The sequence below is a fragment of the Ruditapes philippinarum genome, unplaced genomic scaffold (genome assembly GCF_026571515.1).
Source record: "Ruditapes philippinarum isolate M1 unplaced genomic scaffold, ASM2657151v2 ctg644_1_1_1_1, whole genome shotgun sequence".
NCBI classification, from domain to species: domain Eukaryota; kingdom Metazoa; phylum Mollusca; class Bivalvia; order Venerida; family Veneridae; genus Ruditapes; species Ruditapes philippinarum.
The window spans coordinates 106,100-250,278 of NW_026859959.1; the positions used below are offsets into that span (position 1 = coordinate 106,100).

At 33.0% G+C, this 144,179-nt stretch overlaps 6 protein-coding genes across 11 annotated transcripts in view; 1 reads left to right on the forward strand and 5 right to left on the reverse strand.

The window, feature by feature from the left end:
- Positions 1-639: 639 nt before the first annotated feature.
- Positions 640-27,587, reverse strand: LOC132758417 (uncharacterized). The gene is made up of 22 exons (XM_060750089.1): positions 27,529-27,587; positions 25,011-25,117; positions 24,147-24,225; positions 23,490-23,768; positions 22,055-22,231; positions 21,573-21,692; positions 20,853-20,970; positions 20,238-20,408; positions 19,517-19,681; positions 18,893-19,033; positions 18,390-18,660; positions 15,999-16,064; positions 13,776-13,852; positions 13,032-13,106; positions 10,380-10,573; positions 8,552-8,726; positions 7,406-7,477; positions 6,503-6,584; positions 5,787-5,920; positions 5,063-5,102; positions 3,322-3,413; positions 640-2,487 (listed from the first exon to the last, which is right to left on the reverse strand). Exons 1-22 carry the CDS (start codon positions 27,535-27,537, stop codon positions 2,309-2,311), a joined length of 2,823 nt encoding a protein of 940 aa, XP_060606072.1. The 5' UTR covers positions 27,538-27,587; the 3' UTR covers positions 640-2,308.
- A 2,283-nt stretch (positions 27,588-29,870) lies between these two features.
- LOC132758418 (uncharacterized) lies at positions 29,871-52,278 on the forward strand. The gene is made up of 17 exons (XM_060750090.1): positions 29,871-29,973; positions 32,459-33,346; positions 34,172-34,337; positions 34,901-35,020; positions 35,792-35,929; positions 36,879-37,025; positions 37,609-37,765; positions 38,357-39,965; positions 43,644-43,744; positions 44,108-44,800; positions 45,496-45,629; positions 46,583-46,709; positions 47,201-47,285; positions 50,011-50,061; positions 50,691-50,774; positions 51,381-51,526; positions 51,982-52,278. The coding sequence occupies exons 1-17, from the start codon at positions 29,948-29,950 to the stop codon at positions 52,056-52,058; spliced, it is 4,749 nt and encodes a 1,582-aa protein (XP_060606073.1). The 5' UTR covers positions 29,871-29,947; the 3' UTR covers positions 52,059-52,278.
- Positions 52,279-55,984: 3,706 nt separating this feature from the next.
- LOC132758420 (transformer-2 protein homolog beta-like) lies at positions 55,985-66,782 on the reverse strand. Of its 5 annotated transcripts, none has more exons than XR_009629571.1 (10): positions 66,635-66,782; positions 65,388-65,539; positions 64,992-65,048; positions 64,154-64,168; positions 63,783-63,882; positions 63,005-63,193; positions 62,193-62,308; positions 61,692-61,828; positions 58,261-58,464; positions 55,985-57,069 (listed from the first exon to the last, which is right to left on the reverse strand). XR_009629571.1 is itself a non-coding variant. In XM_060750094.1 (10 exons), exons 1-9 carry the CDS (start codon positions 66,647-66,649, stop codon positions 61,275-61,277), a joined length of 798 nt encoding a protein of 265 aa, XP_060606077.1. In that variant the 5' UTR covers positions 66,650-66,782; the 3' UTR covers positions 55,985-58,464; positions 61,273-61,274. The 5 variants fall into 5 exon arrangements, 4 of the variants coding, with proteins under 4 accessions (XP_060606077.1, XP_060606074.1, XP_060606075.1 ...); XM_060750094.1 differs by adding an exon at positions 61,273-61,291 and having other exon boundaries at positions 55,985-58,464; XM_060750091.1 differs by lacking the exon at positions 58,261-58,464 and having other exon boundaries at positions 55,985-56,111.
- An 8,487-nt stretch (positions 66,783-75,269) lies between these two features.
- LOC132758421 (uncharacterized) lies at positions 75,270-81,050 on the reverse strand. 2 transcript variants are annotated; one of them, XM_060750097.1, is made up of 3 exons: positions 80,382-81,050; positions 77,047-78,447; positions 75,270-76,711 (listed from the first exon to the last, which is right to left on the reverse strand). In XM_060750097.1, the coding sequence occupies exons 2-3, from the start codon at positions 78,398-78,400 to the stop codon at positions 75,963-75,965; spliced, it is 2,103 nt and encodes a 700-aa protein (XP_060606080.1). In that variant the 5' UTR covers positions 78,401-78,447; positions 80,382-81,050; the 3' UTR covers positions 75,270-75,962. The 2 variants fall into 2 exon arrangements, with proteins under 2 accessions (XP_060606080.1, XP_060606079.1); XM_060750096.1 differs by having other exon boundaries at positions 77,047-78,450; positions 80,382-81,049.
- Positions 81,051-89,917: 8,867 nt separating this feature from the next.
- On the reverse strand, positions 89,918-125,904 carry LOC132758422 (ras-related protein Ral-A-like). Its single transcript, XM_060750098.1, is given in 5 exon segments — positions 89,918-96,174; positions 106,859-107,030; positions 122,300-122,355; positions 122,358-122,510; positions 125,728-125,904. Coding segments are annotated over 5 exon segments (654 nt in total). The 5' UTR covers positions 125,890-125,904; the 3' UTR covers positions 89,918-96,063.
- Positions 125,905-143,636: 17,732 nt separating this feature from the next.
- Positions 143,637-144,179, reverse strand: part of LOC132758432 (uncharacterized) — a 1,336-nt gene continuing 793 nt past the window's right edge. The window contains exon 2 of the mRNA XM_060750107.1: positions 143,637-144,093. Coding sequence (XP_060606090.1) covers positions 143,690-144,093 — 404 coding nt within the window. The 3' untranslated portion in view covers positions 143,637-143,689. The remainder of the gene's footprint in view (positions 144,094-144,179) is intronic.

The window sequence follows — 144,179 nt, forward strand, 5'->3', positions numbered from 1 at the left end:
GCAGAGCTAACCACTCCGCCATGGACGATTTCTTTTGCGCACAGCTCCTACATTTCTTAACAGATTTCATCCAAACTTTCACAAGATTTTCACAAGTGCTCTGATTTTATCAGTTTGGTAGAATTTTGGCACCTTGTCTTCTTCTCCACACATGTATTAATGTGTGGAAAAGTTGAGAAAACCTGGTTATGTCACAACTTCCAGTTACTGGTTATAACTTTTCACCACTTACAGATATGCACTAAACAGTTTGATCTATGATTAAAAAAGATTGTCAAAAAACTTCTCTTCTTGAGACCATTGTCATTAAGTCTCAACACTAGATAGGTTAGATACAAGGTTAGATGTACACCTAAACATTGTAAGAACATTATCTGGGCTAGAATCACACTTCCTTATTGGGAGTAGTTCTCGTAATTTATATAAATATAAACAGAGCTCTGTTTACAATATAGCAAGGCGGGTACAGTGGTGACAAGGGTGCATTTTACAAAATTAGTTGCTAGACTTATTCTGTATATGTTACACCACCATCCTCCAAAATAAATCAAAATGTTCAAGTATTCTTCTGGTGCAAGTCTACACTAGCAACAATAAATAAAATTATACCAGACAAAATCAAAATATAACTGAACTGGGTTTAAACTAAGTACTTTATTCAACAATTTGGTGTGTATGAACAAACCCTTTAACATAACGATATAAACAATTAACACATGATAAATGTGTGCCTTAATATTGATTTGCAACAAAATTGTTTCTGAATTAAGCTCATACAAATGGCAAAATTTGTTTTAATCAATTAAATTGGAATAGGAATACAAGGATATCAATCCCTTAGCCACCTGGTGGCAATTGAATCTACCCATGTGACCAGTGCACACATTTGTGCTGTCTGATCATGGTCTGCACTGTTTATTATTCATTCAGTACTTATTTTGAAATTTTCTATAAAATGATAAATAGTTTTGGCAAAACTGAAAGTTTAAAATAATTTATTTGAATACAAGCATTTCAAAAAATCAAACAAAGCATTTAACTTTGATATATACCCTCAAGTAAAATAAAAAAAATATATATCTTCTTAAATTTCTCAAGACAATGCAGTACAAATGTATCTATTATATATTCAATTCATGTTTGTTTGTCTGATTTATGCTGAATCTAACATATGTCTCAACAATCTTACTGCCTACCCGACTTTCCTGGATAACTAACCAGTGATTACCAATTTATCTACAAGTGACCAAATTGTAATTCCACATAATTTCTAAATCAGCCAGTTGGCACAAATGACCATTAGCCTCAATTATTTGATACCAAAAAAGTAATAGGTCACTCAAAACTGGTAAGCTTAAGTTTATATTTCAAATACATTTTTGTCCTTTGGAAATGAACAGAACCAAAAAAAAAAGTTGTGTGGAAAACAAAAAAGTTTGACAACACAGAAGTAAAAGACAAATGATTGCAAAACATCCTTTTGTTTGTTCTATAAGTAACAAAGAATGAGTCTGAATAATGTTGTGTTAAAAGACACTTGTGCACATTGGAATAAAAATGTATGTCAACATTAATAGAAGGAAACTATTATAGAAGAAATGCTGATCTTAGATGCAATGTGAATAACATAGCATAGTCAGATTCACTAGACAGACACAAGAATGGTCATTGCATTGTATATTCCTTAACTAGACACTTGTTATAAGAAAAATTTTCACAAAATAATTGCCATTTTTTACTTAAACCTGGACGTATCCTATTAGTAAAATAAATCAAAGACAACAGTTTTGAATAAAGTGAAAAAGATTAGAAAATGTAAAAATTGTGCTCAGTTATTGAATAACTTCTCAGAATCACATCGAGATAATATATTACAGAAAAGAAAAAAAATGTAGACTGTGATAGAATCTTAGTGATATTAAATTTATTTAATCTCTAAATTTAATTAATAATATTTAACTGGATTCATTTGATTAATTCTTATTTACAAGCTAATTTACACACAATTATTGCATGTTAATAATAGTTGTCTCCATTTGCTTTTTTTGGTAATTGTCTCCCTTTATTTTGTGATAATTGTCTCCCTTTATTTTTATGATAGTAGTCTCCCTTCATTTTTGTGATATTTGTATTTCTTTGTTTCAATGCTTAAATTATTCATTTGAAAATTGTCTCCCTTCCTTCACATCAACATATAACTGCAGCTTTAAAATTATACAAAAAGTCAACTTCTTTCCTCATCTCCTCCTTTGCAACATATAGAGGTCAGGATAATACCAAGTTCAAATTACAAGGTCAGACTTGAAGGTCACATATCCATGTCAGCTTCCTCAATTTCATCATCTCTGGTGAATGGTTCTAAATTTCTTATTGACATCTGAGTCAATTTAGGACATTCCTGCATCATATCAATATTAAGGTCAGGGGTCACCTTTGTTCCATCCAGATTTATCATTTGAAGAAACAGTAATGACAAACTAAGAACACCTAAAAATAAGGGGAAAAAGAACAAGTTTAACTTTTTTTTCAAGAAACGAATTAACAGTAAAAAATTATGAATACATATTCATAAGAATAGTTGTAAAGTTTATACACATATTGTTACCTTAGAATGGCAAATGTCAGAAATCATACAACTCTTGGTTTTGTCATTAGCATCTTAACATGCTTGACCCAATTTTCAATAGACAGTCTCAAAAACATAAGTAGATTTCAGCCATTTTTTAATCACAAGTATTAAATAATTAAATAGACCTGAGCAAGATTTTAAAGACTGGAGTAAGCCTATGCTGTTTTCAAAAGACCATTTTATCAAATATCCAGATATCCATGCTGTCTGATCATGGTCTGCAATGTTTATAATTCAATCAGTTATTATTTTGAAATTTTCCTTAAAAATGATGAACAGTTTTGTCTAGATTGAAGATAATAATAAGTTCAATTAAAATATTTAGTGTGCTAGGCTTAATACATAGGAGGAGAATGATCGGTATCCCAAGAAGCCCTAAATAAAACATCTCCCTTAATAAAACATCTCCCTTGATAAAACATCTACCACTTTTAAGAAACTACAAACTTTAGTACTGAAAAAAGTGGCATTAAATGCATTTTTTTTAAAAACAAAACAGACTTAAAAGTTTAAGACTTCAAGGTAATTAGACATATCATTTGCTTTATACCTTTTCGGTCATATAACAAAATACTCTACCACTAAGTTTCAAATTGTATGAGCTGCCTATGACCACATAATTTTCTGAATAATTTGAATTGAATGTATTATGTACATGAAAATCAAAATGTAAAAATTATGAGTGAAATTACCTTTTTTAGTGACCATAGTTTTACTAAGATTCAGCTTTGCTAGGTTAGTACAGTTATTTAAGACACCAGACAACAGGAACTTCGTTGTTACACTGCAAAAATAAAGTAAACCAATAATATGACAGCTTCACAATCAAATTTCTCAGAAACGCAAATCACACTTATTTAAAGCCTAATTCTTTATATATACTGTAACCCAACGAATATTCGCGACCAATTAATATTCGCTTTATTCGCGGATGGCCACGAAGCGCGAATATTTGTTTGCGCGAATAAGTCCGCACGATTTCGCGAATAAATTGGAGAGAAATTTTTATTTTAGACGTTGTTCATGCAAAGCTACTTGACCGGATATATTCGAATTTTACGGGCACCTGTTAGGAAGTAATGAATTGTTATGAATATTGCCATAAAGCAATAAAAACACAAACTAAGTAAACTACTACTATTTTATGAATATCAAAAGAACTCTATGTCAATATAGCAATCAAAATAAACATCCACATTTTAATACAGTTTATGAAATACTAGTAGGCCTATTGTCAATCACGATACGTATAGGGTACTATACGGAGCATGTGTCAGTTTTAAGTTTCTTCATATTTACACTTCTATACTAAGTATATTGACAAAAGTGGATCACAAAAGGCTAATGTTTTTTGGATCCTGTAAAATAATTGTTTGAGTGAATTGTTAAGACAAAGGTGGTATAAACCTATCCAGCATCACAAAAGGGTATTGCGTGTACATAATTACAAACAGTGAAATACAAGATGGTTTTATACTAGTATCAATTTTACCCGTCAAACTTAACAGCCTGTATAGCTCAGTTGGTTAGATTGCGGACTCATATAACATAATTTTCTCGCGTGGATTCGATCCCTGATTGGAGAAGGTATTTTTTTTATGAAACGCTTAAATTGAATTTCTTAAAGACTTTTCTAGATAAACTGTGGGTACAAAATATAAATATGTTTTGAAAATAAGATGTGCATATAAAGAGAAAATGTTTTGCTGAATTGTGATCACAATTTACTTACCTATACAATATACGGCTAGAGTATTGTTAATACCATTAAAGACACCAATAATGACCTCAATTATTGAAGATTAATAGTCGGATAATGGATTTTACAGCCCCATCGGACTTTCCAATCCGCGAATATTTTCTTTTCGGAAATCAAGAGAACGCGGAAATTAATATTCGCGAATATGTCCGACCTCGGCAAAACGCGAAAATTTGTATTCGCGAATATAAATTGGGTTACAGTACATGTAATAAATCAATATTTATTTTTTAAATTAAGCAATAATTTAATAAGAAGAAAATATATTAATATTAAATGATACAAAGTCAATCTGCATGTAGAGATGTCCTCTAACATTTACAAGCATCATGCATCTGTTCTATTTGATATAAGTTATTCAGACACTAAATGACCGCTAGGAAAAAAGAATGGTACTCTCTGTATTAAGACATCTCCGATAATTAATTACATTTATTACATCATTGCTTACATTTTACTATTCATGACAAGGTTTAACATAGATTACATTTTTCCCTAATAATTTTACTTACACATGGCTAAAATTCATTGAGGATATTTTTTTAATTTGAGAAAATAAGACATAAACATCTGTGATATTAATTTTATTTCACTGATCTTAACTCTCAAGATATTATATGGCATACAATAAAATAGCAGTTAAAAATAAGAAATAGCTGTAAATATATTCTTACTTTGTACAAGACAGACTCAATTCCACAAGATTTGTTAATGCTGAAAAAGAAATTGTGTCTTTAAATATAATATTTGTGGGCAATATTTCAATTTTCTTTCCATTCTTTATAAATCGATAATGTCACTGAAAGGGTTAAACTTGTATAAATATATTTATTATATGGTCCAAACAGTAGTCAACAGAACTTTTTATAAAATCATATTCACTGGATGTAGTATCATATTCACTGGCTGAATTGGATTTTCCCAGTTTTAAAAATAGATTGAGACTCTTATTCAATGACCATACACCATTAGACTGTTAATTACTAGTGTGCATTAAAACATATTTGTTGCGTTTTGTTCTTTATGGCATATTTCTCAATTAAAACATCATTACTTTACTTTTATACTTAAAGGCTATACCTCAATGAAGAGTATGAACTTTAATTACTTTTGTATGTGTATGTAGATGATGCAAACCTGACGGTGTATGCTTCGACAAAGCAGGCAAAAGTTGTACATGTATAAGGTTATACTTAAAAAAAAAATTCTTTCTTCCGGCAAATATCACATCATATTCAATGGCACACTAGTCAAAAATTGAATAATATACATAGTACAATCATACCAGTTCATGTGTGCAAAGTAATCCAAGTTAACTTGCCTTACAATCAATCAGATTCTGTGTTTTTAAATATTTTATTTTCTTTCTGTTAATTTAAAAAAAATTCTTTTACTTACCACCAATAATTTTAGCACCTTCATCTGTGACTAATGTTCTATCAATATTTAAAACTTCTAGCTGCGTTAAACCTTCCAGGAAAAACATGCCCACATCAGATACCTTTGTGTTACTCAATATCAACTGTTTTAAACTGAAACACACATATAATTTATCTACAGATTATATATTGACATTTTTAATATTGACAGTTTTGTGTCTTGTATAGAAAGCAACAATGATATAAAGTATGGCTGTTAATCATTATTGGAGAAACAATTAGCTATATTGCTGTTAGATTGTTAAACAATAATTTGATGTATTCCTGTGACACTGTAAAGCATAACTAAGATATAACAATTAGCTAAATTGCTCTTAAATAAGCAGAAAATATACAAGATGGCAAATATGTGCAATCACACTGGGATTTGAACTTTTAGTAAATTTAACTTTAAATAGTTTAATAATATATCTGCTGATTAAATGCTTCATGTTTGTGTTGCAGATTAATTTCTTACAAACAATATAGGAATAAATGCACGATTCTGAAATTTAACAATAAGTAACCCAACAGTCCACTTAGATATTACACATAACAGATTTATATACATGTATATGAGATCTATAAATGTTGTCCAATTGTACTAGGTAGTTTATTATTGTAGAATATCAGGCCCTAATTAAGTGACTTTAAATAAGAAAACAAAGCAAAACTCTTTAAACAATCATCATATACCTTGACATTTTCCCGATATGCTCCATAGCTTCATCTCCCACAAGGATATAGTTGGTTAAATCTAATGATGATAAAGACAAACCTAAAATCAAACAAACAGTAGTTAATAAAATTCATCAGAACAATGGAAACAAAAAGCACTTTAACAAACATAATTATCTCAGTCCTTCATTTGTCTGCAAAGCTATATTTTACTTAACCCTTATCATGTCAAATATCTTTAACAGATTTGTCCATCTTTCAATATGGACAAAACCATTCATTATTTTTTTAGGGAAAGTTTTAAAAAAGTACGAACTGAGTAGCAAACAGTGTCGACCATGATCAGAAGGCATGTATGTACCTGCTGATCTTTGTTTGTAATGATTGCATGGATAGATCTAGTTGCTGCTTGCATGATATCCTGCTGAATTCACGATTTTTTCCTACTTTGAATTTGTAAATGTCCATATGTAGATTAAGGGAATTCAATATCAGTATCCTAAAGTGTATTGTCAGAACACAAGGTAATGCAGTCTGTTCTAACTAGACTGGTGGCAAATGTCTAAATTTATTACCAACAGTATTGAAAGAACTGAGAACAGAGTGCTTCTTTTTAATAAATCAGGTTCAAGGTCACATCAATATTGTCAAGGTCTTAACTCATATGACAACTTTCAAAACTAAATGGTGGAGTTAGACACTTGCTGACATTTGTTTACCCAGTCATTAACTTGAAAGACAGCTAACAGGAAACTTTTCTGATTTAAGAAAGTCCAGCGTCCTTGATTAATTGGTTATTTATTGTCCAAAGTAAAAACATGTTAAAACCATAATGAAATAGGTGTTAATTGTTAAGAAAAATTCAATCTGTTATCAAAATCACTGTTGTAGTTAGTTGGTTAACCAACATGTAACTTGTACCTGATATGTATTTTATTCCCAGATTAGTTGTTGTATGTCTTGACGGAAGCACCAATGTATGTAACTTTAAATCTGAAAATAGAGATATAATATATGTCTGACACAAGACACAGAAATATCTCGAATATGTAGTACTGCAATAGAAGTGACATTTATCTGATACACAATTTCATTTATCATTGTTTTTGAAAGTGAACATTTGAGCAAATTTTGAAAAAAATATTCAACACTTAATCACATAGTATATATGATTTATGATTTGTTATGTTGACCACTGTTTAGCCCAATGAGATTGCAGCTACGGTATAAGTGTTTTTTTCTGCGGTGACTTTATTTCTGCGTTTTCTGCGGTCAGTTTTGGCACCGCAGAAAAAAAAGCCGCAGAATATTTCTCTTACCTGCTACGATATATGTATCCTGCATTGTGACCCATTTCGTCTAAAGTAATAACGACTAACAGATTATTACGGTTAGCGGGTTTTCAAGTTGTATAAAATTGCTGTCGGCTAAGTATGTAATCTGTGTTTGTAAGGATGTACATATTGTTAATTATGCTAATTTAAGAATAAAGATATTTCAAACCATTCCAACCCTTATACTGCTAAATAATCGTTGTATACTTTAATTGTCATCTCATTTACGGTAAACTTCTATCAATTTTATTAAATTAAAGATACTACCGGGGTATATTTTTCACACGTCACTTCACGCTGATCTTTCTATAATTGCACATTATATTTGTTTGCAAGAAAACAATATAATTGTTTGTAATTACTATACAGTTTTGCAGTGACAACGATAAACAAATGCGAACGTATACATGCAAATATAATAGATAGGGTAATGTGACTTAGTCATTGATAAGACGAGTTGCAGAATTTAAATCCCGTTTGTCCAAACAATGTGCCGCAGAAAATAAAAACATGCCAAAATTTGGAAAAAACGCATAATTTGGAGCCCGCAGAAAAAAACACTTATACGGTATTTTTAGATTATATAGTAAATCAGTTTACAGCTTGAATTGCCCAATATATATCAAATCAAATCATCTGAGATGATGACAAGACCTATCACTGTGAATAGAATATTGACTTTGCTTATCAATATTAATTTTAAAAATCAGAATATATGAAATTCTATAAATACCTGAGAGTTGTCTGAGAGCCTCATCTCCATTTACATTTTCTGTATTGGCAATATTAAGGGACCTGAGACCGGGATGAGCGGCAAGACAGTACAAAGATTCTGTCACTATACCAGTCCTGGCTACACTGAGGCACTCCAACTGCTCCAACTCTCTGATACCAGATAAACTCACAACCTGTCACATAAAATAAAAGACATGCATATTAACCCTTTTCCCTTCTTGATCTGAAAGTGATAGGCCTTTGCCACCAGTATAGAGCCAGGCCAGCCTGAATATCAGTGCAGACAGACGTGGTGCTATACTGTTGGTTGATCAACTTCAAAGCTTTGTATTGATAACCTAGTACCCCAACATTGATAATGGACAGATCCAAATATGGAAGCTTGACAAGCCCATTTAAGAAATTCAGCAGATTCTGGGTTGTCTATTTGTTTAGTTCAAGTTTACCTGAAAATTTCTAATAAATCAAGCAAAATATGACATGAATTTAAAATATATCTTTAAACTCTTAATACTCTTTTCCTAAAATTTTACTTGAAATTTTGAAAAAATTTTCAATCATCTAAATATGTAAAGCTTTAATAAAAAACAAGCAATTATCATAGTATTGCAAGCAATCCATAAGTCCCCTACCGGTTAGAACCCCAGCAACATTCTGATTTCAATTTTACCAGTGAATGAATGACATGAATGAATCTTTTGAGTTCTTAGTTTGTCTATTTCACAGTAATATGTTAAGTTTCCCTGCCTAGTAAGGAAATTATGTTTATACAACCTTGTCATATTATTATGATGTGGGATTTTAAAGTAAATCCTATAAGGAATGAAGAAGTTGGAGTAAAAAATACCAATTTCTCGAAAAAAATCTAAGTTCAAGGGGGACGTAATTCTGGAAATAGTCTTGCTAGAGTATTTAACCTTCTCAAAAATGTTGAGTGATAATAAGAAACATATATATGAAGTTTGAGGTAGATACATTAGGAAATAAAGAAATTTTTTAAAAAAGACAACATTTTTTTCTCATAAAAATTCTAAGTTCAAGGGAGGTAATACTGATAATTTTTGTGCTAGAGTTGTAAACCTTGTCACATATGATGTGGTTGATGACCAGAAAATTATATTTAAAGTTTGAAGTTAACACCTTAAGAAATAAAGAACTTATAGTGAAAAAGCTGAAATATTTAAATCAGAAATCTTGAAATTCAGGCTATTTGTTGCCATAGCAACCAAAATTTTCAACATAGGAAGAAAAGAAAAAGATGTGCATAATCCCCAGACTGCCATCTACCCATATTTCAAGTTTCATAAAAATATTTTCAGTACTTTTTGCGTTACCTCGGGATCCAGTTTTGTGGACGGACGGATTGACAGACAGACAGACGGACGGACGTCCGGCCGAAATGGAATAAGGGGCCATTTCTTTTGTTATTTTCTATTGTTTAATAGAGGGCCAATGGCCCCTTACTCTATTGTTACGGAATGAACTCTATTGTTCTCTTTTGTTCTGTTTACAGTTAGATGGCCCCCTATCCCTTTTCGGTAGTGCGGACAGACGGACGGACAGACGGACGGAGGGTTAACCTAAAGTCCCCTCCGGTTAAACTGGTAGGGGACTAAAATTACATGTATATCATTTATAACATAACAATTAGTGACAATATACATGTAGAATTGTTCATTGATTGGGAGAAAATGTGTTAGCAGCAGGGTAACTCCGCCAGTAAAGCTGCGGAAGAGATTTTTAAGGGTTCGAGTCCCAGTCAAGCTGAACGGTTTTCTCTCACCCTGTGACACATATAACACAATATAAGCATATAATAACCTTACTTTAGTACCCTCTAGGTATAAGGACCTCAGTTGTTTGGTGGATGATTGTAGATGAGGGATTATAGCATGGGTAACTGATGTTCTGTTCAAGTTGAGTAACTGAAGATGTTCTGGTTGACTAGATAAATACTGTATCACACCTTGGTCTGTCAGTCCAGTGTCCTCAACATTTAGTGATACCAAATTCTGTAGGCCTTTAAAATACATGTTGATACACTTTAGAAAACTCATTTCTTTATTTATAAGTACTGGTAGATATAATTATGGTTAAACCATTTCATATTTCATTACAGAATGGTACAAGTGTAAAACTTCAATCTTGAAATTCATAGAAGAAAAACAAAGAAACATTCAAAGAAAAAACAATATTTTGAAGAAATGTTAGTATAAATAAAGTATTGACATACAAATAACTACATTGGATATATAACATCAAGATTCCTCATAGTTTTTTTTAAACAAGGGCTGTCCCTCAGCTTGCTCAACTATTATAAGCACATGACTGTAAGAAAAGTAACTTAGAATTATGAGACCGTGTCAATCATGTTGTTTGACATGAATTTAACCCATTTCCCCCATGTGTAAAGATTAGGCACGTGACGTTCTGTCTTCACGTATAATTGTTATAACACTTTGCTATATTTACAATTGGGGATGTGAAGTTTCCCAATTAATCAATAAAAACTAAGTCTTGATTTAAGACTTTTAAAGTATGTCACGATTTGAAAATGTGAACCCGCTGCTGCTTTGTTTTAATATAATTGGGGTTTTATTAAATATCTATTATTTATAGTAAAAATCACAAAGGGGAAAGTTTTTATTAATTTATAACTTTAATAAAGACTAAACCAACGATTATAGATAAACAGTAAAACATGAAAAATTTCCAAGCATTAATATAATTCTAATGTTTTCAAGATTGATAATGTAAACATGCAATTCACACAAGAGAAAATCAATTGGGAATGTATCTTTCAAATTACACAAATAAAATTCATCTTTAATTATTTTATATTCCAAAAGTAGATCTTTTTTTAAAATTACTAGTTTCTTTGCATAGAAATATCACTTAAAAAATTTTGTTAAAAATTCTTAATAAGTTCTTAAACTTTAAATAATTAAAAGCTTCCCCAATTATCAAACCCAAATAAAGACTTTCCCCAGTTAGAAAGCGCGGAAACAAAAAGGCGCTTAGTGAACGTGGCAAAATAAAATGTTTATTTCTGACAATAAAAAAATTTAATATTTTTAAAAAAGAAAGCTTATAAAAACTCAAAAGTGAAAAAAAAATGTCTATTAGATTAAATAGCCTTACTTTTATGTAAATTTATTTTTATAAAATATAGTTTTAAAACCGAGCGGCTTTACGTTAAAAATTTTGACTTTGACCTCGAAATGCGGCAATCCCACCCCTATTTATACTAAATTGAAACCCAAAACCAAAATGCCCCCAAAAACTGACTGATCCCCCCAGAATAGGGTTGCAGGTTTAAATGCACCCAAAAATTGTTGTTGAAACCCAAAGTGCACCCAAAGGAATGGTTGTCCCCCGTAAAATTGGGTTGCGTTTAGAGAATTAACAGAGACTGCTTAAAATAAAAATGGCCATCTCGCAAGGTTACCTATGGTTTAAAGTAAAATCTAAAACTTCCCATGTACATTAGGGGTTTAAATTATCCATTATTACAGTACATGGTTAAACTGCACTTAGTTAAAATAAAAAAATACAAAATGCCTGCGAATAATATGGCTTCCTATGTAAAATAGTAAAAATGTTTTTTTACAACTTTCCTAACTTTCGAGATAAATAATGGTTTTAAATCAAGTTACTGATCAAAGAAACACAAGATTTGCTCATATATGCAAAATGCTTCAGGAAATATTAAAGGAAATTTTTCGCTGGAAATAAAAAAAAATTGAAAAATCATGTCTGAAAAATTCGGATACATATTCAGACTGAAATAAATAAAAGATCAATAAGGATTTCCACAAGCATGTACAGGCTAAACTAGTATATAAGCTACTTGTATGAGTGTATGTTTTGTCATTCTAAAGCGAAATATGCCTCATCTTGTGTTTTATAGCTGGTTATATCACCAAACATGTGTGTCAAGAATTAATGAAATATGCCTAATGTCAAAGTACCAAGATGGGTAAGTATACATATTTTAAACTTGTAGAACTAAACAATAGTTTTGGAAATACAAACTTGCATCCAAAACTTAACTAATTTGGGATGGCGACATTGAATTGAAACTGATGTGAATACAAGTCTTGGAATAGTCAAGCTAAAAAATGCTGCAACCTTTATAACCTATGAAGTTTGAAGCAGATGGGCACTTTCAGGAAAAATTTTCATAATCACTTTTTTGAAGGAAAATTACACCACAATTATTTCAATGTTAGAAAAATGAAAAAAATGGCTTTGAGTTTATGCATTTCTTATCTCCAGCGGGTGAGGTAGTTTTGACCCCTAATATTGCTTAAGTTTTTAACATCTGAGGTTATCCTTCAACTTTCCTGTTTCAGCGACATATGACCTAAATTGTGTTGGTGTGCCATAAAACCAAATAAAACAAAAACAAACATCTATCATGAAAACTTTGTAAGAAGAGTATTACTCTATAAGTATCATACAAAAGTCATACTTACTTGATAAAGTGCTCACACATTTGTTTGACAATTGTTTACAACAGCTCAAATTAAGTTTCTTCAATTTCTTAAGTGCTGAAAATAAATTAAAGTTAAACATCAATGTGTGATAAATTCTATCTTTCAATCTAACATAGAAGACTTGTACAAGTATCCGATTTTCTTTTTTACAGGAATACTTGTTTATTTTTCACTTAAAACTTTTGTTATGGTTATATGGTAGATTTCCCTCAATACTGGTGAATGAAGACTTCAGGCAAGAGTTGGCATCTGAGTGAAACTATCATAGAGTCCCTGGCAAGATTCAAACCCAAGGTGATGAGAGGCAATTGTTAGGAAGTCAGTCACCTTATCTACTTAGCCACAAAGTCTGTTAACTTGAGAGTAAATATTCAATAATTATTATATATTTATAACTAAATGAATGTATCTATCCAAGAGCAAGATATGAAGTAAGATGCATGACTTGCTTAATAAAATGGGACATTACAGTTTTGGTACAATTATTTGTCAAAGAAAATATATCAAGGACAAATTATGTTAAACAACTAGGCTGATTCCATAACTTCACTATTGATTTATGAAATGACAGATTTGTTCATATATATGATTAAGCTTCTTGTTAGACCTGCAAAACTTCTGAAGGGTACCTTGATTGCTTTGTTACCCCCCAACAGGCCATTAGGGCTAATTAAATAAATTGATAATGTATTATTTAAAAGACAACAACAAAACAGAACTTACTTTTAAGGAAGTCAATTCCAGCATCAGTTATAAGAGGACAGGAACTAAGACTGAGGTGTGACAAATTTGTGTGCAACCTGAAAATACCATGGAAACATTCAGATAACATTCAATGAAAACAGTAAAATTACCATACATTATAAGTAAAACAAGAGCTGTCAGTAGGACAGCATGCTCGACTATTCTAAGTGCTTGATAGTAAAAGAGCCTTGATAATGTTAAATTTTTTAAGTTCACAAACGAAAAGGGCTAATTTTTTTTTATAAATTCATGTTATAGGCCTTAGAGAGACTCTAATTATACAGTATTTGGCTTGACTATTCGGAAGGTAATGTCACAAGGGTGTTTTATTTAGTGTAATAATACTAATTACCTATGAATACATAAATTTGACAGAAAGGTACAAAGGCTTGTTATTAAGATGTTTTATCAAGTAAATCACTTTATTATTATGAATGCATAAATTGTCCCCAAAAAGGCACAAACCCTTCAGTAGTTTATTGAGATAACAGCTTACAAGCAAAACTTTACCATGAATTTCTAAGTTGAAAAAGGGGAGAAAAATCAGCCTAAATGCAAGATAGAATTATGGATCTTTGTCAGTGACCTACAATTATGACCCTAAATGCATATGTGAAGTTTTAAATAAATACCTTTAATAGTTATTGAGATATGTAAAACTTGCATGTAAACATTAACCAAGAGACTAAGTAGAAAAGGGGATATGAATCAGCCTTAATGCAAGATAGAGTTATGGAACTTAGTCAGTGACATACATTTATGACCCTCCAATTATGACCCTTAGTGCATGTGTAAAGTTTCAAGTAAATATCTCTGAAGACTTTTAGCCTTTAACCAAAATTTCTAAGTTTCAAAGGGGCAAATAATTCTGCAAATATTGCAGGCAGAGTTATGCAATTTTGCAAACTGATGTACATTGTTACTTTAAAAAAGTATTTTAAATTTCAATTGAATATCTCAAGCAATAATTGAGATATTTGACTTAACAAAAAACTTTAACCAAAATTTCAAAGTTAAAAAGGGGCATAATTCTGTCAATATTGTAGGCAGTTATCCAACTTGTCAATCTGATGTACCTTGTTACTATAAATAAGTAGTGTAAGTTTCAATTGAATATCTCAAGCAATAATTGAGATATTTGACTTACAATAAACTTTAATCAAAATTTCTAAGTTAAAAAGGGGCATAATTCTGTCAATATTGTAGGCAGAGTTATCCAACTTGTCAATCTGATGTACGTTGTTACTATAAATAAGTATTGTAAGTTTCAATTGAATATCTCCAGCAATAATTGAGATATTTGACTTTACAAAAAACTTTAACCAAAATTTCTAAGTTAAAAAGGGGCATAATTCTGTCAATATTGTAGGCAGAGTTATCCAACTTGTCAATCTGATGTACCTTGTTACTATAAATAAGTATTGTAAGTTTCAATTGAATATCTCAAGTAATAATTGAGATATTTGACTTTACAAAAAACTTTAACCAAAATTTCAAAGTTAAAAAGGGGCATAATTCTGTCAATATTGTAGGCAGAGTTATCCAACTTGTCAATCTTATGTACCTTGTTACTATAAATAAGTATTGTAAGTTTCAATTGAATATCTCAAGTAATAATTGAGATATTTGACTTTACAAAAAACTTTAACCAACGCAGACGCCGACGCGGACGCCGACGCCGGGGCGACTACAATAGCTCTCATATTCTTCGAATAGTCGAGCTAAAAAGTAAACAACGATAATTTTATTGTTAGTGTTTAATGTCTCCCACAGTTTGTGATAGTATTTCAAACATTCACTTTTTGTTAGATGTCGAGCCACAAAGACACTGTAATAAAAGTCCTACAATGACTCTTCTCCTTAACTGGAAAAAACCCTTCATGATTGTGTTATTTCATGGTTATTTCAGCGTTATCTCGGGTACAAGAATGTACCTAAGTGAAACCACAACCTTCTGCAAGTTAGATGAATAGCTTTATCACATGAAATAATTAAAAACCCCTGACGGAAATCGAATTCACAACTGAGAGGGTCAATTGAAAGATAGCATCTTAAAACACTTTGCCACAGAGACCCCATTGTTCAATTACTTATTTAATATGTTAATAGTTAGTAATAGTTCTGTAATAAATCATGGAAGTAATGAGAAACAGCATGCTTTTAAATTACAGGATGATAAATCTGTAATAGTTAGTAACTTACCTTACAGAATGAAGTAAATCATTAGTTGTATACGGATAACAGTCTAAAATCAGTTTTCTCAAATAACTGGAAAGAAAAAACAACAACATATTCTTAGAATATTGTTAATAAAATCTGCACATCATCCAAAGCATTTGTACCCTGTATATTAATACAATGCATAATTCAATCCATTTATTTTATTAAGAAATAAAGTGCAAAACTGCAAAATATCTCAGAAAAAGAGATTGTTTTTCTTCTAAATAACAGTTGCAGAGAATTGTGTTTAAAAAGATTCTAGAACTTCCCAACTTCAGCAGTTCATGAATCAATAGAAAAAAGTTCAACTTGTTTCTTATAACATAAAAGAAAGTTATGAACTAATTGAGGCTCATTATTTCAAATATTACTCAACTACCTTTAAAACAAGAGCTGTTGGTAGGACAGCACCTTACAATTCTCAATGCTTGATAGTAAAGCAAGAGCCTGGACAGTGACCTTTTGTGCTCTTAAATAAGTGTGTGACTTTCAACCAATTCCATTCAGTTGTTTTTGAGATACCAACTGACATCTCCTTATTCTTATGTAGAATAGTCAAGCTAAAACAGTATCTATATACAAGAGGGCCATGATTGCCCTGAGGTCGCTCACCTGTATATAGGTATATAGCCCCCCCCCCCCCCCCCCCCCGGGCCAATTTTTACCCAAGGGCTTTTATTTGTTTATTTGAACAAACTTGGTAGATACCCATAAGAAGATGTTTCATGCTAAACATCTAAGTTCTAGCTCATTGGGTTTTTTAAAAGAAGATTTTTTAAGTTTTACTATACACATATAGTTAAAAACAATGACACCCCTGGGGCAGGGCCAGTTTTGACCCCCAGGCTTTTATTTGAACAAACTTTGTAGATATTTACTTAAAGATGTTTTATGCTTAATATCTAAACTCTAGCTATTTGGGTTTTTTCAAAGAAGATTTTTAAGTTTTTGCTATACACATATAAGGAAAATCAATGACCCCCGGGGCGGGCCAGTTTTGACCCCAGGGCTTTTATTTGAACATATTTGGTAGACACCCATTAGAACATGTTTCATGCTAAATATCTTAGCTCTAGCTCTTTGGGTTCTTTAAAAGAAGATTTTTTAAGTTTTTACTATATGCATATAGGGAAAATCAATGACCCCCTGGGGCGGGGCCAATTTTGACCCAAGGGCTTTTATTTGAACAAACTTGATAGACATTCACTAGAAGATGTTTCATGCCAAATGTCTAAGCTCTAGCTCTTAAGGTTCTTTAAAAGAAGATTTTTTAAGTTTTTACTATATGCATATAGGGAAAATCAATGACCCCCTGAAGCGGGGCCAATTTTGACCCCAGAGCTTTTATTTGAACAAACTTGGTAGACATTCACTAGAAGATGTTTCATGCCAAATATCTAAGCTCTAGCTCTTACAGTTCTTTAAAAGAAGATTTTTAAGTTTTTACTATATGCATATAGGGAAAATCAATGACCCCCCGGGGCGGGGCCAATTTTGACCCCAGGGCTTTTATTTGAACAAACTTGGTAGACACTCACTAGAAGATGTTTCATGCCAAATATCTTAGCTCTAGCTCTTACAGTTCTTTAAAAGAAGATTTTTTAAGTTTTTACTATATGCATATAGGGAAAATCAATGACCTCCTGGGGCGGGGCCAACTTTGACCCCAGGGTTTTTATTTGAACAAACTTGGTAGACATTCACTAGAAGATGTTTCATGCCAAATATCTAAGCTCTAGCTCTTACAGTTCTTTAAAAGAAGATTTTTTAAGTTTTTACTATATGCAAAAATCAATGACCCCCCGGGGCGGGGCCAATTTTGACCCCAGGGCTTTTATTTGAACAAACTTGGTAGACACTCACTAGAAGATGTTTCATGCCAAATATCTTACCTCTAACTCTTTGGGTTCTTTAAAAGAAGATTTTTTAAGTTTTTACTATATGCATATAGGGAAAATCAATGACCCCCTGGGGCGGGGCCAATTTTGACCCCAGGGCTTTTATTTGAACAAACTTGGTAGACACTCATTAGAAGATGTTTCATGCCAAATATCTAAGCTCTAGCTCTTAGGGTTGTTTAAAAGAAGATATTTAAAGATTTTTCTTTCGGTTGCCATGGCAACCAGAGTTCTGTATGGAATTAAATTCTTTGAACAATTTTTAAAGGTGACCACCAAAGGAACATTCCTGTGAAGTTTGGATGAAATTGGCTCAGTGGTTTATGAGGAGATGTCATTTAAAGCAAAAGTTTACGGACGGACGGACGGACGACGGACGACGGACGGACGACGGACGGACGCCGGACGAAAAGCGATCACAAAAGCTCACCCTGTCACTCTGTGACAGGTGAGCTAAAAATGGTATGCACTTTACCATGGAATAAATGCATTGAGGGTCTTGGGTTTAAGTTGTTTCTCTTTCAGCAAGAATTCTAGAATCACTTGTGCCATATCCTCAGATATACCAGCCAGACTCAGAAGTTGATGCCGAGGGTCGTTTAATCTGTGTGTGATATGTTTTAAACAATGGATCAGTAGTGACTGTACAGGCTGATTTGCTCCCGATAAAGATGTTCCGGAACTTGTGCCTGGAGTTTTCATGGGCTCCTGCACAGGTTGAGCCATACGCGCCTGGGCTCTCTCCACTATCAAAACAAAATCACAGACATTTAAGCTAGATCTTGCACACCTTCTCACTGTGTTACATATTTATACAAAATTTAACTCCATCCATAAACAACAAAGTTATAGACCAGACACAAACTTGACACAGAAGGATGAACGGTGCTCTAAAAACTATACATCTCCCTAATTTGGGGGCCATAAAAATCAGCATTAAAATTCATAATTGATACAAATAATAAACCAGCAACTTACATGCCAGTTCCCTTGCAGGTCTATTTTGGTAACCATCATTATGACTCGGATCACCCATAGCAACCAATCTTTGTCCAACTCCTCCAAAAGCTTGATTACCTTGGTCACCAATCTGCATCCCAAATATGTCATGACCTTGCCCTAGAGAACAATATACAATACTGGCTGTTTTATTTTAAATTTTACAGACATCATATTCTGATGAAAATATACAAACAAATTTCTCTTAAAAGTATTTGTTTTTTGTTTGTTTGGGGTTTTATGTCATATCAACACAGTATAAGTCATATCGCGACGTTCCAGTTTTGTGATTTTTTTCGGGGCTGGGGGACCTGTGTAGAACCCACTTTCCAAATTTTGCGGATACTTCCCTCACATGAAAGAACTAGGACGAACCCACAGCGGTGAGGGGCAAGTGGTTTGGAGTCAACGACCTTAACCACTCGGCCACAGACGCCCCTAAGTATTTGTTTACACACCAATATTCTCAAATTTACCTAAAAAAATTGACAGTTTTGTCAAGAATCAAAAATAGATGAGTCCATGTAAATGATAAAGCAAGGCACAGTTCTATGAAATTAATAATGCATATTGTTTGTTGCTGACACAAATAAGAAAACTCACCCCTGATATTTCCATGTGGGGGAGGCATACGTTGTCCAATAATACCACCAGGCATTTGGAGTCCATCCCAGGGATTACCACGCCCCATACCTCCTGGAACTACCCTATGAGGCTCCTCCTCCTCATCTTCTTCCATGATCTCTTCTTGGGCTGGCTGACCAAACTCTTCAAGAAATTTATACATGATATCAATCGTATATCTGTGATAAGAAAACAACATTTTTACATGTTCTGCATATAATCATTATTTAAATGTACTGCTTCCGGTTAAGGCAGTGCCTTGTTTTAACTTGAATTTACTTTTCATCTTTAGAGCATCTACAGCAATACTTTAGTATCGGTAAAATCATTACCCTAGCTGTACTAAATTTGTATACTGGGCATGTTATGTTTTTAAATTTAGTACTTTCTATTGTTTGTTTGAGGGATTGCAATTTGAAAATGAAAACATTGGGCAGTAAAAAGTATAGTCTGGAAATACAGCGCCAATGTGCAAGATGGCGATGGCGAGGCTATATACAGGTATCATAGACATGTCATGTTTCACCCCTAGCAACCAAAATTATGAATAGCAATTGTATGATTTTTTTATTCTTACTTTTATTTCATCATAACAGTTACATAAATATTCATAGGCAAAAAACTATTAAGATTACAAATTGTCACGACAATTGCTTAAATCAAACCAATATCTTATCATGAAAAAATAACGCATATATACCTTGGTGAGGGGCATTTTGATTCTCATTATCCATTGAAATACCATGACCCCAATTGTGGCCTCTAGGTGCATCATGTACATGACTTGGTGGAATTCTGTTAACCTCTCTGTTGACCTCAACCATTGGCGGAGATGACAATGTTTCCATTGGTTCATGAGACGAATGTGACTCTATAAAAACAAATATTTGTTAATAACTTAGTGACAGCTACAGATATAGTAACAATACATTTTGTTCTTGTCAACAAATTGTGTAACACTCAGAATTTAATTTTTTTCCCTGGATGTGGACACAGGCACTAGACACAATTAATTTACCTCTATATGCTCATAATACTATATATAAAGAATATAATTATATTCTTTATATATAGTATTATGAGCATATAGAGGTAAATTAATTGTGTCTAGTGCCTGTGGATGTGGATATAGACTTGAGGGCCATTTGTATCAGGCTGTATAATAAATAAACTTCTGCCTACCATCTAATAAACTGTTAGCAGTAAGGCTAAACCTACCTTCTGTGATTAAGGCCTTTTATTTTCTTATTATTACATTTTAATCACAGTCAGGAAGGAAAGTATAAGGTAAATAATGTTCAGGAAGAGGACTTACCTGACGATGTTGAAGGCGTTTGTTTCTTCTGTAATACTAAAGAACCTGTGGGAGTCAGTTTAAGCACAGTCAGCGTCAATGGCATGTCACCTGGTGTAAACTCATGTCTAGGGAACGGCTAAAAAAAAAATATGTTGACAATTTAAATATACATGATAATAATTAGATTCGACTTTCTTCACACATATGAAATCCAAGTCAAATTTTAAACAATTTAACACTGCCACTACTGTGCTGCTATGCAACAATTACCTTAGTTCAACTTCTTCTCTTTTTTTCTCCAACTGTTTTTGTTTTTGGATTTTTAAGTCACACAAACACTGGCTACTTCCAGCTTTATAAGTGGGGGAAAACCACTCTATTTATTGTTTCAGGCACAAGCTGGCACCTTAGTATAACCACTGACCTTCCATAAACCAGCTGGATATCTTCCTCACATGGTAGAATCTGAAGTCACAGATAGGATTCTCACTCACAGGGGTAAGATCAAGTCATCAGCCTTAACCACTCTGCCACAGAGATTCTTATTTTCCTATTTTTAACTATACTAGTATCATAAATGTCCCTAATGGAATCTTTACAAACATGATCATCTTAAACATGAATTAAAGGGCCCTTCTAATTAGCCACATAACTCAGAATGCTGCTAATTTTATCAAAATTATTCTATAAATCTATGACTGTGTATTCAAGCTTTAAGTAGCAATGGTTAATAGGTACCTGTATGAAGGTATATCCAGTCATATCTGGATGATGACTAGCTGTAAACTCCCATACTTGTTGTAATGTTGAAGCAGGACTGAAGGAATGACGCAAGGATCTCCCATCTGGTAATCTGATCTGTAAAATATAGAGAATTTTGAGTACAATGTGACTAAAGACTGGTATAGACTATAATGTAACTACAGCCTGACACAGACGTTATAGATTATGATGCAACTACAGCATCATATGAGATCAAATGTGACAAAAACAAAGTTAAAAATAAAAATGAGATTTCAGTCAGTTATAGACTTTCATGAAACTAAAGCCTGGTAAATACTACATTAAAACTGCAGCCTGGACTGGAATAAGTTATGAGTATGGACTGATATATAGAGCTGTTCTGGCATAGCAGGACTATTCCATTTCACAATTAAAGAGGATCACCTTAAAGCAATAAACGAGAAGTTTTCAGAAGCCATAATTGGCTGAACTTTTACCTGAAGAAGACAAGTTCCACTAGAACTAGATGACTGTGTCACTGATTCAGTTTTCACATCTTTCTTTACATCTGATTCAGTGGAGACCTTCTTAGCTTCTGAGTGACCTGGAGTAGCCTGAAGAAGTTTTTTCTTCTCTCTGTCATCTGCTATCTCCTTCAGAATCCTAGCATGCTCCTAAAATAAACATAAAAAAATTCAGAATTAAGATAGTTATGATGCTTGCTTTCTAACTGTACATGTATATCTTTTAATCAAAATAGATAACAAGACACAATAATTTGACAGAGATATAGCCTGTCCAATGATTGACAGTTCATCGCTAAAAAGTCAAAATACAAAATGATCTTCATTTACAGAAATTGGCAGCATTGGTTCTGCACATTACCTTGTTGAGGTGAAAATTTGAGTCAATTTTTGAAGAAATACCTTCAAAAGGTATAGGATTTATAGTGCTGACATTATGAAGATAGGTCAACAAAAGAGTGATTCTGTAATAGCCCCACCCCCCTCCATTGTATCATTGGCTTATAGGCCCTAAAGGGATATTTCATCCATAGTTTGCATCAAATGCATATACCAACAATAAAAATATAGCTCCTATCAAAGGCAATTATCAGTTATGACTTGATTCAATATGCCATCAATAGCTCCTATAAAAGGCATATTCTATCTAAAGCTCATATAAATGGTATATGCCATCAATGGCCAATGTACAAGGCATATGCCATCAATGGCCAATGTGCAAGGCATATGCCATCAATAGCTCCTATAAAAGGCATATTCTATCTAAAGCTCATATAAATGGTATATGCCATCAATGGCCAATGTACAAGGCATATGCAATCAATGGCTCCTATGTTAGATATATGCCATTAATGATTAATAGTTCCTATAAAAGGCAGCAATAGCTCTTATACCAGGCATATGCCAGCAATAAATCCTATACAAGACATATGCCAATAATAGCTTCTATTTAAGGCATATGCCATCAAAGGCTCCTATACAAGACATATGGCTTCAATAGCTCCTATACAAGGCAAATGCCATCAATGTCTCCTGTTAAAGCATATGTCATCAAAGGCTCCTATACAAAGGATATGCCGGCAATAGCTCCTATCAAAGGCATAATTTTTATTAGGCCATCAAAGGCTCCTATACAAGGCATATGCCAGCCATAGCTCCTATACAAGGCATTTTAGGCATACATGTATGTAATCAATGACTCCTATTAAAGGCATATGCCATCAATACCTCTTATAAAAGGCACATGCCATAAAAGGCACATGCCAGCAATGGCTCCTTTAAAAGGCATATGTTGTTGATGGCTCCTATACAGGGCAAACATGCCAACAATAACTTATGCAAATTATGTTATCTATTGCTTGTATCAAAGGCATATGCCACCAATGGCTAACATCTAAGCGATTCTTACCTCTTTTTGTCTCCTTTTTTCTAAAACAGCCTGTTTTTTGGCTTCATCCATTTTTTTCTGCTCAAAATTTTCTTTGTATTTCCTCTGAGCGTCACTCATGTGCATTCTGCTGACAATATGAACTTCTGGTTGACTCAGATCAGCTGTAGAGTCACCGGACTGACCATCCGAGGGTTTTGATTGGTTGATATCAGACTGAGGCTGAGAAGTGGGTTCTGGGATTGGATGAGGCTTCTGGTAAGATGACTGTGTAGATTCAGTACCAAAAGTGGACGTTGTCTGTAATATTTGATAATACAAACAGAACATAATTTCATAAAGGGCTAAACTTCTGTAATTCAAATAAAATATATACCTGTTTAAAACTTAGCGAGTTACTCTTTAATTTCAAGAGTGTTTTGCCAAATCAAGTTTCATAAATGTTTTTACTTAATAACTAAGGTAAAAAAATTAAGACTTTGCTCAACAGACATGACCAAAAGATATATTAAATTCTTTTTTTTAAATTAAAAATTTTACCAGTTATATAATTTTTATCATCAGTTATAAGAGACAGTGATTAATCAATATATTTAATATCAACCTTGTGAATATCAATTTCTAAACCAGTCTTGATGCCTAGGTAAAATTGATAAAAACTCTTGATTACTTGCTTACAGATCTAAGTTTAAGACTCAGTCCAGCCTCTTCTCCCACTGCAGCATTTGGGCGGAGTCCTGGCTTACCAGCAACTATCCTGTAAAGAATAAACTGCAGTCTATTTGATCTCTCTACATGAGTCAGTACATGACTAATGAACATGTACGCACACCTTAAACACCACGAAGGGGCATCTATGACAGGATGGTTAAGGTTGCTGACTTCAAACCACTTGCTCTTCACTGCTGTGGGTTCAAATCCCATCAGGGACATTGGGTTCTTTCAAGTGACGAGGCTATCCAGCTAGCTTACAGAACATCAGCAATTCTACTCTATTAGTGTCTGAAAGAGTGCAAGAGCGGGCACCTGAGGTCTTCCTCGAGCAGTATAGCTAGAAAGCTACCAATATGACCATTACTGTTTACTATTGTCGGTGCGAAATAAAACCCAACAAAAAACAAAAAACCCATGGATGCTGAGCTATATTATCATATGTGCAATTTCCAGCGCTGATATTTTGCATACATGTATAAACTTGAAACCAAGAGGACCACGATGGCCATGTATCACTCACCTGAAATACATCACTGAAAAGGTACATGAATGTATGAACTTGAAAAAAAGATGGGTTGTTCTTAAGATTTTGAGACTTCATTGGATATTTTCCAAAATAGTTTGACCTGGACTCTAAAAAAAAATCATTGCATATCAAAAGTATTCATTGAAATATTTTGAAAGTGTGAAAATAAATGCATTTATAATCGGATTAACCTTCAGCTGTTATGATTATGATGATTCATTTTACACATACCTAATGATTTTTATCTAATAAGTCTACAGACTTAAATTAAATGCTGAAAATGACAGCAAAACACAGCTCACCATTCAACAGCAGATTCCACTGTATTTTTACCAAAATTGATCGCATCCTGGCAGTCCTGTATGTCAAAGCCCATTGACATTAGACACACAATAGTGTCGTCCACACCCTAAAACATAAAAAAGTTGCACTGTATGTAAAAGAAAACATTTAGTCAGTACTGATTTTTTGTACAATACTTTTATTAAATTAATAATAATTAATATAATTAGAAATTATTAACTAACCTTAAAATATAAAATTCATTTCATTTCCATAAATAAAGTTTATCAGATCATTTTGCTTATATCTCCTTTAAATCAACACAGGGGTAAATTTTAAATTTCTAAAAAATTTATTTGTTTTTAAAACAAACCCGAGAAGGTGCAAAATTTTTGAGTCATTTAAAATGTTTTTTTAATTAAAGCTATCATGGCATTTTCATGCTAAACCCCGGTCCCGCTATTTAAAATTTAAAGGTCATTCGTCTGCAATCACATCCAAGGCAGTTCCCCATGTGTTTTTATTTGGGGAAAAAAAAAGTGTTTTTATGCTAAATTTAAGCGATTGATGATATTTCCCGCAATAACATCCTTGTTTAAGTATGCAATATAAAATGGGCATTATCTTGCTGTATTTAACATCATCATTACCTTCACAATGTTCGCTAGGATGGCAGGGATGACTATTTCAGTGTAACATCTGGCAGCATTAAAACTACCACACACTGTTTTCAGATGCATCTTACCATCATAAGAAATACCTCCCCAGATATTTACAATCCCAAAAATATTTTTCTCACATTATTAACATACAATTTATTAACATACAATTGTGGCATGAGATTGTGAAAGAAAAACAACACATACATGTCAGTAAAACCATGACAGTTAATTATCAATACAACTTGTTTTGGGGATAAATCTGAAGGGAAAAAATTAATAATCAATAATCAATAAAAAAGCGTTTGGATTAAAACCATCCTAAGTCAGTTTTCACTTGTTTGGATCAAGGCAAAAGCCATGCTCTGATGTGCGGTCGATTTCAAAATATTTCATTTTTTAACCCTTTAACTTCATGACTTTGTTTGAAATTTGTAATTTAGAAACTAAGTTTGTCACAATAGCTGTGGTTGCAGTATTATACAAACTTTGCTGGTTTCGCTTGTCCTGTACTGTAGTTAGACTTCACTCACTTTATACCATACTCATTCTATTTAATTTATATATAGGACATTCCTGACTAATTTGAAACACAGTTAAACTGTTAAATGAAACCATTGCTTGGAATAAGTGATTAGATTACTCTTGAACATGTTGAACCGAAGATTTTACTTCCATCTGTCCATGAGATAAGATTTTCATAATATCTAAAGTAACGATTTTGCGATGACCATCAAAATTGGTCTTAACATGTTAACACCCTAAAGTGGATCGGAGCACTTTTAATATTTGTCCACAGTAAAATCCGTGTTTTATAATCCTAACCCTCACCCTCTAACCTTCTGACTAACTCATAACACAAATCCTTACCCATCACACTGAATCCGGGTCAGCTCGGCCCTTAAACATACTCGGCCACCGAGTCAGCTCGGCCCTATTCCAACTCGGCACGGGTCAACTCGGCCCACTTTTAAAAATGGGTAAAAGACATAAAAGGACTCCTATTGTCACGGGAAATTTTTAAAAATCAAATGTGTATGTTTTTAAAAATACCCCCCGTTAATTTTGGAGATAACTAAAATTGACTCATTCCCTCAAAAATTTATAAATCCCCCCTGCCCCCCTTAAATTTGAACTTATTTTATAAAAAAAATTTTTTTTTTTTCCCTTTTTATTTAAAAATTTACTGGTTTTCAAAAAAAAATGCATTTTAAGGAAAAAAAAAAACCCCCCTTTAAATTTTTATTTTTTTTTTTTTCTTTTATTCCCCAGGCACCCAAATATTTGGACCTGGGGAAAGGAAAAAAAAAATTAATTATTTTTCAAATGTTATATTTTTTTTTTCCCCATGACGTTTCCTTTTGCTTTTATTTTAATTTTTATCAAAACTGCAGACCCAAAAAAAATAACTTTTTTCAAATAAATTTATTTTTGGGAACGGTTTTTAAAATAATTAATAATAATAATTTAAGATATTTTCTTAATTATTCATTTTACCCTTAACAACATGCAAGCCAATAGTTAATAAACGTTATAGGCCTATATATTTTTGTAAAGTAGGCCGAGTTGACCCGTGCCGAGTTGACCCGTGCCGAGTTCGTAGAGGGCCGAGTTGACTCTTTTCCATCACACTAACCCTTAACCGTAACCTAGAAACAATTTGAGTGATTTAAGAGAAACTTAAAATGTTACATTTTTAAGATTTTTTTTTCTAAAATGTTAAAAATAACTGCGGACATATTCGAAAGTCTAGCCAGTGGATCCACTAGAAAAGGTCGAAAATATTTTGTACGAATTTAACAGCTGCGTAATAAATTTTTGAAAAAAACATACACCTCATACTGTAGTAGTTGTTAAAAAACAGTAGGCAAATAATTACCTGTGACATTTTCCACAGTGACTTAAGTCTTGGATTCTATTAAAAATTTTTTTAAATTTATAAATAAAAAGTGAAAATTCCGGGAACAAACCCATAAACCCCCCTATTTTCCTAAATTTGCCTTAGGGGCGAAATTTGCCCCTTTATATTTTTCCCCCTTTTTTAATTAAAAGGTTTTTAAAACTCACTAAAAGGGTTTTTCCCTTTTTCAACTCATTAAAAACCAAACTCGTTTAAAAAAAGAAGGTAAATTTTTTTCAGTAAGAGAGAAAATGTTTTAAAAAATTTTTTTACGTTTAAAAAAAGATTTCCAGAAATTAATCAACTTTAAGGCCCTTAAAACTTTGGGAAGGGTTGGGTTTTTTCAGGGCACAATATTATTCAATTTCAGTTTTATTATTTCTAAAACCCAAATTTTATTTTAAATTTTTTTTCATTAAAAATTTTAATTTCCAAAATTTTTTCTGTTTTCGGTTTTTAAAACATTTTAGATTCACTTAAATTCCCTGACTTTTCAAGTGTAAAATTTGGGCCTCTTAAATTTTTTGGGCATTTTAAGATTAATGATTTTAAATTTTCGCTTTTTTTTGGTTTTTTATTTATTATTATTTTTCTTAATAATTGTTTTTAATTTTTAAACTACCCCCATTTCCTTTTTTCTAGGGGATTTAGAATTTTTTTTTGGGGTTTTTCTTTAGTCAGACTAGATTAAAAAAAGACCCTTTTCAATTTCTTTTCCCCCCAAGGGCCCAAGGATAGCTTTTAGTAAAAAAAGCCACAATTTTTACCAATTAGGGTTTTTTTTTTTTTCATTTTTAATAAGAAATCTATTTTATTATATTTTCTCAGGAGTGTTTTCCATTTACTTAAATAACTTAAATTAACTTTGCTTTCATATTAAACTGTAAATTATGACCAACGTATAGATTGTAGTAGATTTTGTAATGTTATAAACGATATTTGAGAAATGTAAATTTAATAAAAGTCATCTAAATTGTGAATGATCTTTGTTTGTTTGAAACCTTAGAGTTTATAGTTAACCCGGGTTTGCAAGGTTAGTAAACCTGCTACACAATATCTATATTAAGCTCCATGGTCAGGATAAGAAAATTTTCTATTTTAAGAGCTTCTTAACTATCACTATAATTTTTAATGTAAGTCTCTAGTTTGCTTTGGTGATTTGTTGTTTAATCATATTTTATTGCTAATATACACATGTAACTTTACAGAGAAACAAATTGATTTCCAAGTAAGAAATAGCAAAAATTTTAAGGTTTGGCCTAAGTTTTTACAACATTAACAATTGGCCCTCCAGCATTAAGCAGGAGACTCAAATAGTTAGAACAGGCTATTTTCTTAATTTCTCAAGCAAATGTATAAAATTTAAAATAAAAGAAACAATATTTTTAATAAAAATGTTCAAATCTGTATTTTTCTAACATATTAACCTGCGAATGTCACATCCCGCAGAAACAATGGCTGTATAAAGTTATTGGCAGTGAACTGTTGCAGCAATTTATTCGGTAAATAATTTCTTAATTTGGTGGATCATAGTGTATTGCTAGGAACATAATATGATGGATAAACTGACATGTTTTAACTTTAATGGTTTAATTAAAACACGGATTTATATAAATCCGTGATTAAAACAAGACAAGTTTTACTTGCATTTTGAAACCTTCATTTTGAAAATATTTGGTCCAAATAAATGATACATTATAATTAGTGTTTTGTAATAGGCAAAAATGTCCTATACCATGGCCCGAAGTGTCAAAGTCATAGTTTGAAGTTTTCCATAATCAGGTCTGAAATGCCCGAAAATCTAATTCAAATTTTCATGGCATTTAATACGTTCAGATTACATGTATTCCAAGTGTTACCAATACTAAAATACAATTTGTAACATTTATTACCATTGGTACCATTGGATGACAATACTTTGAGCGGATTTGTGTCATTGGTAATATAATAAACATTGATGCCAATGATACCAGTTGTGCTCCAGCTATAAATTTGGCCACGGATTTATATTATAAATCCGTGATTTGGCCGATAGTTTGTTCCATTTTTTTGTAATTTGTATTGTTATAAATAAATCGTATACAACATAAGTATGTTTACATGCATATCTGCACTTCTTTTACATTTTGTCATATGATTGATAGACCTGCCAATTTTACCATACAGTAGCACTTTATTTAATTGTATGTTTGCAAATTTCAAAAATGGCAAATTTTGCATGTAAACATCGGTATATGTAACTATGCCAGTGTTTAGTCCAATATATTAAACGATACAGGCTTTTTACAAACTATTATAATATAGTTTATGATTGTTTTGCACTAACCAAGAAGGAAAATATTTGGTGGTGTATAACCATAAGTGAAGTGAAAGAAGTGGAGGAAAACTTATTGTTAAAATGTCTGCTGGAAGTAATATACCTTGGTAAGCATTTTATAAATTGAATATATGTGTATTCATTACTTTATAGCCATATTCTCTCCGGAAAAATCATAATTTTTAGCTTAAAAATTAAAAGTAATAGGATTTCGCGACGTAATAATTGACATTATTTAGGTCAGACTACTATATTGATTTTGACATAGACTATCCATATGAGAAATGGTTCATAAACCTACGTTGTTTGGTCGTTTGCTCTGTACCTCTGCTCCGGTATGTTTCAGTTCCTTGTGAAATTTGAACTGGTAAACTGCTTGACAGCCTGCCCAGGAAAAATGCGGTGGTTGAAATGTACTCTGGTAAATTCAGTGTGACTAACTGAGTAACTGCCGTGACCCGGAGTGAAAACTACCAACACCAACACCTATTGTAAGGGGAGTTTGGTACTGCACAGTCTAAGTCATTGCAGTCTTAGGCTCAAGTCAGCTAGGTGACTACTACTATATCTCAACACTCAGGTCTTAAATTTCTTTGGTACCAATTATTCCTCTGTTCCTTTGATATCACAGGTTGCATGATATCACAGTATTTACATTTTCTGGGACTGCAAGTAAAATCAATTTTAACATCTTCCAATGCTAGTATTTTTACAACTGTCACACCAGATAAATTAGAACTCACAATAATATACTTAATCCGCCAATAAGATTAATTTTGTGAAAAATTATTAAATGAATACATTCCTGGTAAGAATTTTTTTAATAAAAATCTTCATAATTATGTGATTTCTTATAATAACCATTCATTGTTTTTACACAGTCGATCAAAATATGTTATAATCCAATATAGCCATATACTGGCAAGTTATCTTTTTTATAAAGTTTAAATTTTATAAGAAATTAAAGGAACTCCACTGATATCAAAACACCTAAAACCATAAAATTTGAAAATCTTACAAATATCAAGTGAAGCACTCAAATGGAAAACTGTGCAAAGGATAACAAAAAATGTACTCAGAATTAAATTGAAAATTGGCTTTTTAGCTTTTTGCGCTATAGTTAGCCGAATTTGAGTGAAAAGCTTTCTAAGGCTTTTCATTTTTTGGGGCATTTTGCACAAAAAAAAATTATTCTGGAACCATAGGGCAAGGGAATGACCTGAAAATTTGCATACAGTCCAACCTCCTAGGTCAAGGTCACATTTGACACACTTCGAGGTCAAAGATTAACTTGGTCTGTTATAGGGTATATTTTGTGTCCGGTCCATAACTTCTTCATAGATCAAGGAATTTTGAAATCACTTGGCACAAATGTTTAAAATAATAAGACAATGTGTTGTGTACAACAACCAGGCCTCTACATCCAAGGTCAAGGTCACACTTTGGGGTCAAAGCTTAATATGGTCGGTCATAGGTTTTTTTTGTTTCCAGTTCATAACTTTCTCATCTATCAATGATTTGGTTGTTGGTAACTCTGTTACAAATTTGAAATTGCAATGAAAGATTCACAGATTGACTAAGTGCAGACATGGGACAAACAATAAGTATGCAGGTATATTGGCAATACAGAGTTAGTTCTAGGCTACATAAAGATTCATAATAAACTTGGCAAGTGCAACACCAAAGCAATTGTCGTATGGTCCTTTTCAAATGTATGAATGGTCTGTTTATGCCTGTAAGGACATAAAACATACGCCTTGATAAATAAATAAATAAGATAAACAATTTCTGGCGCAAACCAATAGAAATATTTATATCAAAGTGCATAAATACAGATCCGAAATACATAAACGATCAATGGAAATATGCATGATAATGAAACATAATGAATAACAACAATTACCTGTAAGGACATAAAACATACGCCTTGATAAATAAATAAATAAGATAAACAATTTCTGGCGCAAACCAATAGAAATATTTATATCAAAGTGCGCATGCGTGAGGTGGTTTTTCCGGGAAGTTTGTAAAAACTGAGGCCCGGCATGCAAATTATGTCAAATGAAATATGAGAAATTAGTTGTTATAATGAGATGATGAAATGGAATGATATAGGAATGATATGGGATAATGGATTGTATATCGGACTGTAAAGAAACATACAAATACAAGAGATATATATACAAATACAAGGACAAAATGATACATAAAAACGATATTCAAAAACACGAATATCGACCACATGACACAATATTTCTCATAAACCCATAGCAAAATACAAATAACAAGAAATGTCTCTTATCTTGCCTTTCAAGGTTTATATAAATGTATTAAGCAAACAGCCACTCTCAGGCCATCAGTTCTACAATAGGCCATGGACTTCACTACCTGATATATAACATACCCAATGCTAGAATTCTGTCCTACCAGTGGTCATTATTGCCACACACCATCTGCCTCTGGAACAGCCTTTCCAATCAGTTATCAGTTGTACAATAGTCCACAGTATGCTATTTTAAATCTTGAAATTATTTTACATTCTTGACAATTTAAGTATTGCATATTTGATATACATGTATATTAAATTTTCAGGAATACCAAACCGAAGAATGGGCTGACAACATTCTTCACTGAAGAAACATTCAACAAATGGCTTTGTCCGGATACACATGAATCTAGACTTGAAGAAAGGTTAACTAAACTAGGTATCATCCCACCCCCAAGACTGACTGGCCCAATCCTCTTACATCACCAGACATCTGCAAATGATCCCAGAGACAGAGAAACAATTAAATGTAAAATTGAACCCTGCAATGTTAAACCCAAAAAGTCTGCTGCAGTCACAGGTTCAGATGACCATAATGCAAGTCTGAGGACAGAGGCAGAGATAAAATCTGAAGTACAAACATATAGTTCACTGTCAGAATTTTCCAGTTCACAAGCATTCAAATATTCTAATAAACCAAGTAAACACATAGAAGCGATAGCAACAGCAAGTCTTGATACTGGTAAAAATGAAAGTAACATCATTGTGCAATCTGGTACAGACATCACTAAAGTAAAGGAGGATCTTGAACACAAGAATGATAATATAGGTGATACTGAAGTATCTGTAGAACAGATAAAAGAGACGCAAAATGCTATATCACCGGGGGAACACTTTGGAGAGGAAAGTGAAAGAATCATTGACACAGTTGCTGACAATGTAAGACCATTCTCATTCTACAAGGAAGGAACTGAAGAGGATTACAAAGCAGAAGAATCGGATGAAGATGATGGTACAGAAGCAGCAACTAGTAATTATACAGAAACTGCAAGCAGTAGTTTACAAACAGATGTGGCAACAGAAAAGGAGGATGTAGAAGTAGAGTTGTCTGAAGAACAGCTGAAGGAATTAGAAGCACAGAGAGAAGAGGAAGCAAGGAAAGTGCAGGCAGATTTGATGAGGAATGATAAGATGTTCTTTAACTTGAAGGATAGGTAATACTTCTATCACATATTGTCACCTTAGTGCAGTAACAGGTTAACTCCTTACATAATTTAATAGGATTTAACCCGTTACTGTATTAATTCTTATTTTGTTCTATAGGAGTGAATAATAGTCCAAAAAGTGCTGATTGGTTTTCAGTGTAGATATTAATTTGAATATTGAACATGTTTGAAACACTTCAGTTCACAGCTTTTACTTGGACAATATAATATTCCCATTTTTACATCAAGATAATTTTTCTTAAACATTTCTTAAGACTAGTGAAGTTATTTTGTTGAAACTTTAAAAATATTTGAAAAATCACCATGCATTGACCTTGATACTCAAAGATATTTTTTTTTCAAATTATGTCCCTTTCAACTATTAATATCACCTCCCTAAAATTTAGATTTTACTTGGATGGTTTTTTAAACAGTACAGTTACTAACTAGAATTTTAAAAGCCGATTATACCCAAGAAATGATTTTAATGTTATTTTTCAACAGCTTTGCATGTGCTTTACATGTATACATGTAGTTTCCAAGAAGTTCATTAGACAATTATGTGAGCCATCTTTTGCTTCTGTTGCTTTTGACAGTAAGCACAGTTGTAGCGAAATAGTATTATGTATGGAAGTTAAAATTCTACTGTGTTACATTTTGCTACATTTATGACAAATAATTTTACATTAAATGCTACTTTTTTCAGGTAACAAGCATCTAACATACACTTAAACCATAAATAAAACATTATAAAACTCATGTTTACCCTTTCTGAACGAGTAAAACTTTAAATAATAGTTTCTTAGGGATAATATGCCTTTAATCTATTTTCAGACAAGCTACAAAGTATTTCCCTGTAGTGTACAAAAGGAAACCAAGAGATAGAAGATCTCAACTGACCTGTCAGGAACAAAAGCTTTACAATGACCTTGCCCGTAGCTATGGTAAAATGAGTGATAACTCAAAAGAAATACTCGATGACAAGTTCAAAAAGTACATTGTAAGGAAATATGGTTATTTTTAGCTCCCCGGTGCACACTCACAGTTAATTGAAAATATTACATGTCCATACTATTGTTATGTATGTAATTTAATACATTGTGATTGCAATTAGTATTGTTGGCATTTGATGGTAATAATATTTTCTTAAAGGAGGTGCATTGAGGTCAACCAGCCTAAAAACATTAAATTGAAAATTTTACATAGATCCAATGAGGTACTTTTGATAAAAAAATGAAAATATATACTCAAAATTAAATTGAAAATCAATATTTATTGAGTTCGGTTGAGTTAGGTCTCTGCACAATAAAAATGAACATTCTGGGGAAAAAAAAACAGAGCGAACGTTTGATCTGAAATATGAACACAAGTTATTGGTGTACACCTACATCATAAGGAATGAAAACCTTGAAAAAATATTTTTAGTCTCTCATTTAAAGAAACCTTGGTGGAATCCCTTTAAAAAATGATGTATTTATTCTTAATAATGACATATGCTAGCATGAAGTTGAAAAAAAATGTCTTTGTTTGCATGGTAAGTTCTCTTCTGTTGTATAATTTTAGGCCATGAAAGTCATTGTGAACAAGGAACAAGAATTATTCCAGAAGTATCTGAGAAGTGTCTCATTTTCCTGTAAGAAAGACTACGCTTACATACATCCAGAGGTGGAGAAATATGCTACAGTAAGATTTTATTTAACAAATATTTTGACCTCTATTCGGCAATTTACACGGATTGTAAGTAACGTTTACTATATATAAATTATTTTCTTCCCTTCACAAAATTTAACGTTTAAATACATTTTTAAATTTTCATAAAATTAGTGTGAATCTGGAAGCATGCTGCTTTAATATTTCTCAAAGTAAGGCTTAAATCTAAGAGTTTTGGGTTTAAAAGATAGACACATTTAACATCAACCAACACAGTCACTTTAAAAAAAATTGTCATCAAAATGGGTTAACAGGATATAGTTCGATCCATTTTACAAAGAAATATTATATAATAATATTATATAATCTACTAGGGCTGTCATTGAATATCAAGATATTGATATAATATTGATATTCATCATTTGATTCAAAATTTAGAATATTATTACAATTTAAAACCCATTTCTATATGTCTTATGCAATTATTTCTGTGTGAAGAGAAAAGAGGTGACCTCTTGACAATTTTTTCATGGCTGGCTTGAACCTTACATTCAATTATTATCTCGGAAGTAGGTGAAAAATAAGCAAGAAAATTTAATTTATTTTTAGAATGTTGTACTAGTTATGACTAAACCGAAAATGCATAACACAATGATGACAGTTTATATATGACATATTGAAATGGTTTTAAAAACTGTACTAGATATTAATTCAATATATCTTCAATACATGTACTGAGCTTTCAATATACTGATAAAAATTTTCCAATCATAGACTATAATATATCTTCTGTATTACATACAGACCAGGCACATGGTGAAGAAACAAGACTGCTTTAAGTACCCACGATTTTACAGTTTAGTGGACTGTAGGGTCATTCTCACAGATGATCTGCCGAACCCTCCGCCAACTTTACAATATGTCAGACCATTGCTAGAACTGGTAAGCTCAAATGCTTTAATTCATCATTTTATTATTCACATTTTTAAAGCTTATGCCATTGATATGAAAGTGTGAGTATTCATGCAAATTTTATTTATTTTTGTACCTGTCATCACAAAAATATGTCCAGATTAACTTTGTTTTAAGGGTGACCATGTTAGCCCGCTGTAATGCTTTATCCTGTTTATAAATTTCAACAAAGTTTTGTTTAACATAAGAGTAAATAAATAAATAAGATGCATATTGATTTACACAGAATTTATTTTCATCCGATTGTGTAGGAAGCCATAAGCTTATAAACACACTTTCGAATTTGTTCCTGGAACCAGCTAGTACTTAGCAATAAGTGTAAAGTTTCTTGCTCATGGAAACAAAGACTTGCGCCTGACAGGGTTTGAACCCATGTGGCTAGAAATCATTAGATGCATATTTAAGTGCATTTTATAAAAAAGATAGTGATGAAAATAGTATAAAGGATTTAACATTTTGTAACTATTTTAAGTCAATATTCAAAGTTGACAATTTTAGACAACAGGTTATATAGTGTTATTAGTATTTAGGGAATAGCTCCGCCTACTTAATTTTAAATATGCACACTCTGAGAACTATCTCTGAGCCCTCTTTGATATGAGTATGCTTTAGATTATACTATCATCAGAAGCCATAAGTACTGAAATGTATCATTAGTCATGCATTAGTGTACATGTAATCAAGTACAGGGTTGGGATGATTATACATGTAATTGCACTTTGTCAATAATTGAGAAGAGGAAAGAAACCAAGTAAATACACAATGTATAAGAAAAGTCCTTTGTATTGAGTTTTCAATATGGTACAGGTCACTGAATATTTCAATATCTTCGGGTTCAATATTGCCAAACAGGAATGACAAATTACTCTTGGACAGTCCTATTGTTGATAGAAATACATGTGTAATTGTTTATTAACAGGGCACAGTGAGTAAACTGGTGTTACCCAACATTGTTCATGGGATGCCACAACCTTGTGTTACAACAAATTTCAACAAAATCAACGAAATCAGTCCGATATTGAAAACTGTTTATAAAGGAACAAGTGTACCTGTATGGAACAAAGTGGTAAGCTGTTTGATGAACAACAAAGTTAAAATAGAGGAAAACAAAGTACAATGTGTTTTTGATTAAGGAATATTGATTGGACAAGTTGTGATGTATTAACCTGTTAATAATGGGTTCTGAGAACTATGTTGATAGACTCAGAGTGATAAATTAATTGTTTTGGCTCAATGTTGGGTGCCTGATGTCACATGGTGAGGAAAATACACTGCCTGATAGGGAGTCGAACCCTGGGACTGTCCGAACACAGCTCTGCCTGATCTTTTATTTACATATTTTTTCTACTTCTAGTAAACAGTAACATACTATGAATGTTGAAAATTACTAATATTAAGGAGAAACTGGCAGTTATTTGCAGAAAAAAAAATGTAACTCTTAGTCCTGAATCCAGGAATCTGCCCACCATTACTTAAATTTTTTACATTACATCAAAGAAATTAATATGTCACTCCATCTTCTTATTTGAACCTCTATCCATCAACTGTCAGAATCATAATGATATGGATATTTGATCTTAAATTACAAAAAATAAAACTTCATAAGATTAGAAATAAATTAAGTTTTCATTGTTTTTATTTTTTTGAAGATGTGCAGTCAGGACGCAAACGCAGAACAATTAGCTGTACCAAACAAGTGTGATGTAGTTATGTCATCATCTGCTATCAGACGTCTAATTGATAACCAAGGAAAGATATTCAAATATTGGGACATGCCATTTACTGTGAGGGAGTACAACATCAAGGGTAAGTTAATGCCAAAGTCTGGTTGATTATGTAACCCCTTTCACACTGAATTTTTAATGATGGACTTATCTTACTTTTAATTTGGATCAGTTGGAAATTGGAATAGTAGGATTTTATCCCTGCCATACCGTAAGTATCTGAAACGGATTTGCCCATCTTTCATTCTTGACAAAATCATTCATCATTTTTAGGAAAAATTTCAAAATAAATACTGACTTAACAGACAGCAAACAGTGCAGACCATGATCTGCTGCTGATGTTGGTCTGGTCTGGTCACATGGGTAGATTCTATTGCTAGCAGACTTTTTCAAATTTTATTGAAATACTGAAAAATTGATAGATCTATGCAAGGTAATGTTAACTGACTCTATTTTGATGCAAATTAGTCTTTTATATAGTGGACTGTTTCAAGTTAAACCATTGTCCAATCCGTTTCACAAGTTTTACAGATAGAGAGTGAAGCGTAGTGGAATTTAAAACTTGATACTTGACAGTATTTTATTGATACATACATGCTTATACCCATATTCCTTTGCAAAATGAATAAAACTTAATCTAGACATAGGAATGCATTATATATTATATTTTCAGAAGGTGAGAAAACAATCATTCATAAAGTTGTGTATATAGACAAGCCATTTATCCGCCAGTCACAGTTTGTTCCAAAAGATCATATACAACTGTATCAGAAGCATGCAATCAGGGCATTGGCCATCAGAACTAATGTACGAGGGCGCGTATTCTGCGGAATAAAGCCAGTTCATGAACTGGTAAAATTACCAACTCTAGATGAAGTGGAACGTGAAATAAACCTTCATGAGGAAAAGATAAAGGAAACTGTTAACAAAGATGATGATTATTTCCAGGATGCAGGTGAAAACTTAGGACATGCAGATACCAAGAAAAGAAAAAGAAAGCATGGTCAAGGTGGAATGTTTGACCTTGAAAAAGACATTGATGACCTTGAGACTTTCGGAATGGATTCATTTATGGGTGAAAGGTCAAAGGTGAATGTTGATGGAAATAAAAATTTGCCAGACGGAAAAATAAACATGTGTACCAAGGAGATTGAGGTGTGCAATAAACATGCTAAAAAAGGCAGAAAATCTGCAGATGATGACCTGGAATTTTTGAAGAATGAATTGATGGGAATCAAAACCCAGGCAATAAAAGAAAGTGCTAAGCATTTAGAAATGTACAAAGATTCTCATAGTAAAGGAGACAAAATTGACACAGAACATTTTGAAATGCAACAGACTAGTAAAGATTGTGGGGATGACATGAAAATTCATGAGTCGACAGTGGGACAGACTGATGTTGATCATTGTGCACCAAATCAAGATAATGGTGAAAATACTGATTTAAAACATGATGAAGGTGAAATGACTACAGTAATGGAGGATTGTGATAGACAAAAGGAATCTGAACAAACAGGGGACAATGTTTCAAAGAAAGAAGGTAAAATACCAAGAAAAACAAAGAAAGATATTTTAACTGTTATGAATATGAGTTCATTTTCAACACGATTAAAGCAAATGTCAACAATCAAATCAAAACTGATGCATATGAGTAAAGGTACAGATGACGCTGATAATGTGGTAATGAGTAGAACAAGAAGTAGGTCGAAATCTCTCGAAACAATTGAAACCTCCTTAAATATTGGCTCGAAAACTGTCAATAGCAGTCCTGATAATGACAATGAAATAATTAAAACTCAACAAAAACTGTCAGAAAATGCTTTTGATAGTGACAGTGAAGGTGAAGGACTTGTAATTGATGTCCCATCGGAATTACCACAGGCTCAGCAATCTAGGATAAAAGACATGCCTAAATCTCCTGAAATGCCAAATTTAGAAAGAATATCGGACATTCCCATGAGGGAAGAGAACCAACCAGTGTCATCAGAAAGTGAATTTGGATCACCACATTTAGTTATAGCAATTGATGATGTAGAAGAGGCTGAAGACAAGACTAAGGGTAAAAAGAGGAGAAGTACTGATGACTTTGCCGATAATGTCACGGTATCTAAAAGAATTTTGAGGTCTTCATTAAGCCAGGAATCATCTAATTCTTCTAAAGCTGGGAACCAGTCATTAGAAAGTGGGAAAGATGAACCAAAAAGAAAAGGCATGGATGAGGTTTTAAATGCTAGACCATCACTATTAAGGAGAGGCAAGAAACTGGAAAACCAATCTGTCAGGTAACCTTAAGAAAACCAAATATTTATTTCCTTAAAATATTGTTTTTTACAAATCATTTCAAATAAATAATTCTGTGATAAATAGTTTTTTTATTGGGAATGGTCCCATAGTAAATGTATCTGTAGTTAAGAGACAGGAAGTACAAAACACTAATGAGTTCAAGGAACACATGTACATTCAGAAATGATGATACAACTTGCCCGGCACCACTGTGGGTTCGAATCTCACAGGGACTTTGGATTCTTTCATGTGAGGAAGCTATCCAGCTAGTTTACGGAATGTTGGTGATTCTACTTGGGTGCCCGTTCGTGCCTGAAATAATGCACGGAAGAGTACCTTAGGTCTTCCTCCACCAGTAAAGCTGGAGCCTTGCCATATGACCTATATTGTGTCGGTGTAACGTAAAACCCAATAAAAGAAACAAACAAAAGAAATGATGCTATATGAAGTCAAGTCATTAGTATCACCATCAATTACTAATGAATAGCAATATAAAATCTTAACGTTTTCAGCATTGCCTGTGTTATTGACAAGCCTATGAGAGATTGAAAAGCAACCAATTTTTAGCTCACCTGTCACAAAGTGACAGGGTGAGCTTTTGTGATCGCTTTTCGTCCGGCGTCTGTCCGGCATCTGTTAACTTTTACTTTAAATGACATCTCCTCATAAACCACTAAGCCAATTTCATCCAAACTTCACAGGAATGTTCCTTCGGTGGTCACCTTTAAAAATTGTTCAAAGAATTTAATTCCATGCAGAACTCTGGTTGCCATGGCAACCGAAAGAAAAAACTTTAAATATCTTCTTTTAAAAAACCCAAAGAGCTAGAGCTTAGATATTTGGCATGAAACATCTTCTAGTAAGTGTCTACCAAGTTTGTTCAAATAAAAGCCCTGGGGTCAAAATTGGCCCCGCCCCAGGGGGTCATTGATTTTCCCTATATACATATAGTAAAAACTTAAAAATTCTTCTTTTAAAGAACCCATGGAGCTAGAGCTAAGATATTTAGCATGAAACATCATCTAGTAAGTGTCTACCAAGTTTGTTCAAATAAAAGCCCTGGGGTCAAAATTGGCCCCGCCCCAGGGGGTCATTGATTTTCCCTATATGCATATAGTAAAAACTTAAAAAATCTTCTTTTAAAGAACCCATAGAGCTAGAGCTAAGATATCTAGCATGAAACATCTTCTAATAAGTGTCTACCAAGTTTCTTCAAATCAAAGCCCTGGGGTCAAAATTGGCCCCGCCCCAGGGGGTCATTGATTTTCCCTATATACATATAGTAAAAACTTAAAAATTCTTCTTTTAAAGAACCCATGGAGCTAGAGCTAAGATATTTAGCATGAAACATCATCTAGTAAGTGTCTACCAAGTTTGTTCAAATAAAAGCCCTGGGGTCAAAATTGGCCCCGCCCCAGGGGGTCATTGATTTTCCCTATATGCATATAGTAAAAACTTAAAAAATCTTCTTTTAAAGAACCCATAGAGCTAGAGCTAAGATATCTAGCATGAAACATCTTCTAATAAGTGTCTACCAAGTTTGTTCAAATAAAAGCCTTGGGTCAAAATTGGCTTGGCCCAGGGGGTCATTGATTTTCCCTATATGCATATAGTAAAAACTCAAAAAATCTTCTTTTAAAGAACCCAAAGAGCTAGAGCTAAGATATTTAGCATGAAACATGTTCTAATGGATGTCTACAAAGTTTGTTCAAATAAAAGCCCTGTGGTCGGGGGTCATTGATTTTCCCTATATGCATATAGTAAAAACTTAAAAAATCTTCTTTTAAAGAACCCATAGAGCTAGAGCTAAGATATTTAGCATGAAACATCTTCTAATAAGTGTCTACCAAGTTTGTTCAAATAAAAGCCCTGGGGTCAAAATTGGCCCCGCCCCAGGGGGTCATTGATTTTCCCTATATGCATATAGTAAAAACTTAAAAAATCTTCTTTTAAAGAACCAAAGAGCTAGAGCTAAGATATTTAGCATGAAACATGTGCTAATGGGTGTCTACAAAGTTTGTTCAAGTAAAAGCCCTGGGGTCAAAATTGGCCCCGCCCCGGGGGTCATTGATTTTCCTTATATGTGTATAGCAAAAACTTAAAAAATCTTCTTTGAAAAAAACCCAAATAGCTAGAGTTTAGATATTAAGCATGAAACATCTTCTAGTGAGTGTCTACAAAGTTTGTTCAAATAAAAGCCCTGGGGTCAAAATTGGCCCCGCCTTGGGGGTCATTGATTTTCCTTATATGTGTATGGCAAAAACTTAAAAATCTTCTTTGAAAAAAACCAAATAGCTAGAGTTTAGATATTAAGCATGAAACATCTTCTAGTAAGTGTCTACAAAGTTTGTTCAAATAACAGCCCTGGGGCTAAAACTGGCCCCGCCCCAGAGGTGTCATTGTTTTTAACTATATGTGTATAGTAAAAACTTAAAAAATCTTCTTTTAAAAAACCCAATGAGCTAGAGGTTAGATTGCAGGAAACATCTTTTTGTGGGTGTCTACCAAGTTTGTTCAAATAAAAGCCCTTGGGTTAAAATTGGCCCTGCCAAAGGGGGGGGTGGAGGTCATTGTTTTTTATTATATGTGTGTTGTAAAAACTTAACATCTTGAAACATCTCCTAATGAGTGTCTTCTAAGTTTGTTCAAATAACAGCCCTGGGGTTTAAACTAGCCCCGCTCCGGGGGCCTAAATACAGGTGAGTGACCTCAGGGCCATCATGGCCCTCTTGTTTATAAGTTACAATTGATGGTTCTTTTTCTGCTTATTTGTAAAGTCAACCCACTGATTGCCGACACCAGTGTAATCACTGTAGATTGGGTATACTTCAATGGCACAGTTTATTGTCTACATCAATTATGGAAATCAATAATTGTTTTGTTAATCAGACAAAAACAATCTTAATCTTTTGTTAAAAATCATTTAATTGGTTTATAATTGACGTGTTTTGAGCCCTTGACATCAGATGTAAGGTGTAAGGCCTATACATGTGACACTCTTACTGGCTTAACTGAATATGGGTAGAATCAAAATCCCTGAATGTCTTTGTTGAGCAATTATTACTTGCAAAGTTGGAATATGTACTCTGTTTTTTCTTACAAAATTGTTGCTGGAATCTCTCTTGCTGATGAGCCTTGTACATGAGAAACACAGTTTTTTTGTACATAATATCATTGTTTGGATGCATATTTTACCCCACTATAGCCTCACCATGTTAACTTTCAGACTTTTTGCACATTTTGTTTTGTAGATTTTCTGGACGAATACGAACCTGAGAGTTCATTTTTTTTTAATAAATATGTGTTTGAAGTTATAAAATATTATGAAATTTCACCAATAAATGTTGTAACAATAATTATTTTTAAGTTTTCAAGTCTTGTATAATGTAATACAAAGACTCGCAAAACCATTGTATATAATTTTAATGATGAAGTGCCGATAGTTACATCCTAAAGAGTAGTAAATTGAAAAAGACTGACTGTGTGTAATTTAAGTCCTTGTTTTATCATTGTGTGTTTTATGTATAAATGGTGCTTTTGAAGTACAAGAAGAGCTAAAATCAATCCTAAACATTTGTTAGATTTAGTCTGAAAGGTCATATATCTATATGATTTCTTTTATTTTTGTATGAAAAGAATGTAGAAAATTAAGGTGAGATTTACATTTATTATTTCAGTACCAGAAGTAGGTCAGCATCGGCAGAGAATGTTGTTATAGAGCCAGAAACCAACCCTATCAATAACAGGAGACGGTTAACCAGACGAAGTACAGCAACCTGTAAGTAATGCATACTCATGAAAGAAAATATTTTACATATAATATTGCACTCCCTGCTTGGTAAGAGAATGGCTTTACCTTTTTTCCCTTAAACTAAGAAAAGGGACAACAAAGAAAATATGTTTTGGTAGTAGACTAGTAGTGGGCTATTGGTTAAGGTGTCTGTTTTCCATTTCCAACCCAGGGTTTGTTGGTTTAAGCTCTACTTCAAGCATTCCCCTGTTCCCTTATATGAAACCAGCACTGGTTAGGTCCAGGAAGTTGACTAGAGAGTGATTAACATTACGTCCAAAAATTTGTTTCATATGTAAGTGTGTTTGAATAAGTTTAAACTTGTTTTTTTTTCATTACTCAAAATGTCAGGTACAAAAGAAGAATCAGTCACACAAGCTGTTCCTGTGAAGAAAGGTAGGGGGAGGCCAAGAAAAAATGCAACTGTTAGTGGAATTAATGGTGTAAAAGATGAGGTAACTAAAGTGCCTGAAGATGAGCCTGAAAAGAATTTAACTATTGGTGAAGAAAAGGATAATGTTATTAACAGTGAACTGGTAAATATTACAGAAGGTATTGATTCTGATAATGAGGAGGATATTTCACCTACCAGGAACAAAACAGTGAGAAGAATAGACAGTGATGATGAATCTAGCAATAGCTCTAGAGAAAAACATGAAAATACTGGACATAACAAACAAGGTTCTAGCTCCAAAAAGACTGAATCAAAAAAAGAATTGACTAATTTGGAAGCAAGAAAAATCAAAGAGATGGCTGCAGCTATGAAGAAAAAGATTAGTGAAGCAAAAAATAAGAAAGAAAATGAAAAGACATTGAAAAAGGAAGAGGGTGAAGAAAATAAAAAAGATGAAGATGAAAGAGAAGGGAAACTTGAACCAAATGAAGCAGGGACTATTGTTAAAGATTTGAAAGCAGACAGTAAAGACAAAGAACCTTTAAAGCAAGAATGCAGTACATCATCAATACTTGATAAAGGATTAGACAATATATTGAAGCTTCAAGATAAGAGTCATGGTACAAACACTGTCAGAGGTTCAGCTGTAGGTGAGGCAAAATTGTTAATAAGTTTTCTTCTATTGTACATTTAAGCAGTTTTACATTCATTTTGTTGAAAATATATTTGTGCTCAAAAAAAGGTTTAGCTTGTTAAGGGAAGAGTAAATGAAATGTTGACATATTCAAATAAGTAGAGATTAAAATCAAGGTTAATTAAATGTTTGGTACAGTTAGATAATTAAAGATATATTATGCTCAAATTTGATACTGGAAAATACTGAAAATTGCTATACAGTCTCTTCAAATGAAAATAAACATCTTACGATTACGCACAAAGAAGATATAATATATCTTAAACTCTACACACTCTAGGTAAACACAGTGTAAAAACATTGAAAAAAAACTGGCAGTAATTTAAGGGACTAAATTAACCTAACCAGTCATAGGGCCAGTCATAGGGCATGCAGCTTCCCGAATGTACTTTGCTTGTTCTCTTATTTAAATTACACATAATCATTAAGAATTTCCTAGATTTTTAATAAATTTCTTCAATTTAAAGTATTTTACCTAAAGTCATGGGCATAGTATATCTTTAAGGTAATTGAGATAAGGTTAAGTAAATTTAAGGTAAGGTTTATTAAGAAAGTAAATGTGCTTAGCTATTGAAAGTATTCACTTTATAACTTCTTAGAATCAGGCAACAAAAGGGTTAATTAAAGAAATATTATAATATTTTTTGGCAGATGTATTTAAACAGAAGCATGGGCTATCATGTTGTAAGTTCCCAGTGGAAGGTAATGTCACATATCACCAGTGGAAGTTAGGTGAAACTAATCTTCTCATACGCTGTAAATATCATGGCTACATTTCAGGACAGGTATGCTAATCTTATGAAGTGGCTTTTTTACTAGACATATGTTTATTTCTGTTTTTAGGCTTCAGACATCTTAGGGACTTTCACAGCTGAGTGACTAAGATCATTGCCTTCTATTCACTTGCCCCTCAAGACAAAAGGTTCAAATCCTAGCAAGGACTATGAAGCTTATCATGTGAAGAATCTATCCATCTAGCTGATGGAAGGTTGGTGGTTCTACCCAGGTGCCTAGTGGTGGCTGAAATAATGTAAAGCTAGAAAGTTGCCATATGATGGTTAAAGTGTTGGTTTGACTTTGAACAATAAAACAAACATTAAGATATGTTCATGTTTACCTGTTGATTTAAAGTCTGTAGTTTTTTGGCTTGTTGATATGTTTTATGTTGAAATATGTTAATATTTCAATTTCAGCTTTGAAGTGGAGCCATAAATATGTTAATACATAAGCCATAAAATATGTTAATACACATGTACATGCATTTTGATTTGAGACTTAAAGTATGTTAATATTTTTATTCAAGACTTAAAATTGAGTTGAGTCTTAAATTATGTTAATACACATGTACATGTCAATACACATGTACATGCATTTTGATTTGAGCCTTGAAATATGTTAATATTTTGATTTGAGCCTTAAAATATGTTAATATTTTGAGTTGACCCTTAAAATATGTTAATATTTTTAGACAGAAGATAAGTTTATCCTTGTTGACTGTGGAGACTCAAATACTAGGATGTTTTTGCTTAAAAAGAATTGAAATATGTTTCTAGTTATGTTGAATGAAATATTGTCATTCTCTTGAATTTGGACCGTTAAGCAATAATGATTAGGAAAATATTGAATTTTTAGGGTTTTAACACTTTTCTCTTTTTAATTAAGTTACACCTTTAAGTTATTTGTGTATAACCATTTTTATTCAATAAATATGCTTAATGTACTTGCATTTCTATTTTAGGGTTTAGTTCACATAGCACCAAAGATAGAATATCAACCAAACTTTGGTTTCGAGCAGGATACAGTCAGTGATATTTGCAAAAACTGGATTTCTATTTACGTTCGGCCAAACTCAACATTATTGAAGCGTAAGTGGAAAACCTGTGGTTGACGTTTATAAGTTTATTCCAATCTTGCTTGCATTTTCTTACATTATTGATCAATATGCTTAGTTCAGTTAGGAGAATATCGAAACAACGAATTAGTTATCCATGCTGGTTTGATCCTCAAGCAAGGCAATATTTCACTAAGACAATTGATCTTGGACAATGAAACTTATTTGTCTCTCACCGCTGAATCAGAAAATATTGTTGAATTGGTAGTTGGTCACTTGTGGAGGATTTCGGTACTTACTAATTAGTTCTCCAGAAAAGTTGGTTTAGTTTTGATGAATTGAACTAAAAAGTCTTAAAATTGGTGTAAAAAGCTAGATCAATAAACTTGTTATTTAAAAAGGTAAAATTCTCTTTAATTTTCATAATGAAATATTATTTTAAGATAAGATTTTTTTACTGAAAATGACATACTATGATGACTTTGTGGTTGGAGAAGAAAATGATAATTTTGTTTATATTTTCAGCTCGTATAAATCCATATAACTCTGAAATAATGATGTTTGAAAACATAGCGTACAACGATCTCATCCCACCAGATTCTTTATTCAAGTAAGAATTCTCATGTATACTCAAATATGAATATTTTCCTTCTATACCTGTAAGGTTGCTGACGTCATGTGACATGTTCTCAACTCGTTACTGCCATTACTGTTTTCTGGTTTCCTAAATGTGAAATGCGTCTTGTGATCTATCTATCCAGCAGTATACAGAATGTAGATGGTTTTATGTAATTATCAGTTGCTGATGGCAAGAATATTAGATGGGCATTTTTTAAGTTTCCTTCTCTCAGTTAAAGAAAATCATCATCAAATCCATGTAGTATTTCATAAATCCTTACACAATTGTAAACTTATTCATCTAGATATTTCTATAATATCATTTGGTGGCAATTAATAATTTATTCATCTCTTGTATGATGTTTAAAGTAGATAGGTCTACAATGGGCACTGTTTACAAAAAAAATTCAAATACTGATAGAAACAATAGAATTTTATCATTTGGATATTCTTATAAAAAACTGCTTGAACAAAAAAAGTTGATAAAAGTTCAGTGATTCAGAATGAACATATATTTGATGAATGATAAAATATTTTGTTCTAGAACATTTTATTATCTGCTACTAGTATATATATATATGCTATAATATAGGGTTAACGCACGTTTTTTCGTGTTATAACGTCTGCAGAGTCCCGAGGAACGGTTGGTGCCCGAGCCCGGTAGGGCGAGGGCTCCAACAGTTCCGAGGGACTCTGTAGACTTTATATCACGAAATAAACGTGCGTTGACGCTATTATAGCATAAAATTTTTAAAAAGATTCATAATGTATATTTAATACAAAACACATACATGAAATCCTTGTGCTTGGACGGTATTTATCCAATTCTACATGTTTTACGTATGCGTTTTATTTTTCCGGGGCCAACTTCTTGGGAAATTCAAATGCTCAGAACCGTTTGAAAATTCGAATTTAATTGATTTAACAAAGCTTATCATTAGAGATTTATTAACTCAAGAAAAAAAAACAACATAAAATTACTCTGCCCAAGATGAAACATGACCCTCAGAAATTCTTAAAATGATTTCAGATTGATGTAAGTGACATCAGAATCGTTTTTTTTTTCAAGCACACAAGTTTATAAAAGAATATCAGGCACTAAACATTATTCTCTCAAAGAAATATAAATAACATTTATCAATATTAGCATCAATAAAACAACATTTTCTCATATTCATTTTGTGTTACATGTATCTTGTTTTGTAAGTTAATTTGAGGGTTAAACTGAATGACATTTCATATTTGTTTACATTGACAACTGTCCGTTTCTTAGAAAGGGCGACAACCAAGATAAGCGGCGATGTCTATACGCCGTATTTCGGCATAGTTACTTGAATGCTGCTTGCCGTTATGCAATTGAGGCCCTCGAATCAATAATTTCAATACAACACTTTGGCAAACAGGCCAAATCGTCATTTTTTGTTTGTTTGTTTACTTGGCCCTTTATGTGTTGCGCATAGGTAAAACCGGGCTATAACAAGAGCGCGTGACTATGTTAACGCATGGTTTTGGCCCCGTTATAACATGGGCAAAAGAGGGAAAAATAGCCGATTTTATGCTATAATATTCTGTATCTCACAATTGTCAACAACTTCCACATATAATTCTTTCCTGTATTGTTGCTATGTCAAATACTTAAAACGTAATTATTCATTGTACATCAGACCTTCCATTGATTATAGACTAAGTCACTTTAACTTTAATACCAAATTTGATGAGCAGAAATATCTAACTATTTATGATGTAAAAATTGTATTATACAAATGTAAGTGTAGTTCAGTGATGAATTTTTAAATTTGCACTTATGCATGCCTTCCAATATATTGGATTACACATGTGCCAGTCTGTTTATATGTAGATCAGACCTATTCTGTTTAATAACAAGTGAATGCTTTGGCCTACAGTCCTTCAATTTTGTGTGAAGGCTGGTCATAACTCTATTCTTTGCTTTATTTACATTCACAAAGTCTTCAATCAGAAGGTCTTTAAAAATCTTGATGGTCAAAAAAGTTTGATCAGTAACTATAGAATGAATTTGCCTGCAGTCATGAAATCATTTTGAAGGTTGGGCACTACAGGTTGATATAACCCCTTATAATGTTGAGGTCAGGTCAACTTCACCACAAAAAGCTGGCATGTAGTCTTCAGATTTGGCACTATTGCTCTTAGTTAAATGAATACATTGAAATTTATTGGCGGGGTATATTTTTAAAACATCTCCTGTGATTTGTGATACAATGATTTGTCAATAGTTAAAATATCTACAACTATTAAACTGCTGAAAAATTATTTTTGAATCCTTCCAAATGCCTGTATAAAAGAAATATGTTAGTAATTTTTATTTCCTTCAAGAGCGAAAGGGGCATACACAAAATCACTGCTACATGTATATGGTACAATCCCTACTTAAAATAGCAACATAATAGTTTGTTATTCTGGTCACATATATTTAAATAATAGAGACATTCTATGTAATATCACTTTCGAGAATCTGCCATAAGATTGGAACAATGTTTTTGTAATGTAAATAACTTTTATACAAATATTTCATACCCTTGAACTTTATAAAAATAATATAATTTGCAAAGTTTATAAAATTCATTAAATCCACGTTTGTTTGTTTAATATTGAAATCATACTGGTACATGTGAAATCATAGATATTTAACATGAGGATTCATTGTAAGATACAGGTAACAAAGATGTTTCATTTTTCAGGCCAGAACAAGCTTTCACAGATCTTCAAGTTATTTTGGAAAAGTTAAAGAGGTATGCACATTTATGGTTTGTCTTCCCTGTTATGATTATGTGGGGAGAGTCTGTGGCCGAGTGGTAAAGGCGGTTGACATAAAACCACTACCTCTTAAGTCTTACTCCTGTAGGTTTGAGGCACGCAAACATTGTCAGATTCTACAAGTGAGAAAGCTATCCAGCTAGCTTACAGAACATCGGTGGCTCTACTCGGTGCCCAGTTGTGTCTGAAATAATGTGCAGAGGTCTTAAATTCTCCCCCAGTAAAGCTATAATGTGTTGCTGCTATGTATAACCCAACAAAAACAAAACAAAAAAAAAGATTTAAATTGAAATCTTTTTTTTTTTTGTCAATTCATAGCCCAATTTGTTTGAAAAGGGTTTAAAATGCTTTAATTTTTGGATCATCTTTCACAATTTAAATGATTATTCTGGAAAAATCTAGTGAGCAAATTGTCTGACATTTTGTTCACGCAAGTTCAAGTTATTGATCCAGACATGCATATATTAAATGATAAAATCGACACTTTAATAATTTAACTTTTTTTACTTGTACATAACTCGTAAGGCAAGTTGTTGTTTATCTGCGAACAATTTTGTTTTCTGCAACCTCCATCATTTGTACAGTTTATATTTACATCTTTCAGTTTACCTGTAGGGCAGTACCTTCTGAAAAACAACCCTAGAAAAGATCAGTTTACTGTCCTGAAGGCTACAGACCATGGTGAAAGGTATAAATGAGCCGCGTCAGGACAAAACCAACATAATGGGTTTGCGACCAGCATGGATCCAGACCAGCCTCCGCATCCGCGCAGTCTGATCAGGATCCATGCTGTTCGCTTACCAACTCTATTACAAGTAAAGAAACTGATAGCGAACAGCATGGATCCTGATCAGACTGCGCGGATGCGCAGGCTGGTCTGGATCCATGCTGGTCGCAAACCCATTATGTTGGTTTTGTCGTGACACAGCTCAAATATGATTCTGACTCTATTCTATGAAGTGTTGAAAGCCTCAATAATGTATACATGTTTTTTAACTTGTTTTCCCATATTTGTAACAAAAATGGAAATGTTTTAATTGTATGTAAACGGGCATACAATTTATATTGCAGAGAATTTAAATTTAGGAAGTAAACTGACTGATCTCAAGAAGGTATCACTGTCATTCATTTTATAATAATATTACCTCTGTTTGATAATTTTACATTCAAGTTACATAACAAACCATTTATGTTTATTTTATTTGAGGCTAAGCCCTTTGCAATAGGATATAGTGAGGTGTGACATTCCATGAATGCTGCTCTCCGTTTGATGGTCTATTGTTTATAATTTCAGGGGCAGTTTTGACTTGCACTTCAACAACTCTAGCATTATGAAGTGTACCGCGCCTTCTCCATTACAATGGACACCAATAAATCCAAACTTAATGTTACCACATCAAAGAAAAATGAACTTCATCCCATGCACTTTCTTACCTAAAGGTATTCAATTCTCATTATGTACATCACAATATTTTAAATGTCTTCTGACATTTTGAATGTTGCCTATGTTTGATAGCTTTCAGAAAGTTTTGATTTCTGTAAGAAAAGTTTTCTATGTTCCTAGTGATAAGCTTTTCATGACACTGAACAATATTCTTACAATTTCCCCAACTGTTTAAAATCATATTGTACACCTGTCAAAGGAATGTATAAGGACCTACATGCAGGGATCAATTTCCCAGCTTACCATGGGCAATATTCTATATGATTAATGGACAACATAAAATCTAGTTTTTTTCCCTGGACAGGGAATCTCTATTTTATTTTTGGTTGACATTTACCTTTTTAAGACAATCTGCTACATTTATATTCTAGGCATGTAATTCTATATATATGTTTCATTATTATAGTGTATTACATGTATATGAAATTTATTTTGACTTTTATCATTACAGATGCCCAAGCTAGCGAGAAGAAACCTAGGCCAGCACAATTAAAGAAGAAAAAGAAGAAAAGAAACAATGACAATTGATAGAATTAACAAGTCTTCTCAGAATGTCATCAGAATTTTATAAATTACAGACAAATAAACTGAATGATAGATACTAAAAAGATGGACAATTTTTTTTTTGAATTTAATTGAAAAAAAAAGAGCTGCTCCACAGTGTTGAGGGTTACAAATAAATTGTTCTTGAGCAAAGTTTGAAGTTGAGTGTTTATTTTGACAGCTAAAAATATTAAATAAAAAAAATGTGAAACAATCGGTCAATATTGACAGGCTGTCCAGCGTCCCTAGGAATTTTTTTTTTTCAGTTTGGCTAAAATTCCAAAAAAAAATGAAAAATTCAAAGGGAATTCTTAAAAAAGCCCTATTTTTTCACTTAAATTCCTATTTTTATGCCCCCACAGAGTGGGAGCATATAGCATTGCACTTGTCCGTCCGTACGTCTGTCCGTCCGTCCGTACGTCCCGAAATCTTGTGAACGCAACTCCTCTTAAACCGGATGGCAGATTTTGCTTAAACTTACAGGGATGATCAACCTTAATGTGTAGATGGTAGTAAAGGAAGGAATTTTTGCTGCGATCAAATTTAACAGAATTATGGCCCTTTGTTGATTTTTTCATCATAGACCATATAGAAATCTTGTGAACGCAACTCCTCTTAAACCGGATGGCATGTTTTGCTTAAACTTACAGGGATGATCAACCTTAATGTGTAGATGGTAGTAAAGGAAGGAATTTTTGCTGCGATCAAATTTAACAGAATTATGGCCCTTTGTTGATTTTTTCACCATAGACCATATAGAAATTTTGTGAACGCAACTCCTCTTAAACCGGATGGCAGATTTTGCTTAAACTTCCAGGGATGATCAACCTTAATGTGTAGATGGTAGTAAAGGAAGGAATTTTTGCTGCGACCAAATTTAACAGAATTATGGCCCTTTGTTGATTTTTTCACTATATACCATATAGAAATTTTGTGAACGCAACTCCTCTTAAACCGGATGGCAGATTTTGCTTAAACTTTCAGGGATGATCAACCTTAATGTGTAGATGGTAGTAAAGGAAGGAATTTTTGCTGCGACCAAATTTAACTAAATTATGGCCCTTTGTTGATTTTTTCACTATATACCATATAGAAATTTTGTGAACGCAACTCCTCTTAAACCGGATGGCAGATTTTGCTTAAACTTCCAGGGATGATCAACCTTAATGTGTAGATGGTAGTAAAGGAAGGAATTTTTGCTGCGACCAAATTTAACAGAATTATGGCCCTTTGTTGATTTTTTCACTATATACCATATATAAATTGTCAGTGGGGGCATCCGTGTCCTTTGGACACAGTTCTAGTTTTTATCTTTTGTGATAAACATATTGCGAAACAACCATGTTTCAATCACAACTTAAATTCGAACACAGTCAGTGGAGCTGATGTCATGTCTGACTAAATTGCATAAAGTCACATGTTGTATTTACTTCAACTCCTGCAGAAATGGCACACTTGATTAATTACCAGATGTTATCAGAAAAATAATATGAAACTGTTTGTTTTAAATCCATTGTAGAACAATGAAAATTGTCCGACTTTGACTATATCAAAATAGTCACCAGTTTAAAATTGTGATGAAAAAAATTCCAAGGAAGTTACATTTTTATTGGCTACAGAGTTTAACCATTTACCTCAGTCTTAGGTGTACGTGTATTTAAAGCAACTATTTACATAATGAACCACTAAATTTCATCAAACTTTATGTAGGGGTCCTTATTAATAAAATCTTAATTTGTAATCAAGTTATTTTCAAGTGACGACTGTAGAACAGATCTTTGGTAAGTGATTCCAGCTGGCAGATCTAGACAAGACTTAGTTTCCATTGCTAAGTAGGTAAGGTAAGCTGGCAGTAATGATTGGATGCTTTAACCATTTTGCTTCCCAATTAGGGTACTAAGAAGTGATACATTCAGCTGTCCTTTTTGTACACATTAACATGTACTGAACATATGTTATAACATATAGTGTAAGTTTTTTTAAAATCTGGAAAAAAAACTGACACTTGTGAAATTTCTACAATTTTTAGTAGCCTGATTTATCTTGAACAAATTCTTCATAGGTGTATACCCTGCTGTTTGAATTTAAGTTTTAATATTCCTGGGAATGACTTGAGTTGGTCATACTGTTTTTATTGTTTTTTTAAAAAAGATCAAGACTTGTTGAAAATGTACCAACCTTAAAATGAATAAATGTTGATAATAAATGCTTTTATAGCTAAAATAAATCTAAAGCATAATTTCCCCTTCCATTTATTATTGGCTAATCGTAGCTTAACTAATTGAATATTGGTTGTTCCAGGATACTTATAACTTTGAAAATGTTTTCATTCTAGTTATGTTTTAATGTAGTTTTTCAGCTCTTTTTAAAGGCAGTTAACCAGTGAATCCATTTCTTCACTGGTGACCATGGAACACTGGTAACACCTTTGATATAACTGAACTATAGCATTATTTGTGAGTTACTTTTGTGTCAAATATGCAAAGTTGATCCCATATCATTGTCTTTGAGGCCATAATTTAGTTATGAAATTCCAAATTTTAGCCCTAAAATTTCTTTTATTTACCCTAAAATTCCTAATTTTAGCCCTAAATTTTTTTAAAAATTGCCCTAATTTTTTGTCAGAAGGTACTGGACAGCCTGTATTGATAATCATTTATAATTGTGGCTTGGCAATAATGTTATCTTGACTGAGGCTTCGACTATTTATCATCATAATCGTTGCAGTATTGATAGACCTAGGCTTACACTATTGATCATAATCGTTACACTATTGATCATCATAATCTTTGTAGTAATGATAGATCTAGACTTACACTATTGATCATCATAATCTTTTGCCATAATGATAGACCTAGACTTACACTATTGATCATCATAATCTTTGTAGTAATGATAGATCTAGGCTTACACTATTGATCATCATAATCTTTGTAGTAATGATAGACCTAGACTTACACTATTGATCATCATAATCTTTGTAGTAATGATAGATCTAGGCTTACACTTATTTATACATTTATTTTCAGTTTGCCAAGACTTCTCTTATACCATTAATGCAATTTCAATATTAATCAGTAGCTAAAGAACTTGTGCATATTTCATGGGTTTCCCGCTTGTATGATTTATGCCAAATTATAGCCATTGAATGAAAGGTTGTTTTTTTTTGTGTTGCCAGCAACACAAAAGCTTGTCAGAACTACTCAGAAACTACGAGTGCAATTTCATTTTAACTTGACAGAAATTATCAGTACCAAGTTTAGTTATACATATCAGCATTTTACAGTTCAATGATTTTCGTCAGAGTTCTGGCACTTTCATGACTTTATAAAAAAAATTTTGTTTTGTTTGGATTTCTCCTTTTAGTACTAATGCAATTTAAGTGAAACTTCACAGCACGGATGGGTACCTTAAGTATTTTCTGATTGAATGGTTTTTGGCAGAGCTATGGCCCTTGACACAGAAACAGGTGTTGCCCAGTTTATGATTTTTTTTGTCCTGCTACACAGTAGCTGCAACATGCAATTGGCTATCATGAGGCAACATGTTATCACCAATTGCTCTTGTTAAGAGGTTGTGTCTTCAAATCCCCTATGTGGAATTTTATTTCAAATTCCTCAATCCACACCAGTATAACTTCTGGTTAAAGTTGCTTCTATTGTTGGACGTTAAAGCCATACAGCCAAAGTAAAGGTCATATGGTGATTTTCCAGCTTACTGGTGGAGGGAGACAAAGTGCCCAATTGTGCATTATGTGTATTATTTCACAAGTCTACAAAGAAATTTTCATGACAAGGTCCACAAAAGGGGTTTAACTGTAGGCTAACATGTGTATTCGTACATGGACAAAGCATTTAGCTTAAAAACAATATAAAAAAAAACTTTAGTGATAAACAGAATACAACAATATGCTTGCTTTACACAGAATTCATTATTTATTCATAGAATAGTATACGATGGAACAACAAGATTAATACATGTAATGTTGATTATGGCAGGAGGAATACCAGCACTGGGTATACACTGGCCAATGTTGTCCTGTAAAACAGTATGCTACATGATACAGTCAATTCTGTATGTTAAAAAACCACAAATGTACTAACACGGTGATATAAAGTCAGTCTCAGCACATTTCTTTTTCTCATAAGATTGTTCCCATAAGATGTCACATTTAAACAATATAAAACGTTCTAAATCAATCAACCTGTAATAAAGAACTATTTTTTTTATTCCCCCACAATTGGTGAACTTTGTCATGTCACTGGAGGAATAGTTACCAAAAAAACAGAGCAGGTCACTTCAATTGGCTAACTGCACAAGAATATCTAAATAAGAATTTCTAAATCCTACAAAAAGGTTACTGTATTAGGATGATAATTTTGGTTTTAACATAAACTTGAAAAAGTCTGTTAAAAGGTAAATCTTCATTATTATCCAATAATGAAATCACATAATGAAATTTGAGTTGATAACAACACAATTTTTTTTTTTTTTTGCGATCTTTGTAAACAAATTGCCAAGTTATCATCCTAGAACAGTAGTTTCTTAAGCAGTTTTTCAGAAGAAGAAAAATATAACTACCATCAATTTCATAACAAGAATATCAACCTCTTTGCCCGGACAGACACATAATTATACATATTATTTCATATATTCAAATCTATCTGTCAACATAAATGTATAAAAGAATTAATTTCTATTTATGAACATTTACTGTTACACTGCAATAGTGTACATCACTTTGAACTGGAAGTTTTATCAATCTTTGTCAAATTGGGTCTTAATAATGAAAAATTTATTGGCAATAGAAATTACCATAAAGTTTATGATAAAGTTGACAGACAGTTTTGAATATTTTACCATCTTATCTTCTTCTTTGTTTCTTTCTTCTATTTCATTCCCTTTTCTTTCTATTCTATTTTTCTTCTTATTTCTCTTCATTTTTCTATTTCCTTCTTTCTATCCAAAATATTCTCAATTTTCTTTCTTCAAAACCCTTTGCAATATAAACAAAATAGTGAGCTGCGTAAACAAACTCTAAGAAAAGGTTCTACTAAAAGCTATGCCCTCTTGCAATTACAATAAAAACAAGAGCTGTCAGAAGGACAGCGCGCTCGACTTTTTTAGTGCTTGCCTATAAAACAAAACTTTGACAGTTAAGGGCACACAAGACTTTAACTAGGAATTTCTAAGTACAAATCAAGAAACATTTTCACAGAGTTATCTTCTCTTGCTTACAGATAGGTCTCATGATGGCACATAAGAACTCCAACTTCCAAAGTAATATCTCAAATGGTTAGGTCAACAAGTGGACAAGAATGAAAATTTTAACTGAGTTTCTAAGTCAAAAAGGGCCATAATTCAAATAAAATCCTTAACAGAATTACCTTCTCCTGCCCATGTTTGGGACCATGATGGTAAACAAGTATTCCAACTTTCAATTTAATATCTCAACCAGTTCAGTCAAAAAGTTGACTGGTACAAAAAACTTAACCAAGATTCTAAGTCGATAAAAGGCCTTAATTTTTAAAACAAATCCCTGACAGAGTTACCTTCTCTTGCGTACAGATGGGGGTAATGATGTGAAATAGCATTAAAAGTTTCAAAGCAATATCTCAAAGGGTTAAGGCAATAAGTGGATTTTACCCATATTCAATGTATTTTCTAAGTCAAAAAGGGGCATAATTCTGTCAAAAACCTTGACAGAGTTATGTCCTCTTGTCTGTTGATGAAGGTCGTGATGGTAAACAAGTATGGTCAGTTTCAAAGCAATACCTCCAATGGTTTTGAAATAAAGTGAGGTGGTACAAAAAACTTAACCAAGCTCAATACACTTTCTAAGTCAAAAAAGGGCCATAATTCTGTCAAAAACCTTGACAGAGTTATGTACTCTTGTCTGTAGATGGAGGTTATGATGGTGAACAAGTATGGTAAGTTTCAAAGCCATACTTGTAATACTTCTGAAATAAAGTGGGGTGGTACGAAAAACTTAACCAAGGTGTGACGCCAACGCCGACGCCGGGGCGAGTAGGATAGCTCCCCTTTTCATAGAAAAGTCGAGCTAAAAATGCATGCATTACCCATTTTTAGAGTGAACTTTTATACCAAAAACCCAAGAGACAGAAGTACAATTATTTCTTCAAAAACTGTCTAGAAATAATTTGTGATTTTTTTTTCTGGATCTTACCAAGAAATGAAATTCCAGAAACCACTCTTCATGGCCTTCCACAGCCCCTCCCTTTTCTTCGTCTACTTAACTTTATTTCTTCAATATCTTCAAACTTATGACATCTGCACTAACTCAGAATTTCGGCCATTTTTTATCATCAATAAACAACTTTTCCAAATTTTCAATCTTCAAGCTTTATTCTTCGATTTTCTTTCTTCAAGCCTTCAGTAAAAATACATCTATTACACACTGTTCTCTAGTTAGATATGAAGAATTTTACTACACCATGTCTCACAAACCAACATGATGAATTTCTCAGCTTCTTGTGTTTAGATTAATCCATTAAAAATTTAAAGGATTTCATATCAAAATACCACGAAAAAAATTCAGCTGTTTATAGTATAGGACCCAGTCAAACTGCATGGATGTGCAGACTAGTCCTACTCTAAATTGGTTGACAGAGCTAATAATTTTGGTTTCAGCAAGTTAGTTAAAGGTGGCCAATATATTTTACGTACAGACACACTTTGATTTGGAAAAATATTACAAGAATGTACATTTGAATCTATTTCAATAACATAACATCGAATATAGAAAACCTCAAATCATAACATTTTACAAAAGTAGTTTCAGTTGGAATTTTTTTCTTTATTTCCGGACTTAAATTATTAAACTTTAAAATTAGTTCAGGATTGAATGAAAGTTTTTCACTTTGAAAAATACATTTACACTGGCCACCTTTAAGAGATCAAGATTATATGAAGCATTTTAGTAAGAAAATTAAGCTAAAGACAAGATTGCATTTGAGAAAAATGCTATGCCACCGCATTAATACAACACTAAATAGTAGTGTAGGAACAGATTTTTTTTGTTTCTATACAATTGAAGATTGTCATAATGCATATCTAATTCTTATTATCAGATTAGTGGTTAAATCTATTGTTAACTCAATAAAAGATCAGAGTAGGAATATATCAATGCACTTGAGTCTAGTGAATTTGGTGGTGAAGGTCATATTTCACACAGCCTAAAATTTCATGACTGTATCAAAGGACAACATGTAATACACTTTGTCAAAATCTAGGTCAGCTGATATCAAAGTTCACTTTTAATTTTGACACTAGAGGCAAAATTTGAACAACTTTGTGTAGAGTACCTATAGATGATATCATTTAACAAATATTAAAGCTCTAAGCCTTGTACCTTCAGACAATAAGATTTTTTTGATTTTTTACTATATGTATATATTGAAAATCAATGACCCCGGGACGGGGGCAATTTTGACCCCAGGGCTATTATTTGAACATTCTTGCTAGAGGTTCACTTCACAATGTTTCATGCAAAGTATCTAACCTCTAGCATTTGTCAATTGCTAGAAGAAATTTTTTTAAAGTTTTTACTATAAGTTTTTACTATGTAAATATGAGGAAAATCAATGACCCCCGGGGCCGGGCCGATTTTGACCCCAGGGCTATAATTTGAACAATCTGGGTAGAGGTCTATGAGACAATGCCTTATGCAAAATATCTAAGCTCTAGGCCTTTTGGGTCTTTACAAGAAGGTATTTTAAATTTTTACTATATGTACATATAGTGAAAATACATGACCCCCGGGGCATCGCTGATTTTGACCCCAGAGCTATAATTTGAACAATATTGGTAGAGGTCTACCAGACAATGCCTTATGCAAAATATCTAAGCTCTAGGCCTATGGGTCTTTACAAAAAGGTATTTTAAGTTTTTACTATATGTACATATAGTGAAAATCAATGACCCCCGGGGCCGGGCCGATTTTGACCCCAGGGCTATAATTTGAACAATCTTGGTAGAGGTCTACCAGACAATGCCTTATGCAAAATATCTAAGCTCTAGGCCTTTTGGGTCTTTACAAGAAGATTTTTTAAATTTATTCTTATAATTCCTTTTGGTTGCCATGGCAACCAGATTTCTGCATGGAATTAAATTCTTTGAACAACTTTGGAAGCCCTTCACCCAAGGATCAATCCTGCCAAGTTTGGTTGAAATTGGACTAGTGGTTTTTCACAAGAAGATTTTTTAAGTTCACTATATAATCTATATAACACACACACACACAAACAAACAAACAAACACACACACACACACACACACACACACAGGTGAATCGCTATATGCCACCGCATCGCAGATGCTGCGGTGGCATAAAAAGTATTAAGCCAAATATCAAAATTAATCCAAAGGACAAAATTAAAACCCTCATTATAAATTTCCAGGTAAACAAAATATTGTGACCATGTACAAATTGACTTTAACTACTAACTTACATCATAAAACCAGTTAAGCAATATAAAAAATGCACTACTTGAGCTGATTTTTTAACATATCCTGGTAAACAATTTATCCATTTCAAGAAACTACTCTCTTGATTAAAGCATTAATGTGATTACCGTCATGAAAACATCATTATATAAGTTTATACAGATTGCTTGTAAAATTTTCAATAATTTCATATTTCTGCCAAATACTTAATTTAAATAAAAAATGTAACAAAATCGGTGGAAAAAAAGTTAGCCTGTAATCTTGATGCAGACAAATAATGCTAGTTTTTTTAACAACCATGGATATATATTTCAACAGTCATAAAGATCTTATTTAATTGTATAAAGACAGTCAATATTGGCTGTGCAATGCTGAGCATTTTCAAAGTGCTAAGGAATCTATTTGTTTAGTACAGAAAAAAAGTGACTTGAGAACTCCTTTAGTACAGACTAACAAAATGATGATTAACAAGATTTAAAACAATGTAAAACACTACAAATATTGATCATATTACACGTGTATATTATACATGTGCTACTTTTTGTTCAAGTTTTGTGTTATAGACACAATGAAAAATCATCAAAACAAAATATAAAAAACAAGAAATTCTTGAAAAAAAAAAGATCAAACACAAACAAAAGATGATAAAATGAAGTATTATGCTGATGACAACTGTGATGATGAGTGATGACAATGATGATGACAAGAGTTGATCCACGACCTCATTCTATACCTTCAGTAATAAGACCGACCTGTAGAGTAAAACAAACACAAACACTCCTTTAATTTTATGCTGCAAAGCATCTTTGAATTCTACATCGCTGATAAAAAAAAGAGGTTGATTTTTGGTAATATCACATATCTGGATGTTGAAACTTAGAAGATTTGCGAAAAAAGCTAGTTTTAAAAATATTTTACAAAAAGGGCAAGTTATTAGAATATACAACAATCAGTGCCTTTATCCAATCTGTTCTACATCCTTCAACTCCTCATCAATCTTGTATAGAAGGAAAGTAGGAACTATATGCAAAGTTTTCTTCTTAAACATTTATCCTACAAGAAATAGCAATTTTTGTAACACAGCAGCAAGGGACAAAATACTATAATTCATAATGGAAATGTTTGAAAAGTGTAAAAAACATTGATACATACGTGGTGAATATGACCTCGATCTAGATCTGGAATACGAATGTCTACGACGTCTATATGGAGATGGAGAGCGATGTCTGCTGTAGCTGCCTCGGTAACCGTCGTCATAGCGATCTCTGCCCTCATATCTCTCGCTTCGGCTGTAAAAAAGAATCACAATACTTAAATAAGATAAACAAATGTCCACAAAATTTTTTAGTTAAAAAATGTTTCTCTTGTTCCCACTCAGGGTTCTGGATAGCCTATTAGCACAAGTTGCTTACATTGTGTACCTGAGTAAATCAAATACCATTTTATCAGTTGTCTCAATAACTTTTTCTGCTGTTTGATATTGATACTGAATTGCATGCTTTTTTATTGAATTTTAATATCTTGTGAGACCTAAAGAGCTTTTATGCTTGTGGATTGACCTCTCTTGAAAAAAAATCCTTTTTTTCAGGTATTTTTTTAATGAAATGCAAGTTGATCAATTACTGATACAAATATTCTCAAAAATATAATCACCTTGTTGGTTTGCCTAGATATATGCCAGGAGTAGGGGTATGAGCCCGTCTTGTTATTGAATAATCAACACGTATCCTTCTTCCATCAATTTCCAATCCTGAACATCTGTCTTTCGCCTGAAAAAATGAGTTGAAAAAACATGTATTTTTTGTGTGTAAGTAATGGGGATTTTACAACACATCCAACACATTTGAGGTCATATGGACATGTCTTAGTTTTAATATGTAAAGATGACCAAAAATCGCAGCCTGTTGCCAGAAAAGAAACACTCGCTATCCTCAGACTTGCTGGATATAGGTGCATCACAATGGAAAATTAATTAAATTTCAGCCAGGGTTCAAACAGAAATTCAATACTAAACTGCAAGCATTCTTTAAGCATCTTATCCAATTTTTCCAGTCACTTTTTGACGCACATGTGTCACTTGTTACTTATGATGATTGAGTAACTAAAAACAGTCATAATTATAAAACATTGACGACTTTACTTTGACTGCTTTATCACCTTTAAATGTAACATTTTACAATATGGCTTAGTGTTACCACTTGAAATTTAAATGTTTTATTGATTTTCTCACATATGATATGAGCTCATTTGTTGAAAAATCTCTACTTTTTTATAATGCACTGTGCTGACCTTATCATTTCAAGCACATTTTTCAGACAAATTTAAGCACTTTTCAAACACTTTTTTCAAATACAAAAATCAGAAACTTCTTTTCCTGTTTGTAAGCATTTTCTGAGCAGAACTCAACTATAAGTATTTTTTTAAGACTGTACAAAACCTTTCAGTACTTTATTTCTAAAACAAACCTCTATGGAGTCATCAATATTCCTGTAATACACAAAAGCAAATCCTCGCGATCTTCCACTCTGTCTGTCGTATACAACATTACACTCCTCCATTTCCCCGTACCGTCCAAACACCTCCCGCAGGTCCCGCTCCTGTGTGTACAGACTCAAACCAAACACTCCTAGACATTTGCTAGGCTCCGGATCATCCTTTATAAAACAATATAAGTCAAAATGTAAGGGACCATATAAAACCCTTCTTTTCTTTTTAATATTTAATACAAACAACAAAAGTGTATATAGATAAGGAAAGATTTTTGGTGAAAACTTTGCTGCAACAACTAAATTATTCTACAGGAGTCTAATGCTAAGATGCTGCTTTTTGGTAAAGCAGTATTTTATAATCTTGTCAACATTAAACTTGTGCCAAAAAATGTTAAACTGTGATCATGTATGCCTTTAAGACTTGTTGTCAAGTCTATGAAATTACAATGTGTATAACATCCAATATTCTATTCCAATACAATGCTGTTTATCTTTGTTCAGTGAAACATAGAAGGCAAAAATACATGGAATTTTGGTACTTGAAGTAAAATATCAACAAATACATAAATATAACATAGTCAAAACTAATCATTAATTTTTTATAAATCTTTTTTTTAATAAGAAAATTATGCAGCTACACTGGGCTACTCAGTCATTTACACACTTCTTACTGCCACAAAATCCAAAGTATCTCATGATTTCTTATAAGAAATTATATAGAATTTTAAGAGATACCTTTTGAAAGAATTCTTACCCTGTTTCCATCGTGTCTTCGTCGTGATGACATGGGTGATCTACTTCTAGTACGATCACGTCGGCCACGACCAGGCCTGTCTCTACTGCGACGGTCACGGCTGCAAACAGTTGCTCAATTATCATCATTGAATACATTTGACCATGTAATACATGTTAAGAGATTAGCATAATATATTTATGAAAATTATCGTTTGTCTGTTTTTATATTAATGTGATGTTTCAATTAAAAATACATAATCATAAACTTAGATGTGTATTGAAATTAAAACCACTGCTAACCTGCTTTTTGGTTTGCAGTAAGTACATGTAATCGACTGACTAATGAAAACAAGGTCACAATGAACAAAACAAAATGAATATACCACTTACCTCCTGCTTCTTGATCTGCAACAAATACAAATGATTTAATATATATGACAAAGGTAAATATTAAAACCAATATTTCTCTGAATTTAAAAGTATTATCATGCTCATTTAAAGGGACTCCACTTTTTACATGAAGGGACAAGCAATAATATTTCTGAGATTTATGTTCCATCTCATAGAGTCTAGACCAATAGCGTGTGCAAAATTTGAGAATTCACTCCATGTTTTTTCCAGAATTATTATACTAATTTAGTGATTTACTCTTGTCACTCAAATCCGATTAAGAAAAGACAAAGACACAACTTTAATTTCATTTCTTATATATTTATTACCTATATTTCGCATATGTCTTTCTGTTTTAACTGCCCCAGATGTTAGAAATTTAAATTTTATGTTTTTAGACCTCAGTGGAGTTCCTTTAAGTCATGCTTATATGGCAAAGTATTAATGATAATCCAACATGTATTGAATAACTTGCAATTATCAAATTCTTTAAGCAAACATAATAAATGGTGTTAACAACAAAAAATTATATCATCTATCTATTATCAACATAAAATTTAACAATTTTAGTGACATTTCTAATTTCAACCGACAATTAGTACATTTAGGAACAAGGCTATATCATAGTCAGCAACCTCAACAACTACATGTAGCCCAACGATACTATCTTTTTTTGTGTAAATTTTATGTTACATCAACATTATAGAGGTGATATACAGCTTTCATATCATAAATATAAGAAAAAGCACAAGCAATCATGTTTAACAAATGTAAATTTCTTCAAACTTTTTTGTATTGTGTCAATATGGTAAGTTTGATGTAAAATATGAAAACATACCGTCTTGACCTTTTTGGACTTCTTGAACGGCGCCTGGATCGTGACCTGCTCCTAGATCTAAAATGAATGATAAAACAAGATAAAACAAAAGGTCTCTCTAAACAGCTTTTAAGGCAGCATGCTTTAAAATGAGTGACTTAAACCTTCGTCATCTTTATCCACTTATACACAATCCCAGCAAAACTTTGGATGCAGTATGCAAAATTAGATAGAATTTACTGTTCATAAAGAGATTCTTAATACCAAAAATTCTATTTTTGCTACCTATAATTTGAGTAAGAAAAATCTCTGTATATTTGGTAAAGTGAAATAGTTAATGCATTTCAACAGTATAATTCTTCACATCTAGTTATTTTCTTAATTTTCAAAAAAATATCATTATCCTACAAAACTTACTTTGAGTATGATCTTCTCCTTCTATGATGACGGGAGTGTGACCTTGACCTCGACCTAGAGTATGATTTTGATCTAGATCTGGATCTCTTTTTCCTTGAACCTTCAGATGGTGCCGGTGAATCATGATGGGAAGGTGACCTTGATGCTACATCCTACAGAGAGAAGAGGATAGTGTTAATAAAAGAATAAAATATATGTTTTAAAACACCCTTTATGCTCATGACACGACACCCTTTGCCTGAACTGATCCTGGTCCATATCAAAAGATGTATCTGTATGTGTGTCTATTAAAGGCTGGTAGGTAAGTATAATCCATGATACTTCAGGAAAATGCCTAGTCCAATATATTAGACGTTACAGACTTGTTATATAGTTTTATGTTGGTCAAGCCTGACGTCTAATAGTTATTGCTCATAAAAGCATAGCATTTTGAAAAATTAAAAAAATGTCTGTTGACTTGCCTTTCAAGCTTTATTCAAAAGCTTATCTTCTGTTCTTTCAATTGCATGGTCTATCATTAACAAAAACTCTCAAACAATGTACTTATCAATTAAAATTAAAATATAAACATCAATCTATTTCTCCTATCGGCCATACTGGTTAAGTAAAGCGTTTTACAGATTGCTTCCAAGTTTTTGAACGGAAAAATATATTCGAACACACTGACGGTGCATGGGCAATTATTTCGTTGAAAAAATATTCCGTTAGAAACTTCTGGACTCATTAAAACGCTTGCATTTGAATTAGCCAATCTGATTTCGCGCACTGTATGGCGGCCTTTTGTATATCCGCTGTACAAGGAATTTAATTAAATGAGAGGATTAAATCATGACTTTTCGGATGTGACAGTTTAGTTATTTTGTTAAAAGGTATTTATCTTTTAGTTTTGATCATACATAGGTCAAAATTAATGTAAATACACGCTGTCTTAATTGTTTAAATGCACTAGATCTAAATCGATGTCTAATGTCAATTTTTTTGCTACACGATTTTGCAAAGATCTGTTAAGACCTAACGTAACATGGAAAATGAAAAATATAGGATTAATAAATGATAAATATGAAATAGGTGACGTATAGGTCTTATAATTATGACTAGAAAATGCCATAAAACAAGAAACGCCGTTCATAAATACATCGCGAAAACATGTTATAAAATATAAAATTGTCAATTCTAACAAAGGCATGTTACACAAGCATAATGAAGCAATGGCTTCCGTTCAATGTTTTTATTTATTATATTTTTACCCCATTTTCGCTCATTTTGTTTCCTTAAGTTAAGTAAAACTTATACGGCAACGTTCGTTTCTTTCTTTTTCGACACTGGTTCCCGCTTGGAATGCTGGTATGGCGGAAACACGCGCATGCGTAGAAATAATCGTCCGGCTTCTTTCGGTCAGACTACTGTATATGGGTATTCATGCTAAAGATGTGAAATTTCTGGTGATCTTGTTACATAGGGTTGACAGACCAAATTACCCCTCTTTTTTGCTGGTCACAGGACTGACATATACACTCAACATCACTAATTCCGCGTCATCACTTATTTCACGGTAGGCCTAATGGCATATTTTCATGTGACCAGTGTTAAAATTGGTCAGAATTGACATTTTTTATTCATACACCTATACAACAAAGTTTTAAAATCTCTAGATTTTTACGTAAAACAGAACAACATTTTACAAATTTCTGCAAAAAGCAATAATAGTCCATTAAATTTGTGCGAATGTTTGAAACAAACATCATTGTCTAAATGTCCTTGTTTGTTGAAAAAATAAATTTTGAGTTATGTACAAAGTAAGGATAATTTGAATATTTAAAATCAATCAAATTAACATGTAGAAATTGTAACTGAAACATGAAAAAAAAACTTGTATGTAACACGATTACTGCGATTTAAACTAGAACTATCACTAAATGTGATTAATACCCCCACAAGACTGCTTCGGAAATGAGGATGTTACTAGTAACAGAATTCCTTGTAAAAGAATTGAAATATAGTTGTGGTTGTGGGCAATTAAAGATAGTTGTGGTTCTTATGTGTTGCATTTCCTTTCAATGTGGTTGGCCATTGATGAAGTTTAATTGAATTACTCTGTAATAAGTCCAGAAAGACAAAGAAAAGGAACAAAGGGCAATAACTCTATAAATACTGAAGATAGAGTTATAGTTCTTGTGTACTACACTTCCTCTTATTGTGCTTGACCATTGTATGAAGTTGTTTTGAACTCCAACCAGTATGTTTTAAGTTATGCTCCTGTCAAGGAAAAGTATCAAAGGGCAGTAACTCTGTATTTTGTCAAAATGGAGTTATGGCTCTTGTGCACTGCACTTCCTTTTAATGTTCTTGACAACTGTATGAAGTTGTATTGAATTCCAAACAGTAGTTTTCAAGTTATGCTCTGGACAAGGGAAAGTAACAAAGGGCAATAACTCTGTAATAAGTCAAGATGGAGTTATGGTTCTTGTGCACTGCACTTTCTCTCCATGTGCTTGACCATTGCATGAAGTTATATTGAATCCCAACCATTAGTGTTCAAGTTATGGTCTGGACAAAAAAGACAATGGAAAAGTAACAAAGGGCAATAAATCTGTAATTACTTTAGATAGAGTCATGGTTCTTGTGCACTGCACTTCCCCTTATTGTGTTTGACAATTGTATGAAGTTGTTTTGAATTCCAACCAAAATTTTTCAAGTTATGTCCCGAACAAGGAAAAGTAACAAAGGGCAATTACTCTGTAATAAGTCAAGATAGAGTTATGGTTCTTATGCACTGCACTTCCTCTCAATGTGCTTGACCATTGTATGTAGTTATATTGAATTCCAACCATTAGTCTTGAAGTTATGGTCCGGACAAAAAAATCAATGGAAAAGAAACAAAGGGCAATAACTCTGTAATAACTTTAGATAGAGTTATAGTTCTTATGCACTGCACTTCCCCTTATTGTGTGTGACAATTGTATGAAGTTGTTTTGAATTCCAACCAGTAGTTTTCAAGTTATGCCCCGGACAAGGAAAAGAAACAAAGGGCAATAACTCTGTAATTAGTCAAGATAGAGTTATGGTTCTTGTGCACTGCACTTCCTCTCAATGTGCATGACCTTTGTATGTAGTTATATTGAATTCAAACTATTAGTCTTCAAGTTATGGTCTGGACAAAAAAAAGCAATGGAAAAGCAACAAAGGGCAATAACTCTGTAATTACTTTAGATAGAGTTATGGTTCTTATGCACTGCACTTCCCCTTATTGTGTGTGACAATTGTATGAAGTTGTTTTGAATTCCAACCAGTAGTTTTCAAGTTATGCCCCCGACAAGGAAAAGAAACAAAGGGCAATAACTCTGTAATTAGTCAAGATAGAGTTATGGTTCTTGTGCACTGCACTTCCTCTCAATGTGCTTGACCATTGTATGTAGTTATATTGAATTCCAACCATTAGTCTTCAAGTTATGCTCCGGACAAGGAAAATGCAACGGACGTCTGGACCGACCGACCGACCGACCGCCCGACCGACCGACCGACCAACCGACCACCGGGTGACTCCTATATACCCCCCCCCCCAAACTTCGTTTTTGGGGGTATAATGATGACATACTGTTTTCAAAATGGTCGACACATGGTAGACCTACGTTTGGTCCATTAAAATTGACTTTGATCGAATATATTGTTGTTTCCTTGTGCCATACAGCAGAAAACACCTATATGTTATAGCTTATGACATTTTTTGTTCCATAAGTTTCATTTGTTGTTTTCTTGCTGGTTTCAAATCGTATACTTTTTTAAATGCAAATATACAAGTGAAAAGTTTTCATAGAGACTAAATTAAGTAACAGTGCATTAAAAAAATGTTGTTTTAGTTTCTTAAATATTTCCATACTTGTAAACATCACATTTTCACCCAATCATCTGCTGTCCCATTGAATTTTACGATTTTCCCTACATTTTTTTGCAGCCAATCACTGACCATGTTACAATACAGTAGTCTGGCCTACATGAGGAGAATTTAAATGGCTCTGAAATGACATAGTAATTTTGTTTTTGCAAAATTTTCAAATTAGAAACCCGAGTTTTGCTGCTTAACACAGGACTGACTAAATTTTATGCGTTTTTAAAACGTTAATATCCCAGTAAAAGATATCCAAGAGACTTATGAAATATTTGACTTTTTTAAGAAAACAATGTAGAATTACATTGTAGTTTTCAAAAAATATTTTAATTATTTTAAACATCGCCTTATTTAACCATTGACTGTTACGGCCAGCCGATCGCTGCTATGTTTCAGTAATGATGTGACCCAGACGGTTGTATTGCTTTTCTATTTTGTTAGTGAATAAATTTGTGTAAGCTATTGATATTATCTATCTTTAATCTATTATATAGTTAATTTATTATATACTTATAAATGAATAATTGCGAAATATTAATGAAATAAAATGCGTATTTTCGTTTTCCGTATTTTCACTGTAGAAATTTATTTTTCACTGCAGTGAAACATATTTTCACTGGTGTCTTGTCGGACTTCTTTCTTTTAAATTCTGCCAGTACAAAAATTTGAGGGTTTCCCGAAGATAAACTAGCTGAACACTGCATGTGGTCAATATTGTATGAAAATTTACTTGATCATATTACAAACTTTATAAACTATACTAATTAGAAATTCTTGTCTCAATTTATTTACAATACATAATTCCACACGGGACTGTATCATAATTTCCTGCGCAATAATTATTAACTATTAATTAAATTATATGAATATTCATATTCAACGCCGGAAACTATTACAATGTACTTTTCAGAATAATAATAGGCATACTGATATACTATTTCTATAGCGCTATCATTTTATACCATTCTTCGTATTATATAGAGGATATTTGTTTAGTTCAGTGTGAGATCGGAATATATTTCACCGAGTGAGCCCCAAAAGGTATATTTCACGAGTGGCGCAGCCACGAGTGAAATATGAACTTTTGGTGTTCACAAGGTGAAATATATTTCGATCTTACACTAAACTAAACTAATTTTCTTTTTATTATATGCAAAGAAACGACATTAAACCTAATATTGAATGAAAAGCGCGCCAAATAATAATACAACGTGACGTCATTTACGACGTCACGTCATTAAGTTTGTTCCCAGTATTGTGCACGCTGGTATTTCACTGAAACAACGTAATATATAAAGGGGCTTAAATTCAAAACAGTGAAATTATCAAATTGATAATTTCACTGTTTAAAACAATGAAATTACCAGTTTTAATTCACTGAAATATTTTTATAAACCACCGAAAAGCATGTAATAATATTTGATAATGGCACACTGAACTGTTTGTAGTTTTTCATGTTTTGTACTCGATTTAATTATAAAAAGCCGAGTTTATCAACCAGCCGAAGTTATCTCCCCAACCAGTATGCTTCGTGGTTTTTATAAAATCTATGTTTAAAATATAAATATTGTTTGTAATTTTCTGTAAATTGATAACATATAATATGTTTTGCAGCTGCTAACTCACAACTGTGTGTGACTACATTGTACAATATGTACACATTACATGTACAATATTTACACATTACATGTACAATATTTACACATTACATGTACAATATGTACACATTACATGTACAATATGTGCACATTGCATCTCATTGTCATCATATGTGCTATTTTTTCCTGCATCTTTATTTAGGATGTTCTTATAAGTATGTTGGGCTCTTTATGTCTGTTGAAGGAAATATATGTCTTTAGCAGGATGGTTATAATTTGCTGCGCACGGATAGTTTATTCTAACTTTACTAATTATTTGTGCGTACATGTATGTAGTTTAACGAGCACACTATATAGTAGTATCTTTATAAAACGCCAAAAATACTGTTATTTTCTTGAAATGATTGTCGTATAGACATTAAAAATGTTTTCTTTCTGATTTAGTTAAGGGACATTATGCTCATTTTTTTTTCGCTTTCAAGTTGAGTTGAACCAGTAACAAACTTCAAAAGATTTATTATAATTGTGACTGACTAATTGTTGATAATGGAAAATGTTTATAATACAATTTTTTTTAATGCGTTTATTTAAGGTCGCCGCCGGAAAGCCCATATGGGCGACCGTACACTCAAGTCGGGCTATCCTAGAGCGTCCCGCCGAGATTTTTTCATCGATTTTTTTCCAGCTTTATTGGTGGAGGAAGACCCCAGGTGTCCCTTCGGGCATTATTTCAGGCACGAGCGGGCACCTGGGTAGAACCACCGACCTTCCGTAAGTCAGCTGGATAGCGGTGAGGAACCTGTGATCTCAAGTCAGTGACCTTAACCACTCGGCCACGGAGGCCCATCTATAATACAATTTCAAAACTACCCAAAATTATAAAAATACTGTCCCACTCTTTTTAAGAATTGAGGGTTGTTGATACATTCTAAATTATACTGATAGAAATTTGCGCTGGTCACGTGCATTATTGATTATTTTTCATGGTAAAATATAAAAAATATGGCAAAATGTTAAACATTTTCATTTTTACCTGTTCACTGAGTGATTTGCCAATCCTAATTATAAAAAAAAATTAAATTCCAAAAAATAATAGACTATTATTTTTTATTGGTGTTTAATAATTGATATTTTTTTTTCATAATTATTGAAAAGTGCTGCAAAGAATTATGGATGTTTCACGTTCAAATGAATGCATTTCCTTATAAAGACCATACAATGCTAAAAATATGAGCGAAAAAAGTATCCCGATCATTTATATCTGCACGCAATGTCCCCGTGTTGAATAATGTATTCCCCTCACTAGCCGTTGCGCGGCCTTGTGTTAACGTCCGCTTGACAGCATATATACGTAAGTTTGACTAAATAAGCAATGCGAGACAAAGGTATTTGAGGAGTCATCCAGTTTCGGGACGTACATGTTTATATAAAATATGACACATATTATGACAAGAGTAAGACATCAAACACATACCAAAAACTACAAAAAAATAGATGCTTATATAATGCATGTACAGTTCCATAAAAAAACAAACAAAAAGGAAAGTACAAAAGGAAATATTTTCTGTTTCCAAGTCTTAATGAGCATTAAGTTGTAACTGATGAACTATGCTTTAAAAGAAATGAGCAATTTTTATATTGTCAGGCCTTTGGACATGAGTAGAATTCCCTTTGAAAATCGTTTTTATTTGTTTGGGTCGTCAGACCAAACAAATAATATGGCAGCTAAATTCCAGACCCTTATTTGCAAAATCGAAAGTAGTCCGAACTCCTCGAAGCGGTTACTTCCCTTTATAAGTACAATATAACGCCAAAAAATTAAGGGGTGATCACTGCGTAAAGATTGTCAAAAGACAGGCGCATTAATTTTCAAGTCTTCCCGGGGAAGAAAAAATAGTTCTCGATTGGTCGAAGATTTCTAATATTGTGTAATTCTTTACAGATATAAATGCTTATATTAAGCTGCATGATTATTTACATCAGTGTTAAACAACAGGTTTACCGTGAACAAAATATCTCGAAATTAATAAGGGTTACAAACCCTAATTCAGAATAGTGTGGTTTTCTTCAGGCTGTTATCTGGTTGAGGGTTACACGCTCTTTAGGAAGCGATAGGTCTGGTGTTCAAATCCAAGTTAAAGCAATTCACTTTTTTATATGTATGAATTGTTTAAGCCAAATAAACATTGAGTTGCAATTAGCCAATTTACTACAGTTATAACACTGGAAACTCATTGGTGGCACTATACAAAAACAAATTGGTTTATAACCCAAACAAAGTCAGCGCCTTCTGTGCTTTGATTATTATATGTAAACGTTCCCTAACAAATTTCATGTATAAAATTCAGTAGCTATACATAATATAATTATATTTGATAAGTTAAGCAATGATTTATTGACGAAAGTGTATCTAACAATGTAAATGATATATTGTGTAAATGGAGAGCTGATTTCATTTAGTTGTGTACTAAGTTGAATCATGATCTGCATGTTGAATAAGTTATAGCTGTTGAGAACGAAGATATTACTGGATTACCTTTCAATTTACCTATTAACCTTCTGGAAATTACAAATGCTAGATATAGTAGTCGGTAGCGATGAAATTCCGTCGGACATGTACTAAAAATATTCTTTTTACACGTTTTATTAAATGTTTGTTTTGACAGTGGGATATTTTCTTTTTTATGGGGTAAAAGGATTATCAATCTTATTCCAAAGTCCCAGGGATCCACTATCATACAGAGGCATAGCTGTAGCATGTGCATTGCACAAAATTTATTGTTATGTTTTGAACACAAGACTGTCAGAATGGGTTGAAAGAAATGATTAACTCGTAGATGAAGAGAATGGCTTAAGGAAAAAGAGTAGCACTACTGATCACATTGCCTCACTTTGTAATAAAATTGATACAAGGAGGAAACGTAACTTTCTGATTCCTGATCAGAAACTGATTTTACTTCACTTCAGTTTTGTTACATTTTTCTGGTATTTCGGGATAATTGATGTCAGCACTATTAAGTGTTGAGAATTGAGTACCGCTCAAGCCGGTGCTGGGGGCGTGAGGGATGTTGCACTTTTTCGTTATCCCTCATGTACAGACTCAATCAAGCTGAGTCTGCAATTTTCATGTATAATTTTGTTGTTATAAATCTTTCCGAGGATCACTTTGTTTCCAGATTTATATACTCCACAACAGCAGGTGTCAAGTGCCGTGTGGCAGCTGTAAAAAGTTGCCACGTTTTACTTTAGTTTTGTTATATTTTTCTGGTATTTCGGGATCATTGATGCCAGCACTATTAAGTGTTGAGAATTGAGTACCTCTCAAGCCGGTGCTAGGGGGCGTGATGGATGTTGCACTTTTTCATAATCCCTCATGTACAGACTAAATCAAACCGAGTCTGCAATTTTCATATAATTTTGTTGTTATTAATGCTTCCGAGGGATCACTTTGTTTTCAGATTTTCCGTCCGTCTTTCATCATTTTGACTTCCCGAAAAATTAACAGGGAAGGAATAAGTCCTAAGTCAAAGTCCCATTTTGAAAGGCGTGGCTGAAAACAATTTATAAAGATACTATTTAAGAATTCGAACATTGCGTTTAGCAGGTATGTGCGTATGTTATAATTTATATTTTAAATAAAGAAACGAAAGCTTCATTATTTTTCGACATTTTCGTCTTTATGTAAACATTAACATGATAGGTTAATTTTAAGTTCCTTAAGCGTTGATTTTGTGAGAACTCTCCGAACTTATGATTGTAGGATGAAGTGATTGATTACACTGACAAATTTGTAATAATCTTATATGTTAGCCTAGAATTAAGTAAAATTATAAAGTTCTTTTAAAATAGTATTTGAAATAGTTTATCTGATCAATAACAACAACAAAAAAAAAATAAGAAGAAGAAAAAAAAAAGACGTTAACGCAAATCGATGATATAAATTATAATTTATAAATACTGTTGTTATTTCTTCGAAACTGCTTCCATAAAAGTACTAATATAAGAAGCCTGGCATTTCAAAATTGTCTCAGTCTATGCGTGGGGACACCCATTCCACACCCACTCCTGTCAAAGATAAGAGTAAGTTTCCGCTCCACTGTCAAAAACCATGCGAAGAGCCAGTTGAAAGACATCAGGATCCGTGTTCACAAAGATTTAAGGATCAGGATCAAATAAAAACAAATATTCCAAATTGTTTTTCCTCATAACAATGTATATTAAATATTTGACATTGACTTTGAAATAGCATGTTTATGAAATTTTAGAATGAATCTATTGTTATTTTTGCAAGATACGAGCATTTTACAGTTGATCCAAATATCGATCTTGATTCTAAAATTGATCTTTCTTTATCCAAATATTTTTGTATTTCTTTTGTTATTCGTTGATTTTATCCCAAAAAATATGTTGGTTTCTTTGCAAATCATCAACTTTTTACATGTTGAATATGTACCATTTAATTCTAGCAAAATACGATCAATTTAAGTTTATAAAACAATGAAAATAAAATCAGATCATTTGATCCTGACCTTTTCTTAATGGACACGAGGCAAAGGAATGAAATGCAGGAAATAACATGGAAGGAAAGCACTGTTTCTTATATTAATTCCTTAAGTCGGAGAACCTTGCAACGTTGATTTAATTGCCATTAAAAACAACACATATTTATGTTACATGCATAAGCATTTATGAATAACAACACAACATTAATGGTGGTGTTTTAAGCACATTTCAATAACTTAATTCAATAACACAAGCAAAAAAATGTAACATAAAGCGCGTTGTTGCATTGTTAATAATTGTTTACATATTTCACGCACTAATTTCTCATTTGCAGCATCCGGAAAGCCTCGCTCATTATCAATAAATGATACTTGACCGGTCGCAAGCTGAAGTAGTGAATTTCACATATCATCATCGTATTAAGTAAGTTAAATGATGATTAAATGGTGGTTAACAAAATTGTAACGTCAAAACGCTTGATGGTGTACAAATTGAGTGAAATTTGAATATCTTTTTGCGTATGAGGAATTTTTTCTAGGGTATACTTTTAAGTCACGTTAATGTTATATCAAATTACTTTGCATCAAATCACATCCTTAATAAATCTACCATTAATACAAAATCATTGATATCAGGAGGCACTTTCATATGCTCAAGAAATCTATGAAGTCTTATACCCGGGTAAGATCTTCTTACTACTTCCCGGCATCGCATTTGTAGAGTCTTAGGGTTCTGCTGAACATACAAACCGTCCCGCCCACACCCGATGGTAGCAGCCAAATCTTTCCAAACAGCCCTCAGCGCGAAAACGGTATGGTGCGGCTTTTTAACATCGTCGTACTTCACGTTATATCCACAGTCAAGAAGAAGTGTTGCAAGAGAATCAAGAGCTTCCGCGGGACTGCCGTTGCGCGATGTTTCTCTTCGCTCGGCGTGATCACGCGCCATTGCCATTGCTAAGGTGGTCTTACCATATTTATCACACTGTTCCAAAATGGGGTTGTAATAAAGCAACTCTCGTATTATCTCGGGATCAGCGTTAACGTTACTCGAAATGGCACACATTAATGGCGTCTCGAGTTTCTTGTTTTTGGCGTTGACGTTAGATCCCATTCGAAGGAGTTCGCTCAACAAGCGGCGACTAAGTTTTGATTTCACTGCCACGTGTAAAACAGTTCCATCGTCATGACCATGATGCTTCAGTTCCAGCTGATGACGTAATTTGACGATGTCCTGTGCCAGCTCTAGTTTCTTAGCAATACCAATGAGTAGGTTGCAAGGGATCGTTACTTTCATATTCTTTGTTTTTCGCTTGAGACCAAAACGTCGCAACACGTCTGAAAAAATATTAAACGAAACAGTGCACAGAGTCATACAATTACATTTGCGCAAAATTTGAAGATGCTGAATTGAATTTTCTTCATCAAATTAGATTTACAAGTAGTTTTTTTTTAATAGAAATTGTTCGAAGAAACCTTGTGGATGCGTTCTTTGTGTAATATCATTTTTAAATGTCTTTATAAAGTTACTGTAAGTCGCAACTGTAAGCATATAATTACATGTACTTCAATTCTAAGAAGATTTAACTTATATATGCTAAGATCTATAAATCACCTTATTTATGTCAGAAGAACTATATACACGTATTAATAATTTTCACTTATATACCAACCTGCGCATTCTGAATATCCCATACATGTAGATATATCAAGGAGATTGCAGCCTTGTAGTTCTGGACTTTTCTCGGCGTGGTATTCCAATAGAAGTTTCGTCACATCCGGTTGGTTTTCTAAGACAGCAAGGGTCAACGGCGTGTAAAAACCTTTACATGAGACAGGTGCACCGTTTTGGACGAGCACATTCACGGCGCCATAGTTTCGTGTAAGAATTGCGGGCATAACGAGTTCCCGAGTTATATGTTCTGGGTGTTGAATGGAGTAGATTTTGAAATCTTTCCTAAATCTACGAAAGACACTTTCAAACACGGGTACGGATTTTGATGAAGCTAGTTTCATAACGTCTAAATCCGGGCGAGCATTGTTTTTGAAGAGCACTTCAACAGCTTCTAGATTGTCGCATTCAATCGCCTCTTTGAGTCCTCTCTGTAAAGCTATATCACTCATGACCCCGGCATTTAAGATTGCTTTCATTGTGTCTAAATCTCGAACTTTTACGCACAGGCCAACCAAAGACATTTTGTTTACAGATAGACTTTTTAGACCATGACTATCGGCGACAATTTCTGCGTGCTTGAATACACCAGATCGGTTTGACAGATATATTTCTGGACGGAGTATTATATTCTTTAAGTAGCACATTTTTTGTTTTATGATAGCAATATGTAATGGTGACAGCTGGAACTTCCCAATCTGCTCCAGTGAAACTTTAGCCCGCTTCATCAAGAACATCAGCAGAGCTCCATCTCCAACAGCAGCAGCCGCATGCATCAAACTGGTTTGTGTTTGACCTACGACTTCGTCTATCTCGAGGGCAAGTGACCTCAGACTTATAGAGGATCTACTGGAACTTAAACTAGACAATCCGTGATGATTTTCATTTAGCTCTAGAGATTTCAGACTGCTGCTAGATCGCCTTTTGGTCAACCTTTTCTCTATCTTGTTATTATTAGCCAGGTCAAAGTCGACGGAGTAGCGACGTAAATTCCTTTGACTAAAACTCGTTTTTAAGGATGAGATACCTGGGCTAGGTGAGGCGGATGTCGGCGAGTCGGTTGTATGCCTACAATGACCTCTGGTTACATTTTTGGCCATGTGACTGAAACTTTCAAAGTCAAATCCATTTTCTTTAACGTACGTCATATATTCGTGCTCATAGTGACATCTGCATTCGTGCTGTGTCCTTGACCCATTTTCCCGGAAGTTGAAGGTCAGATACGTGGTTGCCAGGTGTGGCGAGTGCTTGAAGGCGTTGTCTATAGCAGAAGTAGCGCTAGGATGTCTGGTAACGATTAGTCGTAGAAGATCTAGCAATTGCTCATCATCGGACAGCTCGGGATGGTATGACATTCTGCAAGTGGAGTATGTCGTCTGCTAATGGTTTCATCAACACATTCCTACTGCAATGAAAGGACAATGTGTATATTAAAAGGCTGCATGTAAATATAGCAACAAGAAACTGTAATTTGTCTTCATATACGCAAATGCTCGGTTTAAACAACGCGAGTTACAAGACACAACTTCAATGTAAATTTTATTTATAACAGTACATCTCATGTTATATTATGTATTATGGCGTTGTAATTAACGCATGAGTCAGTAGTATATTAAAAGATTGCAATGATGTCTAAAAGAAATTAATTCACGACATGTAACATCAAAGCGATCACGTTTACAAGACATTGTTGCAACGTTAATCAGAGGTACTATTGTTGCTGAGGGAAGAAATTCAACAAGGCCCTAGGATGCTTGATGTCGTTAAAAATGTATTTTGTCTAAAAAAGCAGAAGCAAATTTTGCGTCCAGTATCTGGTATAGGTTGACCTTGTGGACTTCAGATTAAGTAAACATTGTATTTTATACAGAGTATATGTAGTTATTTATAGAAAAACATTTAGAAAGCACCAATAGTACAACATTCAGATAGTACACATGGATATGTAGGAGCACAATTATTTATCTACGTCTTTAATGAGTGATGTATGTATGCTTGGTTGTAAAGTAAGAACTATTTTGCCCCTTTCACGGTCTTGTGGATTTATATACCATGTCTATATGTTTAATCTCAATCAATCAATCAATCATCAATCAATCAATCAATCAATCAATCAATCAATCAATCAATCAATCAATCAATCAATCAATCAATCAATAAAAAAGCGGTTAAACAAGAATTTAAAAACAGTACATGTACGTTTAATTGCTTCTGTTTATTTTCTTCGAAATAAAAGAATCATCATGTATATAAAAACATAGCATTAATTAGTTGCTAGTTATTACTTTATAATCTCATTCTATTAAGCAGTGCTCATATACTTATAAAATGCACATGTTCATCTTTCTATCCGAGCAAAGCATATCATCCGTTAGAGACATTTTCAAAACAAGTATAGGCTGACAGGCGAACTGTGCAGATCTTGATCAGACGGCACTGTTATAACTGGTCTTCGGACAGATTCAGTTTCCGCTAGCACTCTATGGGTTAAAGACCTATGTTGCCAGTAGCCCAGTACAGAGCCTTCCAAACTTGCACACCCTTATAATGTCTAACTTCGGGACGATTTTCAGTGAGACCGCTTTGTACACATTACTGTTAGATTCTCATCATTTTTTTTCACTCATGAAATTCTAAGTAACAATGGACACTTTAAAACTTAAAACAGGCATTCGTTCATTATAAATTGAGCATTTAATAAAACCCAAATATTTTAAACATGTTTTTATGTGTGTAAAACACTTATAAAACAAAACCTGTCTATGTTCACTTTGCTTAATTATGCTAAACTTATTTGCAGTTTTGCACCATGAAAAAAACTAGCAGATTTTTTATAACGAGAAATAAACGTTTTATAAAACAAAAAGAGTTTTTGTCTTAATAAATTCAATTTGTTTCAGGATACAACTTGTTAAGTAACCTTTAATGAGTATATAACTGATTTAAGATACATTTCATGGAAAATACAAAAAAAGATGCAGATCAATTAAATATGCCTTTGCACTCCTACTAGTTATTTATTACATGCATTTACTAGATATTTGTAATGAAATTAACCCATACCATGTTAAATGGAGAAAATTTCTAAACAAAATTTAAGTTTGATTCTGGTGTTATGGGTTGAAGGCAGGCTATAAGAATTTAAAGGCAAAAACAACGAAATTTTATCTCTTTCACATCCTGTTCAAGGCTTATTCATCATTCTGTTTTAAGTTTATTATAACATTAACTTAATAAAATGCATATTGCATGCTTTGCTGACAAAGCAGATTTAATTAAACATGTACTTCGTTTAAATATTAGATGATAAATTATATGAAAAAAATTATTACGTACCTTATTCGTTTTCTTTTTAAATCCTATATCCTCTTTGTCCAGAAGCTGGCAATTGAAATAACTGGTAATATAAACGACTTAAGTTTCGTGAAGAGAAAACAGTTGTTTCCACCAACCGGAGTCATACGTCCTACTGCCCTAGCTTACTTGTGACAGGCTATGATAATTAGCTAACGAGTTAATTAGTATACAGGAATACGTCATAGTTCTGTCGCCAGTCGACAGTGTATATCAAAATTATGATGAACTTTGCAGTAACAGATGCTTTTTTCGGTGTAAATAACGTCGAGTAAGGATATAAGGTCAGGTGTCCACACGATACGGTTAACAGTGCTGAAAATAGCACACAAACTTGCGTGTTTCTCAACAACAAACGTCTTGTTGTTTTTCAGCAATGGAAGTTCTATGTATTCGAACACTATCCTGTATAAGTACAAATCTTATTCACTCAGAATTTCCGACGACGAGAAAATTGTAGAAAGGTTAATATCCAAATAATTTCATATAATCTTCGGCGTTTTGCGGTGTCAAACATCTTTTTTACAAAGAGCTTGCTGTATTTTTTCTTTTCTTTTTTTACAAACACATATTATCTATTCTTTTTCATAACATTTGATCAGTTATAATCATTCCTAATATTTGAGGTTAATGCTATGCAAAACATATAATTTAAGATTGTTAACAAATACACTACAATTAAGCTCCTTGAAAAAGAGGGGTCTAACCCCTTGAAACGTCGGGGAATATACAAGTTCGCAAGCTAAACAATTAACTATTATTTGTTTCCGAAGTGATTTAAAATTGTTATTTAAAAAGACTATCAATGTTTATTATTAACAAAAGAAAACGCTATGCTTTTTAAGTTTCTTATAGATATATGTACTCTGCACCAAAGTCGACAATAATTTCCTTTCTCTTAAATCATACAATGTGATGTATAATGAATCATAATGTCATGTTGTACCGCGGGATTTTAACTTGTGTCTCATAATATTATACAATGATAAATGCACGTGATTAAAGGGAAATACTTAACGAAGTTACCTGAACAACGTGTAGGTGCAAGTCTTTTTTCTAAAATGGTTCAATGAAAAATAATCATAGTTTTGTCGCTTTTTCTTCTAATTATATACTTATACAAAACATTTCATGAAACTATTATTTTATGTAAAAATACATCGGATTTATACTTCAACATTGTGTACAGTATACATGCAATGGTACGAGTGATCGCATATATGTCTTGTTGTGAAAGAAGAATAGAACAGTTTCTTGTATTTCAAAATCAAAATAAAAACAAATAAGCTGCTAACAGTTAAGAGTATTTTATACTGCAGTTCCAGTAGATATATATCATCTATATCTCATAGTTTACAAGCTAATTTGAGCCGCGTCACGACAAAACCAACATAATGGGTTTGCGACCAGCATGGATCCAGACCAGCCTGCGCATCCGCGCAGTCTGATCTGGATCCATGCTGTTCGCTATCAGTTTCTCTACTTGTAATAGGGTTGGTAAGCGAACAGCATGGATCCTGATATGACTGCGCGGATGCGCAGGCTGGTCTGGATCCATGCTGGTCGCAAACCCATTATGTTGGTTTTGTCGTGACGCGGCTAATTTATTCTACAATATACAGATTGATTAACATTATACATTAAGAATAACATGTTACGAAAGATAAGTCATATAGAGTTCACATGCTTGGTTTATTGTAAATGAACATAAATGATTTGTGTGACATCTAATTTGTATATCTAAGAAATGCGCACGTTATATTTTCCAACTAGTATTTTCACCAATTTTTCGTAGGTTTAGACCGCTTAATTTTCATGGAATGGCACTACCATGTCACATTTAAGGTTCCATGATAACCGCCGTATGAACAAATCTGTGGATGTTTCTAAATTCAAAATTTCACGATTACAATGATTACATGTTGAATTCTGCTTAAAATGGTGCTTTAGGACGCGCGGTAATATGAACATGTTCAATTTAACCAAGCCTGCAACATTTTCAATTTTATCTTTTTTGGGCGTTCTTTAGAGATTCCGTTTTTCTCTATTAGACAGAACTTAAAACTTTGACAGGAGTTTGTTATAGTCTTGTAATTTAGATATAAGTAAGCTTTATGTTTTTGTTTAAAAAAACGCTAAAGAATGAACAAATAATGATTCAGATGTTCATATGCAAACATTGAGCAATAAGGAGATAAATATTTTTCAGATAATAACATACTATTGATATGAAGATCAACTTTGAATAATGTCATAGAGCCTATTGCATATTTCACTAAGTTTGCATATTCCTTTTTCAGCTGACTGTAAAAACGTCTATGATAATAAAACTGGTGACATTGTTGATAAAGCCAGTGTAATTTGATTCACTTTATGTGCTAGGGAAATGTAAAATACATTGAACAATGTAAAAGCCTAGTGGCATTGTTCTTGCTTGCCATTTAGACACACTATGGTGAATTTCTGATTTAGATAAATATATTTTTATTGTTGTTTCGTTGTTTTCTTGGTTTAGTTGGTGTCAGGACCTTACTGCTTTCTACCAGTCTCAACATCATATGTGACATTGAACCTGTTATTAAAGCAATAAAATATTACCATGTTTAACCATATACATAAATCACTAGTTGTCTTTATATAGAGTTAACGCAAGGCCAAACATTGAGGTTTTATTACACTTGTTTCCAGAACGCCGAACTATGACAATTTGACAGTTGTTGGCATGTGAGACTGCTGATAAAGGGGATTTAATGTGTTGTGGGAGTTATCTAGGTCATATTTAGCAGTTGACACCTCGCGAGGACAGATGCTCTATTTATATGTCTAATTAAGCGATCAATGTGACGAAGTCTTGACTAAAGGGAGAAATGATATGAAGCACTAAACGAACTGCTACACATCAGTCAGCTGTTTGTTCAGCTCTTCTTTCAAAGATAAAATCATTATCATTACGTCGTTTCTGTCTGTGTTAAAAGTCATATCATGAACTTGTTCAAAATATAATGTTTTTATTTTTTTCGTAAAACGTTTGTATAAAAATATACCTTTTTATCATTTCTTATATAAAAATATGTTTAGTTTTTTCTCTCTGATATGACGGGACTGGATATATTATAATGAGATTTGTGTACCATTTGATAGAGCTAGGTATTGTGCAAAAATTTCATGTCATTCGCCTCCTCCATTTTTAATTGTGCAATGTGACCTTAAATGCAAAGCGTTTAAACGCGTTTGAACTCAAATGGAATACCAATCGCCAAATCGGTAGTATCGGTACGATTGTGAATCTATTTCTTGGTTACTCATTTATATTTTTATTATCTTTTTCAAATTTTTCCGTTTAAGGTTTCCCAGGTAAACAATGTGAGAATTGCAAATTTTATATTCTTCGCTGTAATTGTCGCCATTTTATACAATTAACATTTCTGCCCACAGATACCTCGCGAACGACTGCTGGTGGCATCAGGTTTTGCGTATCAAATTGAAGTTAATGAATCTCGTTTAATGTAAGCCTGAAATCATTAGATCAAGTCTACATGTCGGGTTGAACAAATCGGTAAAAGGAAAAATCGGAACATATCATTTACGTTACATAACACTACGAACAGATTTTAGTCCTTTAAACTGTCAAATGATTGTTGTTTTACTATTTTTCTTGTTACAGTGAACACTATATAGCTATCACTATTATATGACCAAATGAACCGTGTACCGAAATTTTGTTGCTCCTTTAACTTCGGAACACCTTGTCGATTATTCCTAATTACAGCTTATTCGGAGACTGACGGATATAGCCGATATGTGGCTATTGTTAGCAAATTTGACCCATCAAAAATTCTTACTTTTCTGCCATTGAACAATTAAAAAACTGATCTTACACAGCTGCAAAAATAACTCTCGCATGCTTCTTTTTTAAAGAAGCAAACTAGTAACAATATAGAGGACACATAATCTCAAAATGGGCACGGCATCCACCATGTTTTTGTCGGATTACCTTTGTATAGAACCGAAAAAACTATCTTTGAATAAGAACCTTGTAACCAGTATTGTTTTTTTTTATTCCAGTCTCATTCATATATATCATTATGTAAAATACACGTATATTGCCACTCTGTAAGAATTATGAGACTAAACATTTAAATTAGAGAAATATTCGTATAAGTTTACTTATATACCCCATAAAACATAAATTAGAATTGTTTGATAAGCTTGTAACTCCAATATTGAATTATTGTTCCGAGGTATGTTGTTTCGCTAATGATTTATCATTTACAATTTTGTAAAAAACTATTAGGTGTAAAGAAAACTACACAGAATGACTTACAAACGAAAAAAAAACAACAAATATATTGTTATTGTTTACGATTTACTCAAATCAGATCTAGACATGTATCCTAGTCAAGTAAACTGGTGCTCATCGTTGAAAAATCTATTATGTTCACTTGGATTTGTTGACGCTTGGATTTACCAAGGAGTAGAAAATGTTGATATGTTTCTGTCTATAACAAAACAAAGGTTAAGTGATCATTTTATTCAAAACTTGAACGCAAGTCTAAATCAATCCAGTAGGGCTTTATTTTATAATACAATATCATGTTTTAGATTTCAGCCATATTCAGAATGTTTTAATGTTCAAAAATTTTGTCAAGCGTTTTCCCGTTTACGTGTCTCTTCTCATAGATTACAGATAGAAGCTGGTAGATGGTCTAGGCCACATACATGTAGGACCCCTTTAAATGAAAGAATTTATTGTGTCCTATGTTGTATTTCAGCCTCAGAATAGCTAATGGTATGGTATAAATATATGCAAAGATTATATAAAAATACCGCATCAACAAAATAATTATGGTCCGTTAATTTTGGGAATCACCAACGGTTGTGTGTCGCAGTTTACCTAATTAGTGAATAGAATATGTTAACTTTATGTTCAAATTGTCGTATAACAGAATAGAAGCAGTAATTTATATTATATGTGTATATAGTCTTCATTAAATTATCTATAATTTTCACTGCCTTACATAGAATTATATGGTGCCCGATTTGTGCCATTCGTGGCGAAAACACAAATGGCACAAATCAGCCACCATAGAATTACCTAAAAACATGTTTGATTCGACGATTTCCATGATTTCAATCCGCCGTATTGTCAGTACTCATTGCCAAAAAAAGTAACGTGATTCCCTACCATGCATGTTATGCTCTTGAAGTAACTTCATCACATGACCTCTCAATCGGAACACATCAGGCGATTTAAATAAATCGGGGCCTCCCGGAGGAAGCCAAGTTGTAACGATCGGTAAATAGCCCTTTTAAATGCCACATTTTCCCGCCAAAAACTGACCTACGGCATTGTGGTGATGGGTTGGGGCTTGATAGTTAAACTTAGTACATTTTCCTCGCTGTCAGTCGCACTCTCCCAGACGGCTTCAACTGACTGATGCATTTAAGTAAACATTTTTTTTCTCTCACTTTTATGGCGACTTTTCACAAGTATTTTAAATCCCCGGAAGAGAAATTTTCCTGTAACTTGAAATCAAAGACGTCATTCTAAAAAAATCACAATTAAACTAACACTGTCGTGTTGAATTGTCAGTGGTGTTTTAAATTTAAACTTTAACAGAAAATAAATGCATGGTAAAATGTAAAATGTTTGTGGTTTATAAAAAAGAGACATTAATCAAATAAGATAAAACAGGATGTGAAAGCATGTGACAGGGAAAAAAACTTTATGCCGTTACTGAAAGTTAACATTAAATGCGAGTATAGGTATTTTTGTTTTTCTAAAAGGTAAGATAGTCATATATATTGTCAGGATATATATAATCAACCAATAGGCAACTAATCATTTATGGTCAATATATATGATTAGCCAATAGGTAAGCTTATCATAAATTGTCAATATAAATCATCAGCCAATAAGCTTATTATAAACTGTCAATAAACATAATCAGCAAACAGATTTACAAGATATAACTTGTCAATGTCAGGTTTTAAGTCACAAAGACACTGTAGAGGTCAAATGGTGACTTTCCAGCTTTTTGGGGTGGAGGGAGACCTCTGGTATACATCCGTGCACGAGCAGGCACCTGAAATGAACCACTGATGTACCGTAAGCTTAAAGCTGCACGCCACCTGATGAGCCAAAATATTTCAAGAAATTCAATCTTTAGAAAAATGTATTTAGATCTTAAGAAAAGTAAAAGATTCAATATTTAATTAATTATTTACATGTTATGTGCGATCAATGACTGATTTTGCAGTATCAATCACTATAATTCTACTGCGTGACTAACGCAGTAAGAGGTATTTATGTATATTTAACCTCTTTTTTTGGTAATTTACATGGATTGTAAGTGCCGTTTGTAATGTATAAATTACTTTCTTTGTTTACCTGACAATATTTTACTTTTAAATACATTTTCAAAATTTTCATAAAAATTAGCTTGAATCTGAAGGCATGCTGCTTTAAAAGCAAGCTAGTCTAATATTATAAATATACTACATTATCCGTGTTACGTAAATCTGTCCGTATTTGTAGTGCATATTCTCAGAAACCATATATTTCCACAAATTTATTTTACCAAGACAACTAAACAATGTAAAAAATGAAAATAAAAATGAATAAATACATAATCAATAATAATAAAATAAAATAAGAAAAGTAATGAAGGACCACTTTGTAAAAAGGGCTACTTATTTCTACTAAACAAAGTGATATATATAATATCAAAATATATATATTTCGTGTACTGTCGTGAAATTTAATTAGATCAAGGCTGTTATGCGGTTTAAGTGGTAAGTTTGTTAATGCATAAACTTCTTTAAACATACAGACAGTTTTATGCCTCTCTTTGATGTATTTATAAATGCGTTTAATATATTGTTTTCACGAAGGAAAACACTTTAATTGTCAACTATAACGCTCTCCATTTCCTTTAAAGAAGAATTTAAATTTATTTTTTTAAAACTTATATCAAGTAAACGTATTTTTTTCTGTTAACTATTTGAAAAGACGTACGACAGCTGTTTCGGCAGTGGCAAATCTTAGGCCAGGTTTTCACAGGTTTGATTCTTTATAGTTGATGCTTACATTTCGGCCATTGCGTCGGACATCTCGGCTATTATCGATATATATCCGAAGTCTGACGGAAAGGGCAGAGAAGATGCTATTGAAAACATGCTAAAGATATTGAAAGTTTAGATTACTTTGAAATATACTTGCACTTAAAAATGTATCTGTATATTAAAATGATACTAGTGTTGACTTATTTTAAAGCAAACTTATTATATCTATAAAATATTAAATCATTCTTATGAGAGGAAATGATTCATTTCTGAAATGTACGACAGTCACTTTAATGCAGTTATTATATGAAATAACACAATCCTAAAATATTCTAAGTGCATTCAGAACATTATCATATTTTTGAACAGGCGTAGCTTGATTTATAGCCTTTCTATCTCAGGTTGAAATCAAAATGTAAAATAAGCAAATATTAAATATACAGTGCACAATTACAAACGTAACAGCACGGGCATTATGTTTTAAGAATTTCGATAAGAAAGAAGATAATAAAAGTATGTTCTCATCTCATCTCATCTCAAACTTAAAGAGAAAAAAAAACATTAAAAAATCTTATAGGTATCATTAAATTAAGTACTATATACATATGTATCTACATAATATGAGGAGATAGTTAAACTGGTGATATTTTAACAAAGACTAAATTAAGCATCAATTAACTCTGACACCGCTTAATATCTAAAATGAACTTGTCCATACCTTAATGTGGATAAAAACCATTGATCATGTTTGGGAAAATCTCAAAATGTGTACTGACTGAAAAAGCGAACATTGCCGTACGGAGTTCTTTGAGAAAACAGAACTGATGATACAGCCTTTAAAAAAAAGACACACGAGTACATTAGTTTTTTAAAAATTCCTTTACATTACTTTAAATCTTACTTATAATGTTAATTTTATTAAAGAAGCTTGTTATGCTAGGTATCAAAATTAAACATTTGTCGATAAATTACAATTATATTCAAACCATTATATTTAATATTTTTTTTATAAAGATCATTTGATAAACATGGAAACGTGCGAAGCCTTAATGTCGAATAGTTTCGATCGGGTAATACTATGTGCGGTATTTTAGATATAACCGGGCACTGTGTAGAACCACCATCTTTTAGGTCTTCTAACAAATACTTGATTGAGGGAACCCTAGCTTAGATTAATAATGAAATGTCTATCTATGGTGGCAAAGAGGCTTCTAGATATTATATACAACCATAATTTAATACCACATGGCCATATTTTATTAACTTTGGGCCAGAATTTATACTATATGAACTTGTGGCAAAAATTTAAAGTATATATATATATATATATATATATATATATATATATATATATATATATATATATATATATATATATATATATATATATATATATATATATATATATATGTATGTGTGGAATCTTGTTTTTAATGAAAAAAATCATAAAAATCTACAAAACAACAATTTTTCTTCAAACTTATATGTTAGGCCATGTTAGAACATGGAAAAACGCGATTTTGTGTAATTTCAAGTATTTTCAAGACATCATTTTGTGTTAACCCATTACGCGATATACACGCCTTTTTCATCCCCCTTTTTGTTGTCTCAAATGGTTAAAAAATGCCTTATTAAGGCCCCCATCACTTGTTTTTGTTTGAGAAATGTTGTTTAGAAAAGTGACCACTTTTTCGGCGCGGCCCCAACCAAAAGATACATCAGGGAGTTGCCAGACAGGGGATGTGCCCCCTTCTGTTTGGGGGTTTGAAGGGGGCGGCAGTCCCCCTCATCGCCAAGAAAATTTTGGACTTGTGAGAGGCTTAAAATGACCCCAGATCGATCATAAGGTTACGTGTAACCAACGCTGAAAAGCATTTGACTCTATCTCAATCAATTGAGAAGTTGCAGCACAATGAAATCAATTTTGATGAAAATCAACGCAAAATAGTGATTTTTGGCGATTTTTAAATGTCCCCTCGTTGCCATGGTAACAGGAAATTTAAGCCTGAGCATGTTGTTGCAAAGGTAATATTCCAGTCAACATTTCTGCCAAGTTTGATTAGTATTGAAGCAGTTTTTATAGTTTTATAGCAATTTGAACTTGTAACGGAAGACTTTTCAATGAAAACAGCCATTTTCACAAAATGCTCATAAAGTAATGGGTTAATCTATTTTGTTTCAAGACGCTATGCAGCCGTGACTATCTAACTTTCCTGTTGGAAATATACCTCAGATGCCACTTATTGCACTATATAAGGCATAAGTGATCAACTGAGTAGGACCAGCGACTTTCCATAAGCTTGTTGGATAGCTTTTTTTTACTTGAAACAATCCAAGGGGCCAATGTGTTTAAGTCAATTATCTGAACCCACTGGGCCACACATTTTACCGGAATATAAGTATCTTAATTTAAAATTGTAAAATGAAACACAACATAAATCGTGACACCAGTATTCATTTAAATAACTTTAATGATGGTAAAAATATGCAAATTATAAGTTCTGTATTAAAGATATACACATATAAACAAGAGAATGCATACAGTTATACACAATAACTACCGAGATTTAAAATATTATAAAATAATAACAAGCAACGTTCATACAGACAAATTAATACAATAACCAGATCTTAAATTCCAAGTTTTGGCTTTAAAAGGTTATTTACTTGCTCCTGAATACAAGTAACTATTGCCTGAGTATAAGTAAGTTTTTTTTCTCCACTGCATATATGCTGGAACATAATGTTATAGGACACTGCCAACAGTATAGGGCCTGGTCAGACTGCACAGGTATAACAGATAATCTGGCTATATACTGGTGGCAAAAGCTTATCATTTTCACTTCTATCCTTTCTTTTTAAGTCTTCATTTGAGACAAAATACACCCTGTAACCATGTAAATTATTGTATCTGACTATCATATTATGCTGAAAATGTTACTAGGTGAATAAAATCACTGATATCATGATAATTAATGAAATACAAAAATTCACCAATAAGATATATTCAATATCATTCATCATGAACGTGTAACTCTGCTAGAAATGAAAGAGAAATATTGGTTTGTTTTCAGTGAAAACAGAAAATTACTCTTAAACATTTCAACATTTAAATCACTTTTCACATGACATATGAAGTTGTACTAGATACTGTTTACTACTCTATACTGTTTAATTAGTACATGTAATGTTTTATTAATGAAAATATTTCAACAATGACAGTAAGCATTCCAGTACATTTACCACCAATCTCATATATCTACCAAAATTCATATATAAATCTACCACAATGCACATAAATACACCTAATTATACATAAAATACATGGCCATAGAGAAAAAAGCTTTACACATCATCCCTTATTTAGAAATATGAACAACTTTACACCAGGCTTTCAAAGAATATTTAGCACTATGAATACTTGGCATGTTTAACATATATTATGGCAATTTAACAAGACACAAGTCTGTCCATCCACAACTTAATGATAAAATCAAATAACAAAATAATGCAATACCCCAGGGGGAGGTGGGGGTATGGTAACCTTCACCTTTCGACTCTGAGACCTCTTAGTGAGTCTGATTAGTTGTGCTGATCAAGGTGCAATAAACTGTAAAGTTTACAGGCTGTAGGTGCAAGGACTTTTATGTTATGCTCAAGGTTAACATTTTGTGACAAACACACATAAATAAACAGACAGACCGAAAAACATAAAAAACAAGTTATGAGCAAAATAATCTCCAACAATTAATCACCAATTACCAAAACTGTTCACATAATCATGGATTTTTCAAGGATTGTTCTCTGTCATACTTACATTACAATTTTCTTTTTTCTTTTCTCTAAAATTTTATATAGTTACCCAGTTTTCAAGCAGCATGCACAGAATTGTGCCAATCTTTATTAAGATTAAAAGTGATAATATTGAGTAAGCAGGTGAAAGTCAAAATAAGTTTACTTTTTGCTATAATTTCTGTCAATTCCATGGCCAAAGGAAATTTCTGTTAATATCCATTGGGATTTACCTGTAACATTCAATTTATAAAAAAAGAGCGGACAGTCTATTTATACATGTATTAGGCAGATTCTTTTTACCCTAAACATTTGCCAATATCAACTGTTGGTCATTCACCATTATATCTTTGAAATATATAACCATTTCATCACAACTTGACAATGAAAATATGAGCATAATGTCACTTTAACAAATGATCTAATTTGTAAGATAAGATGTCAAGTGTTAGTTTACAATGGATTGATTTAACCTGGCCTTAAGCATTTAACCATTCATCTGCCTTCTTAAATGGACTTGTCAATCCCCCACTTTGGGAACTTTCTATAAAATAATTTTGGGGATATCAAGACGGAAATATTAAAGTTATTCAGACAGCAATACAGAGTCTGGTCCGACTGCACGGACCAGCAGACCAGCCTGGCTCCATACCAGCGACTGACCTGGCACCGGCGACTGACCTGGCTCCATATCGGCAGACCAGCCTGGCTCCATACTGGTGTTAAAGGCTTATTATCACTGTCTGATTTGAGAAGGGTATGTGGTAAAGCAAATTTTATGACAATAAATACATACAAATATTTGCATAAGGAAGACATCACAGTTTTACATTGGCTAATTTACATGAAATAAAATGAAGTTTGAACATTACAATAACTACATGGTGAACAACTCTTACACATATATTTAATATTATATATCTTCATCTACTTTAATGAATGAACAAATTTTAAAACAGATATACACTGTTAATAGAAAAATTAAAATTCTGTCAAATATTAAAAAAAAAAAAATAATAATAAAACACTTTACTATCAAAATATTTAGATCCCTTCTATAGTCATATCTGAATTGAGTTTTAAGAAAAAAGTGTCTGATTTTAGTAAATGTAAATATAATCCCTGAATAATAATATGTCTTCCTTATTATATCAAAAATGGTTTCTGATATTTAGTAAAATTTAAGTTCTTATTATAAGTCACTAAATTGCAAAAATGCAAACATGCTATTTATAGCAAACTTGAGTCAATGTTTATCAAAATTGGCTTACAATATTGGACTTTTATTGATCAATTTTTCAACATTCAACCAAGAATTCCCCAAATATTTTCATGCTCAAGTACTAAAAATAAAAAAAATAAAAATCTTAAAAAAAATCATTGTTGTTTTTTCTCCTGTTACAACTATCTTAATGGTAATTTTATTTTTCACATTTGCATTATTATTTTATAAATGAACCTGTTTCATTTCCTTGTTTCTATGACAAACCACTACCTCTTTCATATACTCAAAGTGTTTTACTTTGAACAATTAAAAAAAACTCTTACGTGCCTCATCTTAGAGACCAATTTAAAGAAAACAATATCAAATGAATCAAATATCTGTGATTAAACTATTCTTGCAAATTGAATTTTCACCTTCTAAATATCTTAACAATGATGATGATATTCTAAAAATAGAACTTAAGGCTATATGTCCTATGCAATATGATGTTTGTAAAGTGAATAAAAAACAGAAATACAATGTATATACATGTATTATGTTAATTAACCACATGTACACCACATTTTTACTGACATGTACAGAATACAACTTGCTGTGGTTTAGCTAGAGTATGACTGTGAACTTATTAATAAAATATACATAAATACTATATCAAATAGGCAATGCTGTATACTAAAATATGACAATTTTTACCATCTTAGTTCAGATGTACCGAGGTATCAACTGGCCTTTTCTATCAAGCTATAAAAAACTGTGAAAAAAGCTTGAATACTTCCCTTGGTTAGATAATTTTGTATAATGGTGATTTCATTAAGAAGCTATTCTATTCTAAGAATTACATAGTAAGGCATTGAACAACATACAGACTCAGTCACAGTAAAAACTCAATACATTCAAGCAAATAAAATGAGCAATTTCTCTAAAAAATGATACTGTAAGTAAAATAATACACAATACACAATCTTAGTTTGGTCATATATTATACTTTAAAACATCATTTTTTAACAAATTGTTTGACAAAAAAAATGTCCATGGAAAAAAAGCTAACCAAAAAACCAGCTGTGCCATGTATGCCTTTTGCTTTGAACAAATATTTTATATACAAATCATGGTAGCTATTTTTAGACTAAAAACTAATTCCTAATAATTATTACAAAAACAGTGCTAAAAAAATCCCAATCCCCACATTAGCCAGATATCAAAGTTAAGTCAACCAACATTATATAGCCTGGGCAGGCTGCATACACCACAGTGCAGGCTGGCCTGGCTCTATACTGGTGACATAGGCTTTTAGCAGGGTAAATGATTAATCAAATATCTTTATCCTTAAGTTTCTAATAGAGGTATTTAGAAACTCTAAAATACTTAAGATAATCTGTAAACAAGTTCATCTTTTGTCATTAAAAGGGAAGTAATTACTTAATAAAATCATTGAGTCATTACCTTGTAGCCTCCCTTACTGATACAACAGGCTTACTGGGCTCATGATTTAACGATACAAAATATGAGGCAATAGTAAAGTTATATTTTGACAGAAGTAATCTTAAACAATGCATATTCTTTTTTATTTTAATTTAAAATGCCCAGAGACAAAAGTAAGATTAGAAAAAAGGAAGATACAAAGCAGTCAGATCTACTGTAGTGAATACATTGATGCATACATTTTACACATATTCTAACATATATAAATACAGTAGGTATATCAGAGAGATAAAAAGTAGCCACTTTGAGCATGCAAAATATCACATGTTACTTGCCAAAAAAAAAACAACAACATATATTTTACTAATCCAAAGATGAGAAAAGATTGCCACACAAAAAAGGGCTGTAGTTACAGAAATATAAACCTGTCATTGTTCATGATTTTTAAAGTTACAGTTACGTGATGTTTAAAAATTGTTATCAAAAAGTTTTTTCCTTCTTATCAAATGGATTCTACAGTCTATTTAATGAACAAATGAATTTTTATGTACAAAGTGCGCCCAAACAGATGTTCTAATATCTAAATTAACTGATATCAAATTCAGTCTGCTGTTGAATACTTCAAATACTAAAACTACTGTAGACTGTAATTTGTTTTCAAATTTAACCCTTACCCTACTGACTATGTAATGGATTCACCATGCTTTGTATTTATTTTCAAGTTTAAAGGATTACAATGTGGTGGTGGTGTTGGTAGTTTTCACTGCTGATCACGGCAGTATTAGTCGCATTGAATTAACCAGAGCACAGTTGTGCCATCACATTGTTCCTAGGCAGACTGTCAAGCAGTTTACCAGTACTAGTTGCATTCACTTTTGTAAGGAACTTCTATACACACAAGAACAGAGGTATAGTGTGAATGACCATAGAAAGGATTTTATGATCAATAACACTGAAAATGACAATCATTGTCCGAGAATCGAACTCGGGTCTCCTGATTCACAGTCCAACGCTCTACCAACTGAGCTAACTGGCTGGCAATAAAAGATTTAAATATTGATATACATACAATATTATTAAGCCAGCCAGACGGCACCACTGTTTAGTTTGGCCTGGCTGATAAACTATACCGGCTGTAATGGATAATAACTACAGTGTTGTAAGGGTTACAAGTGTAAGTAGGTATGTAAGAATATTCTACGTATATAAAAATCTTATAATAGAAATAATTTTAGACATCTTTGACACAGCATTAATGTAATGCACATTTATTCTCATTCAATATGTTGATACAAACACAATCAAATTCATTGCGTATTATTTCATTTTAACAGTATTTTCTATGGATACAATAATCTAATGAATCTATCTATATGAACTTCTTTAACACATATTTAAACATGCAAGTCGAGGTCAATATGTTTGAAGTTTTAGCACTGACACACATACAAAAAAAGAAGAGAAAAAAATTTAATTAAAAAATGTAAAATGAAGCAATAAAAAAGAAACAATTATGATCACAGGGAAACAACTCTTTTACACAATGTTACAAAATGTAATAGCTTATTACCTCCCTTTGAAGCTAATAGTCATAACATAGTGGTTTGCTACACTTCATACTTGGTCCTGTCCCTATATACCTATGAAGAATCCCTGCTCATCGTTTTTCATTGCACTTAACAAAATAATAATGATGATAATGATGATGATTAAGATGTCACAATGATGATGTCATAATGATGAAAGTGAAGAGATGTCAAAAGGTAGATAAGATGAATATCTGTTATCAGTTTGTATGGAAATTTATTAAATCCATCTTCTCTAAATTGCGATTGTCACAAGAAAACAAAAAACGAAAGACTGCTTACGAAAATACTGCAAACAGATAAAAATAAGAGAGAAAATTCATCAGCTGCAGCTCCATTTACCTCCCTTGTTTCTTTCGAAGCCACTTTACTTGATTAAAGTTCACTACATACACATGCTGCATTTCTATTGGTTAAAAATTATTGTTCTGACACTCATTTTCATAAGCTCGCATCTGATTGGTCAGATACAGTTTAAAAATGTATAAAAGTCTAGAATGGTCCTCGAGTAAGGTCTACTTTTTGAGAACGAAAAAAAAAGACACAGTAAACAATCCCTAGACAAGAATAATCATTACAGGATGACACACTTCCTCTTGCTGCTCTTTTTCTTTTTCTGTCCATTATTTTGCTGGCTAGCTTTCATCTTCCGTGATCGAATTTCTCTCATTAAATCATAAAATACCTGAAAAATAAAAATAAATAGATGTAGTAATGGGTTGAAAAAAGCCAGAAAACAACCAGCAAAAATGTCTCTTGTTTCTTACACAAATATGTAAGATTGATTAGTTCAGAGATTTACCAGTTTATTTAGTATTTACATATACATGCATCAGTTTTAGATCAAATGAAGTGGTAACATATCCCAATATACACTTCTATTAATCCACAACTGCTTAATTTTTTTTTTCTACACATTTGTGTAGATGCCAATTTCTTATTTGGGTCTAAATTTTATGATATGATATTGAAGAATATACAGCTATATATCTGCTATTTGCAGTTTACAAAATTATTGTTTGAATCTTCCAAAAATATGTAAGAAAAATGTTTGTATATTTCATTAAGAGCCAATGGTGCATGCACAAAATGATTGCTAAATGCTTAAAATCCTAGTTACTAAAAATATCAACATAATATTTTGTTTCAAAACAATTTATTCTGTTTACATACAATATTCATGTTTGTTAAATAACAGAGATATTATATGTTATAACTATTTTGAGAATTGAAGACAAGATTATGAAAATAACAAAATTTTACTGTTAAGGACTCTTTAATAGAAAAAATATTTCATCTGTTATTATGTTATACCCTCTAAATTTATACTATTATATGAGTTACATAGTCAAGTAACAAGTGACTGTGCAATAAATTCTCATTATTACAAGAAAAATAAGCAACCTGCAGCGATGGTTTTAAAGTGTGCATCAATGTGGATATATAGTCTAATGTAGGTTATACATGTATGTAAAGGAATTAATGCATGGAACAGGGAGGCTAATGAGTAATATGTACACATGCTTTGTCAACTAATATTATTTTATGAATAAAAATTTTACAAATCACACAATAATATTTTCTATTTGTATACCCATGAGGCCGATAGAAAATCCAGCAAGAATTTTCAATTGTAATGGACTTTTTGTGAAATGGTTAGAAATTTTTTAACAATCACATAGGAATATTTTCTAATTTTTTGCATACATCAGATCTAAGATGATTTGAAAATCAAGCAAATAATTTCATTGTAAATAGTGGTAAATGTTCTGTTTGTCTACAAGACACATGGTTATATTTAAATAATATTCATTGGAGACATTCAGTACATAGTATTTGTTTTTTGATACAGTTAAGTTTATATTATCTGCCCCATCAATGGATGCTTCCGGATGTAGTTTTGAGAAAGCTTAAAATATTGCCATTCTATGAGGCAAAGTACGAAAATCTATTTTCAGCCCAAATGACCTTGATCCAATCAACCGAAAACCCCAGTCAATTGTTCAAACAATCTAAATAGACAAAAGCAGTTGTTATGAGAAATAGTACAGAAGTGTGATAAAAAGTTAAACGGCAACAAAACGGATATGCACCATCATTTTTTAAATTTTTTTTTAAGCGAAGCTCGATAGCTTCCATACATTAAAAAGTCCACTAGGTCCCTAGCTGCAGTGATAGGCAATTTATTCAAAATCTGCATTTTTTTCTAAACAATTGAGCCATTGAGTTCCAAATACAATTATATGATTCTGAATCTTTGGTGATTTATTCATCATGTGTATATTTCAACAGCTTTCTACAAGTATTTCAGAAATGTTTGCAAGCCTACAACAAATATAAATGTATGAACATCTGGGTTTCAAGAGGCTCATTTCAAGAGGCTTGAAACACTGAATTCCTTCACATTTACACAATTTCAAATCATAGCTGATAACATGCCATCTTTAAACAATCTGTTCCTAATAAATAATTTAGAAATCTGCATGAAAGCAATCATTTGATCTTTATTCAATACTTATACTCTCAAAATTAAACAATTTACACATATACTGGGAGAGGAAACAATGGCATGAATTCTTGACATGTGTCTAATGGACCTATAATGTTTATGATATAAGTTATCTTTCACAAATAGGTATATAGATCTACTATCATCTAGGTATATCTTGTGCATTTTTGGTATATTATATCTTTTGCGTGCTTTTTGCATTTGTAAATGGGTTGGATTGGTTTAGGGATAGGCGTTCAAATGTTGATCAATATTATACAAGATCTACTTATTCCTTGAAAGGTGTTATACAGGTTGACTGGTTTCTGATGAAAATCTGTTTGCTATTTCATACATGAAAGGAATAATGGGTGAAACAAATCTCTTACCACATTTTTTCCCCTCTTTTTCTCATAGCATTTAAAAACTTCAAAACCTCTTTCATTATTATCTCCCTTTCTGTTTCAGTTAAAGTCTTCAAAATCTCTTTATCCTTATCATTATTATCTCCCCTACCACTGTACCAGTTCAGTTTAAGCTTTCATTTTTTTACCTCCCTTTAATTTACTGGATATTAATGCTTTCAATATCTTTTTCATGATTATCTCCCATTTTATTCCTATTTACAATGTAAATCTTTTAACCCATTACTTCATATACACGCCTTTTAACGCCTTTTTTACCCCCCCCCCCTTTTTGTTGTCTCAAATGATGAAAAAATGCCTTATTTAGGCCCCAAACACTTGTTTTTGTTTGAGAAATGTTGTTAAAAAAAGTGACCTCTTTTTCGGCGCGGCCCCCCAACCAAAAGATACATCAGGGGGTTGCCAGAAGGGGGATGTGCCCCCTTCTGTTTGGGGGGGGTTTGAAGGGGGGCAGAGTCCCCCTCATCGCCAAGAAAATTTTGGACTTGTGAGAGGCTGTAAATGACCCCAGATTGATCATAAGGTAATGTGTAACCAACGCTGAAAAGCATTTGACTCTATCTCAATCCATTGAGAAATTGCAGCACTTTGAAATCAATTTTGATGGAAAAAATCAACGCAAAATAGTGATTTTTGGCAATTTTGAGATGTCCCCTCGTTGCCATGGTAACAGAAAATTTAAGCCTGAGCATGTTGTTGCAAGGGCAATGGTCCAGTCAACATTTGTGCCAAGTTTGATTAGTGTTGAGGCAGTTTTTATAGTATTATAGCAATTTGAACTTGTAACGGGACACTTTTCAATGAAAACAGCCATTTTTCACAAAATGCTCATGAAGTAATGGGTTAATGAAAAAAATAAAAAAATCTACAAAACAACAATTTTTCATCAAATTTATATGACAGGCCATGTTTAAACATGAAAAATTGCGATTTAGGGTAATTTCAAGTATTTTCATCATAATCTGTTAACCCATTACTTCATATACACGCCTTTTAACGCCTTTTTTACCCCCCCCCCCTTTTTGTTGTCTCAAATGATGAAAAAATGCCTTATTTAGGCCCCAAACACTTGTTTTTGTTTGAGAAATGTTGTTAAAAAAGTGACCTCTTTTTCGGCGCGGCCCCCCAACCAAAAGATACATCAAGGGGTTGCCAGAAGGGGGATGTGCCCCCTTCTGTTTGGGGGGGTTTGAAGGGGGGCAGAGTCCCCCTCATCGCCAAGAAAATTTTGGACTTGTGAGAGGCTGTAAATGACCCCAGATTGATCATAAGGTAACGTGTAACCAACGCTGAAAAGCATTTGACTCTATCTCAATCCATTGAGAAATTGCAGCACTTTGAAATCAATTTTGATGGAAAAAATCAACGCAAAATAGTGATTTTTGGCAATTTTGAGATGTCCCCTCGTTGCCATGGTAACAGAAAATTTAAGCCTGAGCATGTTGTTGCAAGGGCAATGGTCCAGTCAACATTTGTGCCAAGTTTGATTAGTGTTGAGGCAGTTTTTATAGTATTATAGCAATTTGAACTTGTAACGGGACACTTTTCAATGAAAACAGCCATTTTTCACAAAATGCTCATGAAGTAATGGGTTAAATAGTAGACTCTTCATTATTTATTTCCCTTTCTATTACAGTTGATTACATAGAATGAATCCCTTCATTTCTTACCCCCCCCCCTTCCTTTATTTACAGTTTTTCAGTCTTCATAAATTTAACTATTACACGATTTTACACCAGAATGATTATTTCATGATTAGATTTCTGATCATCATCAAGATATTAAATGTTCTTTTAAAAAAAAACAAAAAAACATTGCTTAGACATTTAAAGTTGCGAATGCAGAGCTTTTGATGATACTGACAAATTTTAGGGAAATCTGATTTATTTCTTGTGCAGACGAGGGACATCTTAGCTCAAGAGTTACTGGAAATGTTATTTTACAACTATTAAATAAAATTTCAAGAGTCCAAGACAAAGGGTTTTACAGACAGTTCTAGAAAAGCCAAAAAATGTGCAATTATATTACAAACTTAGTACTGGAACTTCAGAATGTAACAGATCAACACCTTGCTTAATAAGTTATTGCAATTTATGTATTTGAAATATAAGTCATATGAGTTATGATCAAATATCTCCAAAATCGGTTTCCTGTATCATAACACAGTACTAGATATTAGGTAAATTAGCTGTAGCTGAGAGTCAAACACCTGTGCCCTGTGTGTTATTTTATTACAAAATCCTTTCTCTTAAAAAGAAATGATAGCTAATGAAAACAAGAAAGACAATCAAAATTTTTGACTTTAAACAAAATCTATTTACACAAGATCTACCAAAATGATTTATATTATAATGACAACAATTTTTAGAATCATGAACAAACTGCAAACTGGAATGTTGTAGAGAATTCTCTGACTTCACTTACTCAGAAAATTTCATAATCTTGTTTCAATATAAATTTCTCTGAAGAAAGGATAAATTTGAAATTTCAAACATTACAAAGTGAATGATTAACTGGATTAACTTTGATAATGAAGCTATTAATTATGAATACATCAAGCACAATCTTGCACTCATTTTCATCCCATCCTAAAACCCAATGAACATAGACTACTTTTAGTCATTCACAAAATTTAAGTATTCACTAGGAAGCTTCAAAAACAAAACAACTGCAATATGATTAAGAGTTGCAACTTGGAGGAAGTTGGTAATCGGAAGCTAAATATTTAAGTGTACAGTAAATATGACTTACAGTATGTCTGGGGTTTCAAGACTGAATCACAGAGCCATCTGAATGACATTGAATTAAGTCTTGTGAACACTAAATGTAAAGCTGCACTATTCCACTTACAGCCTAGCAGTCTATAAGTATCCTTGTTTATTGTACCTATTACACCAGTTACTTAGGACTCATTATTTACTGTACTTCCAGTCATCATCATTTATCTCCCTTAATTTCTTTGATTAAATTGCTAGTTCTATGTTTTTGTTACTACCATTTCCAATGATAATGACCTGTGACCTTTTGACCTAAAAATGGGTTTGGTGAACACAAGGGCATCTGCACATAAAGGCTGAAGTTCCTATGTCAATGAATGTTGATTTAAATGACCTCTTTCTATTTTTGTTATTACAAGTCCTTATAACCTTGACCTGTGACTTTTGACATGAAAATTGGTGTGACAAACTTATCAAAGTGTATCTGCATGCATACAATAATTGCAGTTCCTAATGGCCAATTTACAGGTTTCAGTGACCTTGACTTTTGTTTTTGACCTTGACTTTTGTGTGACAGGTAGAACTCATTATGGTGCTTCAAACTGTAAAATCTAAATGTAATAGCATTCTTAGTATTGAAGTAAAAGAAAACTTAACCAAAACAGTTTAACCTCAATACTGCTAATGCTCAGTGGGTCATGACAAAGAAAAATCCAGTTTCTATGTTTGTAAATGACTTGTAAATGATTTGTTTTTGCAGTTATATGCTATTATATTATAACCATAATATGATTAATGTTACTAGGGCAGGACATGATGTAACTGTCACTATCTAATCAATAAATCAATCAATTACTGGGTACATAACCTGTCATTTTGCCTTTAACATCATATCTTTATCCCTCAAGTTTCTATTAAAACCCAGACAGAAATTGTCCAAAACCCAGACAGAAATTGTCCAACATTATGATGTCTCATTCAGATTTATATTTGCAACAATGTGTAATGATTAAAATAAGCTAGTGTCAAAAACAGAAGCAAGACATTAAAGCCTGCTGAACAAAATTAAGCACGATTAATGGTTAAAGTATTACTGGAAAACTAACAATTTACATTATTCTAACAATGAGATTTGAGTATTCTAACAGAAAAGTTTGTTTTTTCGGCATCTTAATTCAAAAGTAGCATCAAGTTGTATGCTACAATGCCGTCATTTTCCTCGGGCAATATCACCGTTACAGGACGACGCAACAGCCCTGTTTCTCTTTATCCTGAACACTCTCAGACATTTTTATTTTCTCTATTTTGACAGTAGATCGTCGTGGAAGAGTGGTGCGACGAGCCAGTTTCGCCACTTTCATAGCACGCAATAGATCATAGAACGCCTGTAAAGCAAACGTAACAAAGATTCTCCTTTTATATACATGTAATCATTTCTACCATCTTCATCAGTAACGTAACTTTTATTTCCACTTTAAATCTTCTTCCATATACTCACTGTGAACTTCAGTTGCCAAAGTTTTATCTTCAATATCTTTAAATATTATTGCCAGAAAAATCCCCTTTTTAAGGCTATGATTAAAGTTTGATATCTGTAGGTCATGGTGACCTTGACCTTTGCCCCAGTGATCTCTCTGTGTGTTTTACAGGGATTTTGAAGGCTGAGGATGGAATGACTTGTGAGGCCTGTGTTTCTGTGTTTATGTTTGGTATTTGAAGCTCAAAATGACCTTGACCCAATGACCTCTTATTTGGTCTTGCAGGTAGTATATCAACATGCATACATTTGTGTAGTTTGAAGGATGTGCATTGAATGACTTCTATTTATGACCATGTACTATTTCATTTTGGAGGTCACAGTGACCTTGACCCCCATGACCTCTAAGCAGATCTTGTGGGTATAGTGCATCAAGGTATGCACATTTGTGAAATTTGAGGACGTTGGATGGAAGGACTTGATTCATGGCCATGATTAATATCTGATATTATGATGTCAGTGACCTTGACCTTTGATTCTGTTACCTCAATGTGGGTCTAGCCTAAGGAACTCATTAAGGTGCATACACATATGAAATAATGATGCTTTGCATAGAATATTCACAGAAACCACAAATAAGTTTTATGTTGGCTTCTGTTCAAATCAATTTTGAGCATGATTTCTTTTGATAAGGCTAAAAATATAAATTCATACAATATAATGGCAAGGATTGTAATAGATAGCCACTAATTACTCTAGGAAGATATCTTCAAAAACCATTACCATACTTTTTATTACTACATTACAGGTGAAATTGTTGATAAAACAAGTTCCCATATTAATCACTTTTCTAACATTATTTTGATAAGTTACAATAATGAAATCCATAATTTTTCTTTTAATCTCACACAAATTTCTTTGAATTCTAAATAAATTCCAGAAAAATCCAATCCCTTATTTATTTCTTTCAATGAAAAATTCTAAGAACTTTACAACCAAAAAAACTTAAACATATGCCAAGCTGTGCATAATTTCACAGTTTAAGATTATTGCCATAAATAAGTTGTTAGAAAAAACAGTGTTTGGATGTCTGTCCCAAAAGTTCATGCTTAAAAGGACCGTAACTCAAAGACTTAAGAAAACTCCTATAAAATTTCAATGGCTTCTAAATGAAGATGTTACAGTGAGATCCTGAGTTCCTGGTATTCTGTACCGCTATGAACATGTTTCTACACAAGTGTGACTGTAAATTTATTCAGATCTTAAATGTAACCTAAAGATCATAAGAAAACAATCCTGTTGATTTAAAGACTCAAACCTGCCTTACAGCTAGGTCTGTGAGAGCCTATTTTGCTACAACTTTTTATCTGTAATCCAGACCTTCCTCCCAACTCAGATATGAAGGCAAAAATAATACACTGTAAGAGTGTTATATTCTTTCATTCACACATAAGTCACTACCGGAAATCTATACAGGATGCTTCTTCTCTGAACATGTTCCTCAATTATAATTGGGAGAAAAGCACAAGGAGCACCAAGATTTTCTATCCCTGAGTAATCAACAAGTGTTTAAGGTGCATAGATGTAAATCCTCAATATTTAAAAGTTTTATCTGAAAGACTGTAAACTATGTAGTTTTTTTTTGGAGTTGTTAGGGATTAAAGTTGTCATCTATGGTAGCTGTAAGACAGTGTCAACACTAAACCTCAGTCCTAGCTGTGGGACTATTAAAGTAGGTACACCATGTATTATCATGTATTATTACTCCAATTTCAACTAGGGAATATTATATACTTTAATAAACCTCTCTCTCTTTGCTTTTTAACCCTTACAATGTTAAACTAGAACTGCCACTATCATGGCGTGAATACCCCCGCATACCACTTTGTCAGAATCAACAGTGGCCATTTAGAGCTCAAGGACAACCTCCCTGCCAAATCTGAGGTTACTAAGCCAGTGCATTGCTAAGTTATGTATTCTACATTTTTCAAATGTGAAAATGTCAAAATCAATTACAATACATTGCGGACAGGACATTCTTTAGCAATTGAGAAGAAAAGCTTTTTTTTGTCAAGGTCCCTGTGACCTTGACCTTTGACCCAGTGACCTCAAAATCAATAGGGGTCACCTTATAGTCATGATCAACTTCCATGCCAAATATGAAGACTGTGGGTCAAAGGAATCTTAAGTTAATGGGTGGACAAACTTTTTGAAGTCAAAGTCCCTATGACCTTGACCTTTGATCAAGTGACCTCAAAATCAAAAGGGGTCATCTACTAATCATGATCAACATCCATGTCAAATATGAAGACTGTGGGTCAAAAGAATCTAAAGTTATTGGGCAGATAAACTTTTTGAAGTCAAAGTCCCTGTGACCTTGACCTTTGACCTGGTGACCTCAAAATCAATAGGGGTCATCTACTAATCATGACTAACCTCCATTCCAAATATGAAGACTGTGGGTCAAAGGAATCTTAAGTTATTGGGCGGACAAGCTTTTTGAAGTCAAGGCCCCTGTGACCTTTACCTTTGACCTGGTGACCTCAAAACCAATAGGGGTCATCTACTAATCATGATTAGTCTCCATGCCAAATATGAAGACTGTGGGTCAAAGGAATCTTAAGTTATTAGGTGGACAAGCTTTTTGAAGTCAAGGCCCCTGTGACCTTGACCTTTGACCTGGTGACCTCAAAATCAATAGGGGTCATCTACTAATCATGACTAACCTCAATGCCAAATATGAAGACTATGGGTCAAAGGAATCTTAAGTAATTGGGCGGACAAGCTTTTTGAAGTCAATGCCCCTGTGACCTTGACCTTTGACCTGGTGACCTCAAAATCAATAGGGGTCATCTACTAATCATGACTAGCCTCCATGCTAAATATGAAGACTGTGGGTCAAAGGAATCTTAAGTTATTGGGCAGACAACATTTTTTAAGTCAAGGCCCCTGTGACCTTGACCTTTGACCTGGTGACCTCAAAATCAACAGGGGTCATCTACTAATCATGATTAATCTCCATGCTAAATATGAAGACTGTAGGTCAAAGGAATCTTAAGTTATTGGGCGGACAAGCTTTTTGAAGTCAAGGCCCCTGTGACCTTGACCTTTGACCTGGTGACCTTAAAATCAATAGGGGTCATCTACTAATCATGACTAACCTCCATGCCAAATATGAAGACTGTAGGTCAAAGGAATCTTAAGTTATTGGGCGGACAAGCTTTTTGAAGTCAAGGCCCCTGTGACCTTGACCTTTGACCTGGTGACCTCAAAATCAATAGGGGTCATCTACCAATCATGACTAACATCCATGCCAAATATGAAGACTGTAGGTCAAAGGAATCTTAAGTTATTGGGCGGATAAGCTTTTTGAAGTCAAGGCCCCTGTGACCTTGACCTTTGACCTATTGACCTCAAAATCAATAGGGATCATCTACTAATCATGACTAACCTCCATGCCAAATATGAAGACTAAGGGTCAAAGGAATCTTAAGTTATTGGGCGGACAAGAAAAAACCGACGGCCGGACGGACAGCCGGACGGACGGACGGACAAGCTGATTCCAGTATACCCCCCTTACAACTTTGTTGTGCGGGGGTATAATAAAAGTATCTTAAATAGACTTGCCCATCTTTTCAAAATTGACAAAATTATTTATCAATTTTTAAAGGAAAAATCCAAAATATGTACAGAATAAATAGTGACCAAAACAAACAGTACAGACCCTGATCAGAAGACATGGATGTACCTGCTGATCTTTGTCTGTACTGGTTGCATGGGCAGTTCTTATTGCTGCCAGCAGGCTAAACGCCAAAACATTGTTAACATAAATTTTAAAAAATATGGTTAATGGTTAATATTTGACAATGCAAAAAAGGTTAATATTTCATGACATTAATTTGTGTTAGAAATAATACAATTAGATAATAAGATGACTTCAATCATACATGTAGAAAACTCATTGTTAAATACATCTCTTCCTAGATTAACTTTCAAAGCCAATCACTTCATGAACAAGTGTCAGGTTTCTAAGAAAAAAATAAACAACTTTCTAAGTAAACACTTATTGAAGTCCTTTACACACCAGACAAACACTTAAAATAAAACTAAATTTCCGTATCTAGGTCAAGTGCATGTTATTGTTAATGAAACTATTGTTGTATATCTTATACTGTCATTAATTTTGTAGCACTCAACTGTTCTATAACGGCATTTAAAACTTAATTGAAGAAGAGATGTTTACGGAAATATAGTAATTTTACCTTATCTACATTAGCTCTAGTTTTGGCCGATGTTTCTACGTATGTTACATTCCAACTGTGAGCACGTTGATTTGCCTCCTCTGCAGATACCTGCCGGTTCTCGAGGTCAGCTTTGTTACCAACCAACAAAAACGGAATGTTGTCATCACTCTTCACACGTAAAATTTGCTCTCTACAAATACAACAATATCATATGTAACAAAATCTGCTCTCTACAAATACAACAATATCATATGTAACAAAATCTGCTCTCTACAAATACAACAATATCATATGTAACAAAATCTGCTCTCTACAAATACAACAATATCATATGTAACAAGACCAGTATGAACTAGAACTGCCACTATCATGGTGTGAATACCCCCGCATACCACTTTGTCAGAATCAACAGTGGCCATTTAGAGCTCAAGGACAACCTCCCTGCCAAATCTGAGGTTACTAAGCCAGTGCATTGCTAAGTTATGTATTCTATATGCTTCAAATGTGAAAATGTCAAAATCAATACATTGCGGACAGGACATTCTTTAGCAATTGAGAAGAAAAGCATTTTTTTGTCAAGGTCCCTGTGACCTTGACCTTTGACCCAGTGACCTCAAAATCAATAGGGGTCACCTTATAGTCATGATCAACATCCATGCCAAATATGAAGACTGTGGGTCAAAGGAATCTAAAGTTATTGGGCAGACAAACTTTTTGAAGTCAAAGTCCCTGTGACCTTGACCTTTGACCTGGTGACCTCAAAATCAATAGGGGTCATCTACTAATCATGACTAACCTCCATTCCAAATATGAAGACTGTGGGTCAAAGGAATCTTAAGTTATTGGGCGGACAAGCTTTTTGAAGTCAAGGCCCCTGTGACCTTGACCTTTGACCTGGTGACCTCAAAATCAATAGGGGTCATCTACTAATCATGACTAACCTCCATGCCAAATATGACGACTGTAGGTCAAAGGAATCTTAAGTTATTGGGCGGACAAGCTTTTTGAAGTCAAGGCCCCTGTGACCTTGACCTTTGACCTGGTGACCTCAAAATCAATAGGGGTCATCTACTAATCATGACTAACCTCCATGCCAAATATGACGACTGTAGGTCAAAGGAATCTTAAGTTATTGGGCGGACAAGCTTTTTGAAGTCAAGGCCCCTGTGACCTTGACCTTTGACCTAGTGACCTCAAAATCAATAGGGGTCATCTACTAATCATGACTAACCTCCATGCCAAATATGAAGACTAAGGGTCAAAGGAATCTTAAGTTATAGGGCGGACAAGAAAAAACCGACGGACGGACGGACGGACGGACGGACGGACGGACAAGCTGATTCCAGTATACCCCCCTTACAACTTTGTTGTGCGGGGGTATAAATACAAACGTATTTTTATAGAATCCTAATAGAAGTCAAAATCCCAATTTACAATGCCATTGAAAATCCCCCAGGGTTAGGGGGAACAGTACCTGTACCCTAAGGAGAGAGAATTTGTTGTTTTCCCTTGTAGGAGGGATTTCAGACATTTTTTACAGCACATATATATGTATAACATAGTGACAATACTCATGTTGTTAATGAACATATTCATTAGGATATTGTTAAGGGTCTCCTTCTTTCAGCGGAATATTGTCAGTATAAGATGTTTTTCTTTTTTTAAAAAAAAGGGGATTTTTTTTTAAAAGGTGGGAAAATAATACTTTTTGAGGGGTAACAGTGCCAAATTTCAGAACAAAGTTTGTGAATTGAGGGCTCTAGCTGATCTAGCTGATCCCCAAATCTATTTGAAAAAAAGTTTTCCAAAAGTTTACATTATAACTGCGAACCGACTCAATGTTTTAGGTATATACACCTTTTTTTTTATTAAAGATCTCTAGGAATGTGAAATTGCCACCAGTATTGAAGAAAGTCCAGTGTGTACACTCATATTATGTAAAGGACCAGGCAGGTATTTTTTCTTTTCATGTAACAGAAATAGAAGTCCTTTTCAATTCTGTCCAGATACTATATACATGTAGATTGTTGCTCAACTTGATTATTTAAATATGTAGAAACCCATTCAATTGCTACAAATGAACAATTTAAATTCTGTATATACATGTACTATTATTAAGTAAGTCCTTCATATAATTTCAGAAAAGTAAGGGTAAAAAAGTTTTTTTGGTCTTGACTTAAAATCCCTAACACTGAAGGTAACTAACAAACAATGTTCTTGTCAATAAATCTTTCAATTGATCATTTTAGGGAAATTTTCAAGGTGACTTCTGATTGAATAGCAAATAACAGTGTAGACCATGATCTGATGGCATGGATATGTTGTCTGTTCTTGGTTTACACTGATCGCTGTGCCCCCTGGCTAATGGTTAAATACAGGAAGAGCCTCATACACAAAGAAAAACACTTAAACTACATGTATAGGGCTGAACCTACCATACTTGAAAACTCTTCATCTTATACACTACCACAATATCATCCTATTTCATTTGTTTAATGAATTATAATTTTTGTTCCTCCATTCTTCTGATAAAGTACATGGTTAACCTTATATTAGCATCTTAAGATTTTTGTCAAGAAGTATGTCAATTCTGATTGTTTGACATAAGTGTGGTGGATTAAGCACTATGTTTAATTTACCTCAATATCAAAATAATAGAAGAGTTAACAAACTTTCCTTGTAGACTAAAAACAACTCCTTTTTTTCAATTGTCTAACTGACCTTAGCTCAACAAATTAAGGGAGAGTATCGGATTAGTAGTCTTGGGGTCGCTGGTTCAATCTTCAGGCGAGACATAAATTTATCTCAGATAACAAGTCTAATGGTTATTTGTCTCTCAACACTGATTCAGAAATTATTTGAGATTTATAGTGGGTCATGTGCAGAGAAATTAGTATTAACTGGTTAGTTATCCAGGAAAGCCAGTTAAGGGTAGATCTTCTATCTAGATAAGACCAAAAATATGTTAAAATCAGCATAAAAACCAGAAAAATCGACAAACTATTTTTAGCCTATTTGACAACTTTTCTGTGCAACAAAAAAAGTGTATTTTCTGAATTTATTACTATTATTAATTCACTTTTACATGATTACATTAATAAATTGTGTATTATTTCCTTTATTTCCATAACCCAGGTGTCTATCTGCAGGTCTGTCTACAGGTTAATTCAGAATCAAATGTTTGACCTGGCTTGTCAAAAATCTACTGGTATATATCATAAGTTCATAACATAAAAAATATAAATGTTCTATAACATATACAAAAACTTCTCAGCTCAAAACAATCTAAAGTCAGGTTCTACAACATGATAATCATTTCACTTACAATAACTCATTCTGAAACACTGTTATCAGTGAAAATCATATGAGAAAAAATACAAACAGTGGGAAAATCATTCAGTGAGACAATACCACTGGAACTAATAATCTTATATTCTATAGAAAATGGGTACTATACTTTTGTATAAACACCTAATTGTACTCAATCTTACTTTAATTTCTGAAAGAACAATTCACAATCTCTATTATTAAAACTTCTGAGAATTCCATGAGAAACATTGCTCAGACTGAAGCCTGCCAGTCATATGTCAATGTTCATGCTAAAACATGTTAATATGCATGCAAACTCTGCACACTTCTGATAAAATTGTTATAACAGAACTGATAGTTATTATAGAACTTAACAATTTAAGAACTAGTTGGTAGGGACAGAGAATATAATGTGTTGTCTTGTTGTAATTTAGTCATCTGTTTAATGGTATTTTTATCACCTACAGCCAGGTAGTTTAAAATACCATAAAGCTCCTTTAGCTGTACCAGTACTAACCTGTTGTTTTCAATTCTTTAAACAAATCAATGAAAACACTTATGGAGGACATTAGTGACCAACAAATGTGCCTTGCCAAGTAGCCAAACAAACTTTATGCAAGGTTCAAGGCAGCACAGCCATTGACAAAAGCTTGAAAATGAAGAATCAAATGTCCCTGACAAGAGCTCAATATTTAAACTATATTCAATATTCAAGCATGAACCCAGGTCCTTGACTAACAAGAGTAAAAGGTCCTGGACTAAAATCACACAGTCATAAATCCAAGCTCAAACAAGAATACAAGATTATAGACTGCACATTCCCTCTAACAATTGGTCAAACAGGAACCTAAGAACCAACCTGAATTACATGGCCCTTGACTAGAGCTGAAACATGATTGCAAGGCCCATCCATACATTGAGGCCCATTGATATATTATTATAGTCACATCTAACTGATCTAGCTTCATAGAATACAGGATCAATGTGACACAGAACAAAATGTATAAAATATTCTTATCAGGTATGTATATCTGACCATGTCTTTCTTTCCTTCAAGAAAGAAAATTCTCTGGCACTAAAACAACACATTTCTGTCACTGTAATTCAAACAGTAACCCTTGTTAATTTCATGTTTACACTATAATGATATACCTACGATATGACTGCTTTTAACCAGAAGCCAAGATAAAACAACAATACTGATACATCCAATCACCTTCTAACAGAATAGCTAGAGTTTTATTTTATTTTTACAACTATTACCAACATGACAAATTTATTTTGATCACTATGATGTGGCCAAAATGTTCAGTTAATCAGGCTAATTAAGGGGTGCTGGATCCTTAAAACAGAATGTCAAATGGTTAAGAAGAGTTTGGTGCAGCCTGACCTATAAATATATTAGTCTATGCATAATCTCCAACTGATTGTTCATATCATGAGCTGACAGTCCCTTATACCTTCACAAGGTTTCAAAGTACATAATTTTACACCTTGGAAATTTTGGAGTACTGCGACAATTTAAAGGCTTTTCAATAAAGAATGTGCTGAATTCATATAATGGATTTCCCCTGCTTTAGCTGTTAGTTCACTGATTTTCAGTAGTGGGATGACCTGAACCATGACTTCTGTCACAGATAACCTAATCACCATCATGATAATCATATCTGATTTTTTTCAACAGATAAAAACTATCCCAGTATATCTATGTAAAGTACAATATTATCATATTAAAATGTAAGTAAAAAAACCTACAGGTATGAAAACAAACTGTACAAGAATTATCAATCATCAAACAAGATTCTGTACTATTAAATGATATATGATTAACTTTAGCCTGTTTATACTGAAAATCTGATATTACTGACAGTTTCAAATCAAAAGACCAAACTAATATTTACAAATTTTCCTCAAGGTTGGAGGCTTGTGCCAACACTGGTCAAACTGTGACTTTCATTTTAGCTTTAATGGTGGAGATAGACCTCAAGTGCCCCTTTGTACATTACTTTAGGCACAAGCTTGCATCTAAGTAGAACAGTTGACCATTAGTAAGCTAGTTGGATAACTTCCTAACATGTAAGAATACGATGGGATTCTTACCAACAGCAATGAGAAGTAAACGATTATCAACCATCCGTCCAGACAGATGTGGTAATTTATCTATAGTCATGAAGCTACCGGTTCAGCTTCCAGTATATTAATGGACTTGCAGACTGACCAGGTTCCTAGGTTGTCACATTGATCTTAGGGCTTAAGCCTTAATGTGTAAACCTACATAAATCAAAACAACTTTACTAATTAAGGAAATTACAGACTCTGATGGAGCATTTTTTACCCCGAGAACTTCATGTCTGGATTCTATGTTATTGTAGATAGGGTCAAATTGAAGAGAACAAATTACACAGCACTTTACTGCCACTGACCAATCTTCCAATAAAGAAAAGGATATGTAAACACACTGGCAGATTAGCAATTACTACATATTTTAACAGAATGATAGCTCTGTCTAGCATTAAGGAAATAATAAAAGAAATGCCTGAATACATAACTGTTAAAGCCTCCTAGCATCAACAGATTTTACCTACTTGTTTGTTCAGACGGTGCTGACCAAGATCATCAAGTATATTTATGCCATCTGATCATGGTCTGCACTGTTCACTACTCAGAAAACACATTTTTTTTTAAAAATTTCTCTTAAAAAAGAAATAAATGAATGGTTTTGTCCAGACTGAAAGATGGACAAGTCCAGTAATTATATTTAGCATGATAAGATCAAGAGGTTAAGATCTGATAAACCAGTATAGAACAAAAAAGTGAGAAAAAAATGCGGTCAAACAATAACATGTGCAATAAGCTGGACAAAGAATTACCGTTATAGCAAATATGACAATTTTACAATAATATTTTCTAGGCATATTTTTAAACAGTTATTTCAGGTTGGGAAAATTTAGCAACAACTAAAAATTCCTATCAATAATATACTGGTACTAATTAACTGAAATATTTCATTGAAAGCTGTATTCATTATCTATATCATAAAATATTTACATATTCTTCTCCTGTAATTCCTTTAAAACAATTCAGAAATTGTAAGAGGTATATTGCAATAATGCAGCTGTTGATGAAATTTGTATCTCTAAAATCTATAACATTACTCCAGCATCCTGGCTTGGATAAATAGCAGACTTTTTAGTTTTTCTTCAAATTTTAGCTTTTCTTTTTATTGTCATACCAAGACTTTTAATAATAAGATAATATAATATTTAAATCTAAAGACAACTCAATGTCTATTAAGGGATTCAAATCTACATCAGTGAAAGCTGTTGAAGAAAATATTAAAGCAAAAACCAGAAATTTACCCCAAACTGAATCATTCTGAAAAAAACTGTTTCTGATGTTACAAAAATAAACAAACCTTAAAAGCACATTATGCATCAGGATGGTATAAATTTTTACTTCTTTACGAAGGGCAAACATGAATTTTTATAATGTTTTAATAATAAAACTAAAAGCATTTCTGAGACATAATTAGGCTTTTTAGAGACATAGATATATCTATGTCTCTGGGCTTTAACTTTCAAATGATAACATTACATAATTTTTCTCTATATTTGAATTCCTTCAAACTTACAATTATAAAACTAACATTTCACCAAAGAAACAACAAAAAATAGTATCTATGAAATAAATGGTTATTACCCAAGAAAAACTAGGTTCAGGGGTGGTAGAATTAGCTACTAATTTTCGTCACATTAAAGAGCTTTTATGATGTTTTCAAGCACACTTATGTCAGCAGGTAGCCATCTCCTTACCAATTATACCATCAACCTGAATGATACATCACCTCCTAACACCTGAGAGAATATCAGAATGGCACAATCAGTTTCTAAGAAATGTGTTTATCTATATAGGAAAGAAATATCTTATGTTTATAACATAAAACATGTTTCCAATGAAAAACAGGAATCAAACCAGGGTTAGTGTCAGAATCTTTACATTCTAAATAAACACTTCATCTGAAATCTTATATATTTGTCAGTTTTATAGTCTAATAAATTGAAAGAAATTGTGTTCTATAGTATAGCTGAGTGAATCAGATAAAAATTTAATCAAAGGCAGGTTGTAAAAACTCTTTGTCTATGAGAACAGCCTCCATTTTTAGTCTTCACTTCACAAAGCTGTGCAACTAGCTAAAATAAAAACACAATATTTGTGCAGTCTGTTGTCTAACTTACAAATTTTGAATTTTCATCGTGATGTCCCCAAATTTGGCCATATACATACAGATGTGCAAAAAATATGGAAGCTTAAGGCATGCTGATATATTTAAATATTAAAGGTTAAGGACTTAGAACAGTCTTTTAGATTTTAAAGTATAAAGTCTGTTTTTTTTTTGCTTAAGGGAAATGGTGGCAAGCATAATGAAGCAGGGAAAGTTGTGTTATGGAGCCTGGGGAAAATGAAAGAGAAAATTTTGAAATCATGGAGGGAAAAATAAAATGATAATCTAGAAATAAAGAAAGTGTTCATTTTATAATTAATTGTGATACAATAAAATAACCATTGGAAACTAAAAGGAAATAATCTTCTTGCATATCAGACTGGCGTTTCCGTTAGTTTTACCCATGTCGGAAATTTCATCTGGCATGGGGGTTTCCAGATGAGTCGCGTGCTGTACAATGGCATGGTAAGGATGACGTAATTTTTACCGTTATGAATGAAGTTGTAATTCATACGCTTTAGTAAGAAAGTAGTTACGGTTGTAATTATATAATATTTCATTGAAAATAAAGATAAAGAATTTAAAGTATAATCGAATATGGTAGAATATGCAAGAAAAAATATCTGACATATGTTTGCGGTTCGGATCGGAATATCCGTCCCTCGGTCACCCGCCCATGGGCGGTAACTCGGCAAGCCTCGTTACTGCCCAATGGGCGGGTCACCTCGGGACGGATATTCCGATCCGAACCGCAAAATATGACAGATATTATTATTCAACTATCTCTCTCTAAATTAAACCAGTCTACAAATGAGAACTAAAGTAACTTTGGCATTAAAACACCAATACTGAGGAACAAACAGTTAGGAACCTGGTCAGATTGAGTACTGGTCACATATGTATTCTATTATCTCTAGTTACAGTGATAATGTTGATAATGACAAGACCAAAATCTTATAATGAGGATAGAGCAATTTATTTCCAATCATGAATCAAGCAATGTAATCTGTCTCATTCTTACCTACCACCTACAATAAACTTTACATCATTACTAGGGATGGCAACTAATACCAAAACTTATATTTGAGTACTCTGTCAATTTTCTGATCAAGTACTTGGTCAAAGTTTATCACACAATATCAACACTGTCTACATGCTACATCCGTTTTCTATTTAAATTCATATAATGTGTAACTACAAAAATGACTGCAAGGGAAATAACTTAGAATAACCAATAAACAAAATAATAAAAATTAAATCACCAATATTAATATATTACATTGTTTTAATTGATGCACCATTTAAGGTTATTAAATATCATAAGAGCTGAATGATGTGACACAGGTCAAACTGTTGATCGCCTCGTTATATTTACGATATCATTTTCACACCTCTGCAAATATGCTTTGATTTCATTTAATAGGTATTTATGAAGATACATGTACATCTCCGAATTGAACTGGTTACACTAATCTTTCTTAATCACAAAAAAAATATAGAAATTATATATTTTTTCCGAGTAATCGAATATTAATTTGTTAACCAGTATTCTGACGTTCAATCGAGGGCTCGGTTAACCGGTTACTAGTTGCCATCCCTAATCTACCAATATACAAAATAATGTAAACACTATTCTACATTGATAAAATTTTCTAAACATTTGTAGAGCTTGGTGGCCATACCCCCATAAAACAATAGCAAGGTCTTGTTTGGCAAAATCTTTAGTTTGAATTTCATTATACAGTGTAAATGACACTTAAAATCTAGAAAATTACTAATATATGCCAGAATATTCAAAAATAGCCCTTATTGCATAATTAGTCATTCTATAAAAATATGGAGATAAATACTGCAACATCATGCAGTCCTTAATTACATGAAATAAGAAAATTACTCCTTGCATTGTGAATATTTTTATTTTCTTAAACATTTTTAAAACCGTTTTCAGGTAAAGGTTTTCTTGAAATATGTTGGCTAATCTGACAGCATGTGGCTCTAACAACCGACAATTTTTAGACCAAGGCAAAACAAGTACAAATGTATATAACAAAGTGTTACCGGAATAACAGTTCAACAGCCAGCTATGACAGTTTAACAGCCAGCTATAACAGTTGAACAGCCAGCTATAACAGTTGAACAGCCACTATGACAGTTGAACAGCCAGATATGACAGTTGAACAGCCAGCTATGACAGTTCAACAGCCAGCTATGACAGTTCAACAGCCAGCTATGACAGTTCAACGGCCATCTAGTTTAACAGCCAGCTATGACAGTTCAACAGCCAGCTATGACAGTTTAACAGCCAGCTATGACAGTTCAACAGCCAGCTATGACAGTTTAACAGCCAGCAATGACAGTTTAACAGCCAGCTATGACAGTTCAACAGCCAGCTATGACATTTCAACAGCCAGCTATGACAGTTTAACAGCCAGCTATGATAGTTCAACAGCCAGCTATGACAGTTTAACAGCCAGCTATGATAGTTTAACAGCCAGCTATGACAGTTTAACAGCCAGCTATGATAGTTTAACAGCTAGCTATGATAGTTTAACAGCCAGCTAGGATAGTTTTACAGCCAGCTATGACAGTTTAACAGCCAGCTATGATAGTTTAACAGCCAGCTACAGGACAAGCAAAATGCCCTGGAATATTTAAGTTATAATCTGAACTGGTATAAGAATGCTCGAGGATAATGGATATTTCATTCAATAATTCACCAGACAAATTTGTTTATCATAGGCATGTGTATCTTGCTGCAGGCTGTATGATTTGTATAAAGTATAAAAAAAATATTAAACAACATTGCTGTATCCAGCCTAGAACTCTTCTCTGTTCTACCCTAGAAATATAAACTTTAAACTACATACATTCCTAACTAAAGAGTCTACTAGAAATATCAAACTACAGTTTATAGCACTCAGTATTCATTTAATTTCCACTTCCCTGTTTATTATATTGGCATGTATTGTGGTTATGACTGCCACATTAAATGACCATTAGAACAAAGTCACAGTCTTCAAATTAATTTTATCTCATTACTATGGGTTCAAAAACCTTCAACACCAAGAAAGAACCTTAAGCAACCAACAAGGATCCTTCTACACCCAGAGGGACCCTACAACACCCAGGAGGAGCCTTTAACACCAATAAGGAACCTTAAATGCCCACCAAAAGGAACCATAAATAACCAAGAAGGAACCTTCAACAACCAAGAAGGAACCTTCAATAACCAAGAAGGAACCTTCAACAACCAAGAAGGAATCTTTAACAACAAGAAATAATCTTCAACACCAAGAAGGAACCTTCAATAACCAAAAAGGAACATTCAACACCCAGAAGGAACCTTCAATACCAAGACGGAACCTTATCACCCAGAAGGAACCTTCAATACCAAGACTGAACCTTATCACCCAGAAGGAACCTTCAATACCAAGACAGAACCTTATCACCCAGATTGAACCTTCAATAACCAAGAAGAAGGAACTTTTGCTTTCCTACATGATAAAGCAGCTATCAAGCTTGCCAATGCAAAGCTGAAGTGCCTAATCAAGATATGTTTATAAAACCTTTTCATTTGACCTTGAAGGTCAACCTCAAAAGTGAAGGTAATATTTCAATATGACATAATATTGGTCTTGACCGTAGAATAACATAAAAGAAGTACAACAATAAGTTTTGTTCCCGACAAGAAAAAAAATTGTATGCCCCAAAAAAGTTCTAAGTGGTAACCAAAAAAAATCCAAAAAAATTAAAACAGTTTATGTAAAACTCGGGGTTTTTTGAAAAATTTCAAAACCCCCTTTTTTAAGCCAATTTTGTTGGGAGGCGGGGAAAAAATTTTTGATAAATGTAATAATGTTCCCATTGTACTATTTTTTTATCAAAACAATTTTTGGGTTTTTCTGGTTATACTAAATAACAAGCATAATTTGTTTTTGGGCTACAGCAATTATCGCGGATGCAAAAAAATAAATTTTTAAAATAAACTAACACATTTCTGGTTTAAAACTTGCTATTCCAAAAATTAAATTTTTCCCCCTTAAATAATAAAATTTTTTAAGAATAAGGGGGAAAAAGAAGTTTGCGGCATTCTTTTTTTTTTTAAGCACCTCAAATACATTTGAGACAGTTATTATTATGGCCTACAGTTGCCTCCTTATGAAAACTCTATGTACAAATTTCATTTAACTTCTATCCAATCTTCCAATATCATATTAATTCCCTTTCTGAACCTTTTTTTAACAACATAAATGCATATAAATGTAAAGATGGTTTTCCTCATAAGGGCTGTTACAGGTACCTTTAATTTACGGTGTCTTTGACATACTTTCATACAGACATACTACACAGTGTAGTGAACCTTTTTACTAAAATACTCAATTTTTCAACTGATGGGATTTGGGAATAGTGACCCTAATAATCTTTTGCTTCACTTTTATGCTATACCCTGTCACCCTCCACCATTTAAACTAAGCCATGTATGAGATTTAAAAATGTTCATTTTATTTCAGGGGCTTTCAGCATTAGTATATGGAATCTAAATAGCTAAAGTAGACATACATGCTGAATATAAACTGGTGACAGTGCATGAGTCAATATTGCACTCGAAGTTTTAAGCTACTGGCAGGCAATAGCCCATTCAAAACCTATTTAATTTGAAAATTATTTAGCTTTTCTGGTTTTTATGCTGACTTTTACATATCTCTTAACATATCTCTCCGATAATAATTATTTTAGCTGTCAAATCTGCCTAATCTTTATTCCTAGATAACTGTCTATTAACGAAATCGGCTTTCCAAGGATAACTAAACAATAATAACCAATTTTTTTTTTAAAAGCGACAGACTACTTTTCCCATACAATTTCTGAATCAGGGTTGAAAGGCAAAGGACCATTAGACTAAATGTCTGATCAACTGTCATGGAGAAATCATTTTGCCAGGGGATCAAACCAGCGACCTCTATATTACTAATCTGATGCTCTCCGTATTAAGCTTACAGGGCAGACATAATGTAGAATTTATTTTCCCATTTTGTACAAAAACAAGAACGTGTTTGTTAAACACAAATGCCCCCGGCTCCGATTCTTGTCAGTAGCAATATTTCAAAAAATGTTTACCCATTCACTCAGTTATGGACAGAAACATTGCCAAAAAATTGTAAACACAAGTCATATAGCTTGACAGAGTCATGGCATTTTGTAATTTTGAAATATTTAAGTTGCCAAGTCATTGCTATGACTTGTGAAGTGATAAATATTCAACTTTATCAAATATATATAAATGTAAGAAATCTATACTTGGCACCCTTGACCTTGACCCACTGACACCTATAGAATATAGCATGCAAGTTATCTTCAAACCAAATATGAAATACACCTGTCAATAACTAAAGGCTGTATGGGCAAAAAATGTTAAAATCTGTTTTGAGCATTGATGACCTTGATCAAACTGACCTCTAACTCCATACAAAGGAAGAATACCATGTAAGTTATCTTCCTACCAAATATGAATTAAATCTGTCAATAAATAAAGGCTGTATTGGCAAAAGTGTAAAAATCTATTTTTAGCACTTGTGACCTTGACCCAACTGACCCCTAACTTATCCAAAGTAAGAATAACATGCAAGTTATCTTCCTACCAAATATGAAATATATCTGTCAATAAATAAAGGCTGTATAGGCAAAAGTGTAAAATTCTATTTTTAGCACTAGTGACCTTGACACACTGATCCCTAACTCAATCAAAAGATAGAATACATTGCAAGTTATCTTCCTATCAAATATGAAATACACCTGTCAATAAATAAAGCCTGTATGGGCAAAAGTGTAAAAATCTATTTTTAGCACAGTGACCTTGACCCACTGATCCCTACCCCAATCAAAAGGATGAATACCATGCAAGTTATCTTTCTACCAAATATGAAATATATCTGTCAATAAATAAAGGCTGTATGAGCAAAAGTGTAAAAATCTATTTTTAGCACTGTGACCTTGACCCAACTGACCACTAACTCCATCAAATTTTATGTTCCTATCAATTATAAATGACATCTGTCTGTAGAATATGGTTAATACATCTGTAAAAATGTAAAAATCTATTTTTAACATTGGTGACCTTGACATTGGTGACATTGACCTTGACCCAAATGACCCCTACCAATACCTAAAGGAGGACCTCCCTTGGCATGTTTGTATTAAACATGAAAGACATCAACCAAAAAATAAATGCTGTATGAGCAAAAATGTTTAAATTCATTTTCTAAACCAGTGACCTTGACCTTGACCCTAGAGACCGCTTACTCCACAAAAAATTAGAGGACCATTAAAGTTACATTTAATAAATTTCATAAAAAACTAAATAGCGACATTTCATTAATAAATTGTGTTTTATATCGACTCCAGGTCTTATTTTGGTGTCCAAACAACCAAAATGAGTTTTATTAACATAAAAATAGGTAACCTCATTGTGGTGAAATGGGAAATACAATTTCTGTTTGCATGAGAAACTCCGCCTTCGGATCATCCGTACATCAATATTAAATCAACAAACATGACTATAAGTGGCAGTCCTAATTTAACGATATATTTCCGCATTGTAACGGATGTTTTCATACAAATTTAATCTTTTTACGAGATTATTACTTTTACTGAACCCCAGGTTTAGTGCACCGTGAAGCTTAAACGGTTAAAGTGTGTTTGCACAAGAAAATATCACATTTGCTGTGTTCCGGATAGCAACTATAAAACTGTGACGTAGCGCATACACGAGCTCATTATAGTCTTCATTTGCATGTTAAAATTCATATACGAACTTTAGTGGTACCGTGGGGTTTCCCGTTTAAAATCCTAATTTATGAACAATATTTGATGAGATTTACAACAATACTATTAAACAGGTTAATAAAACTGTAGAATGTTTGATTTTTAGGCCGACGGCAAAATATTTTCACATATTCATTTAATGTAACTTGAAAGGTTTCCATCTACCAAATATGCAAGATATCATTAAATAAATTAAGAAATTTACGATAAATCCAAAAAAGGGAAATAACTTGGAAATATGGATGACACAGTTATATAACTTGGCAATATCATGTTCTTTGTATTGATAAGTATGTGTGGAAATTATGAAGCCATTAGTATAGATAGAACTTAAGATATTTCCAACTTGCCGTTTTTTAGGTTAACCATTATTCATTTTCTAAGTGCTGAAAAGGGCAATAACTTGGCAAATATGGAAGCCATAGTTATGTAACTTGCCCAGATCATGTACTTGTATTGATTAGTAAGTGTGTAAATACTAAAAGCCATTGTACAGGTAGAACTTAAGAAAAAATCCAACTTGCCGTTCTAGGTTAACCTCGTACGGACAGATGGACGGACGGACGTTCTAACAGGAGAGTAATAATGTGGCTACTCCCATTGTTCTCTCTATTGTTCTTTTTAGCCACACAAATGAAAATAGCCACATAAAAGCATTACGGAATGAATGACATCAAAGAGAAAGAATAGTTACCTATTGTCCCTCTAGCCACATAATTACTCTCCTGTGAGTGCGGATGGACAGACGGACGGACGGTTCAATTACTATATGCCCGGGGGCATAAAAAGAGACAAGGACCGTAGCCTCTCATTTCCATCTTTGTTGACCGAGAGGCGAGACAGTTATTAAACACAAAGTCATGAAATATGGTGAACTAGTTCAATTATATTTTCAAAGATAACAGCCAAGATTTCTTCTGTAATTGCTGCATGTTAATCCACTCATAAAAATTATGATTAAAATTTACTAGTAAGGCGGACTTGACATCTATGGATTCTTAATTATAAACTGGGAATTTTTACTAACCCAAGAGAAAAGTTGTTTTTATTCTGCAGGGGTTGTACTAATTTTGACTAAAAGTCAATGGTAATATCTGCAACTGTACCTGAATTCTGCCGTTGCCTGAAAAGATTCCTGCTCTGTGATTGAAAACACACACAAAGAAAACCCTCTCCACTTCGGAAATAGTTGTCCCTGATGGCCGCATAATCCCCCCTGACCTGCAGTGTCCAGTAATCAATCTGTACTTCTTCCCCGTCAAGCACCACCTTCTTTCTGTACGAATCAGCCTTCGTTGGTTCGAAATCCTCAACAAACTGAAATAGAACATATAAATGTATACATAGGCAGGGATCTTTCTAGGGGGCGATTTCCGCGATTTCTTGCAAAAAAATCCCAAATCTCAGAGAAATTTGTGAAATGAGAGAAAATCTCGCACGGCAATTTAAAAAGCCGGAAAATGTCTAATCACAATCTTAAAGAATGCTAAAAATTACACGAAAATATGATGAAAAATTCACGATTCCCATCAAGAATTTTAATTTCAAATTGTTAATTAATGAAATCGGTGTAAAAAAACTCCAAAAAGCAGTCCAACACTTTGAATTATTTAGCCTAAAATAATTGCCGATCGGAGACCGCAAATTCACTGTACAGAAATACGGTATGTTGGCTAACTTTTATCTCTCTGTAAGTCGAGAATTTACACAAAACACTTTTGATTGATTTTAATAAAAATTGTTAGACACAGACTAACATAAAAATGGACATGTCAAAAACAAATACTGGTAAAATTTGTCTATCAACCACGGTAAATTTTGCCGTAAAGAACAAATTTAAAAATTTTGTTTTACGATTCCTGATGAAATAGCCGATAATAAATATTCTTTTATTGAACAAAAATATTTAATTTTATATAATTGCAATCAGCAACAGCTAGAATTGTGAATAGTTCAGCGGAAAAAAGACAAATATTCATTTGTCACATATTTTCGCGATGTTGTGATTTAAAAAAATACTAAAAGGAAGCTGAGTGTTATTTAAAGGTGTTTTATAACACTAAAAATGATGTTTATGAATAAAAATTACTTTAGTATTGTTTGTATTTGTGGATATGGAGATATTTGTCATTATGTGTTCAGGTCACATATTCAATGAATATTTTTTAATGGAGGGAGGTGTGTGAAGAGAATCATAAAGAAAACAAAATGTAAGGTTATAAAAAATATTCTTGAAATCTCAACAATCACTCCTGTTACAGTACAGTGTTGTCCATTAGGAACATTGGCTGCAATAATAGTTGTAGTAGATATGATATCTATGTATAATTCTTTTATTATTCAGAATAAAGGTGTTATATTTATTATTTTATTATGTTTAAAAAAAAATTCACAAAAGAAAATGCATAGGATGTGTTTAAAAAAGTGAAAACAAAAATCACTGTAATAAACAGAGCTACATTTTCTTATATCCTCATTAGATAAAACAATGTTTATATGTACAGTGATTTTAAAAAGTTAGAAATTTCCATATTTTTAACCTCGCCCATCATGAAAATTAAATCTCTCAAGGAAATCTTATTTCTCTCATTAAAATTTCTCAAATGAGAGAAAATCTCTCACTAACAAGAACCGGTTGAACCGGGTGATGCTCCCCGAGAAGGTTCTGGACACAGGAAAGTATAAAAAAAATGAACAAAGGGCAATTACTCCAAAATTAGACCAGGCTTTGTTTAGGTTCTTGAAGCGTTGCAGTTCTATCCAATTATATCTAGCTACCTACAAAGTTTCATGTTGATATCTCTAATAATTCTCTTTAAAGTAATGTCCAGGACAAAAGTCAAAAAGTAAAAATAAACAAAGGGCAATTACTTCAAAATAAGGCAAGGCAGAGTAATGATTCTTAAGCACTGCACTTCCACCCAATGAGACCTATCTATCTACAAAGTTTCATGTTGATATCTCTTATAATTTTAGAGTAATGTCCCAGACAAAGTTCAAAGTGTCAAAATGAACAAAGGGCAATAACTACAAAAGTAGGCAAGGCAGAGTTACGGTTCTTGTTCACTGCACACCTACTCAATGAGATCTATCTACCTACAAAGTTTCATGTTGATACCTCTTATACTTTTAGAGTTATGTCCCAGACAAAGTTCAAAGTGTAAAATAAACAAAGGGGGATAATTCAAAATTGAGACAAGGCAGAGTTATGGTTCTTGTGCACTGCACACCTTCTCAATGAGATCTATCTACCTACAAAGTTTCATGTTGATACCTCTTATACTTTTAGAGTTATGTCCCGGACAAAGTTCAAAGTGTAAAATAAACAAAGGGGGATAATTCAAAATTTAGAACAAGGCAGAGTTATGGTTCTTGTGCACTGCACACCTTCTCAATGAGATCTATCTACCTACAAAGTTTCATGTTGATATCTCTTATACTTTTAGAGTTATCACCCGGACAAAGTTCAAAGTGTAAAATAAACAAAAGGGGGATAATTCAAAAATTAGGGGCAAGGCAGAGTTACGGTTCTTGTGCACTGCACTTCTACTCAATGAGATCTATCTACCTACAAAGTTTCATGTTGATACCTCTTATACTTTTAGAGTTATGTCCCGGACAAATTTCAAAGTGTAAAATAAACAAAGGGGGGTAATTAAAAAATTAGGCAAGGCAGAGTTACGGGTTCTTGTGCACTGCAAACTTATCAATGAGATCTATCTACCTACAAAGTTTCATGTTGATACCTCTTATACTTTTAGAGTTATGTCCCGGACAAAGTTCAAAGTGTAAAATAAAACAAAGGGGGGATAATTCAAAAATTAGGCAAGGCCAGAGTTATGGTTCTTGTGCACTGCACTTCTACTCAATGAGATCTATCTACCTACAAAGTTTCATGTTGATACCTCTTATACTTTTAGAGTTATGTCCCGGACAAAGTTCAAAAGTGTAAAAATAAACAAAGGGGAATAATTCAAAAATTAGGCAAGGCAGAGTTACGGTTCTTGTGCACTGCACTTCTACTCAATGAGATCTATCTACCTACAAAGTTTCACATGTTGATACCTCTTGTTGTTTCAAAGTTATGTCCCGGACAAGAAAAGGGGACGGACGGACGGACGGACGGACGGAAAGACGGACGGACGGATGGACGGACAAGGCGGCGACTATATGCTCCCCCGAAATTTTTTCGGGGAGCATAAAAATCCTGACCAGAATGATCCCTGCATAGGTATCAGCGGGTTTATCTCCTTTCTTCATCATCACCATCATCTTCAGTAATCCTCACTCTTTATAAAGCAGAATTACATAAACTTTCATGATACCTGGCTAAAACATTTTTGCAAAGAGAAAAAAAAAACTGACTTGTCTAAAAATGTTGGTCATTGACCATTGTTAAAATACACCAGGCATTGTTATAATATATCAGACATTTTTATAGTATACCAAACATTGTTGCATTCCTCAGTTATAACAAAAGCTCACCCTGAACTCTCGGTCTTTGTGAGCTTAAAAAAAATCAAGCTAAATTTACCTCATCATACATAAACTGTAAGGTTAGAGCGGATTTCCCGACACCTCCACTTCCCACCATAATAACCTTGTGTATCACAGCCGGTTGCTGGGCTTTGGTCTTCGACATGACTGTGCTGTTTCTGCTCTTTGGTCGAATACAACTGCAATGAAAACAGTTCATCTATCAGAATCATTTATTAGTATTGTGTTTGGTTAAAGTGGATTGGTCTATTATGGGCACATTATTTCCATATAAAAGCATTTAAAATGCATGTATTGATAAAAAAATAAAAACCACAGAAATGTACCATTTGAATATTATTATAAGATTTTTTAAAAACATTTGTATAAATGATACAGAATATTTTGTTCTTAAACAATTTATTATCAATTTATCTGCTGGATATTGTTATATCGGAAATTTCCCCCAACAATTTTTTTTATTGATATAAATCTCCCCTTTAGGTTAGTCACATAATTGTCAATGTTAAATATTTAAAAATTTAAATTATTTTGGGAAAAAATCGATTCAGTATGGACATAACATGGTGAAGGGGGAGGGAAAAAATATTGGTTTTAGACACAAAGGAAGGGGTCCATTACTCATTTCCCTTTTTTTCTAAAAAATTAGTTGATAGTGGTTCAGGCATCTAATAACAAGACTATCTATCATTGGAAAATGACTATATGGTGATTGGTGAACTATGAAATTGTTTCTCCAGGCTAATGAAAACTGAATGATTGGCAAACAGCTACTTTCAACAATTTGCAGAAACAATCCTTAAGCTTTTAAGTTTAATTTTCAGTGCCTGCTAGTACTAAGTACTGGCTTTAAAGGCGTTTCAGATGAAACTGTCATTCTTATGATTACATATCGTCGATGTATCTAAAATCGCGGTGTATATAAATTCGCGGATTTTGTTTACATTTGGATAATCTCGTAAAATCTCGTCGCACCTGCCCGACAATGATGTAATATTTCTCGCAAAATGTGTCTACATATGTTTCGTGTATCAAACCATCACAAATCACAGAAAAATGGGCAGTTTATTGTTTATTTACTAATAAGTATAAAAAAAACATGATTTTACTTATGCCCAAATATCTACCTTATAAGTAATCCATTTTTATTAACTTAGAAAAGTTTGTCAAACAATTCCCACTTCCGGAAATTTCTTCAAGATGTGAAGGTCAGTCGGCCATGGATGCCTTTTTCCCAAACCGAGGCTATGAATATATTTAATGACCGATTTTGGATACCCATATCAGCTAATGCAAAAAATGTCATTTCCTTCATTTAAAAAATAATTAGGTCTAACTTTAAGCCTATTTGACCAAAATATAATTGACAGAATAACTTTTATGTCATCATCAAACTTTAAGATGTAATCACATGTTTAGATTACAATGTGCAAGCACTTGACCTACTTGAATCTTTTGCCGGAAATGAGGGTCATATGGGGAGATGAAAATCGAATTTATCGCCTGTTTTAGTTTTTTCACTACGTCTTGCATGGTTACAAAATAAAACTGCAAATAAGAAATAGATATAAAAAATCAACATTATACTGAAAAATTGATATTTTCTCAGTTTAAAGTGGCTGGAATTTTTGTCATATGAACTGATTTGACCTACAATGACGTATTTGAAGTCGTCCGCGAATTTACATACAGTTCCAATATGGCGGCCGTCATGACAGACGCTTATTATTTAAAGTTACCACTGACAAATACGAGTGTAAGTTGGTGAAACTTGAACAGACTTGAAATTAGACTTGAAATTGAAAAAGGCAATAGTTAGCAAACATTATGTGTTTAATTTATTATATATCTTTTTTCCACATTATTTCTCACAAATGTGCCTTAAATACCGCGAATATACATCAGTCTAGGATATATTGTCCTAGCTTAAGGTCTTCAGCGTACCCGTTTATATACTATGAGTATGACATGACGTGAACGCTGAAGATAACCCCGTAGGGAAAGTCCACCAATAATCGTGCCAGGAATCTGACACGCTCGTATTTATTCATCGAACATGCCATGAAGTAAAGTGAAGCATACCTTGATAAAACTATATATAATCTGTTGATAAGCCAAGGATGGACAAATAAAAATCTTATTAGGAACAAAAACTACCTAATAGTTTCCGACAGGTAAAAATTTCGGCACTTGGCCGCCATATTACCAAAATGTTTGACCACGTGATTACGAGATTGACCTTTATGAACCCATGTGCCTCCAATATTTTTATACATTACTTTTTTTAAAGATATTGAAAAAGGTGATTTACTGACTTTTATATTCAATAAAATCATATTGAAGAACTGAAAATTTTATGAAAATAAATAAAAACATTATCTTGAATAAAAATATTGAAATCATGTCAACAAAATGTTCTAAATATACATGTAGTACACGACTCTATTCAAATCTGTTCCAGCGAATGATGTCATACGAGGTCTCGCGTGGCACCTGAATGTCATGGCCGACTGTAGTCGGCGTAAATTGATGTTTTACAGTTAAATAGGCAATTTTAATGACGGTATTAATATTTTGATACTTTAATTGGTATAGAATGATATTAAAATAATTGTTTTATCGTAAAATGCACAAGAATTGATTCGGTCAAGTGTATTTGCAAGTGAAAAACAAGAATAAATCAACTAATGTTATTCTGGTTAGGTTTCGTAACGGGTCTAATCCAAAACTTTAATGCCGCATCAGATGAAAAACAAAAATGTTAAAGAGCGGCTTATAAAGTTTTGGAAGCAAGAACTAATATTGTCCATAAAAAAAAATGCTGAAATTTAAACGATTTTTAGTATTTACCACTGATCTTAAATCACAGCTTCAAAATTCATTTAAAAATTGAAGTTTTCATTATATTTTGAATAAGCTTCATTTAGAAGCACAAGTTTGCATATTTACTACTGTTTTTCTTCTTATCTAAAATGAAAATGCAGCACATCTAGCACAACAGGCTCGACACTTCCTCAAATAATAGCCCATGTATCACAATCACAAATGCTAAAGAAACTGTCAATGGTATGATACAAGAGCATTCTAGAATAGATCTATAATAAAAACAGATCTACATTATTTTATTCGCATGAAATTCTTTCAAATCACAAAGCGATGGCAAGTAAAAGCAGAATGATTCATTCAATAACGGATTTACAGTTTAATTTTTACAGTTTAGTTGATTAAACAAAGATACTCTGTAGAATTCAAATTATTCTTCATAGACTTATTAAGTGTCATAAGTTGTTTATAAATACTTAAAGAAAGACGAAACTTAAAATCTGCTGTATTGTTTGTTATACACAAAATGCATGTCAGAAACATAAGATTTATAAATTAAAAGTATAAATAACAGCAACGCATCGTGCGAATGTGCACGACTCGATTGTGCAATAACATAGATGACCACAATACCTTTCGGTAAAAGTCCAATATATATCGCAATGCGTCAGAAAGTTATTTTTATTCTAGAAAATCCAGTTAATCATCTTTCATCAGAACTGGAAGTAGGAAATTGAATTGTGGTATTATTATTAACCAACTTTTAAATCAAACGAAAAATATATTCTATAATGACTTACAGGTAACCTCCATTACTACATACTATTATTATTTGAGCCGCGCTCACGACCAAAACCAAACATAGTAGGTTTGCGACACATGATCACAGACCAGCCTGCGCTTCCGCAAGTCTGTCCGATCAGCTGTTCGATTCTACGCCACTCTATTAAGAATAAGCTGATCGAACATCATGGTCTGTATAGCAGGTGTCTTTCATGCTGGTCGCAAACCCATTGTTGTTTTGTCGTGACGAGGCTCATTTATTGTATCATAGTTATAAATCTCCGATTACTAAACAGCACAGTGCGTAATTGAGTGCAGTAATGGTTACCCGACACTCCAGAGCATGGCCCATAATTTGATTGGCTCAATTTTTTTGGGTGACGGAAGAGAAAGGGAAAGCGACAGAAATATCATATTCAGATGCTCGTTCATTGGTTACTTTTCCCCGGGGTTTCATATTGTGACAACAGGGAACGTATTTTTATGTTTGAGAAAGTGAGCACTCGGAAATGTGATTAATACTCGTACAAATCAGATAGTTGCTCTTTCTATTACTTAAAGTAAACATATCATATCTCATAATACTTTTCGAAAATTTATTAATTTAGATCAATTTTGAACTTTAAAACAATTGCACTGATTATATAAAGTATAAAGAGAAATAATCAAGACGAAACTCGATATATATTAGTGTTCTGAGTGTTATGCCAATTCATATATATTGTGATGTAAAATGGTAAATGCATGCTTGTAAATAAAATATGTTTAAACTAAACATATCTCATTGAAAATAAAATTTACATGATGTAAACGTGGGAAAACGTAAAAGTCTTCCCAGTATAAATGTATACAGTAATGATAAAAAAATAAAATAAGATGTGATTTACATTCGAGATATAAAGACAGGATTTATTTTCATTGAGTGGTATTGCCACTCATGAAATATGATAATTTTCATATCACAAGACGGAAATAGATATTGTCTATATAGATAAGAATTGATTTTCTGTATATCATATATGTTTTCTCTTTTTTGACCTTACAATTCGCGACACTTCGATCTCCATTGAAGAAAGAAGGCCTAGTCTGGCAAGGCACCAGTGAAAAATAGATGTTTACAGTGAAAATACGGAAAATCAATGTTAACGCATGGTTTGGAACGTTTTCTTGGTTCTGACTTATCCATTATATTAGTACACTTTCAATTAGGATTTGAAAACTGTGTTGCTATATAACAGTACATTTTTTTTCATTGATTCATATATAGCAAAAAAAAAAACTCAACTACTTTAGTTTTTTTTTCACTTTGTGTATAACAGTGTAGTTTTTTCCACAGAGGTTCCAATGGAGCAATGCGTGTAACGAACATTCCAAGCAGCAAATAAAGAAAAAAGAAGGGAAAAAAAATGATGATAATGATAAAATATTAATAATATAAACAAAGATGATTGATGAAATTTATTTTCTTTATATACAACTAAACATTAAAAGTTACATCTGCTGAATGAATTATCTCCGCTGAAAAAGCTATTAATTAAAACATTAATTAACATTTCTTTCTCCAGAAGGTCAATTTACAATCCGTCTGTAACATTAGATGTCTTTAGTTTTAAAGGGTTGTGTATGTTGTTATGTTGTTATATGTATAAAATTATTTAAGTGCACACAGTATTTTTTGCTAATTTCTGTATGAAATTGCGATTAAACAGTTATAATATATAAAACTTGTAAGTTACGGGTGTATTAGACTGACTGGGCGAAATCTAATGGCCTAACGGCTAGCCATTTTAACATCCCTCGATGTCGCCCCAGCTAGTCAGTGTTATATCGTCCAACTAATTCAATATCCATTTCTACTTCCCGTGATCGGTTTTAGATCAGATTAATTACTCTGTTGACTTTCCTGTCAAGGTGCATGGATCTCCAAGGACTGGACTGGGTAATTTGTAACAATAAAAGAGCAATGGGTAATTCATGCTGGACTCCAGATTTTTTTATATAAAATTCCTTAGATAAGGAAAGAACAACATTGCTGTACCGGTAAAAGAAATTTCCCGCGGGCATATGGCGGTCATGTTTCAAAGATTTCATGATTATTTACTGGCGATTTTTTTAACGAATTCGAACGAATGGAAAGCTTTCGTTGGACTAAATCACCATTGACACGCGGGTATCTGGAGACCATATTTCTTCAGCCAGCGCCCTATGATTTCCTTTCCCATAAAGAGAAGACTCTAAGCTATCTGTCATGTATTAGTACCAAACCATTGAGTTGGCCACAATTGGCTCCAGTAAATATAGTATTTTATTAACAAAACTGCGATTCACTTAAAATCGCCACGCGCCTATCTGGAGGCCAGTTTTCTTTAGCTGTGCTTAATATTTCCGTAATTAAAATGGGGAACACAAGCCTCTATGGACCCGTTTATTATGCACTTCTCGAATGAAATTTAATGCCCCGTTCTGCAATTTTAGTCACGTTGCGCTGCGGGTAATGAGTACTACGAAGATTTATAATAACTATAACGAAATCCAGCTCCTTAACAACCAGTGGCTTCCTATGGACCTGCATTGCATTAAAATGAATAATCCATTAATTTCAATGAATTCAGATTGTGAATGGAAATTCGAAATGACGTAAGGGCTCCAAGAAAAATACATGTAAAATGCTAATTTCACGCTATTCGGCTGAATGTTGCAACGTAAAGTTTGGCTCTCAAATATGCACTTTTATTTACCATAAATTACGAAGAATTTATAAACTATACAGCCGACATCGCTACTACTTACACAGCGGAAATTTTATGGTCTAGTTTAGTTAGGGATAGTGCACCTTTGCCTTATACTGTTTCAGCTACTGGCTAATGCTGCAATTAAATCAAGAACAATGGTTAAGTTTACAGAGGTGCAACACGCCGTTTAACTCACAACGAGTGAAAAATGTCATCGGTAAAAATGTTGTGCAGCAACTTCCGTTCCTCGTTGTGAGCACCAATCTATGACGAGTGACACGATAAACAATGTGAGTTTTTCATAATTTTTGAAGATTACAGACATTTATGTTAAAAATATCGGAATGCAGTTAGCTAGCGATGTGTTTTCCGAGTATGCACATGTAAAGATATTGCCTGTTGGTGGACAATTTGATGGAAATAACCGTGCGACGCAGTCAACTCGGGGTAGCTGGAAAACTGGAGACAACTTCTCTTTGGACATAATTTAACATTGAAAACGTCGATTCTGGTGACGTTTTTGTGCATTCTAACCTAAAACAGATGCCCCACAAGTCTTTAGCGTAAATTATTATCTGAAAGTCGTCGTAGAAACGAAGGTATACCCTTTTTTGCTTTAATCCTCGTCGTGAGCACCACAACCTCGTTGTGAGCAAGACAAGCGCAGTGCTTGTCTGGTTTTAATATGTAATTCAAATGGCAAGAATACAATTTTCAATCTACCAAAAGCAATCAAAACGTTTTTGTACAATAGTTTTTCTTTGCAATAGTTCTTCTTTTTCTTTTTTTTTTGAAATTGTTCTTCATATTCACAAGTCATCAGATTAACAGAAGAACTAATCAGTGAGGTAAAATCAGGTATTTTATTTCGTATTCTCTAGTGTGGCAAGAGTGAACATCACGGGGTGTTTATGAATATTTCAACAATTTCACAATCTGTGTGATACACACATACATGTGTTTATCCTGAGCTGAAGACTGACCAAGTTGTGTAAAACAAGAACTATCACGGTAAGTTGACAATGCCCCTGAAGTGGTGCTTTGTCCTTTGATTTATGGACCAGATAGATTATTGTTTTTGGACAATTAGATCTTCAATGTGAAGGTTATTCCAAGGTCAAGGTGAAATAAATATAGGTTAGATTGGAAGGTCTTGTCCAAAGGGCATTGTGTCCAAATATGAATTAAATTCCACTTACTTATAAAGAAGTCTAATGACCAATGTTAAAGTTTTTGGATGTTCTAGAAGGTCATTCACGGTACAAAGGTAAAAAAACTACAGATCAGTTTGAAGGTCTTGCCTAAAGGGGGGTTGTTTCAAAATATGAGTAGTAATCCGTACACTAATAAGGAAGTTAATGACCAATTTTTAAGTTTTTAGACAATTTGACCTTCAAGTGAAGGTCATTCAGGGGTCAAGGTCAAAAAGAATATAGGATTAGTTGAAAGGCCTTGTCCAAGATGTGTTGATGCCTAAACATATATGCCAGACATTATGGTCAATCTTAAATGTTTATTTGGACATTTGACTTCAAAGGTAAAGGCCCACTTCAAGGGTCAAGGTAAAAACATACAGGTCCGTAGGAAGGTGCTAAGGGATGTTGTGTTTCAAATATGAATCAAATCCGTTTATTAATAAGGAAGTTATGGCCAATGTTAAAGTTTCGGACTGATTGACAGACTGACAGACGGACAGTTCAAAACTAATATGCCTCCCTTTGGGGTATGCACAACGTCTTGCAAAGAAATTGCTGCTGTGCAAAAACGTTTTAATTGCTGTGGTAGATTGAAAATTATATTTTCACCATCTGAATTACATATTAAAACCATACACGCACTGCGCTTGTCTTGCTCACAACGAGGTTATGGTGCTCACAACGATGATTAAAGCAAAAAAAGGGTATATCTTCGTTTCTATGAAGACTTTCAGATAAATAATTTACGCTAAAGACTTGTGGCACATGTTTTTAGGTTAGAATGCACAAAAACGTCATCAGAATCGACGTTTTCAATGTTAAATTATGTCCAAAGAGAAGTTGTCTTCAGTTTTCCCAGCTACCCCGAGTGACTGCGTCGCACGGTATTTCATAAAATTGTCCACCAACAGGCAATATCTTTACATGTGCATACTCGGAAAACACATCGCTAGCTAACTGCATTTCGATATTTTTACATAAATGTCTGTAATCTAAAAAAATTATGAAAAACTCACATTGTTTATCGTGTCACACGTCAAAGATTGGTGCTCACAACGAGGAACGGAAGTTGCTCACAACATTTTTACCGATGGACATTTTTCACTCGTTGTGAGTTAAACGGGCGTGTGCAAGAAAGAGCGCTGTTAACGAAATGTTCTAGAGTGTATATAGAGAAAGAATATTAGCCGAGCGCGGAAATTCCAGTGACAAGAGGGCATCTTGCGGCTAGGTCCTTGGGCTGCTCCATGAGCCTTAGTTATTATTGCAGTTGAGATGAGACTTGCAACGAATTCACATCAATAGGTAGCCCATGGTAGTTTCTGGAAGATGATATTTTTTACCGAAAAAGGAAGAATCTATATTATGACACGCGGGCATCTGGATGCTATGTTGTTCTGGCTCGCGTCCTGTGCTTTATATTGCCGTAAAGAGGAGATTCCAAGTTATTGCACTGGCTAATTTGCAACTAAATCTGAACAACGGGTAGCCACAGTTGCCTCCAGAAAACAGTGATCTGGTCTTCACGAGTTCAAATAGAGAAGGAACAAAATCTGACAGCCATTTATCTTGAACTAGGACCATAAGCGTTATATTACATTGACGGTGATTATCAAAGTTATGGCACTTACTGATTTTCAACGGATTCCGACCGATTAAAATTGATCCATTCCCGTTATTCAATGATCCATCCACACTTTAAATAGTGTAAGGGAATAATGTTTCTTTCAAGTCAAGTCCAGTAGTCTATGCTAAATGAGAGTCCATGACATAGGACACAAAATGCAACATTCACTGGCGAGTAAGGACCCTGGGACGATGGAGGTGATCTTTCTTTTAATAAGTTTTGCTTTAATTAATACGTCTTTAATACGTCTTTTTTCAGAGTCACAGATCTGACATAGAACAAGTACGATGTTTTGAGGGTTGAGGGAAGGGTCATTAACCTTTGCAGGAGAGTACTAGCAAAATTTAAATAAAGTGAAATAAATATAAATAAAATAAAACAACATCAACAACAAAAACCGAAAAAAAAACAACAAAAACAACAACACAACACAAGGGCTCTTACTAACAGAGAAGGGAGCGGTGATACACTCCCTGTCAGGACTCTTCCAGGCGCAATATATTTGGTATGTATTCAGGACGTAAGTACACGTGCATCTACCCCAGTTATTACGTATGAAACTTCATCGCGAGATATCGAATTAAATATTCACTTGTTAAAAAGAGTCTTATTATCTTCTGATTTTAATAGTTTATATCCGGATTGTAATGATATTCTGCATATGTTGATAGCTTTTGCTGGCGTTCGAGTGATATTCAGTTTGAAGATGAGCGTAGAATGGATAAGATTAGTTTATTTAACTCGTGAAGGTAAGTATGGAATGCCATAGCTGCCTCATGTTATTACATTTCTTTTTATCTTGCCAAGAAAGCGTCTTATCATGTCAAATATACGTGTTGTAATGTCATTGTAATTTGTCGTCTTGTCTAAACATTGCCTTATTATGCGTAACAGTAGTCTTATCTCTTTAAAATATGATGTTGACTTGTGTTAACATTGTTTAATTATTTCAAACAGTAGTGTTATCATGTCAAAATGTCGTTTGGCTTGTCTGAAATGTGTCATATTATGTCAATTAGTCGTGCTATTTGGTCATATTGTGGAGCTGTTTTGTCAAAAGACTGTCTGATCATTTGAAACAGTAGTGTTCTCTTGTCGAAATTTTGTGTTGACTTGTAAAAGCACAGCTTTATTTTTATCAAACTGCCATGTTATTTTGTCAAAATACGGTGTTTAAATGCCTTAACATTGTCTTATTGTGTCAAACAACTGTGTTAATTTGCCAACGTACACTACAGAATTGTCTTTTATATCAAATATTCGAATTATCTTGCCGAATTAGGGTGTTGACTGGGCTAAATCATGCCTTATTATGATAAACTGTATGCTATTTTGTCAAAAAGCGGTTTTGATAGGTTAAAACTCAGTCTTATAAAGTCAAAAAATTGCGGTATCTTGTCGAAATGTGGTAATGACTTGTCTAAACTGTTTCTTTAAATGTAAAACAGACGTGCTATATATTGTCAAAATTTGATGGTTTTTTTGTAAAAAACAAAAACAGACTTATTATGTGTAATATTTGTATAATTTTGTTCAACTTTAGTTCTGTCTTGAGAAAGCGCTGTCTGATTTTGCTAAACTGCCCCGTTATCTTTTTTGCTCTATCTTTTCACGCTCCGCGTGGGCTCTGGTCACGTGATACTAAATTTGGACAACATCGCATCTGGACAGGATAACACGATTATCTGACATAATGAGACGGTATTTAGAAAAGTTCATGTAATAAATTGGCAAGTCAGCACCACTGTATTACATAATGATACTGTGTTTCAACAAGTAAACACCACATTTGAAAAGGAAAAATGATACTTCGCCATAAGAGGACGATGTTTAGTAAAATAACACCTAACCTTGTCAAAATAAAATGACACTTTGACAAAAAGATAGTAATTTTAGACCAGCCATCACCACGTTTCGACAAGATGATATGACTATTTGACATAATAAGACGAAGAAAGACAAGTTAATTCTGCATTTGGACTTAACAGCATGACAGTTTGACAAATTAAAATAGCGTTTTAACAATTCATAACAATAATTTGTATAGATACCACCATTATTTCACATAATAAGACGGTGTTTAGGCCGATTAAAAGAAAGTTTGGATAAGATAGCATGGCGATCTGAGAAAATAAGGCAGTGTTTAGACATGTCAATACCATTATTCGACAAGTCAACAATACTGTTTGACATAATAAAATAATGTTTACACAAACAAACAAAATTTATGGCAAGTCAACATTAGTATTTCACATTATAAGTACAAAAAATGTATATTTTTAGACAGGATAACAACAGTTTTAGACAAGAAAGCATGATGTTTTGGCACAATAAGACAGAATTAAACCACCTCATACAAAGCAACATAACAGTTCGACAAAACAGGACAACACTCAGCCAGGTTAATATAACGGTTGAACAAGATATCACTACTAGCCGACATAATAAGACATGAGCTTGACAAGTTGTCACCAAGTTCCGACAAGATAACACTACTGTTTCACATAATAAGACAATTTATAGACAAATTACCACCACAGTTGGACAAGACAGCATGCTATATTTTGACATAAAAGACATTCTTTAAGCAAGATTACACCGAATTTGAACACAATGACATGGCAGTCTGACAAAATGTGACGGTGTTTAGACAAGTCAGTATCACATTTAGACAAGACAAAACGACAGTATTAAATAATACAACAGTGTCATAACATACCAGGATCAAATTTGGACAAGATGACACCAACTTCCGACAAGATAACACTACTGTTTCACATGATAAGACAATTTCAAGACAATTCAACACCACATTTAAATAACACTTTCTTCAGACATAATAAAATCTTAATTCGAAAAGACGGCGTGCATGTTAGACATATAAAGACTTCCATTAGGCATGTTAACACCGGATTTGCACATGATAACGTGACGTTTTGAAATAATAAGACAGTGTTTAGACAAGTCAGCACCACGTTTTGACAAGATAAAATGAATATTTGACCTAATAAGACTTCGTTAAGACAGGTTCCCATAAAATGTTGGCAAGTCAACACTTCTATTATACATAATAAGACGCTTTTAGGGAAAAATAAAACGAAATGTAACAACACGAGGCAGAAATGGCGTTCCATAATGACTCATCAAGTGACTGATATTTTATCCTTCATAATTTTTGAAACAGCATTGACAGACAAATGATCAGTACACTGTTTAGGTCAAGGAAAATCAAAAGAACGACCCTCGATTACTAAGCTGATGCTTTTGAAATACGTGGACAGAAAAATACTATATGCCATACTGGTTTTACATTTGTCTCCTTCTCCGACCAGTTTATCAGAATTGCAAAATAAAATCTGTCATTCATTTTTTCACATTTCTGACCACTGAATCTTTTACCTGTGTGGACAATTCTGTTTGCATAGAATTATAGTTCTTCAAAGCTGTTTCATTAATATATTTTTTTTTTATCTATTTATTTATTTATTTAATTATTAATATATAATTAACATTATACATATATTAAGCCTTTGATATGCCTACAAGCAGGCTGCTCCTTATGTTCCAAGTATGAAGTATTACAACACCATGTGATGACTCAAAAGATAGAAGAGTTTACCTTTATATACCTTTATATACCATTTAAATGCAAATTTATCTAATTGTATTATCAATATGAAACGGTGTAACGCATTGTAAAAACCTCAAAACATTTTTCCTGTTATATAACTGTTTGAATAAATGTCTTAGTTTTGGTTCAGATGTAATACAGACCTGATGGAAATGAACAACAAAGGTTAAATACTTATAATGACCAAAGGCATTTGAAATAAGTACTGTACAAATGTTTCTAAAAATCCTCAAACGATGCCCCCCCCCATACACACAATTGTATTATACCATGTGACAATATGATAGGAATGTCAACAATATTTTTTTGATATGTAAGTTTCGTTTTTATTGAGGTATATCGAGAAGTTTTATTCGCCGATCTGTTTTAGTAAATAGCTAAAAATGCTCGAACCATACACAGTTTTCATTTATCATTACCGCTAATTATCTATCGAATGGAAACTGGCCAGAATGTCAATCAAAACTTTCATTGTCCAATGGTTCTATGATTATGTTCTTGGAAAGAAAATCTCCATTTATGTACACTGATAACATTGAACATAAAACATTCATTTTACATTTTCACATTAATAACGTCATTGTAAAATCTGACTTTTCAGAATAAACATTATCTATCCTAAAGAACGTGGTTCGATTGTTTATTGTTTGATTATGAGCTAATAATGATGAACTTTGATCTGTCTTCTTAGTCGTCTGGTTTTGATATTTGTAGTACGTGGTGATAAAAATGTTAAGTAACATTATGATCGGTAGAAACAAACGAAATTGAATGAAATCTAGACAATGAATATCTAAACATTTCTTGTGATCTTTCTCTATGGATAGTTATCCCTATCTCTAATTACCAACTTTCGCATAACTCGCCCCTTACCGCTGTTGATTCCAATCCTGCTAAGGACGACTTCGGATTTCGTTTCATGTAAGGAAGTTATACACCTAGCTTATGGTAGGTCGGTGGTTCTACCTATAATTTCGTTTGTGTTTGTAAAAATGCACAAAGGGGCAGGCACCAAAGGTCTTCACCGAATAAACCTGTGACTTTTTATTCTGTCGGTTTGATTTACATTCTAACAAAGCAGAGACACAAACCTTGGTATTTCTTAACATGGCTACATACAGGGAATTGCCAGATGCTGTTCACTATGCATTACGTGCCAGATGATTTGTTTATCTAGTATGCTAACTATACCATTTGACTTTTTCTTGCATAGCAGACTGGCGTTTTCGTGAGTTTTACCCATGCCGGAAATTTCATCTGGCATGGGGGTGTCAGATCAGTCGTGTGCCATACAACAGCGTCATTTTAGAACATTTTATGAATGAACCACGTTAAAATGACGTCATTTTAGAAGGGAATTATGTGCTTAGGATGACGTGATTTCACCGTTGTTATTAAAGTTGTAAATTCATACGCTATTGTAAGAAGATAGTTATGGATGAAATTACTTTAATTTCCATGAACAAATATCTTATTGAGATAAACTATTTTTAACATCAAATAATGTGGCAGAATATGATCGAAAAATCTATCTGACATATGTTTGCGGTTCGGTTCGGAATATCCGTCCCTCGGCAACCCGCCCATGGGCGGTAACTCGACAAGCCTCGTTACCGTTACCGTCTTTGTTACCGTCCCCTCGGGACTGATATTCCGATCTGAACCGCACATATGACAGATATTATTAAGTTATCATATAGTATTTATTATTAATATTGCTTTTCCCCAAAGAGAAGAAAAGGTAAATGTTCTTATTGAATACAATTATAATAACTATTTCTTCAAATATCAAGTATGTTTCGATTTTATTCTAAGGCAATTATCCATCTATTTAAAGGTATGTCTGTGCTTATTTAAAATTTCTTCATGTACGCAGATTCATGTTTGCCGGATCGAAATTCACACCTAGGTAGCAATATAGGAGACATGTGTAGGATCGCTAGCGTCTTATTCAAATGGTCCTTTCTGAAGTTGATTTGTTTAGTTTGCACAACTCTTCGCGTTGGATGGAATTGGGCCAAAGCATCTTGAGGAATCTCGAAATGATATTTGAAAGACTTTGAATTCCTTGCATTTATATAAGGGGTATTCCCTCACGTTGGCCAATTGGAAAGAAATATATTTAGGCGAAAGAAATTGTTTCGTTTTGATCATGTAAATATTTAATTTTCTAGTCAGCAAGTATATTCAGCCTCGCGATTTCCCTGTTACCATTTAAATTATTTGTCTCATCACACAGTAAATGCATGTATTAGAAAATCAGAGGTTAACGATTATAAATAAACTTGAATTTTTCAATGAATGGTGCGTGATTTGTTCTTAAAAACGATTTGTTCAATTTTGAAGATTTATTCTTAATTTGATAATTATGCTAATTCCAAGTTCCATGACATTGCTTCGATGATTACCTTGATGTTCAGAACAATTATTTAATAACCTACTAAACTGAAATATGATGACTATAAAATTTGTTTAATATGTATATAAATAGGCAATATAGTGTTAAATTATATAATGATAACATAATATCACAGAACATTTTATTTGAATCTTTGAGAAAAAAAAATTCTGTTGTATCTAAACTAAGAATATAAATGACTCATATCCGTATAATATATATAATTGGTAAAATCCTATTGAATCAAATTATATGATGCGTATTATTGAGCGAATATGCGGGTGTATGTGTGCATATATTAATAATATATGGTTTATTTATATCGTAGACAAATGTTTTAACAGAGGGTTTAAACCGCACGAGCCCGGATGGATAAAGCCCAAGGGGCTTTTAAAGTGTCTATACACGGATTAAAGGTAAATAAGCGTTATTCTGATACGGTAATGTTTCGTTGCGTTTTTTTTACTCCCGCGAGTGGTCTCATTTAGCAGTGAATGTATTTGGGTCAGTATTAGGTCATGCGGCAGTATGATTTGCATATACTAAAGCTTGCAATAATGTCAAAACTTTGAAAGTTAAAATACAATGTCAGCAGACACATTCTAGGCTAATGGCAATGCAAAAACAAAGGCAGAATTTACGATATACACAGCCTGTACCTTAATTCGTTTAGGCACAAATTCTGAAACAGATTATTTAACTAATTATTTTAAACGTAATATCCAGGTTCAAGTCTTGTAACTTATGTTTGTCAATGTTTAACTCGAAGTTCAGGAATACAATTGGTGAAAGATCTCTTCTAAAAATAAAAAGTATTAGTCTCACATCACACATATAGTAATATAGTAACCAAACAAATTAAGTAATGAAATACAATTTGTCGTTGAAGATAAGGTACAAGTACATGTACATCACACAGATAGCTTGACTGTGACATATATTCTTTGCATGCATACATAAAAGGGAAAGGAATGTCTTTTCCATATGTCATATACGTGTGCCTGTTTGAAACAGATCTTAAAAAGAAATAAATAAATTCACCATTTTATCCTTCATTAGAAAACGTTTATGAGACGCGATAATTAGACTTTCATTAGGAATAAGAATAACCAGAGAGTCACATTTGTTTATAATTTATAATTATTTTAAACCTTTTGTGCAGTATAAAAGATTGAAGGTTTATATATTGACAAAAATATAAGTCATATAAACTGCTGTGTACATGATTAGAATGTAACAAGATAAGATACGAAGAAATACATACGGCATAGTACTTATATTAAAGCAAAGCAATGGATTATTTTATCGGTTCACTATCCTTTCATCCAAATTTAACATACAAACAAGAAAAAGGATATTGTTGGTTTATGTCTCAATCTCAATCACCTACTTAAACTGCAGTCCTATTACTCTTTAAACAACCATCGTATTACATTTGAAAAAAAGGACTGTATAGTAATTATCAATATCAATATTCTCAAACATCAAATTTAAGTTATAATATATCTTTACACCAAGTAATATATTTCAAAGTAGATTTAAGGCTTGGAAAAAATGTTCTCTTGAATGTTTGTTTGTTTGTTTTGTTTTTCTTTATTTGCTTATTTAAAAATGATAATTGCAGTTACTGTACGCAATGTAAGAAATCGAAATCCGACGGCCCCATTTTAAAGCATTAATGATGCATTTATATTATGTGAGACTTATAACCTGTTACAATTTGTAATTTCTGCGATATAATAAATTTTTTTTGTAATAAATGTTGAACAAACAGATTTATAGATTCCTGTGCAAGATCAAGTCATCTTTTTACTTTTAGATATACAGGTATTAAACAGGTATTTCCTTATAATTATTATTTTGAAAGATCATTGATTGAAGATTACAAAATTGTATAACCTTTGATATTTTTTTTTGAATTGATGTCTCAAGTATTTAAACTTTTATTTATCGCTATACATGGTCGTTATATTCGTCATATCTCATATTACCAATCATCATATTACCAATTATCATATTACCAATTATCATATTACCAATTATCATATATTACCAATTATCATATTACCAATTATCATATTACCAATTCATCATATTACCAATTATCATATTACCAATTATCATATTACCAATCATCATATTACCAAATCATATTATCATATTACCAATCATCATATATTACCAATTATCATATTACCAATCATTCAATGTTTGTTCTTCTTCACTGCCAAATATACAGTGTGCTTCTATATTCTTTGGAATATATTTATTATATTATTATATTTTATTATATTATATTTATAATATTAAAATATTTATTCATTGATTAAATGTTTATATTGCTTGATTTTAGAGTACATATATTTTATATTAATATAGCAATACGCGACACATACACACTATAAAGACTGAAGTGTATTGTTTATCAAGAATTATTTGAATACAAATACACCTGTGATTTGCCTAAATAAAATAATTGGAGGCTTCGGAATTTTCACATCCGTTTTCAAGTTCGTTTACTAAAATCATTTGAAACCCAAGCTAGTTAATAAAACACACACACATACATTGAATCAAAGATATTTGTCTCTCACCGTTGATCCAGAAATTGGTGAGACTAGTAGTCGGTCATTTGAGGAGACATATGTAATTACTGGTTAGTTATCCAGGAAAAGCGGCTAAGCAGATCAATCGCCGAAATGTGACCAAACAACTGTGTTATAAAACTGGTAGAAAATCTGACAAAGAAAAACCAATCATCTTCAATTTACCTTGATAATTTGGAAATTGGGTAAAATCCTGTAAACGTTTAAGCAATAAGAATTCCAGAAAATGTGTTGTAAAGGTCATTTTCAACACGAATTAAATCGTAAACACGCGAGGTACCCTGAGTAGCATATGCTGCCTCGCCTTGTTGTAAGGGAGTCAACATATCTACAGTTTGACACGAGAGGTGATGCGGGTAGAAACGCGCCCAACTATATAAATTCCCGTCTCTGCGAATTGCCAAGTCAATATCATATCCTACAAGACAGAGCTGTAATACGAAATAGTAAGTTCCAGTAACTGGAGCAATAAAAACACCCGTGTAGTTATCATAGGCATTGCCGTTGTTTTCAGGTATGTTTGTAAATATGAATTTTGCACCACCTTCTTGTTTTGTCATCGAAGGATCTTTAGATCGAAAGAAAACGCCTTTGGATTTCCACGAACCTAATGTAAAAGAAATATAGTAAATATTAGGACGCAGTTTTATATTGTATACATTTTTACATGACATATTAATGAACTTGGATAGC

Excerpts from the sequence above, each read along its gene's own strand:
- LOC132758421 (XM_060750097.1), bottom strand. The coding sequence starts at position 78,400 with ATGTCATACCATCCCGAGCTGTCCGATGATGAGCAATTGCTAGATCTT. Across the intron at positions 76,712-77,046 it reads GGGATATTCAGAATGCGCAG|ACGTGTTGCGACGTTTTGGT; the intron begins GTTGGTATATAA and ends ATATTTTTTCAG.
- LOC132758418 (XM_060750090.1), top strand. The coding sequence starts at position 29,948 with ATGTCTGCTGGAAGTAATATACCTTG. Across the intron at positions 43,745-44,107 it reads CAGACGAAGTACAGCAACCT|GTACAAAAGAAGAATCAGTC; the intron begins GTAAGTAATGCA and ends TCAAAATGTCAG. Across the intron at positions 51,527-51,981 it reads ATGCACTTTCTTACCTAAAG|ATGCCCAAGCTAGCGAGAAG; the intron begins GTATTCAATTCT and ends TTATCATTACAG.
- LOC132758420 (XM_060750091.1), bottom strand. Across the intron at positions 63,194-63,782 it reads GAAGACACGATGGAAACAGG|GATGATCCGGAGCCTAGCAA; the intron begins GTAAGAATTCTT and ends TGTTTTATAAAG. Across the intron at positions 62,309-63,004 it reads ATATTGATGACTCCATAGAG|GCGAAAGACAGATGTTCAGG; the intron begins GTTTGTTTTAGA and ends TCATTTTTTCAG.
- LOC132758417 (XM_060750089.1), bottom strand. Across the intron at positions 3,414-5,062 it reads TTGAGTCTGTCTTGTACAAA|TGTAACAACGAAGTTCCTGT; the intron begins GTAAGAATATAT and ends TTATTTTTGCAG. Across the intron at positions 2,488-3,321 it reads AACTATGGTCACTAAAAAAG|GTGTTCTTAGTTTGTCATTA; the intron begins GTAATTTCACTC and ends CCTTATTTTTAG.